Source organism: Choloepus didactylus, chromosome 4, assembly GCF_015220235.1.
Source record: "Choloepus didactylus isolate mChoDid1 chromosome 4, mChoDid1.pri, whole genome shotgun sequence".
In the NCBI taxonomy this organism is placed as follows: domain Eukaryota; kingdom Metazoa; phylum Chordata; class Mammalia; order Pilosa; family Megalonychidae; genus Choloepus; species Choloepus didactylus.
In genome coordinates this window covers 16,122,961-16,267,139 of record NC_051310.1, presented here as the reverse complement: position 1 = coordinate 16,267,139, position 144,179 = coordinate 16,122,961, and the positions used below count along the sequence as shown (strand labels likewise).

Here is a 144,179-nt window from a genome sequence, read left to right as displayed (position 1 = left end):
CCTAGTGGGTGCAGGGGACGAAGTTCAATAATGTAAGTTATGCAGCATGACACGCACAAAATTTGTAAATAAGCAAACATATTTTAGGATATGTGTTCCATAATTTTTCTACTGATATGGATATGTTGGTGCTATACAACAGAACTTTCTGCAATGATGGAAATGTTTCGCATCTGAGTTACCCAATATAGTTGCCACTTGTGGCTGCTGAGCACTTGAAATGTGGCCAGTGTGACTGAGGAACTGAATTTTTAATTTAATTTTTTAAATTAGTTTAAATGTAAATGTACATAGCCACATGTAGCTAATGGCTAGCGTGTAGGACAGCAGAGGTAGAGACCACCTCTGGGTGGGGTTTCGGCGTTTATTCCCTGCTCTGCCTCTGTTTCTAGAAGCTCATCGTGGGTACCTAATAAATATCTGTCAAATGGGTGGATGGATAAATGGATATGTGAATGACTCTTGCACTGAATTTCAGGAGGGAGGAAACCTAAGATTGCATCTTGGTCTAACTTTTCATTTTACAGGTGAGGATCCTGAGGCTCATAGAGAAGAAGCATCTTTCACAAGATCACATGAAAAGTGACAGAAATGAGAACCCCAAACTCCAGACTCCCACTCACTCTGCTCTTTGGTCTTCACGCCTGTCCCCCTAGGTGCACCCCGTTCCTGGGCTAGACAACACAACGCCATTGTTCAAGGTGGAGATCGTGGCTCGCTGATTGCTCTTACCCGCATATAGAATTCTCTGCCCTCGTTCCCAGACTTGATCTGGAAAATGTAATAGGCCCCAGGGTAGCGGGTCGTGGCTTGCATTTGGAAGATGTCAGCAGGAACGGAGCGTCCTGACACCACATCCATGTCCCGGTACAAGATGGTGAAGGGCTGGTCTCTGCAGCCAGGATTCTCAGCAGGACACATACAGCGGCTATTAGGAAGGCAAATCATGTGAAAATTCAGTAAATCCTTTGCAGATGCTGATTTTAACTACTACCTCACTTCAAAAACTGAAGATGAGGCCACCCCATTTTTACCACCCAAATGCTGTAACTATAAAACCTCTTAGGTCCTGGCACTAGTCTAAAAACTCTCCAGCATGGAGGGGAGCTCTCTGTTCCCTAGTCAGCCGTCTATTCTGGTTAATTAGGTATTTTTGCTACTAACGTATAAATGTTAGATCTCTGGTTTTCACAATGCTGGACCATTCTCTAATATACTTTACATTTGTCATATATTTATGTAACAAAATGTGCTAAATGTGCCACTGGTCACATAGCCCTTCACTTTCCCAACCATTATTTTCTACTACTCATTAAGACATTCTTAAAATAAGAAATTACATTAGGTTGACAGGTTTTGGGGGGCCTTTCACATTCTCTATTGCATTTAGCCCAATCCATGTGGAACATAGTCAAATCTTTTCATTTGATAAACAGGAGCCCAGAACTCCCTAAGTGCAAGACACAACATTAGAAACTTTGAAACTGCAACAGTAAATAAGATCCTGACTTCAAATAGTTCACCTTCTAGCAGAAAGAGAATCATGATCCAACTACCTCTAAAACAAAGGAGCTAATTTGAAACTCTAGTAACAGCGCTGTCATAATATAAAATCACTGACTTTTATACCAGTGAATGCCTGCTATAGACACCCCTCGATTCATCCTTAACCTCCCACCCCATCCCTCACTTCATCTCAAGACTCCCCCCAGGGGTCAGAGGGGTCTCCTGACTCTCTAGTCTAGACCAGGCCCAGCCAGCCCTTTCTTTTAATAAATTTCCATTCTTACTGCTCATGGCGCCTATCACAATCTGTAATCAGGTATTCGTGTAGGTGACAATTTGGTCGATGTCTTTCTCCTCCACTAGACTCCAAGCCCCAGAAGAGCAAAAATCTACAGGACCTGGTATGGTGCCTGGCACATAACAAAAGCTCAGCTAATACTTAACAAATGAATGAATGAAAGGACTTTTAAAGTTTCATTTTTTAAGGCCACATCAAAAGGTCCCTTTATCACAATAGCCAAGTCAAAATGTCCCTGATGCCAACATGGTCACATTAAAATGTCATATGTCATATAGAAAAGAATTGTTTCCTAAAAGAAGTCTGGAGGAGGGAGTGATCATTTCCAGCTGAAGACAATCACAAACAGCTTGGAGGGGTGGCATTTGGGCTGAGATCCGAAAGATGAGGCGGATCTCACGCCGTGTGGAGATGGACAGAACGCCTTCCATGTGGCAGGAAGTGCATGCCCAAAGGCGGGGAGGCCAGATGTTCAGGGTGTGGTAAAGGTGAGAGCCAGTCCTGGGCAGGTTGGCAGGCGTACAGGACACCCGGGCGGGAAAAGGGGCTGGAGTCGACTGGAATGCAGGGAGGCAGGTGCACCGAGCGTCAGCTCAGGGACTCCACCCGTAACCCCAGCTCTGTGCTGCGAACTAATTCGGGTCTCTTCCGCGACCACAGACGGAGTCGACCGTGAGAGAACCAGGAATGGAAGCTGCCAGGGCGGCCTGAAGCTCTGCTCTGCCACAAAGCAGAGATCAGAGAACCATGTTCCAAAGCAGCATGGCTCTCAGTAACCAGAGAAGCCCTCTCTAAAGGACCCCGGTCCCTGCTTCGTGCCCTCTCTTCTGCCAAGTTTTGATCAAAACGACAACCATGCTGGTAAGCTGTGAATTCCTCTCTTAGATGATGCATTCCTAGCAGGGAGGGTGTGTGTGTGCGTGTGTGTGTGCACGTGCGTGTGTGTCCCATCCGTCCCTTTCTCCCCAGTGCCCAGAGCCTGGCGCTGCTCAGGGGCAGTGAATGTGTGAATGTGTGGCTGTTTGGAAGGCAGAAAATGCCTGGGTGTGTGTTGTGAGTGTGTGAGACTGTGTATGTGTGTGTGAGTGAGGGGTATCTGAGTATGTGTATATGTCAGTGTCCATGTGTATGAGTATCTACATGTGTGTGTCTGTGTGAGTGTGTGTATGTCTGTGAGACTGTGTGTGTGTGCATGTGAGTAGTATGTGTCCGTGTGGGTGTGTGAGTGTGTGTGTGGTAAGAGGAAGAGAAAGAGAGAAGGAGGAAGGGCAGTCACATCTTTGTGCACAGGGAGGAAAGATGAAAGGAGCCATGGACATTATTTCTAGTCCAATCCCATTCTCAGAGGAGTATGCTGAGGTCAGAGGGCAGAAAGCCAGGCATCCTGAGTCCCCGGCAGCCGGTGCACTTGCCTTTACACCCCACTGCCAGCCTCCTTCACCAGGAACCCCTGCCCTGTTTCCGTTTCCCAAGGGAAAGCCTTGACTTACTTATCACTGATCCGAAGATAAGGCTCCTCACAGCGGATGGGGTCAATGCACTTGAAGCCCCCTTGCAAATTGTAGCAAGTTTGCTGCAGGTTGCACGTGTGATTGCGGTGCTCACATTCATTGATATCTGAAATGCAGGGCAGAGAGAAGCAGCACTTCCAAGATGCAAGCCCTGGGTCAAGTGTGAATGTGGGGGTGCAGGGGACCTGCGTCTTACTATCAAGCTTTGCTCGCTGACCGATAAGGTAGCCACTGGCTGCTTGAAATGTGGCTAGTCCAAATTGAGGTGTGTTGTAAGTATAAAACACACACTGGATTTCGATGACTTAGTATGAATAAAAGAATGTAAAATATCTCACCATGAATTTTTACCTTGATTACATGTTGAAATTATATTGCATAAATAAAATAAAATTAAAATTAATTTTACATGGCCTTTTTTTTTAATTTTTAACATGCCTACTAGAAAATTTAAAGTTAGTATATGGTATGGCTCACATGTATAGCTTGCATTAGATTTCCATTGCACAGCACTGCTGTGGAGAATTCTTGTTTGATGTTGGGGTGCCGCAGGCTCGAGGAGACTGAGACTTGGTCAGCCACTCAGCAGCCACCAGCCTCATCCCAGGAGTGTGGGGGGTGGGGGTGGGGCTAGAAATTCAGCCGAGCCACCAATCTGGAGAAGGCCTGCCCCTTTGTAGCCTGGGATCCTGACCCTTGGAGGGACACAGCAGTCAGAAGTGCAAGGCCTCCCCTGGGATCCATCCTCTAGGAAGTCAGCAGAGAAGAGCTGGCCAGGCCTCCTTCCAGGGACCATAAGAAAGCCTGGGCCCTGGTCCGAGTGAGCAGGGCCAGATCATGAGAAGTCCTGGGTGGGTCTGGCTCAGTAGAGGTACCTTGGAGCTCTCTTAGAGTGTGTCATCTGCAGTTGGGGATTTCATTACAGAAGTGTGAGCAGCCCATGCCTTTTCCAGGTCAAAGGATGGGTCCCAGGGCAGGAAGGCACAAGACCAGGCAGCCTGCCCAGAGCCTGGCACTCTGTGATCTGCCACCCCTTGCCCCCACCCCCTCCTAGAGCCTCACAGGTGAAGATGTCCAGGTGACCACCAGAGCCAGCCCTACCTCACACTTCCCCTGCCAAGCCCCTCGGGACAGTCTTACCCTGGCAGCTCCGGTTGTCATCCAGCAGGATGTAGCCAGGAGGGCAGGAGCAGAAGTACGTGCCAGGCTGGTTCACACACTCGTGCTGGCAGAGGAACTCGGAGAAGCTGCACTCGTCCATATCTGGGGGCGACAAGTTATACCTACTGTTTATGATCACAGGCTACCTGGGGGTGGGGCTTAGAGGCCATCTCCTCCAACTCTCACACCCACCTGAGATGATGGCTTTCCTGCCAAGAAGGTGTCTATTCACTTTTTGAATACTCTTGTCATGGGGAGCTCAGACCCAAGAGGAAGCCCCTGGAAAGTTCTAATTGTTGGAAAATCCTTACCTACATGGAACTAAATCTATCTCCATCGAGCTTCTAACACCCACTACCTTTGGCTCAACATCATCTCCTCCTTACTGACGACTTTGTCCTGTACGTGAATCCACCCTCCATCTCTGACCTGCCCAAGGGGCTGAGATTTGTTTGCCCACCAGGGTTTTCTGGGTGCAGCACTCTTCTCCCAGACCCAAAAGAGAATTCACTGGCTCCGAGGACCTAGTTCTCCAAAGGCGCAACTTCAACCACTCCTCTCTGCCCCTGCCAAGTTGAGAAACAACTTTGTTCCCAAATCACAATTAAAAGGGACATATCCTTAACCTTGAAAACATTCTGCTATGCAAAAGAAGCCAGTCACAAAAGACCACATACTGTATAATCCTATTTATCATAAATGTGCAGATTAGGCAAATCTACAGAGACAGAAAATAAATTCATGGTTGCTTACAGCTAGGTAAGGATGGGAAGACAGGGGGTGATGGCTAAGGGGAGTGGGGCTTCTTTTGGGGGTCATGAGAAGGTTCTAAAATTGATCGTGGTGATGGATGCTCAACTCTGTAAACATACTAAAAGCCATTGAATTGGATACATTAAATGGCTGAATTATATTTTACCTCAATAAAAAAAGGGGGGAAGGGGTGCATCTCCAGAAGACCAGTACATCAAAACTTCACTGTGTCAAAAAACCTCCTTGAAAGACAAAACTCTGGAGTGGCACAGGGTGAGCAGGCACAACTGTCTCAGGACTCAGATGCCCCTGTGACAGGCCAGGCGGCCACCCCAGGCGCTGCGGGCAGGCCTCCAGCCAGCCAGGAGAGGGTCAGCTTGCTGGCCTGAGACGTGGGTATGAGGAGGGGAGCTGTGTGCATGTGATTTTACAATTTGTCCGTGCAGGCCGTGGCCCTGGATGCAGGAGCAGGCGTTCCAGCAAAGCCAACTCCATCGCACACAGAGTTTGGCCACGGAGCCCCATTTGAGCCTCATTCGATGAGCGGGCCAAAGAAAACATGTTTTTCTTTCATTTGTTCTTTCCCCAAAACTTGTTTTTACTAGTTTCCCCATGTGACATGTCCTCAGATTACTCTCTAACTCAGAATCACCCAGAGACAGTGTCTGTGCACAAGAGGCTGCTTCTCCACCGTCAGATAATTCCAGATGTTGCACCCCTAATCCCGCTTACCTCTGAGAAGGAAAGACTCCTTCCTGTCTCTCCCAGTGGCTTTGGGATGAAGCCAGCAGAACTGGGACGATGACATAAAAAGTTAAAACCTCTTCAATTAGGTAATGTCTGCTTCTGTCATGTCCCACCACCCTCCCCCAGGGGCCTTAGAGAGTCCTAAGTATCTGACTCTTGCCCATCATGACAGGGAGAGTCCTGGCTTATTACCTCTGTAGATTCCATTCAGGCTTTTGTAGAGGCAGTAGTAGCACCTGTCAATTCCTGAGAGCTCACTGTCTCAAGCCCTGGGTCAAATGTTTTCCAGGCATCCTCTTATTTCATCCTCATCTAAACTCTATGAGGGAGATGCTATTATTATCCACATTTTACGGAGGAAAAATGGATGCTTCTAGAGGTTTAGGTGATGTGACTAAGTTCACATATCACTAGGAAGTAGTAAAATTGGGATTTGAACCCAGACAGCCAGCCTCCAGATCCAACACAATGCTAAGTCATCACACTCAGGACTTCAAATTGATGGATTTTGAGACAATTTTAAGGTTGGGAGCTCCTATGAGCAGGTCCAGCTCCAGTGCAGACAAACAGAGCAGCACCCACTCCCCTGCCCCATTCCACTAGGATGGGAGGGGCTCTGACAGACCCCACTCAGGTTATGTTTGGGTCTGCAATCCCCAGATTTCACTAGGAGCTATGGCTCCACCCTCCACTGGAAAGCTGGAAAACAAGCCTGGTTTCTGGTCGAGAAGACACATTAGGCCATTTTCATTCATCCACGTGAGAACCGTGGTTTTCAGGGTCAGCCAAGCTTAGCAAATCCCTGAGGGACAAGGGGACAAGGCTAAGAGGGTCTGGCACTGCATGGAGGGGCCACACCAGCTGTGGTAACACAATGGACCAGTGCTTCTGCCTCGACTACACTTTGAGAAGGACACAGACTCATCTGAGCATATCATTGCTCCATGCGATGGGGCTTGGTCCCATCTTGGTTCACAGAAGGTGATCTTCCAAGCTACAGTTCAACACTATCAGCTGTTGTAGTGATGCCGTGATGGAGAAGTGGTCCTTCAAAGTGCCTCTGGGAAAGAGAAGACACTGGGTTGTTCCAGCAGATGGGTTCTTTGAGTGGCAGCGACATCAGGGAACAAGGCAGAGGCAGCCATTCTTCATCCATCTTCCCCAAACAAAACAATGGTGTCACAGACAGTCTAGAGGACTGGGAGAAAGTTTGGGACACCTGGAGGCTGCTGGGAGACCCCAAAGGGAGGAGGCCCCTGTATTCCTATAACATCATTCCCATGGATTCCTGCAAAGGCTGGAATGACATCCGCCAGCAGTTGCCTGCTGTATTCAGTGGAGAGGAGGCAGTCTCCAATGCTGGACTTGGGTGAGATCTCAACTCAGGAAGCTCTGATGTTAATGCACCCCGCAGAGAACATCACCTTCCATCCAGTCTCCCCCATGGTACACAACTCCCAAAACAACATTCCCGGGTATCTGGCTCCTGTTGACCTATTGGTCAAAAAGGAGCACAAGGCAAGTGCCAGCAGCCAGAAGGTGTTGCAATGGCTGGCCACAAAGTCATCCAAAAGGAAGGGTCAGACGTGCCCCAGTGGTCCAGCCAGTTTCTGTAGGAGAGCCCAGCCGCCACTGAGAGAGGCAGTGCAGGACTCTGAAAGATGGCCAAAGCGGGGGAAGGAGGAGGAGCCCCTGGCCAAGCAGCCTCACAGTCAATAACCCAAGACTTCGGAGACCAAGGCCACAGTTTGCTACACTAAATGCTGCTGCTTCTAACAGTTTCTTGCGTTTTTTTATGTGTGGGGGTTGGTGTTGGGAAGGGGTGGTGGCGTTTGCTTTGGGTTGTTTCTGACACAAGGGAGGAGGTGGCACAATTTTTGTTGACGGTTGTGGGCTCATGGTGGAGTGGCTATCCCTGGCCTGACTAAGAACCCAGAGGGGGCTGTGGGGCACTGTTCCTGGGCCAGACCCTTCCCTAGGGCTGCTGGAACCTTCCCTGAAGGCCAAGCCCTGCGGGTGCTCTCACAGCCCCAACCTGGTGCTCCTAGCTGGAGGGTGCTTGCTGTCTAGCCTTTGGGCTCTTTCATTCGCTCAGAATTAAATTCTTAAAAGTTTTGGGTTTTTGCTTTCATATATACTATAATTCATATAAATTACATTTGTTAAACTTCTATCTGCATTTTGGAAAATGATGCTATTGGGGGAGTTCTGGATTTTACCCAGTTTTCTTGTGGCATCAGCGCTAAGGAATGGGTTTTCTCAAGAAGAGGGAGCCCTGGGGAAACGGAGAAGTCCAGAAAACAAACTTTCCCTGTGTCGCACTGTGATCCTGAGCTGGCCCCATCTGTAAAGCCTGCAGCAGCCAGGGCCTGCTCTCCGTCTTCAGAAAAGGAGGCAGCACGGCACACGCAGAGGAGGAGTTGGCCATTTTGGGTAAAGTGAGTCAACTGGAAATCCTGGCCAAAGCACCAAGGACATAAGCTCTCTGAAAAGCCAAAAGTATCTTATCTTCTCTTTTGTCCCACAAAGTGTAAGTAGTATTGGGTACAGAGCCAGGAAAGAAAACGAACATGCAATGGCACTTAGATTTACTAACTGGTTTAATCTTTATGACCTTCCTATAAGGGGGGATTTTTTAACAAATGAGGAAACTGAAGCTCAGGAAATGACTTGGTCAAGGAAAGTAGTAAACAAACAAACAAAAACAGAATTCGAACTCAGCTCTGTCTGGCTCCAGAGACACTCAATCATGCTGCCTCTGCTGATGAGTAATAAACATCTGTGGATCTGCAGGAAGTCTGGAGAGACAAATAATCCCTTCTTATAATGCTAAACCTTCCACGCCTCCTAGTTCCTTGGCCCAGACTCCCCAAGGAGTGCCATGCAGAGAACTGAAATCTAGGAAGAAAGTAGCTTTTCATGCCTGAGGATATTTTCTTTCTGTTTCTGGGGCTGACATTTAATCAGTCCAAGGCTCTCTAACTGCCTGCTTGTTGGGTCTGGCTTTCCTGGCCCAAGGGAGAGAGTGCTTATTTGTTTCAGGGAGCTTTATCCCTCGATCTGGGGAACACTCCAGTCCTAAATTTCATTCACAAGTTTCATTCATGACCTGGGTCAGTTCTGATTACAATGAAGCCCAGGATTAGGAAACTTTCCATTCTGCAAAACAAAAGCGTTTCACACCCAAGTGTATGTCCCAGTTATTTGGAAAAATAGTGAGGCCTCATTAATTTGGACTTTGCAAATTTATAACTGCTGATGATCCCGAAAGCGGGTGGAACGGAATTGACTTTAGTTCAATGTTTACAAAAAACAAGAGAGAAAGGAAAAGAACAAAACTTAAAACGACTTGTACATGACTTTTTGCTGGAAGCACCCAGGAATAAATACAAGAAAGATGTGGCCCCTATACTCAAGGAATTTATAATCCAGTAATAGTTTTCTAACTATCTGGGAAAATGTACTTTAACTTTCTGGGGGAAAAAAAAGAAAAGGGTTAATAAGAAAATTATAATAGAGAAAACAAACTAGCAAAAGCAAAGAACCACAGCTGCTTGGGTTTGGAAAGAATTTAGAAAAGGTCAACTAAGCCACCACTTCTATGCTCTCATACAAATTTTTAAGATTTCATTCATTCAACCTTCATTCATTCATTCATTCATGAACAATTTATTGCATGTTCACTCTCTGCCAGACATAGAGCTAGGCACCGATTATTTGAAAAGCTTGTAGAAATTCACACAGTGTTTGCGATTACATACATGATCTCATTCAACCCCATCCCTCAAACCCTATCCTATGTGATATGCTATTATTCCTGGGTCACTGCCCTCTTTATATATTATCTGTGCTCTCCCCAGGACCTGAGCCAGTGTTGAGTGATGACAGATAACTCTCAAGCCACCATGCAATACTGGATGACTCTTCTCTCCCTTCAACCCATCTCAGGCCCTGGAAGGTAGCACCACTGGCTTCTGCATTAGGGATGAAATGACAAGGACCAGACTTGATCTGGTAGATGAGGTGCTACTCTGCCTTTCAGGAAGTGACTCATCTCTGTTCTGTGTGGTTGTGACCCCCAGACTGTACTGGGAAAAGTCCCAAACCAGAGATGTTCCTGGGAAATGAGAGGAAACACCTGTGAAGGAAGCCCCCGCCCTCCACCCACCCTGTCCCTAGTACAGGTGGGAGTCACCAAAGCCCATTACCACTGCAGTGAACACCATCTTCCTCAAGTTCATAGCCTGGGTCGCAGCGGCAGATGAAAGAGCCATAGGTGTTGACGCAGGTTTGCACGCAGGGGTTCTCAGTGGCACACTCGTTCACATCTGTGGAAAGCCAAAGCACATCACTGACCATTCCCATGGCAGAATATCCACACCAACTAGGGAGAAAAATGCACCAACAACAAAATCTACTAACACTAGGATACCAGGGTCACTGGCATGGAGGATCTTCATCCAGGACCTATGAGATTAAGATCTCACACCCCAAAGTGTTTGCTGAAGGATGAGGGTCCCCATCCATATGTCCCTTCTGGGGTTGCAAGTTGCAAAGGTGGGAAACTTGTAGACATGCCACATACGTGAATGCACGTGTACACACATACGTGGGCTAGTGCGTCCATTACCCAAGGCTCACCACCAGGAATTTCCAGGCAGGACTTGCTCTTTCCCATTGCCTACTGCACTTCATTACCAATTAGTTCCTCCCTCTCCCTACTGACTTTTGAAGTTTCAGATAAAACACAGAGAAACCATTAAGACCATTCTGACAATAACTCTATTTATTATGGATAAATAACTTACTTCACTGATTAAAAAGGGACCTCACTCATTTAATCCTCACCACATCTCTGCTTCAGGATCACTGCCCAATTTCACAGACAAGGAAACGGGCTCAAGTAGGTTGAGGGGAGGAACACAGAAGGGCACGAATGAGGAAGCTTTTAGAAGTGAGGGATATATTCATCATCTCGAGTGGTGATGGTTTCATGGGGGTATACACATGTCAAAATTCATGAAACTGTGTGTGTTTAATACTGCAGTTTCTCGTACATCAATTATACAATAAAGATGTTTCAAAACTTTTTAAAGTTGCTAGGTGCCCACGTCCACAAGCTAATGAGCACACAACTGGAACTAGAACATGAATTAAGGATTTCTCCTCAATACCAAAGATTCATTCAGCACAGCTCGTCCCGGGGGCGACCCCTTTTAAGCAGCCCCCTCTCCCCAGCTCCATAGGCCAAAGACCAAAGTTCCAGCTGAGGCGAGTTGTCAATCCTCCTAAAAGTCTAGGTCAATCTTTTGAGACTCGGAATAGAGATATAAGTGTTTTCTCAGTTAAAAGCCTTCACAGTGAGCCTCCTGAGAGGCTTTTCTTCAACGGGAGGGCTGACACCGTGCCCACAGGGCACCTGCTTCCTGGCATCTTTAGAGCTTTCAGAGAGAAGAAAAGAAAAGTAGCCACATAGGGTGTGTCCGGCGAGATAGCAGCTTCCTCCGGTGCCCACCAGAGTCTGGAGGACCCAGGAGGCCAGGAAAGCTTCCATCATGCTAAGCCACTGGATGGAAGGCGGGCGAGAAAGCACTTGTAAGGATTAGGACTGGCGTTCTCGGCTTCTGCCCAGGTGTTGGCCACCCCACAGGTGATGGGTCCCGCCCTCTCCCAGCTCTCAGCTGCTTCTGGAAAGCAGGAGGATGAAAAGGATTCTGTCCCCTGGGGTCCTCACCACTCTTTCTCTCCAGCCCCAGAACCCATAAGTGCCCCAGGGCCCTTTTGAATCCGGTGAGAGCAGATGGCACCCTGCTCTGACTTGCTGTACAGGAAGGCTGGGGGCTTGGTTCCACTCTCGATTCTGCCTTGACTGGGCTGTGTGACTTTGATCAAATTGCTAAACCTTTTGAAGTTGCAATTTCTTCATCTGTGGAGCAGAGGCACAAACACCTGCCCTGCCTACCTCATAAGGCTGTTATTGGGGTTCCATGAGGTTACCAGGTGCAACAATGCTTTGAAGAGTGCAAAGCACTCATCCACGCACAAGGTGTTCGAGGTATTATGATTACAAAAGCTCGGTGGGGTAGGTAAGATCCTGTGTGGCTTGCGGGCCTTGCTGATGCAATATCCCAGTGGCCGAGTGCCCGTGCCCAGGCCCTTGTGCTGTGCCCGCTGCTCCAGGGCTTGGCTGGACTCTGCTCTGCTGCACACGGCTGTTGTTCAGAAGTTTCTGGGTATGCGATGCTCTGAGTGAAAACCTGGGCCAGCCCCTTCAGGCCCTGACCTTGACACACAGAACTGTGTCTGCCCTAAGCCGTTTATCCCAGCAGCAAGGGAGCCAGGCACTCCCTCCCTGATCCAGTGGGAAGGAGAACCCCTGCTCTATCAGCTGCCCCCACCTCCCAGCCCAGCCTCCACTCTCAGAAGAAAATGACCTCTCACAGTGAGAGGAACACAGTCGAGACTTCTTGGAACAATTAGCAGAACCAGCTTTGGAGAAGAGACTTACACAAAGAATCCAGGATCAAATTCGTTGACGCTGATGCCTTCCTGTTTACCCAGAGATTTAGATACGATTAAACTGATGGAGACATAATATCCTCCAACCAGCTGGCCCAGAGCCTGCTGCCCAGACTTCGAGTGGTGTGACAAGGAAATGGGCCCTGCGAAACCTGGTGGCAGGCTCCAGACAAAGATCTCATTCTGCGTCGCTGGCACTGCCTCCACCCTGGATCGGGCCACTGCCAGGGCCCGGAGGCTGGGGCTGGGGGCTGGGGCCCAACGTAGGACTCACGCTAATTCCTCAGGCCTTAAGTCCCCATTCACTTCCTGAGCAAAAGAACCCTTCAGATGGAAACCGCAATAAGCATGGGTCATTTGTTTTTCTTACTTATCAGCATTTGAAGTGATCATGTGAAAACCAGAAGATGCCTTTGTTCCACTCTGATTTAATGGGGGATGCTGAGTGCTGGGGAAATTGCCACCACTACCAGACTCTTTGCTAAGTATTAGGCTCTCCTGGCCCAGGTTAGAGGGAAAATATAGTGATAGGCAGCAAAATTGTCAAGAACCCCCTGCAAAAAGTGTATGAGTTTACTTTGCAATAAATCAAGGGTCAGGGATCCTTTACTGACCACCCCTCTTTGGACCTCAGGATTTGAACTTGGGCTACAGGACACATGAGGAAGGTTCTGATTGAGCAAGCAAGGCAGCAAGGTGACTTCTGGAAAGCAGACACAGCAAGAGAAGCAAATTCACGCGACTGCTGTAAGTTCCCAGAGGATGGATAACTGTGGTTCCAAACTCAGCAACACTCAGTGCACTTTCCAAGGTGGTTCACATAACCTCAGACCAGGTCTCGGGTTTCCGTAAGCAATGGGGATGGGCAGGCAGTGGCAGGGTACAGGAAAGCACGTTAACAGTGTTTTCCACAGGCCTAAACCTGCAGCCTCTGAAGAAGACTGTGCTAGTGTTTCACACTGTGTTCAAGCAATCGTTCACATCACATACCTTGGCAAGACCTTCCATCCTCGTTGAGGGTGAAACCAGGGTTGCATGTGCAGGAATAGGATCCAGGAACATTTGCACACAGCTGTTGGCAGTAGCCATAGCGACATTCATCTATGTCTGGAAATAGAAATGCAAGCAAGGTAAGATAGAGCTCCTTCTCAATCACTGATGCCACCTCCAATGTCGTTACTGCCCACCTCTTCCGGAGCAAGATCATGAAGGGAAGCAAAATGGAACTAATGCTAGGACAGTGACCACTAAATGTCAGGTACAGTAATGTTCTCTCGATTTTCTGAGGTCAGTCTCCCTACAATCTTCCATCTCCCCCACCCATCTCAGCCTGACCAACACCTGAACCTATATTGAAAGTAGTAGAAGAATGTTCCACTTTGAGTGGAATGTTGGATGAGATGGCCTCTAAGATTTATCCAACTCTAAGATTATATGTAAACTTTTCACTGCCTAGGAGGGGATATTAGCTTAATGTGTAAGAAGAATCCATAGCATTGCTCCAGTAGGCTCCTTGCCAGCTCCATTGACAATGATTAAGTCCAGCTGTCAGGAACAACATCCAGGATGAGCTGGGTAGCACACTGTCTGAAGACGTATGAATCTAGTAACACAAGGATGCTGGAGATCACCTTGGATCTCCTCCTTGCACCAGAGCAGACATAAAACTTGGGATATAAACAACTCTTCCAAGCCATCACTGGCCTTTCCACAGGAATTGGCAGCACTGTGGGCGAATGGATCCTTTTAGCAGAGCCGGGTAATACAACCTCCCTGCAAGTGTATATCAATTGTTAGGGAGCCAGGTATCATTGTGAAAGCAATTTCCAGCACCTCAAATTGACAGGATAATGGGCTGGAGAATTCACTCCTCTGGGGGAGGGTGTCTTGAATTAACTCATCAGCCTACAGGTGGAGACAGAGTTCTCACCTACAGTAGCATCTGCTGCGACCAGTTGATCTGACTGTAGCCACAATTAGTTCCTACCTCGTCCCCATGTCCTCCTGGACTAATCACATTCCTTCCCTGACACCCCAGTTTCTTTGGAACCAGGCTCCATCTAGGGCTCTTGAGACCAGTCTCTATACCTGGTTTCTACTACCTACTTCCAGAAAGGATTCCAACTCCACCTTACCTACTGCTGAGCTGTCCTCAGAACGTGTGCCCTGCCCTTGTGAGTCTGTTGCATCTCTGAGTCATGGCTACTTCTAACCTGGCCCACCCCCCACTGCCCACTGAACACCTGGGAAGTTCACTGGCTTGCACAGCTGCTGGCCCTGGTTCTTAGCTCTCCCCAAGGCACAGGTGGGCACATCACCCAGGCCCAGGAGACAGCTGCGGGAGGAGAAGGCACCTTTTGTCTAGGGCACCTTGCAGAAAAGGCAGTCCTCTGCCCCTTCTTTCTCAGCAAAAGCACTGCCTTCAACGGTGCACAGAGTGTGTAGCAGATGGCTGTGGAATCTGGGCTTTGAAAAAGAAAGAAGAGTTTGGCCAGGGGAAGGGGTTGGGTTCAACCACAATTAGGAAGGTCTTCCCTTGAGATGTGAAGTGGGAGCTGGCTGTGCCATGTGGCACATTAGGGCTCCGTGAGCATCCCTCCCAAAGCTTCATGCTCTGTGGACAGGAAAACTCTCCCAAGTAGAGGAGTGTTGGAGCTGCTGGCCCCTCCAATTGGGAGAGGTTTCCTGGCCCTGATACAATATAATCCAGCCTGGGTATCCCTGTTGCCTGGTCTTTTTCAGCCCCTAGTGCTGAAAAACCTGGACTGAGAGACAAGAGACAGATTCGAGACCCAACTCACTCTTTGTCCAAAGTGTTCCATTTCTTTGAGTCTCAGATTCCAATGCTATAAGAGTTGTTTGAAATAATAGCTCACATCCCTTCCAGCTCTGCAATTCTACATATTGAGGTCCCATATAAATAACTCACTTGCACTGATCTGCTTACGTTCCAATCAGTGGCATCAAATTTTCCATTATAGCAGAGGTTGGTTAAAATGCACAATGACCATCATATTCACAAACACCCATGTGCACTCAGCCCTTGGAAGGGAAAACCAAGCCAAGTCTAGCCAGCTTATCAGGCCTCGAGGATGCTTCAGACAGGGCTCCGAGGGCGGGCCCAAACTCAGCCTCAATCAAGAGACTTGGAAAGAAGAACCTCTTCTGTTTGTTTCCATGATGCTGTTGGAATTTGTTTCTTGGCTCCTCCTGGCCTGACTTACAGACAAGAGAATAGTGTTTTAAGGAATTTTAACTGGCAGGGCTTTCCCAAGAAAACACAGCATACAAATCACACCCTAGAAATAGAAATTGAAGTGACAGCTAGAGATTGCAATGAATTCATTCACTTGACTAATCCAAAAATCCAGAGGGAAAGAAAGGAAAAATAACCCTCCAGTAAAAATAAACGAAAAGATCATATAGCAAATACCAACTGTAAGGGACAAGCTCTCAATTGGCAATAACTGACTCCTTAGGAGGAGAAAAGAAAGACTAAAGCTAGTAGGGTGAGCGTGGGAGGGGGATATGATGGGTATTTGGAAGAGAAGATGTTAGGTCAGAATCTACTAGTCTGCATTTGAGGCTTGGAACATTTTTGTGACTGAGCAAGTATTCCCTTCTCTTAGTATTATTTCTAACCAGGTCAGAATCACCCTCACCCTCTACCAGGTCCTGCCTTAGACATAAACTTCCTGATGGTGGAAAGAAGGCATAGGTAAAATCATATGTGAACCCTGTGCCAGTTTGGATTTATTGTGTCCCCCCAAATGCCATCTTCTTTGATGCAATCTTGTGGGGCAGACGTATTAGTGTGCTTAGGTTAGAATTCTTTGATTTTTTCCATGGAGATGTGACTCAATCAACTGTGAGTGAAATGTTTGACTGGATAATTTCTATGGAGGTGTTACCCCGCCCATTCAGGGTGGGTGTTAATTGCATCATTGGAGTCCTATAAAGGAGTTCACAAACAGGGACCTCAGAGCAACTGAGAGTGACATCTTGAAGAGGAGCTGCAGCTGAGAGACACATTTTGAAGACAGCTGTTGAAAGCTGACATTTTGGAGAACACCATTTTGAAACACAACCTGGGAGCAAACAGATGCCAGCCACATGCCTTCAGAGCTAACAGAGGTTTTCTGGATGCCATTGGCCATCCTTCAACAAATGTACCCTATTGTTGATGCCTTACCTTGGATGCTTTATGGCTTTAAGACTGTAAATCTGTAACCAGATAAACACCCTTTATAAAAACCAATCCATCTCTGGTGTTTTGCAAATGGCAGCATTAGCAAACCAGAACAAACCCTTAAAAACCACATTTCAAAAACATAAAGATGACATAATAGTGATGGTGGGGACTGATTTTAAAGGGTAGTGACACATGTAGGCTCAACAGCCTTCTACACCCCTCCCCAAAGAAAAGCCTACTTAGCCCCTAGGCTACCCAGCTATGCCCAGCATTTCCCACAATAAATATTCCTGGTGGTCATTAACTTCTAAGAGTCCCTGTGAACCCCAGGGAGCTGTTACCTAAGCACTGGCCTTCCAGGAGCCAGTATCCGTCGGTGCAGGAGCAGGTGTACCCTCCTTCGGTGTTGATGCAGATCTGGGTAGGGTTGCACTGGTGGGAATCCGTTGCACACTCATCCACATCTGTAACACAGACATATTCCAAAGAGCATCAGGTACCCCCATGGAGAACCCTGGGGCCACCAGAGGTGGCAGCCACTTGCACGTCTTCACTGGGAGGCAGTTGATAATGTCTCTGGGTTACCCCCAAAGAGGAAGAAGCCCCTCCCTAGCAGGTGCCACTAAGAGGCAGGGGCAGAGATAGTTTGCTCACCCAAAATCCACAGAGGGAACAGGCCATGAAGGAACACATACCCTGAGGCCCATCATCCTCTGAAAGTGGGTCACCGTGATAATAATTATAACTTGATTGAGAAAGGCATTGTGTATTAGACTTATTCACACGTGTGTTAAACAAGGGCTTATTGTGCACCTACTATGTGCTCAGGACTATGATAAACACCACTGAGTAAAAGCAATGTTCCCCACCAAGCTCACAGGCTGGTTGCATGACAGTTTCTGCCCCTAAAGTCTTCCGGCCCAATGCTCCTGCCCCTTCAGGAGGCTTCGCACAGCCCTCCCAAATTCCAGGGTCTCTGGGCTCATCTTCCACTGCCTCTGCTCACACTGGGTCTCTAACCACTGCTACAGACCCCATCATGGTCTGTCGTGAAGGCCCAAGTTGGCTCCTTCTTCTTAACTGGGAGCTCAGTGCACAGGGACCAAGGCACCAAGCACAGGCGCTGTTTGCAGCATTCAAAACCACTGGAACTGCAATAAAGACGTCTTCCCTTTCTCCCCAGCTGCACTTTCGGGGAGAATACCCCAGATCCTGTCAACATGCAGTTCTGACACCACGCTCTCACCTTGACCTAACGGAGGCAACTCCTCAGCAAGCCTCATTCACTAATTTACTCGACAAATGCGCACTGCGTGCCCAGCTACCCAGCCGCTCCTTCTCACTCGCCCTGCCCTCACCTGCCTGTACCCCGGGGGGACACCTTCCCCGGCCCCCTTCGTGACTGCAGTCAGCTTCTACTCACCTACACTTCCCCCCCAACCTGTCTCCTCCAAACGTACCACTGAGCAGGTGGAATAAAATGAAAAGCACATATATAACACGTGTAATGTGTCTGACACCTCACATGTTGCCATATTTATTCTTATGATCACTCTGTAAAGTGAGCTCATGGTCCCCATTTTACAGTGGGGGAAACTGAGCAGACATCTGATGCCACGTCTACTCTTGGCAGGAACAACAGGTCACAACACCCAGGACTGGGAGGAGGAAAGAGGGCTGCCTTTTGCTGCCTTTTACCCAACTCACCTTGAAAATTGTCTGCCCCTGGATATTGCAGACTTCCTCGTCATTTGTTCAGGTGTGTGTGGGTTTGTGTGGTAGGGGCGGGTAGGTATCTACAGCCCCAGAGAGTAAGCTCCTTGAGGACCAGGGCCTTGTGTGGCACACTGTGGGCACAACCGATGGGATGCAGCACCCAGCCAGGTCAACGAGGCCCCCTCCAGTCCATGAAGCCCCACCCAACCCACCCACCTGCCACAACTCAGCATCAATAATGCTGACCAATGCCCCACCCCCAAATGATCGGAGGTTTGGGCATCCCCAAGGAACCCACCTTCACTCCCTGCACGTGGACAGCCTCCAAGGGCCTGGGTCCCAAAGCGGCCGCAGCCTCCACCCCACCCCGATGAGCTGACCACATACAGCCTCGCTGGCCGTGACCAGCCTGTTCTCAGCTGCAAGAGTCTCTCCTGCCTCTGGCCCCAGCCTCCCCGCCGCCCCCAGCTCTGCCTCCCAAGCAAAGCCTCCCAGGGAGAAGAATAATGCTTGGCCAGCAGCCGCTCCCACTCAAATCCATATCGAAGCCTACGATAATAAATAATGCCACTATCGGTCAGAGCATATTTACATTTTTCTGGTGGGGAGTGATGAATGGCGATTGTACCCTGGGAACAACAACGCCTTAAGAATTTGTGCACTTTTCCTGCCTTGGGGAGAAAGAAGGGTGAGGAGGAACCAAAGGGGGAGAATGGTCAGTGAGACTTGGTTACAGCAAGTTCCCAAGTCCCTGGGTTTGTCTAACTTATGTTGTACACAATGTGCCCACAAAGCCCTACAGAGAGAAACCAAACATTTCCAAATGGGCCAGACCGCGCTCAGAATGGCATATGGGGCCAAAATGTGTGTGGGTGTGTGTGTGTGTAAAATATGCAGGCCTAAAAACAAACCCTTCAAAGTGCATTTTTAAAAAACTCTACCACTTTTCCAGAGTTAATGAATTAACTCAGTTATACCTCCCCACCACCACCACATCTGTTGACGGATGTTTAAAAAATTGAATCTTTAGCTTACACTGAATCATTTAATTGATTGTCAATATAAACTGTATTTTCAGAATTCAGTTAGTCCCTGGGACTTTGGGGGGCGTGTCTCATCTTTGTATCCTCAAAGCACACCTGGTGCAAGGCTGTGTCCATGGGAAAAGTTCAGTTAGTAGTTGGTGGATGAATGAATTGAACATAGGACACGTGAACAAGCATTAATGCATTCAAGCCCCCAGACAAGCTCTCTCTGCCAACTCACTGACAAACCATTTTGGTGTGTGGACTTCGAAACAGCAACAAAAACTAAACACACTGTCAGATTATACACCTGATGGAGAGAAAATAGAAATATTCACGCTGTGGATTTCCCCACAGGATGAAAAGACTCATCACACATTTCAGCTCACAGCTGAATTGCTTACATTAAATACATTTGACTTAAATAACAGAAGGGAAAATGCATCAAACCTCTCCAAGGACATTCTTTGGCAGAGACACCCTTTCTGCATCAGTGGAAAAGTACAAGTTACAGCAACCTGAGCAAGTTATCATTTCCTTTCCTTTTCTGTACAATACTCAGGGATATTCTCCTAAGAGTAAAGAATGCTGGGCTCATTGAATCATTTATTCACTCATTCACTCATTCATTCTTTGTACTCTGCAGTGGTTGTGGGTGTGTGTGTGTGTTTTCCTGAACTGTCAGCTGGCATTGAGCACAGTCCATCCCACTGAATAGTTCCCAGAAGCAGACTTTACCAACAGTCCCTCTGCCGGCTTCCTCCTTCCTCCTGGGAGCTGTAGCCCCCGTCAGCCACCTGGGCTCGTGGAGGAGCTGGCCATAGCCACATGGCTCCTCTGTCCCCAGGTGGGGCAATGTCCATCTGCTGTCCAGGCAACTGGTGCTTTGGCAGTTGGAGGAAATTGCTCACTAACTTTTGCAGAACCTGGCAGTAGATCAAAGCCCAGTGCTGCGTCTGCCCAGGGAGAAACTGTCATCTGCGTCAAGTGGCACAGTTCTGCTGACCCGTGTGGCTCTGTGTGCTGCTCACCCCTCCCTTCAGATGCCCCTGGAATGCCTTTAATTAAAATGTTCTTGATCTGAAACAACAATTGCTTACATAGGAAAGTCATCAAAACCAGGCACCGTGGTCTCCTTGGCGCCCTCCCAGGAGGCCTCGGGCAGAAGTGGCTCTCGAACCTCAGGAAAGTGGCCCATACATTAGGGACACTCGTTGAGGATTTCATGCCCCTAGCTAAGTCTCGTGTCCCTAGCCAGACAGTAAGCTTCACATGGGCAGGTGAGCCAAGGCAGAGTGAATAAAGGAATGTTCTAGCCCAGTCTAGATCTCTCAGAGGGACCTGTTGGAGGAACTGGCCTCTAGACATCCGAAGACAATCGGAAGTCCAACAATCCAACAACAAAACTAACCAAATCATCGCTACTACGAAAAAAAAAGGAAAATAACACGTGTTGGAAGGATGTGAAGAAATAACAATGCTCTTTACATTGTTCGTAAGGATGTAAAATGGTGCAGCCACTTTGGAAAATAGTATGGCAATTCCTCAGAAAGTTAAGTATAGAATTACCATACGACCCAGCAATCCCACTTTTGGGTATATATCCAAAGAATTGAAAGCAGGGATTCGAACAGATATTTGCACACTGATGTCCATATTAGCATTATTCACAATTGCCAAAAGGTGTAAGCGACCCAAGTATCCATTAACTTTTGAATGGATAAAATAAATATTGTTTACATACATTGAAATATTATTCAGCTATAAAAAGGAATAAAGTTCTGATGCATGTGACAACATGGAACATGGATGGATCTTGAAGACATCATGTTCAGTGAAATGTATCAGACACAAAAGGACAAATACTGTACAATCTCACTTATATAAAATAAACAGAATATGCATATTCATAGAGTTGGCTACCAGGGCCTGGTGGGGGAGAGGAATGGGGCATTGATGTTTAATTGGTATGAAGTTTCTGTTTGGGATGATGAAAAAGTTTTGGCAATAGATGATGGGGATAGAGACACAACTCTGCATAGGTATTTAACACCACTGAATTGTATATTCAAAAAGGGAAGAAAAGGGGAAATTTTAGGTTGCATATAAGTTATCACACACACACACACAAACCATAGAACTGTACAACACAATTAATAAGCCCTAATGTAAATAGTGTGCTGAAGTTAAAGTTAGCATAATTATAATAATATTGCTTCATGAATTGTTACAAAGGTACCACACTAATTCAAAAAGTTAATCATAGGGAAGAGTGTGTGTGAGAGGCAATCTTATATGGGAACTCTGTACTTACTGCATGTTTCTGTAAACCGACAACTGCTCCAATAAAGAAAAGTTTTTTTAAACAACAACAGAAGACACTAAGCAGATCTTCCAGTCTGACTCAAGGGAGAGAACAGGAAGGTGTCATAGCCCACAAAGCTCTAGCCCATGAAGAAACAGTGTGTGACGGAAGCAAGGGTGGGAGGCAACCCCTCTCTTTTGTCAAGTGGCATCCTCACAAGACTTCATGGGCGCTGTGCCATCAGTTTACGCCTATCATATATTCTCTCCCTGGGAGCAGCCTGGTTCTCAGAAAACAGCATGCAATCCACTTTTCTCTCCCATATAAAATTAAATGGTTCCCCCCAAGGCCCATAGGGAAAGCACTTCTTAGGCCACTGTTCCAGCACCAAAGTTTAAGATGATAAAAGACCTCCCCAGAAAGGGCTATTGGGTAAAAGAGAAAGAGCTTTGTGGGCAGACAGAGCCGGTGTGGACCTGGGCTCTTGTACTTAATAACTGAGTAACCTTGAGCAAGTTCATTAGCCCTCGGTGTTCATCAAAATGGGGCCAAGGCAACCTGCCTCGGAGGTTGCTGTGAGAGGTCAGAGATCGTCATCACTGCCTGGCACACAGCAGGTGTCCAGGAAATTCTAGTTCCGTTTCTTGGTGAGGTGTTGTATCGACCAACAGTGAAAGACAGGGAAGGCTTGGCATCTGCATGCTGCAGCTGTTTGGGGTTCACCAGAGGTGCTGAGATGACCAAGGTGGTGCTCAGTGGGCTGTAAGGCATGGGTTAGTTCTGTGATTCAGCCACAGCCAAAGCTGGGGACTTCCACCCCTCAAGTCCCAGCCATGCGGCAGGAGATTGGGACAAGAGGTAAATAAACTTAGGGTCTCAGTTTCCCCCTCGGCCATGTGGCACCTGTGAATCCAAACTCTGTAATTACAGGCATCAGAAAGCCTAAAGGTCTGTGCAGCTTTCTGAACTCCCCTGCCAAATATGATTAACCTCAACACAATCCATGATTCTGCATTCTTCCCATGTCTTCTCTGCTGTGATGTTGTAAAAGCTGACTTTCTGAGCCTGTGTACTTAACCTCGGCCGAATGGCTCTGCTCTTGTGTGAGAACACCCAGCAGCCAAAGAGAAACATTCTCGCTGGGTGACACTGGGAGAAACGGTCCAAAAGTATTTGGAAGACTACACCTTTCCAAAGGCCTCCATTATTCCTTTTTTGGACACAGCAGAAATCATTTCCTTGGTAGCAAATTTTTACCCAGTGAAACAACATGTTTTCCCAACCTGTTTTTGTTCCTTCCCTGCTCAAGTTAATGGCGCTTGATAAGAAAGAAGAAAATAACAATAGCACATTTCAATGCCTCCAATTGAAGCCCAGTTTCAGGCCTGGGGCCCGACTGGGTCAGGGCCGTTTTTCAACAAGACAAGCCCAGCCAAGGCTGGAAGCTACACAGGACCTACTTCCCAAACACCTGCTTAATTAAAGACCTCAGCATCTGAGAACTTGCTTGTTGCATTCCCAGGACATCTGTACTCCATGTGTCTTATGAGTCCTGGGCAGTCATTAGGAACCAGAATCTTTTCATGTTTACAGCACTTTCCCCAGTGCTAGATGTTAAGCATGGGATACAAAGCTTGCTCATTTTGTGCCACTAATTAGGCAACAAGTATGTAGTTTGTTTTCCAAGCAACAAATAATCCTTTTCTCTTGGATGAAACCACTGGAATTCAGGTCCCAATCTCTCTAGTGGATTCTATTTTTCTATCCACAAAGTGAGAGCTTGAAGAAGAGTTCTGAAAGGCCTCTTCTAGCTATGACCTTCTACAGAAACAAGCTGAGACTAATGGACAGCACATTGCTTGGTTCTTGGGTAATTATTTTCATCCACAGAGTGCTTGGTAAACATCAGCTGACTTTAGTTGCTTTCAAACTGGGCAGTGAATTGACCAAGCCCATTCAACTTCTGCCAATGTACGAACGGTCCCTGCAGTGGGGATGGGGGAAGTAGCACATGCCTCTTCTTGAGCATCATGCATCAAGATGTCCTGAGACTAAAGGCACAAGACTGCTTATTGTGACTCTAGACATAGTACTTTCTTAACATGGGCATTAGGCCTTGGCCATTAGCGTGACTATAAAGTGGACAAATGTGGCACTCAAACTAGGTTTCCACATTCTAAAATTCTCACTGTTTGCCCATCAACAAGGAAAGATTCCTAATCTGCACGAGCCAGAGGGTCCTAAAACCGGCTACCCAAAGAATCACCTGACTAAATCAGAATGTGTAAGGTTGAGGCTTGGAAATCTGTAGTATTTTAAAGTTACCTGAATGAATCCAATGCAAGACCAGATTTGAAACCCAGAACACTCCTTCTTTAACCGTAATGTGCATAAAAATGAGAGGGATCTTGTCAAATGCAGATTCTAATTTGGTAGATTCTGCATTGTCAATATGCTCCCAGATGATGCCAATGCTGCCTGCCCAGAGACCACACTTTGCATAGCCAGGTGCTTGATCATTCTGGATGATCTATGGTTCTGTAGCCACGTGACCCGCTCAGAGTTTAAGAAGCTATTCGAGAGAGCCTGCCCCTTTCTTTACTTCTTTAAGTGTTCAGAAATCATGCAGATGCTTCCGAACTGGATTCTTCCCTCTTTAAGATCAAGCCCATTGGTTAAAATTATATTGTGAATTTTGGAGTATTAAAGAAGTTCTCAGCACAGTCTAAACCAAACAATGCTTTTCCGGGGTACAGACAGAGCCATTATTCAATTCAACTCTGCAGTGGTCAAGGGCCTACTGTTGCAAAACCTTGAGCTAGGGCATTGCATGCCTTTAAGAGTCTCCCACCCTTTAGTTCACTGCTGGTGTTTTGCCTTCCCATAAGCAACTCAATTCCCTAAATCTTAACGCATTTCTTGGAAATGCTGCCCCCAAATTGATGAAAAAGTTCAAATCTTTTCACCAATACAGAGCATCACTTTTTAACTCTGTACTCATGAGCACAGTCTACAAATGCTACAGATTTTGAATTCTGTAATCTCCCCCATGGGGCCTGAGCCTATTCTTCACTCACACCCCGACCCACATGTCCTCTTATCCTGAGAGCACCATAGTCTGTGATCTCCGTTTCCACCAACAGCCACTGCCCTGCTGCCCGCTTCCCATATCCGCTCCCTGCTCTGATGCTCCATCCCAGGTACTGGTGCCATCGTTTCCAGTATCCCAGGGTAGAGATCTCAGTCACCTTTAAATCCTTCCCCTCCCTTACTCTCTCACCCAGTCGCTGAGGCCACACAGTTCTACTTCTGAAAATCTTGCCACTGCCCCTTTCTTTACTTCTTCCACACCCAAAGGCTCCAGCTCCTCACTGTCTTTTCTCTAAACGATTGTAATAACTTCATAACTAGCCTGCAGGCCTTCAGGCTCTCCTCCCACAAGCCACACTAACCACAACCTCTAGAACCATCCAAAACACAAAAATGGTCACGTGGCTCCACCACTCAGAAATGTATATATCCTGCCTTAGCAACCTCAAAGCATTCTTTACATTCTTCAACAACATAGCAGGTCAAGCCAAGTTTTATACTCAAATGTGCTAGTTCTGTAACTGTTGATATTGCATTGTATTATATAATTAGCTGTGTACAGCTCTGTCTTCCTTCACAGTTGTATCCTAAGCACCTAGCAACGCTTGGCATACTGGAGAGTACTGAAGTGAATTACAATGGACATAAAGGCACATCACTCTAAGACTCTTCTGAAGGTGAGCTGGGGAAAACCAGTTAAGCCACCAGACACCAGAAGAGGCCAGTCCAACCATCCACCTTTTTTGTGTCCCTGTATCTCATTCCCTAGGGATGAAGGCTGCCTGGTGGACATTTGCTATAGTCCCAGCTCCCAGGAGAGCATCAGGCCTAAAGTTTGCAGTACCTGGAAGCCTATTTCCATCCTAGTCATTGTCCAGGGCTGATCTGAGAGTGTCTTCAACCTCCAGAGGCTTCGGGACACCACGTGCTCTGCTGATGGGTGAAGTTATGTTTCCTTTTTCCTCCCTGGAGAGCCCTGACATCCCAGATGAAGAAGGTGTTTATTCTCAATAATCACAAGAGGAAGAAACATCAGAGAAGGGAAAAGATACACCTTCCTGGCCTGGAAATCAGTACCAACAGGACCTGTGGGGGCACAGCCAGGAAATTCAATCCATTTTGCAGGCTCTGGACAGAACCCCCAGCCTGGTGCTGTCTGTGAGAATACCCAGGTGTGCAAACTCACTCCAGGGACTCAGTCAGGCTGTTGTCAACAGCAAACATTCCCTGCTGGGTCGGTTTCAGGCGGGTGGTGAAACCTGCACATGCTCTCTTCCCCACACCTGGGGGAGGAGCCCAGCACTAGGTCTCAGAGTAGGACTGCTTCTGACTCCATCACTAACCAAGGTGACCTTGACCATGTCACTGACCTTTTCCCCATCTATAAAATGGGGCTACCGTCACCTGCACTCCTAGAGTCTCTTGGCTAATGGGGAAGACAGACATTGAATATAAACAATTGTGTCAAGGGCTAAGAAGGGCATGTGCAGCAGGCTACAGGAACATACAAGGGGGCATATCTGAAATCAGGGGAGGCAGGGGGAGGTCATGATACCGGATGATGATGTAGGGGAATGGTTGCCTCAAGTACACCCATGCCAAAGCCCCCTGGGACAAGAGGGGAGAAGCGACAGCTCGCTCAAAATAACAAGTTACAAGAAACTGACCAGCAGGTGATTAAGAATATACATATTTCACCCAGATACCAACCTGCTCTGCCATCCCCACCCCTTCAGCTGGCAGGATCCGAAGTTACTCCCCGTTTCTAGCAGATGACATCAGCAAGTCAGAGAGCAACTGTTAAGACTGTCACTTAGAGGAAGTAAAATCTGTGGGGAGGGGCAGCGAGATGTGAAGCATGGAGGGACGATGGGGGGGGGCTGAGGAGAGGATGCAAGAGAGAGAGAGGGTCCTGGGGGTACTAACTGAGGGGTGGCCGCAGGTCCTGAGAGTTTAGAAGCGACTCTAGAAGCAATGGGCTGAGAGAAACAGGCCACGTCCTGCTTCCTGCCACACTTTGGACTCAGTGAGAGCTGGATTATATCACTTGAACCTAAGATAAATATTTGAACTGATTAAACACCTTTCAGGATTGTGTGTTTACCGGGCTGACGGAAGGGGTGCCCTTTCCCACCCATCCCTCTGCGGTCATCCGCAGACTCCTGGCGTTCCCTAGTGGGGAAGGAGGGAGGTGAAGAGGCCACCAAGTGAGGCCACCCAACTGGTGGGCCTGCAGGCTCCTCCAGCCCCTGCTTCCTGCACGAAGCGCAAAGTGCCCGAGTCCCAGTGCCAATAGCACATCTGTTCAGGATTCACTTATGCCACAGACATTTACCATGGGCCAACACTGTTACAGGCAGGGATTCAAAGATGAATGACACACAGGCTGTATCTGTTCATAGGCTATTAGGGACCAGATAAGAGAGCAGATAATCCCAATCCAACATAGTGTCATGCTGGAGAGAATACTGGAGGAAGTGCTCCCAGGCAGAGCAGGTTTCCTGAAAGAGAAGACATCCACGTGAATCTGAAAGGATGATGAGACAGGGACTGCTAAACGATCCTCAGTGTCTATTCTCCCAACTACAGACTGCATTTTCCAGCTCCCTTTACAAGGAGATGTGGCTAAGTGACTAAATTCAGGACAGAGAGACATAACTAAAAGTGATGTATACGACTCTGGGTCATGCCTTTTAAAAGAATGGGTGTGTGATTCCCTTGTCTCTTCCCTCGGGTTGGGATACAGATGTAATGGTGAGTGCTGGAGCAGCCGCTTTGGGTCCAGAAATGGAGACCACACATTGAGGTTGGCTGAGCCCACCCTCCCAGCCCTGATCTTCCTAACTCTGGACTGTATAATAGGAGGAAAATAAAATTCTCTCTTATCTAAACCAGTGTATTGAAGGTCTCTGTTAGAGTGACTTAGCTTGTACCCTAGAATAGATGAGTAGGAGTTAGCCAAAAGAAGGTGGGGAACATCATGTTCAAAGACACACAGGCATGAGAAGCACAGAACATTCAGAGAACAAAGAGTAGTTTGCAATGAACAAGTGGACACGTGGTGAGGGCAGTGAGCACTGGGGGAGAAAAAGGAGCCTGTTTATAAAAGTGTCACATGCCAGGCTAAGAGACGGAGGAGGAGAATGGGAGCAGAAAGAACCAGAAAGGGGGAAACAAAAGAAGAAAATGAAGAGAAGGATGAGGAGGGAAAAGAGGAGAGAGGGGAAGGAATAAAAATGCAGCTGTTGCCTCCTGCATGTGGGAATCTATTTTGGTTGTCAGTTTTAGGAATTATTTTCTCCAGTGAGACCCCTGCAGAAGCCCTAGCCTTTTGCAGTTCAGCAAAAACTGGAATTAAGTTTTATGTTTTGATGAGCTCTCATGGTCAACTTCAATCAGAACAATACGACTTTTCTATTTTTTTTTTTTTTAAAGCCAAGGTAAGGCGAACCCCCATAAATTTAGTTCCTGATCTAAACAGCCTGCTCATAAGAGCCTGCTTAATCAGTTTCTTCATAAATGCTTTTTTGACAGCGGGGTTTTTAACAGTGGTGGAGGGAATTCCATAACAACTGTGTACTTCTCCAGCAACCACCGCATTTCCCAGCATCCCTCTGCCATGGGCCTCCTAGAAGTTGTTGTCTACAGTCAATGCTCTACCTCTGCACCTCCCATTCTCTTTAACCCACTCCAGTCAGGCGTCAGCCTCTTTGATTCCACTAAAGCCTCTCTCATCAAGGTGACCAACAACCTCCACAATGTCAAATCCAGTGCTTTACTCTCAGTTCTCATCCTTGCCAACTTCTCTGCAGCATTTGGCACAATCAACCTCTCCTTTCTTCTTCAAGGAGTGTTTTCATTAGGCTTCCATGGTCCCAGCCTCTCCTGGTTTGGGAGACTACACTAAGGCTATCCTGGTAGTCAGTATGGATGGGTCAGGACACAAACTCAAGCCTCATTGAACCCAGTCTGCTGCTGACTCCCACCCCAGCTGACCCAGAGCCTTACACAGGGGAGGCAAGTCAATAAATATTTGCTGAACTAGACAGCATTGCTGATGGCAGAATTTTACAGCTGGAAAGATTTGTAAATCATCTAGTCCAATGTTTTTCTACCTTGACTGCACATTTGAAACACCTGGAAACTCTAAAATACATTCTAGTGTATGCATAAGACTCTCCTGGGAGACTTGTTTTATAAAAAAGAAATATAGCTCTTGATTCAGGATGTCCACAGACAATCCCAGAAATCAATATTTTTTACAGGCATCATAGATGATTCTGGTGCAAGTAGTTACACATGTAGAAACACTGGTCCAATCCAAACACAAGACTGTGAGTATCTCGAAGGAAGGAACCACATTTTATTTACCTTTGTAGTCCTCCACTCTAAGCACAGTGCCTGGCACAGAGTGTTCATTTAAAAACTGGTCACTGACAGTGGATTGTATAACATGGATGATTGTATGGTCTGTGAATGTATTTCAATAAAACGGAATTTAATTAAAAAAAAAAAAAAAAACGGTCACTGAGCAAACACCCAGACCTGGGTTCTACATATCTTTACTGAGCACTGGTCATGTGCAAAACACCGTGCTAGCTATTTCCACACACCTGACCTCATTTAACCTTTGAAACAACTTCTTCAAGGTATGTGCCATTATTCCCTTTTTACTGATGGTGTAACTGAGACCTCAAGAGTTTGTACCCTGACCATGGACACCCAGCTTGCAAGTGGTAAATCTGGAGTTTGAATCCAAGTCTTCTGAATCCAAAGGTGGTAGATTTTCCACTCTATGTAACACGAAGATGAAGAAGAAAAGGCTCTCTGTACAAACCCAATCAGCCCCATTGGAAATCCATGTCTATTAAATTCAAATCACTGCTCCACCACCCAGTCACATCCTGCCTTAAGTGCTCTGGGCATCACCTACTAAAGTCCTTGGGTTGCCACTGATGGCAGGGACACCCCCTTAGTGTCTGGCCAGGGTCATGATTACTGGATCATTACTAGGCAGCACTCAATGGTTTGCTCTTCCTCCTCTAAGAACATCTGTATTTCTTCTCAGAGGGGGTTTGAGTGAAGGAATGAAAGCGAAGCGACTCTTGGACTATCATTCTTTGTGAAGATGTCTAGGCATTAGGAGAAGGAAAGCATGCGTCAGGTGGTAGAAAGCAGGAAGATGAGGCAATTATGTGGTCCAGGTTTGAAAGACTTCTCTGCACACTGAGGACATCAACACCCAATGAGTTCTTCTCCCCCAGAGAATGTAAACTCCTCAGGGGTGGGACCATGTCTTAATCTGCTCTGCATTACTAGTACAGTGCCTGACACATATAGCAAATAATAGCAACACTTATTGAGAATTTTCCAAGCAGGCAACAACAATAACTAACAATAATTAGCTGCAGTTATTAAGAGCTTAACACATATCAGCCATGGTGCTGGATGCTTTACATGCATTTTCTCATGGGATCCAACCACTCTATAACGTTTGTACTATTATCCCCATTTTGCAGATAAGGAAACTGAGACCTGGATAAATTAAATAATATGCCCAAGATAGCATAGCCAATAAGGGGTGGAGGCAGGAACCTGGCTGTGAAGCCTGCACTCATATACTTCCAACGCAGTAAACTTCCACGGAACATAAATGAGCGAAACCCTCTTGTCTTACAGCATGCTGGAAAGGTTGGCTGAAAAGTTATGTTCGATCTGTAATTAAACCATACTTCTTTATTGAATTCCATTCCAAATTTTGTGAAGTCTTCTTACCCAAAGAGATAATCAACCTGTGCTCTAACATAAAACCCCAGTAAGAACAGTACAGTAGGCATCCAGTGCTATTCAGGAGACTAAAGCTCCATCCTAGCAGCCCATATCTCCCCTGTAGCAAAAGAACCAAGAATCCTGTATTGCTGAATGGGAGAAGAGAACTAGGGAGCAAGGGGATGAAGGATGATGGTGTAGAAGGAATGGGGAGGGAGGGAGGGGAGCAGGAACGAGGAGGTCTGAGCTATGGTCTGGGTTTATCTGGCACCCACAATAACATGATCCAAAGGGCAACACAGTGTGGCTGTGATGTCATGTCCTGATGCTCTCTCTTTTTTTTTTTTAGCTGCATGATTTAAAGCAAGATTTTTTTAACCCCTAAAAGCCTTGGTTTCCTCGTTTGTAAAAGGAGTTACTATAGGCCATAACTCAAAGGGTTTTCTGTGGATCAGGAGTAAAAACAGCCTTTAGCACATGCCTGGCACAGAACTGGCCCTGAAGTTCACTGTTACATCTTCAAATGAAGAAGTGGGAGGAAGACGAGGAGGGGGAGGAAGAGGGCGGAGAGCTATTGCAGGTGTCCACCTCCTGAGGAAGAGAAAAAGAAGGGATTAGGATTCAAGAAAACCAGGTTCTAGTGCAGAACCTACCATTTGGCTCGAAGGGTGGCCGTTAGGCAAGTCTTTCTCAGCCTGTTTCCTCCTCTGAAAAACAAACTCTTCTCTCTAGAAATGCTGACGAAGCCCAGTCCTCTGTGCTCCAGGGCCGCTCCCTACCTCCACCGGACTCACCTGTGCAGGGCTGAGGAGGCCCTCTGGAGGCTGCAAGGGGAAAGACAGCACATGGCTGGGAGATGCTGCATGTGCCGGGGCATGCAAAATGAGGGAGGGCAGGACCTTGTAGAGCTGACTACTTCCAGGCAGGGAGAAAACTTAGGGTAAGAGCAAGATCCAAGTGGGTAGGGCTGCTCATCTGCTGCCGATTTTTAAAGTATTTTGGAGCACAAATAAGTTACCTTCTTTCTGATCTGTCCCATGCTGTGCCAGTTTGAATGTATTGTGTCCCCCAAACGCCATTATCTTTGATGTAGTCTTGTGGGGGAGACTAGGACACATGCCAAGTGCCTGTTACAACCTGTAAACATTGCTACAACATATAGACATATAGACAGTGCCCTCTTTCCTGAGATTTACTCTGAAGTAGGCATGTTCTGATATTTCTCTCTGTACTTCTTTTAAGACCTGTTAAATAAGACATCTTTGAAGGTCTTCCTCAGGAGCTTAGAAAATGATTCACTCTTCTCTCAATCTGCCAAAGTTGTTTGTTTGAAAAGGAGAAAATGTACTTATCAAAAGAAGGACCACTCATTCATTCATTTAACCCAATACGTATTGATCAGTGCAGAATGGGTCTGTGTTTTTCACTCTTTGTCTTCAAATGTCCTTTACAAGCAAAATTCAATCAGGAGGTATCTACCTATATTCTCTTAGGTAAGTCTACGTTACAACCCCTTGCTATTGTAAGTAATGAAAACGAGATAGAGACGGTCTGTATAACGAGCAAAAAACACGGAGCAGAAACTCAGCCAGCCCCACCACTAACTAGATTTATGTCCGTTTTCCCATTTTTTAAATGCAGGTATCATGCCTTAGTAGTTGTGGGGACTCAATGAGATAAGAGGTAAGAAGGAGTTGGGAGAGAAATGCCACCTTCCGTATATTTTTAAAGCCTATTACCATTAAAAAAAAAAATACTTTTCTCTGGCTCATAGAAGAAATAAGTGGGAAAGCATTCATCTAAGCTTATCACACTTAAGACTGGATCTGACGGTCTCACACTACCAGTTTTCAAGCAGCTGTCATCCACCCACTCAGTCTGCTTCCCCATGCCAAAGGAGGAAGGGGGTGAGCAGGAGAGAAGACAATTTTTGCATTTCTGGTGCTCATTTACAAGGCTGTTTTGGTATATAATGTAGCTAGCAGGACTGGGCAATGTGACCAAGCAGGAAGAGCTAATTCCTCTAATGCCTCATCATTTGGCATTCACTCATCTGTCATTCACTAGATCGGTAAACATTTACCAAACAACTACATTCCTAGCATTGTGCTAGACATTGTGGATACCAAAATGAATAATTCATGTTCCAAACAAATTTCATAGAATCGGAATCATGCAGCCCATATTCCCTGATAATGTTAGAAACCAATAACAAAAAGATAAATTAAAAATCCCCATAAATCTTCAAATTTTTAAAGCTCATCACTAAATAAATAATGGGTCAAAAGAAAAAAATCACAGTGGGAATTAGAAAGTCCTTAGAACTCAATAGCAATGAAAATACTACATATCCAAACTTGTAGGTCATATAGAGAGATATATAGTCTTAAATGCTGATATTAGGAAAGAAGGAAGGCTTAAAATGAATGAGCTAAGCATCCAATTTAAGAAATTAGGAAAAGTACAAACAAATTAGAAGGAAGAAAATAAAGAACAAAAATTAATGAAATAGAAATAAGAAATAGAGGTCAATAAAGCCACAAATTGGTTCTTTAAAAAAATGGCTAATAAAATTGATATGAATCTGACAAAAATTTTTTTAAAAAAAGAGAACAACAATGTTAGGAATGAAAATAGCAGCAGAACTACAGATTCAGCAGAGATTGAAAAGATGATACAAAAAATACTATGAAAAAGTTTATGCAAATAAATAAGTAAACTTAGATTAAAAGGACAAGTTCTTAATAAAATGTAAGTTTGCAAAATTGACTTAAGGAGTAGGAAGTCTGAATAGTCCCAAAATTGCTAAAGAAATTATAGCAGTAGCTAAGAATCTTCCCACAAGGAAAAAAAAAAAGACCTCAATGATCTTATAGGCAAATTCTAATAAAATTTCCATAAATAGAGCATTCTAGTCTTTCAAAGAATAGAAAAAGAAGGAATACATCATTTTATCTAGCTCATCTCTTGATACCAAATCCAGCAAGAATAATTCAAAAGAGGACATGACAGGATATTTTAATTAATAGACATAGATTAAAAAAAAAAAACCTAAACAAAATATTAGCCAATCAAATCCAGCAGTATATTTTAAACAAATTATACTATATCATGACCAAGTTGGTTAACCTGGGAATGAATACAAAGGTGGTTTAATGAGAAAACCTATTAATGTAATTCCCCACATTAGCAGATTTTTAAAGCATACAATTATCTCAATAGTTGTAGAAACAGCATTTGATAAATTCAATACTGTTTAATGGTTTGAAAAAAAGAAAACTCAGCAAACCTTTTTCTTAATGATAAAACATTAGGCACCGTCCTTCTACCATCAGGAAAAAGGCAAGGATGCCCGCCGTCACCTCCCACATGCAACATTATGCTAAAGGTCCCAGCCAGTGCAGTAAGACATGACAAATTAAAAAAAGGTACAGGGTTTAGAGAAGAAGAAACAAAACTGTCATTATTCACAGCTAATATGACTGTCAGTGTCTTAGTTTGCCAGAACTGCTGTGACAAATACCACAGCATGGGTTGACTTAAACAATAAGCATTTATTACATGGCTTTGGCAGCTGGAAGTCCAAGATCAGAATGCCGACAAGGCTGTGCTTTCTCCTGGGGTCGGCAGTGTTCTGGTGATGGCCGTTCCCCAAAACACAGCACTCCCTCTCCTCTCTGGCTGCTTCTGATTTCTCCTGATGACTGTGTCCAAATTTCCTCTCTTTATAAGGCCTCCAGGCACGTGGACTAGGGCCCACCCTGATTTAATTTGGCCTCATTTGGGATCTTAGAAGATCCTATTCACAAATGAGTCCACACCTTAATAATAGCGTCTTCAAAGGTCCTATTTACAAATAGGTTCAGACTCATAGGAATGTGCATTAAGACGTGAACATGTCTTTTGTCAAGCCATTAAGACTTGAATATGTCTTTGTCTGGGATGTGATCCAATCCCCAACAGTCAGAACATCCAAAATATTCTACAAATAAAATACTAAAAATATTTAGAAAATTTAGTCAGCTGGATATAAGATCAATATTCAAAAGTAAATTGTACTTCTATACACTAGCAACAAAAAGAACACTGAATTTTTTTAAAGATACCATTACTATAGCTATAAAAACTACAAGGTTCCTAGGAATAAATCTGGCCAAAGATGTGCAAGACTTGTTTGGAGAAAATCTTTAAACCTTATTGAAAAATAGTAAAGAAGATCTAGGAAAAGTGAAGAGACTTATGTTCAAAGACATAAAGACTCAATAAAATGAAGATATCAGTTTTCCTCAAATATATCTAATGATTCAGTTTAATTACAAGCAAAATCTCCAAAGGGTATTTTTCAAGGAACTTGGCCTAATAGATAACACACTCTTGAAGAAGAAAGTAGGGGAACCTATGCTAACAGTTATCAAGACTTATTATGAAGCTATATTAATTAACACTGAGTGGTATTAGAGAACAGAAAGATACAACACAACCGTGGGCTCTTGATAAGTGATAGAGGGCACAGTATAGAGCAATAGGGAAAAGAGAGAAGTCTCAATATAAGGTATTGGAGAACTGGTGATTATCCATATGGAGAAAAGTGAAACCGGACTGAGCTTCTCATCATATGCACCAAAAAGTTCCAAATGTGTTCAAGATTTGCATGTGAAAAGCAAAGCTTTAAAACTTTTAAAAGAGAATATCAGAAAGTATATTTATGATCATAGGGTAGGGAAGGGATTCTCAAACAAGCTCTCGCAAAAACATTAACTGCAAAAGAAAAAATTAATAAATTCAATTACATTAAAAGTGGGAATATCTGTTACTTTAAAAACACTATAAAGATATTGAAAAGGTGAGAACAAATTGGGAGAAAATATTTGCAATCCATACAACTGAAAAAGGATTAGTACTCATATTTATAAAGAACTCATACAAGTTGTAAGTTCAAAAAAGAAAGAATACCCAATTAAAAAAATATAGGCAAAAGATATGATCAGAAAATTTCACAAGAAAAGAAACACCAATGAGAAATAAATATGGTAAAAGATGATTAGCCTCATTAGTAATCTGGGAAATGCAATTAAAACTAGGAGAAGATACCATTTTACAACCGTGACATTGGCAAATATCAAGAAATTTGTCAGTACCAAGTGTTGGTGAGCTTGTGGATCAATAGAAACTCTTAGGCATTGCTGGTTATTGTATAAATTGGTATAACCATTTTGGGAAACAGTTAAGCATTATTTTATAAAGTTGACATTTTCATACCTTTCTGTCCAGCTGTATGATACCCAGAAGAATATTCATAGCATCATACTTTGTAATGGTATAAAAGTATTTTCCAAATGTCCTTTGACGAATGAATTATTAAATTGTGATATAGACTAGTCTCAGAATGGAAAATTACACAAAAGCCAAAAATAAACTACAACTACATACAACAACATAATGGAAACCTTAGAAACAGCGTTGAATGAAATGGACAAGTCTCAGAAGAACTTGGAAGGAGGCGGAGGGTGAGACAGTGGAGAAGTGCAAAGGTAGCTCTAACAGTAGAGGTTCTTAGGTTGGGTGGTGGATTCTCACGTGTTCATACTATTAATACACTTTATGGTTTACACCTACGTTACATATAATTTTGTGTATTTATCAGATATTGCATAAAACATTTAAATAAAATAAAGGGCAGTCCTTTCCACAGGTCATAGAAGAAGAACCTTAGATCTAGGCATGTTAAGATACTTGTCCAAGGGCACAGAATTAGTGAGGGGCAGAGCTGGGTCAGACTCTCTGTGGTCTTTCTAAGCCTGCTTCTCCATTAAATGCTTGCAGGGAGATCGTGGTCTATTTCTGATCTCAGGCACGATTCTTGTCCAAATTCAGAAAAGCAGAATTCAATTGTTTAAGATTTTCCTTCTCAGTCATGCAGCAATGGTGCACACTTAGACATCATTCCAGTTCAAAAGCTCTTAGAAGCTACCCTGCCCTTTGTAAGTGATCAGTGGAACTATTTTTTAAGGACACAGTCAATTACTCTAATGAATAAAGCCTTAGGGAATATATGGCCATGTGCAGCTAGATATCTTACTTATTGAGCACTCTAACACTGCATGTTTTGTATACATTCGCTTCTTTTAACCTCTCAGAAAAACTTATGAGATAGGTATCCCCATTTTAAAGACAAGAGAGCCAAGGCTGTTTCCAAGATTGACTACAATAAGAGGCCAGGAGATAAAGAAGGACCAACAAGTCTGCACAAGGGAGTGGAGGCAGAGTACACAGCCAGGGGCATCGCCTCATTGGAATAGAATGAGATCAGACACACATAGGTGCTTTTATGTGGGATTAATATGATGATGAAGATAATCATCATCATTACACTACATGGTGATAACCTACCATTCTTTGTGTTTTGGTTTTCCTAAGGGCAGGGTGAGAAAGACAGCAGCATAAAAAATTCAAGCTAGGCTCTAGGAATTTCTTCTTGACTTGAAGAATTATAGCAGCCTGACATATCTATAAACTGGTTGGTGGTATTATCTCCCTGAGGTGTTTTAACGAAAGGGAGAGTTAGTTGTCTTTGAAGACCAACGTGAGTACTTCCCTACCTGGGGGCAGGTGGTTGGCTAGATGACAGCTCTGATTCCTTCTTTACTGGTGATCACTCCTCAATGTCACAGGAGGGTGTATGTGTGGCTGAATCATCTGGTGAGTGTATCTTCTGTTATTTGCCACTGTTGGCTCAGAACAAATTTATGGTCCTACAGTTTATTCTATCTTGGTCCGGAAGCCAGGATCCCAGGTATAGTAGGCCAGTATAACTTTTGCTTGCCCAGCATCCAATCTCCCTTCTTCTGGTTCCAGGTAGCTTTAGACCCACTACTGGTCCAGGGGTGGGCTTGCGAGGTAGGCTTGCTCAATCAAGGCACCACTGATGCATGTGACGTAAGCTGGCCCTCAGAGCCTGAGCACACCTTTGCCAGAGCTCTTGGGACTGAGGCACTCTGCGAGTTTGGTTAACTGGTAAAATGTAAGCCTGTTGTTGCCAGGGTCCACCACTTGAGAAGCCTCCCTGAGCCTCCCAGAGACGGAAAGAGAAAAAACCAAGGCAATATGATACCACTTGAGCTCTTGGATCCAGTCACATCTGAAGCTAGATTATTCCTGGACTTTTCAATTATGAGAAAAATAAATTATGTATGTGTATAGCTTATTTTGTTTGCTCTTTGTTGTTTTGCTTATTGCTTAAGCCACTTTGAGAGAAGTTTCTCCTCCTTGCAACCAAAAGAGTCCTGACCAATACACCAAGTTTAATCAAATTGCCCCACAGTTTATTGAACCACAGGGTCCTAATGTTGGCATTCACCTCTTCAAAAGCCAGACCACCATGAGTAATAACTGAATGTGTTTCATTTTAAAATGTAAATATTGAGAAACCTGCTTTGTGTTCCTAGAAATCTCTGCAGAACATGCCAATCTAAAGCAGTGCTTTCCAGCCTCGTTCATGTCAAGGCACACATAGAAAATTACAGAATTGAAGACACGATGGGGTGAACAAAGGCACTGGCCTGAGGACTCAAGCAACCCGAGTCCCAGCCAACCATCCTGACAGCTGAAGGGCTCAGTCTCAGCACACCTATGCCATGTGCCACTCACACCAGCTGGGGAGCTCAGGTCTGGGGCCTATGGGTATAAACGTGAGATGAGCAAACACATTTCAGAGAAAATCCACAAATAAGTCTCCTCTTGACATCATGGGTGACTTGCCTTATCTGACAGTGCATTCGTCACCCCCCATGCAAACCATTCTGGAACAAAGTGCTTTCAAATTATTTGCATTGTTTTTCAAATACAGCCTGCCAAAAGCTAGCTGTTTCTGCACAGTCAGGCTTCCTAGGGTGTGTGGCTCTGGATTCGTGGGAAGGACCTCCAGCTCTGGTGAAACTGCTCTTACTCTCTTTCAGCAGACCCAGACTTTCAGCCAAGAAACAAGGAGGTAGAAGGTCATGGGATTGGGGGTGGAGAGAGGAGTATCCATAGAGCTGGGCCAAAAGAATGTCATTATTTAAGAAATGATTGAAGAGTTCCTTCAAGACTGGCCAAAGGAGTCATTCTCTTTGAACTCTGGGGGTTTAAGAACACTGAGCACCCAGTTTGCAGATTCTTCGGGTGACCCACTGTGGTCAAACAAGGATGGAAGGGTGGAAAAGCTTCTTCTCTTCATAAATCCAGTAGCTTGATTTTGTCGATGAGTGCAAAAAATCTAAAGGAAAGCATGTTGCTGTTGTTGTTTTCTAACAGCCTTATCTTCCTGTTTTTCCAGCACATATTACCCAACTTTCTTGGACAGCTGATACATCAACAATCCAACAAACATTATCAAACCCACTCTAGATACAAGACAGGATGTGAGGGATATGAGAGAGAGACAAAAATAACTAAGACAAGAAGCTTATAATGAATAAGGAGCACAGACACATTTATAATCAAGTCTAAGGTAGATGGGGATAAATATCCCAAGAGAGGAGCAAGCCAAGCGTTACAGGAACTGAAGGGAGAGAAGGGGGAGGAAATTCCAACGGGCTTGGGATGGGGATGAACGAAGATCTAGGAAGGCTTCTTAGAAAAAATTGCAGATGGGCTGGGTCAGTAAGGATAAGAAAAAGGAATGGCATTCCCAGTGGTCTCTGACCTCAGAAGGGTGGCCACTGAAGGAAAAAGACTGTCCTGTGTGTTTCCCGCCTGCCCTGACCACCTCCCACGCCGAGGCTCCAGCAGCCTTCCAGGGAGAACTGGTCTGCCTCGCCCTCCTCGCTCCCCTGGGAAACCTTGGTCTGGACTCAGAGTTCTTGTTGATGAGACCCTATTAGTGTGCGTGTGGCTGGCCATGCCTGAGTTTGGGAGCCCCACACTCTTCCTCATGGTCAGTAGGCTGGACTGGAATGTGATTCTGGCACGTCTTCTCTCTTCCTGAGAGCTGAAAGCCAAGTTGCACTATCTCCTGTCGTCTGAATGACTTTCTATGTTATTAACCCATTTGTGGCATGTCTGCCTGCCCAAGTGCCAGGGTCTCCCGCCACGGTTTCTGCATGTTTGGAAACAGATAATGCTAGCAGTCGAATTTATTCCATTTACAACTCCTTATTGAGGACAAATATGGAAAGAATGGAGCTTTGTAATGTCCACGGAGAATTCAGCTTGGCACATCCATGGAGCTAGGTTGGGGGGAGAATTCTTGTGAAATACTCTAAATCCAGGGATCCAGATTCTAGTTAAAAGAACTGAAGCCCATGCCACGAATCCAGTTCAGATTTATGCCCTGACTCTTCTTATCCAGACAAACACTATCCTGACAAACTGCTCAGAAGATAAAAGGTAATACAGGCAACAGAATCAGAGATCCTAAAGCCATCTGTCTGAAATTCTGTATTGTTCATTGGTTATCCCCAGTACCTCGTGATGAATGACTATCTAAACTAAGTCATCTCAAAGCTCAACCTCCTTTTAAAGAGGAGGAAAGTGAAGCCCACAGAGAAGTGACTTGCCCAAGGTCACTCAGCTTCAAGCCTAGTCTTATTTCCCAACACAACACTGTGGTTTTGGCATTAGCAGTCCAGGGACTTTGGGCTTTGTTCCAGCTCTGCAAATGACCTGCTAGATGACCTTCAGCAGATTCACATCACCCCTGATCTTCAGATTTCTCAATTACACCACAAATGTCCCTTCTCCGTGAAGATTTCCCTGACTCCCCTGGGCAGAATGTGTTACTGTCATGATATTTAGTCCATGGAGCCCTAGTGGTAGTCTTGGCTCCCAGCGTCCCAGAGATGGTGGTTCACCCCAGCTTCACCCCCACTTCCCGTGGCCCGTCACACCTGCCCCACTTGAGATGGAGTGTGCCATGCCCCACTGCACTCCTTCTGGCCACAGCGATCACGCTAGGACACCTGTAATTATCTGGATCTCTTCTTCAACTCCCCTTTGTCAGGGCAGGTGAAATTGTACAGTGAAAACCCAATTCTAGTCTGACAAAATCTCAGCTTTGTTCTTCTGAAACCAAAAGGTAGGAGGCCTCAGACAGTTGAGGGTTCTGAAAGTACGACTTTGGGAATTACTACAAGCGTTCTGTGCAATCTCGCAATTAAATTTTAATCCACTCACCCAGAGAGTTTCCACGAGGTTTACAGCTTTGGAGTCTGGGCTGGCTTGCACAGTTTGTTTGTTAGAACATGGTGTGAACAAGCTCAAGACCAAGTTTCTTCTGTTTGTGCCAATCTGCTGGTCACAGAGAAAAGTCCTGGCCCAGAGTCACGGACTGTGCCCCGCCCCCCCAATCGCCTGACCTAGCTAGCTCTCCTGTAATCATCTGCCATTTGTTTCAGGGGAGAAGAGTGAAGGATGGGTGGGCTTGCCCCATCTGCTGACAGGTGGGATAAGCTTCAGGTTTCAGTACTAGCATGTGACAGACTCAGAGAGCCAAACTTAGCCAGATGTTCTAGGGCTTGGTTGAATTTCGGACAGCTTCCCTTGAAACCAGAAAGTCCAATTCATTCACCTGGGATTTTATGAAAATCCGCTACGCAATCTATACACATAACTAATAATGACCCGTAGAAAAGGCTTGAGTGTGAAAAAGTAAAAGAAAAAGGTAATAGGGAAAAAAAAAGTTCAGATCAATAGCTCCAAGAGTTTCTGCAAATACTTGAACTTTTTCTCCTCAAGTGTAAGTCAACAGCCATTTAGCAAATACTTACCAAGCACCTGATGTGCCAGGTACTAGGGACACAGCAGGGAACAAGACAACGTCTCCTCTCCCCACACTTTAGTAAACAGCTAAGAGACAAGACAGACAATAAACAAATAAATACACAAGAAGATAATTTTCAATTTGTGCCTCTAAGTGTGGTCCCCAGACCAGGAGATCAGGATGACCAAAAAACCCAGGCCCCACCCCAGACCTAAGGAACCAGAAACTCTAGGTGTGGGGGTCCAGCAGTCTGAGTTTTGATGCATGCTCAAGTAGAAGAGCTGCTTCTGTAGATCAACGATAAGGGCTGTGATTGAGAATAATTGCAGGGGTGAAGTGGTTATTTTAGACAGGGCAGTAAGGAAGGGCTACTTAAGGATGTGACGTTTGAACTGAACTAAAGCCTGAAAGATGAGAATGAGCCACCATCATGAAGAGCCAGAAGAGAGTTCCAAACAGAAGGGAGAGCACGTGCAAAGGCCCTGAGGTGGAGAGGAGTATGGGATGTTTGAGGAGGAAAAAGGAGTCCAGAGAGAGCATCTGGGGGATTTCATTGGATGAGGAGGGGCTGAAGGTCAGCAAGCCTATGTTCTGGCTGATTTCTATTGTGGACAAACTATGGGATATTGAGATTGTCACAGAAACTCCCATGTATTCTCTGAAATGGGGGAAACAATATAAAGCCTGCCTTCCTCGCTGGGCTGTTTTGAGAACTCAGTGAGTTAGTGGATAAGAAAGCATTTGGAAAAGTGACAGGCAGTGTTCAAGTAGTAATTATCCCAATTAAGAGTTAAGTAAGAGTATCCAGCTCCCAAAGTGAGAAGGCAACAGACTACAGGCCAGCACCACTAGGTTCCAGGCCACGATCTGTAATCTGGAGCTATATAAGATTAAGATGATCACAGAAAAAGAATCTGTTTAGGAGGTGTGAGTTGGAGGATTTCCCAGAAAAAGATCTGATGGTGGAATCCTTAAGTTTCTACCCTACTAGTCAATTCAGTAGGGTTCTCAGCTTCATAAAGAGCCTGTGTTTTACTCCAGCTGCCTGCAAACTCAGTCCCAGGTGTTACAAAGGCGGTGCCAGATTTCTCATGGAACCAAGTCATGTGCTATCATCACAGTCAGGGCCAATTTCATCACCATCCACTGGTTATCGCTTTCCTGGAGGAAAACTCAGCAAAGGGCTCATCTCTGCCTCAAACTTAAAGAAGGGCTCCACCAGGCTCCTGAGAACATGGGAGTGATATCATCATGAGGTGGCCCAGTAATTAGCCCTCCAGAGCTTATACTAAATGTAAAATCACTGCCTCACATAAAAAGATTCTGTCTCCAGTCTTCCCATACATGCAGCTACCCTTCAGCTGGTTATCACAAGTACCTTTGCATCCTGAGAAGTCAGGGATGGAGGAAGTCTTCAAGACTGAGGTCCAGCACCCCTTGGATGGATGGGAAAGTGGAGCCCCAGAAGGAGATGGGGCTGGAGGAGCACTCTCCCAGTGAGCATGTTGCAGTGCCAAGAATAGAACAAGACTCCAGCCCACTGGACCCCTGAATCTCTTCTTCAAACAGATATTCGTGTACCACGTCCCTGCTCAAAAGCCAGTGTTCACAGAATTGAGCCCGAGTCATGGCATTCAAGGCCCCCACAGTCCAGTTCCTGAAGAGGTGCTGATGGGAAAAGATTCCTGGTCAGATTAACTTGCAGGGACCAACCTCCACTGCCCTTTCCCTTTTAGGATGTCCCAAAGGGGAAACTCGGTAGTAGACTGTGCCCCTCTCATCTTGAAGCCAGGGCTTCATTTCCCTGCCATGGGAGGGGCTGGCGGCCAAGATCCACCGCCAGCCTCATGTCTCACTTGTTGCTCCCAACCCACCCCGTGCCCGAGCTGCAGTCACACACCCTATGGCACAGATGAGCTGGTAGGTGCTCACGGCCAAGGCTGGCTCCCTCCAATATTCCTCAAACATATTCTGGACTTGCCATGTCATTGCCCACGCTGTTCCCAAAACCCAGAATGCCCTTTCCCCATCTCTGACATGAAAATCCTGCTCGATCCTCCAAAGAATCACTGAAAGTCCATTACATCCACTTCCTGGATCCAAATTAATATTCCTGATAGGCACTACTACAGCACCTGACACATACCATTCTTATCAATCTCACACTCAAGCTCACATAGAGATTCTAATTAGTTATGTGCAGCCACCCCTCCCCAAACTCCACTCACACCCACTTGGCCGTGAGATCTGGAGCACAGGGACCAAGTCTTATTCATCTCTAGATCCTCTCCTGGCACACAGAGAAGTGGTCTGTGAATATCAGCAGAATCAAATGGACGTGCAGATGTGTAACCCCCGTCCTTACCACTCTAGGGCCTCTTGTCTACTTCTGTTATGGGCCCATTACACTGCACCGTAATTACTTATGTGTTGGGTTCCATATTTTTTACCATCCCCAACCCAATTCCAGGGACTGTAACTCCCCAGGGTCCTGATGGTGCCTGATTAATCTTGGTGAGTCCAGCACAAAATCTAGCACATAAATGATAGAGGGATTAATAAATTCAATTAATAAAATAAATTAATAAATTCACAGATTATAAATCAATCTATGTGACAATGGTACCTGAGACACGGTCAACTTCTCTGGCTCATTGAATCCTGGATAATTCACCTTGTGTAGCTTGTCCACTCATTCAACAAATATTTAATTAGGCACTAGGAATACAATGTTGAGCAAAACAGAAAGTTCCTGCTGGGCAGAGAGATGTTATATAAATAATCACAAATGTCTATTCATCACAGTTTTCAAGCGTGCGCCAGAGGATAAGCACAGGATGCTTGGTCACTCCGAAGTTCGCTCTCAGTTACTCTGGCAGCCCCGTCCCTTCATGCTTCATTTCAGTCACAGCAGCCCCTGAGAAGAGGGGATGGTCACCCCTCACTCAGCTCAGATGCGGAAAACAGATGATTCGTCTCTTCCCCAGGAGAAATGAAGCAGAATCAGGATTTTTGTGTGTCTCCGGGTTGTTTCACATAATCTCCCTCCAATTAGCAACCCCCCCTCCCATGGGAACTGTTGAAGATGCCAATTTCATACGGAATCCGGATGTAAAGTCCACTCTGTCTGACCTCATTGATTCCTGAGGGAAATGCTAAGACCCGTGAAATATGTGGGGCTCATAAATCAACTCTGGCTGGGTTTCTGCAAATGGTTTAGTTTGAAGGCAAGTCAGATGGCATTGACAAGTCCCCAGAGCATCGCTGCTTGCTTCCCAAGCCCAGCACACCAGCTTCCTCGCTGCGCCATCCCCCGGAGTCGGTGGATGCTGGCTGCCCCGGCTGGGTGGGGGAGCACTGGCTGTCTCCATGTCCCCTCTGGCCCGGCTCCAACAAGCTGGAAGGGAATGGGAGGTCAGCCCCTGACATCCTGCCTGATGCCTGAGGCCCTCTGGAGGGAAGGACCTCTGAACGTCCTTTCCCTGCCAACCCCCCAAGGAGAAGGCCTGGAGACCCTTCCCTGGGCCTGCTCCTCTGTTTCCAAGGCATCCAGGAGCCTCAGGATGGTTGTTGGGCTCCAGGGGGTGCCAGTGGCATGGATGTCAAGTGAACGGCGCCCCCCAGAGTTGTGCAAGGAGCGGTCCCTGGCTGGTGGTGGATCTTGGCCGCCAGCCCCTCTCCCATGGCAGGGAAATGAAGCCCTGGCTTCAAGACGAGAGGGGCACAGTCTACCACCGAGTTTCCCCTTTGGGACATCCTAAAAGGGAAAGGGCAGTGGAGGTTGGTCTCTGCAAATTAATCCGACCAGAAATCTTTTCCCATCAGCACCTCTTCAGAGCCATAAATTCAAATTCAGTTCAACACTCAAGGGGCATCAGTGGCAGCAGGTACCATGCCAAGTATAGGGCATATGTGGTGACCACAGTGGCTGGCAGGGCACTCAAGGTGCAGAGATGCTCTGGGAACCCAGCACAGTGCCTGGGCACATGGGGTGGGCTTTGAGAGAGTAAGTGAGAGACTGAGCTAGGGAGTGAGTGAAGGCCCTGTCTCACCTGCCTGGGGTTGACAGCGCCCACACTCTCCATTCATTCATTCATTCATTCATTCACTCTTCACGCTTTCCACAGTCACTTAGTGAAAGCTCATTCTGCCAACCCTGTGGATAAACAGCAGACTCAGGTGCAGTGTCTGCCACCTCCCAGGCACGCTGCCCACTCCCCCAACCCCCAACACCCACGCCCTCCTCATAAAAGATGAGAGCAAGTGGGCCCCTGCCCACCATCTGTGCATGGGCCGGGGGGCTGCAGGGAAGCCGGGCCCTTGTGCCTCCAAGCACGATCCCCAGGGCTGGCCTGCGGAGGGGGCTCTCTGATGAGGGGCTGGCCCAGTCCAGCAGCTTCCCCGATCACAGACAGCCGGGCCAGGGAACAGTCTCTGGAACAGTGTCTGGAGTCTGCCTTTTTGTCTGCCTGTTTGTCCATGTGTCTAGAGAGGCTGGCAACCAAAGGGAGGGGCACTCCCAGAGGCTAAGCGGGCCCCAGAGGAAGGCTCAAAAGCAGTCTGTCTGCTTTCATGGGGCCAGAGTGGGGAAGGGGGAGAAGTATCAGCACGTGGTCACAAATTGGTAGAAGGTCCCATTCCTTCTAACCAGCCCCCCAACAACTCTCCCTCCCCACACCTGCCCACCTGGGATGAGCAGCTGACAAGCACTGTCTCATGTCTGACCCTGTGACAGGGCAAGAACTGGTAAGGCATGAAGCAAATAGAGTTGCTGCCCCAACTATATGAAGAGCTTCCAGGCATTGGGGCAGGGAAGAATGCGAGTGATAGTAACCATTTTTAGGGAGTGCAAACTGACTATCAGACGCTCAACATATCCTTTGCTAAGCCTCCAAACAATCCTTCAATGCAAGTCTTATTATCTCACCTTACAGACAGGAAACCCAAAGGATTTAAAGCTCTGAGTCACTCAACTGTTCAGGGACAGGGTCACAACCCAAGTAGGTCTGAACTGAAAGCCAAAGCTCTTTCCTCTGCATCATCCTGTCCCCCGATATTCCCCAGCATAATGAGCCACTCATTCCAGGTCCTTGAGAAAATAAAGACACCCTCCCACCCTTTTCCTTTCCTGACACCAGATTTTCTAACTTGGGCCTATCAGTTGAAGTTTAGAGGAGGCTCTTGTTGGCAACATCAACTATGATTCCTAATCCACTGTTTTAATCCAAGTTTTATTGTACCCAAGTACACACTCATAAACCTAGTGCCTTGCATTCGTAGGGTATTCTGTAGTTTTGCTTCTTTATTTCATTTAATCCATTCCTGAAAGCACAAACAGCTCCCAAATCACTGTTTCTTGCATTACAGCTGGGGTGGGGTGGATGCCCTACTGAAACCGTCCTACCCAGGCAGATAGGAGGCAGGGAGAACATTTATAAAAGGTGGCCAACTATGTACAGAATTTATATGGGGGATTCTGTTCTAGAATTAGTCAGCAATGTATTTAATCCATGCACATCAAAAGGATGTTTGAAAGAAATCTACAATTGGCCTTGACAGCCAAAGAGAAGCTGCAATCCCCTCCCTCCACTTCAACATATTTGCAACCATCACACCTATTTAAGGATTCTGTAGCATGCACTTCCCACTAATTAAAAAAATATATTGCTAACTGGTCTGCCCAGCCCTGGCCTTGGAGGCCATTTGCAACCTGGCAGGTAACTGTGACCTCCTGCCCCCAGCAGGCACTCCCCGGAGACCTGGTGACACATTGCCAGGACCATCAGAAGCAGAGCTGAATGACCCTGCTGTTAAAAAGTCCATATTTCATCCATCCTCTGGCAACACCACTTGCTTGTCACACACAACTGGCTAATTCCAGAGTGGAATGTAATTAAGAGAAACATGGCCAGACCAAGGAACTTAAGGTGAGAGCCAAGAAAAACTTGTAGGTCATTGAGAAAACTGCCAGCCTAGACACCAGGGAGGCGGCCCCACCCAGCAGTCAGTGCACTGGACCTCAACGCGGCCGGTGTGGATGGCCGAAGCCAGCAGCAGCGGTGGGTGGGAGGGGCTTTCTCCTAACCCGGAGAATCGGTGCGGCCCCTGAGCGCGGCAGCTGGCTGAAACACACAGGAGGTGGGAAGGCCAGCTCACCTGAGCATCCAGGTGAGAAAGAGTTAACAGAAAAGCCAGGCCTGTTGGGAGGCTGGCGGGACATAAAAATTCTGTGCTCTAAAGACTGGGAAGATTTAGAGTGGTAACGTATTCTTGAGTTGGTTTGTACCTGAGAACTCACCCGGTCCAAGGAATTTAAATCTTTCATGTGTGGGCCACGGACCCTTTCCTGGAATGATGTTTTTAATGACACAAAATAAAATCCAGGGGATTATGAAAGAAACCAATTATCTTGAAAGACAGGTATCAAAATATTTTTTTAAAACAGTGACATAGTAATATATGTGCTTCATTATCAAGTGCATTAAATAATGAGATTGGGCAGCAGATCTGTTATCTCCATAATTTTGAGGTAGTGATGAGCTTGAATAATATTTCAAAATTACTGCCACAGCTGAAATATTATGCGTAAATAATTGCTGAGACTATCACAGGTACTGCTAGTAGTCTTATAGTTTGTGGCCTACATGATGGAAGATAATGCTAAATTTCAATTAGAGGTCAGTGGAAAACACATGAAAATTTTTTTTCTCCATTCAAGCTCATGGGTCTCCTGAATTCTATCCACAGATTCCAGATTAAGATCCTGAATACAGTGCAATCCCTTCCTTTTGCAAATAATAAAACTTAGACCAGAGAGGCCAAGTGACTCTGTGAATGTCACACAGCTAATAAGTAGTGAATCTGGGATCACATTCCAGTTCTAATGATATCTCATCTAGTGCCTTTACCCCTCCAGGATGCAGCTCAGGTTAGGCTTTAAATTTTTTTTTCTTTTTGGGTTTTTTGTTCTTGCTTTTATTTTTGAACAAAAATAACATGTTCCTCTAACAGATTTGGACACCACAGAAATTACATAGAAAAAAAAACAGATTCTACCTTTCTTTAAATGAAGTCCCATCTAAGAACAGACAGAGGGACGACAGCCTTGCTAATCCAGGTGTGTTCCCTGGACCAGCAGCACCAGCACTACCTGGGGGCTTGTGAGAGATGAGAACTCGCAGGCCCTGCCCCAGACCTCCAGAGTCAGAACCTGTGTTTCTCCAGGTAACCGGTGTGCACGTGCACATCTGAGAAGAGTTACTCGAGAAGACTCGGATCCCCTTTCTCTGCTGAGTCTCCCTGGAAGCACAGCCCTGGGTGCCCCTGCCCCTACTGCTGAAGAGTGGCAGGAATTCAAACTTCATCCTCTCTAAAGAACGAATTAGTAAATCTAATTCCCAGGAGAAAGAATAAACAGCAACAGAAGAACAGAATTAGGAGTCTGGAATAGGAGAATTCCTAATGGAATGATGACATTCAAAATCATGAAAGCAAAAATCATAGCAAGTAACTGTCAGGAAGCCCTTGCCATGAGCCAGGCTCCCTGCTAGAAAACTGCACAAATATTCTATGGAGATCGCTGCTGTTATCCCTGTTTTACAGATGGAAACAAGGAGGCTCAGAGAGGTTAAGTCATTTGCTCATGACCCCAGTCAACGAGCAGCAAAGACGCGAAACAAGACGGGAAAACCCGGGTCGTCGGCTGCACGCAACAAGATTGTGCTGCAGACCCTTGCACGAGGCCTTCTAGCAAACCCACCATGGAGCCCCCACCCTAACCCCCTTCCTCCCCAGGCCTGCTCCAGCAAGACCTTGGCTTTATGTGTTTTCCTCCTGGTCTCCTTCTGGGGACTTGGTTTCAAGTTACAGCCCAAGGCAGGGAGAAAAGCCAGCGGGAGGACAGGCCCCTGCGACGTTGGGGACTGAGGCTTCAATGTGCTCTGAATCTTGTCTCATTCACTGGGAACAAATGCCTCCTTGGACCCACCTCCCACTGTTTTGTTTCACTGTTTAAATGAACCCAGGCTTTGCTGGCACCGCATAGTAGACTCTGGTGGAAGTCACATAAGGGGCTTGGCAAAGCCCTGCAAGGTGGGTGTGTTCTGAGCTCCAGTTTAGGTCATTTTAAAGAGTTAGGTTTTCCATATATTTTCAGATTACTAATCTTTCCACGGGTTATCATCTCAAAACTCGAGCAGTCCCTGTCATGAATTGTTCCCAATTAATATTTGAGTGACACTCCACGCAGACACTGGGAAAGGTATGTCCCCATGTTATCTGTGAGGGAGGCATTGTTAGACCCATTTTACAGATGAGGAAACCGAGTCCCAAGTCTTACAATAGGAAGCGGCCAAACCAAGGTGAGAAGCAAGGCCTGTGCAACTGACATCCAAGCCCCAGCCCTCTCCACTCTCTACATTCTCTTTGTACCCAGTCTCGGGAACATATAGGAGCTGCCTTGTGTTCCAGCTGCTGTATCCATTTCTAATCTCCCTTTCTTGGCCACCAGCTCTGAAGACAGTCCCATGGCCGGGCACAGACCTTCTGTGTCCCACCCCAGTGCCTACACCAGAGCTTGGCACCGAGGAGGTACTCTGTAAACATCAGTTGAGTAAATGTTGGTTGGCTTTCTGGAAAAATAACTCAAGAGAAAGCCTCAGGCCAACACCACCCATTGTCCCCAAAGATCCACATGCGCTGCTCTTTGCCAACTCAGATGCCCTGATCAATAAAAATATCTCAGGCCAGAAGGAGAGAATAAATGCATTTCACAATTTGAAATCTGTAATTTCACAAACGACCAGAAGAATCCTTGCCATCCCTGATGTAGCACGGCGCTTGTCAAAGACTGCTTGCTCAGCCACAGAACATTTCATGAACATTAGTTACTGGTGGAGTCCCTGAAGTCGCCACTGAGCCAACTTGGTTAGCAGAGCCAGAACTTCAAATGTCTCGAAGGCGAGGGACATGCAGAAGCAAGTGGCATCCACATGTAGAGACCTCTACTGCCATCCTTGGAGGCAGTGTGTCCTGAGAGGAAGGTTCCTGGACTGGAGTCCAAATCCCAGGTGCCCCAGACTCTCAGCGGCTGCTCACCCCACTCCTTGAGGCTTCCGCAACAACTCTGCTAACTCTGCACCATCCTGCTTCGTGATGTCTTTTTTGGCCAGCTCAGAAACCATTACATGGGTTTGATTTTGCCTTTTTTCTGAGTCTTGGTTGTGTGTGTGTCTAGACAGGTGAGACCCCCCTCCCAGCAGTCCTTTCCTCCTTGCCAGGAAACCACGTCCATCTGGCTCTCCTTCCCCAAGAAGCTGGTCACCAGATCTCCCAAGGGTTTGGGATCCAGGTGACACATCCTAACCATGAGTTCCAGCCCTGGTGGAGGCTGCCAAGGTGTGGAAACCCCCAAGTCATGATGCCAGTTTTCTTTAATGACATGAATCTTAGTTGGCTCATGGACTCTAATTCTGGGGCCACTGTCCACTGTGTTTGCAAAGTATCTCGAGTGACCCAGATTTACATCGAGGGGCTGTGGACACAAACTGGGGCCAAACTTTGTTCCAGGAGAAGCAGTCTAATCGCTTCCAAAATGAACCAAAGGCAGGAAAGTCAACAAGAAAGCCGAGAGGGCGGTGAGAGAGGAGACAGCTTCCTTGAAAGTGGGTCAAAACCCAGGAAAAATAAGCCACAGGGAAAGGGGATTTGCATTTGCATCTTCAAGGCTGACTTTATTATACTTCATTAGGAGTAGAAACCAGGGCATGAAGAGGGCAAAAAAAATTAATCTGAGTCAGATCAAGTCTCTAGATCTAACTACTACCCATTTATAGAAAAAAATAGAGAGGATGAAAGAATAGGTTAAACACCACCACAAGAATGCAACAGAAAAACCTTGAATGCAGGAAATCCTAGAGGACAAGCAACTCAGCTTCTTCAACACATAAATGGCAAGGAAAACAGAAAAGATTAAAAGATAGTCAAGAAACTTGTCATCCAAGTACAATGTGTAGCCTTCATTTGGATCTGATTCGAACAAAGCAACTGAAAAAGGATACTTATGAGACCATCAGGGAAGTTTGAACACTGCTGGGATATTTAATGATGAAAAGGAATTATTGTTAATTTTTGTAGGTTTAATAATGGTACTGTGGTTATAGTTTAAAGGGAAAAAAAAAGAATCCTTCTCTCTCATAGTTACCTTCTGAAGTATTCCTAGATGAAATGATATTATGTCTGGGATTTCCTTTAAATTAATCCACTGGGAGGGGGTAAAGAAGAACTGAGATTGGGCCTAGCCTGATAACTAGCACAGCTGGGTGATAAGTCTGTGAGCTTTCGTCATGTTCTCTCTGCTTCTGTCGGTGTTCAAAATTTTACATAACAAAAATTATAATTAAAAAAATTGAAAAAGAGCAAGAGGAAGACCTAGTTTTAAATCCTGGCTCCAAGTACTGACTCGCTGTGGGACCATGAACAAACCCCAACCTCACTGAGCCTCAGTTTCTTCATCCAGAGCCTGAGCAGGTTCAAATCCTGGCTGTGCTCCTTGTTAGCTGTGTGACCCAGGGCAGGTTTCTTAACCTCTCTGTGCTTCAGCTGCCTCACCAGTACACAAGGAATAACAGTCTACCACACAGGGCTGTTGTGACGTGTTTGCTAATGCTGCTGCTTTCGTTATTGTTTATTATATTTTTTGTTTGGAGGAGGAAGGGAAGGCTCCCTCGGAGCTGTTGCCGTCCTCTCCTGGAACACACAAGCTTCAGAAATGTTTCACACTTCTCCCTGACTTACACACCACTCATTCGATGCTTCCTCCAGAGGCTCACAACTATCCTCCTTCTTGGAAGCCCCGACATTCTCCTTCTCCAGGCAGTGACAACTCCAGGCTCCGCTCCTTGTCTTTTCTCCACAATTTCCCCTTCTCGTTTCCTGCTCCTCCTTCTGCCACTCCTGTCCTTTGCTTCCTTTTTGCCTGTTCCCAGGCTGCCTCGCTCCCATCCCTGTTCTTGGAAGGAACCCCGGGAAGAGAGAGACTCCCTTCCTCATGCCTTCTTTCGCTCCCACCCCCTGGACGCCACTTCTTACAAAGCCCAGAAGGAGCTCTGTGAGGGTCCGTTTGAAAGCCTTCTGTAAGTCAGGAAACGTGGGGTGGGGCGAAGGGAAGTTAGAAAGAACTGGAGACTTCTGAATGCATAATGCTGAACTTTTTGGAAATGGACGGGCCGGGCGCCAGTCCCCGCTAGGGTTCCTAGATTGTATTCTTCTTACAAAGGGGCCATTATGAAGGTCCCGCATCTCCCATGTGACAGGTTCAGGGACATAAACTGCATGATGTCACAGGGACCAGGGGATGACTAGGGTTCCCAGCCACGACCTCGTTCTCAAGGGCACTGGGATCCTGGAAAGAGGAACATGGGAGGAGGGGAACACTTCAGAGAGCCCCCGGCCACTTTCTAGCTGTTCTCTGAAAGGGGCCCATAGGACAGCCCAAGTGATCGGGTGGAGCAGCCTGCACCGGGAACCCCTAAGAGCCCCTCCCAGAGACCTGGAGCACCTCTTCAAGACCTGCACGAGTAGGGGCCGGTCCCTCGGCTTATCGAGCCCTCCGTGCTGTCCCTGGAAGAGCAGCTGCCTCACCCCCTCCTCTCATTCTCTGCATTTGCTTTTCTACCGGAAGGGAGAGGTCCTGGGTCAAGTTAGGAAAATGCAGAGCTGTCGGCAGGAGAGCTGGCTTCCCATCCTACCCCCGTACTCACTAGCTGGTCAGAGTCCACGTTCTCCTTCCATAAAATGAAGAGGCTGGTGTTAAAGGTGGTTATTGTTCCTTCCTGTTATAATGGTTTTTTGTTCTGCCTGTTATAAGGAAGCATGTTACTTATCTTCTCCATCAAAGCCTCAGTGCAAAGGCTGGCTGGGCTCCCTGCTCTTTCCCTTTGCACACTCATCTGTATTCAAGGTGCCCATCAACCAGCCCTCCTCTCTCTGTCTGTCTCTGTCTCTCTGTCTCTGTCTCTCTCTCTTACACACACACACACACACACACACACACACACACACACACAGCCCCTTGAGACCGGTAGGAATAAGGAAGTTTGAGTTCAGGTGTATAGGATTTTCCCTTATGTTCCTAAGGATGCTTGTTGGCATAATATTTGCATGTATTCAAATGAGATGCATAGTCATTTGCATGAATATATAGAAGACATTGTGAAATAACCATCACAGCCTCTCTAGTTGGTTACAACACACCATCACAAAGCCCTCAACAAGAATCTCACTTGGTAGACCCATGGTCTCCCAAACCTTTGGGAGACAGGAAGGAAATACTAACACTTGGATTCATGTTTATTTTTATCACATCCTTTAAAAGCTTCTATTTCTTATGTATACTTCATACTCCTCAAGCTGTACTAGTATCAAAGTACAGGAATATAACTTATGAATATGTACATATATATATAGTGGGATCCAGGCTCAAAAAGATTTTGCAGATAGGGTGCATGATCAAAAATGTTTGGAGGCCATCAGTCTAGACCATCTTCCAAAGCTAGAAACAGTTACAGGTTTTGGCTTGAACATAGCCAAAGGACCAGGGAGGATCCAAAATATCCCTCCTCCGAGGTCACACTGGCCAACAGGACACCAACGCTCCCTTGGCACCGGCCAACACCACTCTCCAGCTCCTTGGGGGCCTCACGGCATATGGTGTCTCCTTCCTCCCAGGGCTTACACTTGCTGTGAGTTTCCATCAGCAAGGCTCCTTGTGGCCAGAAGACCATCCGTTTCCCACCCAAGGAACCCACTTTCTTTCCAGAATGGCTGGCCTTGCCCAGCAAGGCTCCTTCAAGCTCATCTATTGCAAGAGAATACATTCCATTCAAGGATAGGGATACTGAAGAGAGAGCTCTGGCCCTTTTTAGATCTTCTCTCTGGGATTCCCTTACTAAGTTTGACCAGATACACATATTATTTAATTGATAAAATATGAGCTTGGCATATGTATACAAATAGATAAATGAAAATAAAATTTAAAAAAAAGTTGGCTCTCTAGAGTACTGTGAATGAGACAGCAAATTAAACTCCCAGCATTTAGGGAGTTTAATCTGGTAGAGACCCAGAGACACAGGCTCCTAAGAGTGAAATAACTTTTTAGAAGTAAGGCACTGTTTCACCAGTGCACTGAATGGCAGCTTACAACCCATCTGGATGGACCTGTGGGTTCAGGCAATGTCTTCACAAAGCACAATGCAGAGGAAGTCTAAGATGCCGGGCTACTCACCCACACACTGGTTGCTTTCATCCATCTGGTATCCAAACCGGCAAATGAGAGGTCTCGAAATCGTGGGGTAGTTTGCAGCTGCAAGCGGTGGGGCAGCTGCTGGGTACGGACCTGAGTAGGCGGTCGAATAGGTGTTCGAGTAGGGCCCTCGATACACTGGGTTTGTTCGGGGGATGCATAAATACCCGCCATTTTGGTTAACACACATCATGTCTCCTCGGCAGGCCTCAGGGATGGTCCGGCATTCATCTATATCTGGAAGAGCCACGGAAGAGGGAAAGCCTTAGTGTCTTCTTGGCCTTGGTATGCATGGTGCATATATAAGCAGAGCTTTGTATCAGAGCAGCAGGAAGGGCCCCAGAACACTCTTCACCAGCACCTGCTCCCAACCACCAAGGACAGTCCGTGGCTCGTGGCAGGTAGGTCCTCCTCAGTCTTGGCTGAATTGAATCAAATTGACCAGTGCCACTTAAACACTAGCCACTCAAGTACCACCATCACGATTTTAGTCCCATCCATGAGGACTTGTACTGTTATTAGCTTAATACTTTTCTTTAAATCAACTCACCTTTGAAACGCAAGTAAATGTGTTTTTTAAACCTTACATGAAAATGAAAAATACTATTAATTAGCATAAATAGAAGGTAACAGTAAAAACAAATATATAATTATTCAAATAAAGAGTGTTTATCTGTAGATGTACCATCTAAAGACATCTCAGGCAGCCTTGTGTGGAAACATGGGGATGGAACTAAGAATTGTTCCCACCTCTACTCCAAATAATGGCGGGACAGGGGAGAGAGAGTCCCTTCCATCAAGAAGGACAAGGCTTGGCTGAGAACTAATTACTTATTAAGAAAGCAGAGCCTTCCTTTAAAGTCAGCTGACACCATGCCAGCACTCAGGGCCCAGTTCTAGCCAAGCTGGTGCTCTACCTGTCATGCCTGGAGGAGGGGTGGGGTGGGGGGTCCCCCAGAATCTCAGCCTTGTTAGAGGGTCTGCAGGAGAGGCCTGAATTCTGACCCCATGCACTTGGTTCTCTCATCCACTGTGGGGTCTGCAGTGTGTGGGACCAGGAGTGGGTAGGGGATCCCTGAATTCGGACAGCTGACCCCAGCCATCGCATCTGAGAAACTTGGGCCAACTCCCACCTCAGGGAAGGGAAACGGTGGTGTTCAGAAGGCAGCAGCCCAGTTCTAGAGCCTGAAGCCTGAAACCATCATTAAAGCCGGGGGACCAGGAAAGAGTGTGGCTGTCCCACTCCTCATCCCTCTGCACACCCCCTCTCCCTCCTTTATTTGAAATCCAAAGTGCAAGCCCACATTTTCCAGGGCAGGGCTTCATTCCTCACCACTCGTCATTCTTTCGAATCATCTATCTCCCCTCTGTTTCTTAGGTGATGTGAGCTCAGGTAAGACAGATGATTTGGCCTACATGAAACGTAATTAAAATGCCAAGTAAGTGCTAGGAGTGGAGGCAAGTAGCTCTGCCTCACACTTTCCATACACCCTATGCTCCTCTCAGGCCAAACTCTCCCGTACGCTGAGCATCCTTTCCACCTGTGGTCCTTGGTTACGCTGTTCCTTCGACCTGGAATGCCATTTCTCAGGATCCCACTCATCCTTTGATGCCCAATTCAAAAGTGACCCCCATGAGGCTTTCTGTACTGATCCCAGACATAAGGGATCACTCTCTCTGCTTCTTTTGCTGGGTCCCTTGCTTTTACCTCCACTTAGCAATTACTTCATTCCACCCTGTCACAAAGTTTACTGTCGGTGGATCTGCCTCTCCCACTAGATGCTGTGGTAGGCAGGAGAATGTTCCCCATCCCCAAAAAATGTCCAGGCTCAAATCCCCAGAACCTGTGAACATGTTAAGTTACACGGCAAAAGGGAACTAGAGTTGCTAATCAGATGACCTTGAGAGATGGGAAGATGATCTTGTGAATTATCCGGGTGCCCCAATGCAATCACACAAGTCCTTAGAAGTGGAAGAAGAAGACACAGAAGGGTTAGTCAAAGAGATGTGACACCAGACGGAGGAGGAGAGATTGAAAGTGGGCAAGGGACTCAACACACCATTGCTGGCTTAAGAAGATGGCCACAAGCCAAGGAATGAGGGTGGTCTCTAGAATCTGGGAATGGACCTCAGCTGACAGCCAGCAAGGAAATGGGGACCTCAGTCCTACAACCACAAGAAACTGCCTTCTGCCAACAACCCACATGAGCAAGGAAACAGATTTTTCCCCAGAGCCTCCAGGAAGGAACACAGCCCTGCCTACACTTTGATTTTAGCCTAGCTGTCATGACAGCAATAGGAAACTAATCCAGATGGAAAACTCCTTGAATGTAGGGCTCAATTCTTACTCGATGCTCCCTCACACTGCTTAGCCCAGTGCTGGGCCCAAAAGGATCATTTAAGGGGTGTCACTGACTTCAATCAATCCAAGGTTCTGTTTCCTGCTACGGGCAAGGCTAATAAAGATTTGGCGATATTGAACACCAGCTGAGAAAATAATGGACCTGCAATTAAGCTGTCTCTGCATCCCTGCCCCAGGGAAGGATGTGCCACGGCCTCATACCTAAACACTGTCCTGATGAGCGATCCAAATCAAAGCCATTCGTGCACTGTTGCTGCAGGAAAGGGGGAAAAGAAAGAGGTAAGGTCATTTTATTTATTCACTTACTTCTTTACAGTACAGTTGGAAAATGGTATCTATAGTACCAACACCTCACATGATAACTCTACTTGTTCAATTTGTGTATTTTCTCACCATCTGTGGACACTTAGCATTTCTTCTTAAGCCCCACATCTCCCACACCCACCCTCAGCCATTGCCACACAGTCTTCATACCCCCCATTTTTAACAAATGTATTCTAGGGTAATAATAATCATGTATGATCTGTGTGGTAAGGTATGCCCCTTTCCAGGAGTGGATCAGACTGTTTTCAAGGGAAATAACTCTCGTCGTTTGGATGCTACTTAATTTCATCTTCTCTGAGTCCTACATGACTTCTTTGCCCCTGTGAAATCCTCTGACTCTGAAGTCTGTAAATAAATTAAAAGCTACATGGCAGATACTGTCAGCTTTCAAAGAAAAGTAGAATTGCGGGAAGTCCTCAATTTCTAACCCAGCAAGACAATTACCCAACGGTGCTTCCAGAACTAAGTGGCTCTCAATCCCAGAGGGTTGAAGTCTTCCATATAACTTGAGTTACCACTTTATGCTCTTTAAAAAAAAATGTCTTTGGGGCAGACAGGAAGTGGGATCTTTGGAGAAAACCCCGAATCCTGGGGGTGTTCCTGACCGTGAGGAGCCTCTGCCCCTGGCCTCGAAACGTGGTATATTCTGACCCCTGCCCTCCCTAGAGCAGCAGAAGGGTTCAGCTTCCCCGAGCCATGGGGTTGATTTGGGTTTGGATTTGTGCTTGATTTGGGAACAGTGGCGTTGGCCTGCACTACTGGGAGTGGGTCCAGACATCCCAGGGCCTTGGGACAAAGGACCAAAGGAGATGAGCCAGGAGGCAGGGCAGGGCCATGGGGCTTGGGAGGCCAAGAGACCGAGGCTGCAGCCCTGGCTCTCCAATTCAGTGCTGGCATGGGTTCACATCCGGTGGACTGGCTGGCTTCAGATTCTCATTCTGGAACCTACTGGCTGCATCACCTTTCTATACCTCAGTTTCCTCTTCTGTAAAATGGGATAACAGTATTGACTTCTTAGGTGGTCGTAAGGATTAAATGTGTTAACATATGTAAAGTGCCTAAAATGCAGTAAACACCATCCATCTAACCACTGCCCTCTCTGGGCCTAGAATTCTCCATCTGTTCCACACACGGACTGGATTAGAAGACCTCAAAGTCCCTCCAAGGTCTGGGATTCTTTGCTACTGCTCCCAAGATCCTTTCCATCACCAAAGGCCTGACTGTATTTCAAAATGCTTCATATGAAGGGGAAATACAGTCCCATATTTTCCAGCAGCCCCTCAGCCCTACTCTCTTATTTCTTTCCTAAGCCAGAGTCACAGAGGCTGCCCTGATCCTTCTGGAAGGATCTGCCGATGTGTCTCAGAGGCTGACAGGCACGAGTACATCTCCCCTCCTGCTTTTCAAAGTCCAGGGAGCGGCGGCTTTGCCCAGACCCCCGCTCTGAGCCTCACCTCACTGCGCCTCCTCCCACCCGGCCCAGGGGTCCCCACCAGAGCTGGTCCCTCACAAGTCTGGAGCTGAACCACCCCAATACCGTGTGGTGGCCTGTTTTGAGCAGGTCCCCCTTCCTTTCCCCACCTGCTCTAGGCGAGGATTTGCTGATGTGGAGACAGGCCCCCACCAAGGGGGCGGCGTGCAGGCCTTTCAGGGGCACAATCACTCAGAAACATTCAGCACGTTCTACGTCCAAGCTTCAAGATAAAGAAACACCCATAGTGCACAACTCTGCCTTCACCAGGCTCCCTTGAAGGGTGGCTCTTCTACTGGGTTCTTAACCAGATGGTTGTCGATAGGGAAGACTACCAAAAGTTTAGAGCTTGCAGCATCTTTCAGAGTTTTTAAAGTAAACCATAAACTGAAAACTAGCAATAATAATAAGATAATCAAGACACCCTAGAGGGTGACAAGGGAAACAGCATGAGGTGATGACAGCAGCCCTGGCTTGGGAGGCAGGAGTTCAGTCCTGGCCCTGCCCCTTCCAAACTGCCTCGCCTGGGGTGGGTCCCACAAGTTCTCTGAGCCTCAGCATCAAGCTCTGTAGAACAAGGGGCTCAGATTAGGCGAACTGTAAGGCCCCTTCCACTTCCACAATCCTAGTATTCTAAAATGTAAGGTTGGGCCTCCTCACCCAGGTTTTTAGCATGCTTCTAGATAATGCAAAAATAAAGAGATCTCACCTGTGCATTGCCGGGACTTGGAAGACAGAGAGCCAGGATGGTCACAGTGAGTATCCTGCAGAGGGTGAGAAGTCACACATAAATGCCCAAGATCCAGCCAGGTCTGGAGGATGGTGGCCTCAGGTCACCCTTGTATCTGTAAGGTCACCATAAACTGGTACATGTGGGAGGGGAGGCTCAGGAGGGGCCAAGGGTGGGTTCCAGATACCCCCACCTGCCCCAACCGCTCCTCTGCTTGATTCCCACATAGGGATAGGGTGTTAGAGGGCATGTTTTTAACCAAGGGTTTGCTACTTTAAAAAAAAAAAAAAGTCTAGAACCTACCACTGTGGTACTAACAATATATTTGCCAGATGCTTGTACTTTAATGTTTACGCCAGGAAATTTGCCTGAGTTTTGAACATACTCATTTTGAAATGATTACAGAGTGAACAAGCCCAACATGCCCTCAAACGGAGAAAGGGAATGAAAGTCCAGACGTGGGGCACTGTGAGTTCCACCAGAAAAAGGTATTGCAGCAAAATTATTCAATTAGAGCATACATTAACCCCAGGGACCACACATGTAAAAATTCCTTCAGTGGATGGTTTTGGACCACTCCATCCTCCCTCATGGGCTCTGCAAACCCAGACTGTGGGAGCTGCTGCCCAGCAGACCCTGAGAGGACACTGGGGAAACTGGACAGCCCAGGGAAGAAGAAATCCCATGGGAAAACTCAGGACAAGGAACCAAGAAACGTCTAGTCAGGGCAGCTTTGCCATTCATAAGCCACTAAACCTCTCAGAGCCTGCAATTTCTGCCCTTCATCTCCCACGAGTGCTTTGCCAATAAAAGCATGGTCACCAGATGGGCCTTAAAAATGCAAAATCTACACAAATGTAGAGTGTTATTTAGTGCTATTATTCAATTCATTAGCTGTTTATCTGAGCAACTACGATGCGGGCTTGAGTGAGGCATAAGAGCTACAAAACAAAGACCCCATCACTGCCCTCAAGAGCTGACTGGGGGCCACATAAATCAATAATGTCACTACACTGTGGTAAGGTCACTGATAGAAATACCCACTGGATGCCATGAGAGTGAGCAAGTCAGGGAAGGCTTCCTGGAGGAGGTGATCTTCAAGGCTTCTTCAACAAGGCAGTGGCCCTGGGGATAAACCCTTCAGATCAGCTAAGCCTGTGACTGGATTCAGTGGCCTGTTACTGCCAACAAGTAAGTCCACTTCGTAATCCCTCCCTTGAAGAAATGTTTGATAGATTCCAAAGCACACTCACATCCATGACACATGGCTCATCTGAGTCAGCCACCCTGGGTACTTGGCAAACCCCAGAATTAAGGTAATTTGCTCAACATCCAGACGGAACGGAGCCAAGATGGGATGCCAGGAGATGCAAAGCCCACTTCCTCCTTCTCGTCCCCAAGAAAAAGAATAAAGACCCTGAGAGCCCACAAGCTTTCATTTAATCTAAGTGCCGACATGAGCCAGGTTCTAGAGGGCTGGAGACAGCTCTGACCTTATAAAGTGCTGAGCCAAATCCCGGGGCTTTTTGATATTTGCAACAGCCAGATTTATATCTGGAAGGAATGAAAGAACAATAACAAATTTACTTTCCAGCCTGTATATTATGAATTTCAATGTTTTCCTGTTTCTTCCCATGAAGTTTCCTTTCGGTTGGTTATAAAACCCCGTCTCGTTTATGTTGGAGACGGAACACACTGACTGAATGCAGTGGACTTCAACAGCTAGTGGAAAAGTCGTGCCAGCCCCGTTTTCCCCCCTACCCCCCAACTCCCCAGGCCAGCGGGCAGCCTGGGGTGGGTGTCCTCAGAGGGGTACCATCTCCTGAAAGAGCCACAGCCAAGTCCAAGGGGGCAAAAGAATCCCAGGAAAATAGAGAGGAATTTCCTAAAATGAAATAATACCCAAACACTGCTGCTCTCACGGGGTCACAAAGAGTTGCACCTTGTCAGGAAAAAAACTAGAAAACCCTCAAAATGGATCAACCATATGGATATTGGGGACTATGGGATGTTCATAACACGCTCAGAACTTTCTAAAGCAAGTGGGTCCATCCATTTCAGGCACCATCCTAAACGACGAGGAAAGCCGGGAGAGACCAGGGGAATCTCAGCAATCTCTGTCAGAGAAGTGCTGTCCCCAGTAATCCAGGGTGACATTATTACAACAGTTCAGTTTTCAGCATGCACACACACACACACACAAACACACACAGTTAATTTATTTCAAGCAATTAAGTTTTTAAGAGTTCAATGGATAAAGACGTCATCTAGATAAAGTTCTTCAAGGCTTAAGCATTATTTGACTGGAGTCGTAATTTCCTTAGAGAACAGGAAAACGTTTGCTTACATGGATTTCTGTCTGCAGTCCCCACTTCTCATTGGCTTGAAAATTCTGGGTCCTATGCCCTTTGTAGATCCCACACAAACATAGGGTAGCTCCAGCACCAGACGTTCAGCTACCAGGTTAGCTTGCCCACCAGCCGCCGATGCATCAAAACAATTGCTAGTAATTGGTAGTGAGCTAGTAATGGGTCTCCCAAATTTAAAATACATATAACTTTCTTTAAAAAACAGCACACGAAGTTGCTGCCCTTTCCCAAAAGAAAGAGGAATAAAGCACTGGGATACTTGCAGAGCTCTCTCAGATGCCGACTTCCGCAACTATTTCATAAAATACCCACTCCCAAAAGAAGACTTCAAGATGGAAATTACAGAGGCCCAGCTTTTTAGAATCAGCAATATCATTGCATCACTAGCTAATGCCTTTTCCAATATCCTGACCCAGCCTGAATCCCAGCCATAGCCATTTTCCACCCATCAGGTTTTGAGGAAGGTTTCCAGACCCTGAAGGAAAGAGTCCCGAGCGGAGCACCCACCTTTTTAATCCTGGCATGTCCAACGTGCGCGAGGTGGGCTGGCAAAGGGGAAGCGAGAAAGGACGCGGTGCCCACTGAGGACTTCCTGGCCCGCAGCCTCTCGGGACCCCGGGGCGCGTCGCTATTTCTATTCCGGAGGGGACCAGCGAGTCGTGCAGAGGACAAGGGGAGAGCGGGGTCCTCCGAGCCACTGGAGCGCCTGCAGAGAAAGCACCTGGTTTTGCTTAGCCCTCTTCAGTAATTCAGCATTAAACCAATTGGAGGAGGAATGTTAAAAATGAACACTTCATTTTCGAAGTATGTTAAACAATGCAAATGGGGCCTCCGTCTGGACACAGCTGGTTCAGATTACAGCGCTCACCAACTGGCGAGACTCCTCACAACAACCTTGGGGCGTCTGCCAGGACCCAGTGCTCGGCGCGGGGAGGAGAAGCCAGCTCCCGGGGCGCCGCGAGCAGCCGCCCTCGCGCGCCGCGCATCTCCAGCCGAGGCGATTGGCCGGCAAGTGCAGGCGGGTGGGGTGCGGGTGCGGGGCGCTGGGGGGGGCCTGTTGACCCTTTAGCTTCCCACCCAGGGAGCACATCGCAGGGCCGGGGCGGGGAGGGCCGCCGTCGGCGCACCAGCGCTTCGTGGCACTGGGACACCCGTGCAAGTTATTAGCCTCTGGGGAAAGCATAACTAGAATTCATGGCAAACGCAGCCGCAGGGACAGAGACGGGTGATTTATTGGGAAACCAGAACCAATTAAGCCGAGGCTTGGGGTAAGCTGATAGGACACTCAGGATTTTCCAGAAGAAGGGGTGGAGGAGAGGAAGAGGGGGAGTGGAATGAGCGGATCCTGATTCAAGACTTCAGCTGGTGTGCAATGCAGACGCCAGTCAGGACGCTCTTCTTTCCCTGCCCTCAAGCCCCTTACCGTCACTTTTTTTTTTTTTTTTTTTTCCCCCGCCTTAATCAAAGTGCGTCCCTTGGCTTGAAAATGACTTGAGCCAGTAAAAAGGTGATTTGAAAAGACAGAGCAGTCAGGGAAAGCAGAATGATGGTTGATAACATACTAACTCTAGGCTGAGTCTCAAACGATTTCTTTTTTAGCCTTGGAACCCTTTCTTCAGATGAACTCTCACCAAAGACACTATTCTATAAAAGATGGCAGTGACTGATGGAGGCCCCTCACTCACCTCCCACTCCCGCCTTCACTGGGGCCCCTGGAGGAAGCCCTGCCTATAGTTTGAAAAGCACTGCATGGTGTTCTTTATCCTCACAACTCCATGCATAGGAATCGCTGTCTGCCTGGGTTAAGAGACATTAGGGACTTCCCGATGGTCACACAGCTGTGCAGTGATACAGCGGAAACTCCGAAGTTGACACTTTTAGCCTCTCAAAGGGCATTTCCTTGTAAGGAAGTGAAATCCTACCCTACAAATACATAGCATTAAACAAGCATGGCAGAGTGTTCACTGTTGTTGACATGAGTGTCCACACTACTCTTCTCTGGGTACTTCATATATGTTTGATATTTTTCCATAATAAAATATTTTTAATAATACATTATAAGGTTGTCCATCCCTCTCTGTTCTCACTGCTTATAATAGCAAAAGATCAAAAACAACCTCGAGGCCCATCAGTAGGGCAGCAAAAGAGTTAAAGAAAATAAGGGACTTCCAAAAATGAATGATTGCACAACCATTAAAAAGGAAACTAGACACAAAAGAGTACAAACTGAAAGTTTGCATTTACATAAAATTTTAAATCAGGTAATGACCGGGAGAGAGCACAAGGAGGCTTTAGGGAGCTGGGAATATTCTAATTATTTACTGGGAGCTGGTTACACTGGGGTGTGTACACTTATAATTTGTGAAATTGCCGTATGTATGTTATACATTATTTTTTTAGAGATTGCAGTAGCTCTTTATTTCAAAAAGATTTTATTTTAAAATGATTGCAGCACGTCTTTGTTTCTGATATGAAAGGATTTGCAATTTGGAGGTCTATACAGTAGAATATTGGCAATTCACATAGGTCAATTCTGATATATTAATACTTGTAAAAAGCACTGTAAGTTTGTAGAGAATTTGTCTAAAGTTTTCGATCTGTGGGAAAAAAATACATATACACAAGTGCTTGCATATGTACAGAAAAGACGTCTCCTGAAGGATACACAAGAAGCTGTTAGCACTGTGGGTCTCCTAGGAAGGAAACTGGTAGGTAGCTGGAGAACAGATGTCAGAGGACAATTTGCTTTTCCTTGCTCTTTTTTTGTATATTTTGAATTTTGTTCCATGTTGCATGTATTATCTATTCAGATATAAGATTAATTTAATTTTAAAATACATTATATTTATAGAGAGCTTTTGGCCTGGGTAGGAAGTTTTAAATTAGTCTATGTTGCCTTACTTTTACTATCAACCATCTTGCAGGATCAGGAGGCAGAGGAGGTTAATTTGTCTGTTTTCTAGATGAGTAAATCAAGGACCTTGGAAGCAAAACTATCTAGGAACTCATCCTGGAGCACATGGGAGCTGCAGTAAAAGTCTTGGGTATGAGTCTTGGGTTTGCCACTTACCAGTTGGATGAGCTTGGGCAAGTCACTCAACCACCCACCATCTCGGTTTCCTTGCCTGCAAAATGGAGCTAATAATATCTACCTCTCAGGGGTGTTATGGGAATGAAAGAGAAGTTAGGAATCCTCATGACTGTCATTGTATCCAAATTCCTTTCTCCTATATCCACCCCAACCCCACAGTATCTTTAATAAGAGTAAATGAGACACTTCCATGGTTGGGGAAATCATAACCTCACAAAATAGCCTATCCCACTATTAAACAGCTCAAATTGTTAGACACTGAACCCAAACCTGTTTCCCTGTATGTAATACCTTCCACGAATCCTGGTCCCCACACCTCCACCCGCAGCTCCAGGCTACCCCCTCTTACTCATAAGCAGCTGTCCTATTCCTGAAAACAGTCCCACCTCTTCCCTCCCTTCCACTGCCCCCCATGCTAGTATCCTCTTCCCCAGACTAAACACCCCAGATCTTCCAGCTGGTCCTCAGGTGTCCTGAGACTCTGCAGCAGCCTAGACAATCCTGGCGGCGGCTGCATCAGTGTCTTGGTTCCAACTGAACTTGAACCAAGGAAATCAATCCATAGGACAGACTGCTAAGGTCATCTCCTCTGTCCTGGGCTTGGACCGCTGAGGTATTTTTTTAACCAGGAACAAGATTTTACATGTGTCCCTGTTACATTTTTGTCCATTGTTCAAGACCTCTTTCAACATAAATTCTATTACCTAAAATATGCAGTATCACTCCCAGCTTTGACGACCGCAAATCTGCTGGACGTGACTTCTTTGACCTTCTCAGAGTTATCAATAAAAATTTTACTAGGACGGGAGCTGGAGTGAAGGGCTCTGTCCAGGTTGGCACTGATCCGCTTTTCTTGTTTTAACATTTTGGGGCCACTGCTGATTATCTAACAGCAGGTGCAACCAGTTGCTCTCACACAGCTTATCCACAAAGACTTTGGGAGAGATTTCGTCACAAGTCGAGCTAAAATCAAGGTGCACATTATCTATAGCATTTCCTGATGTAGAACATGAGGTTTGTTTGGCATGAACTCTTTTAATGACTCTTGCTGGCTTCTAGAGGTCATCACTGCCTTTTCTAAGAGTTGTTTGTTTTTGGTTGCAAAACAGGTACCCCAACATCTGCCCCACCGTCCATCATCAGATTCAAATGGGATCACAACTGTCAAACCAACTTCACAAAATCTTATATAAATGCAGGAGGCTTCACCTGCTAGATGGGACTTCCTGGCTCCCATGAAGCTGTTTCCTCACTGTGAGTGGATTGGGAAGACAAATGGGCAATTTTTTTTAAAACAGGAGTGATGTTTCAAATTGGGGGAGGGGGGGGGAACTTATGTACTTAATGATGTATCTTGGCTTATTATGTCTTTTTTCCTTACCAAAAATAATCACAATCACAATGCCTCTTAGGAGCAACGGCATGTTGCTAGAATTCTACACATACACTGTCCTTTGACCCCCCACAACAACCCCCATTTGCAGAAGAAGAAACAGGTCCAGAGAGATTAGAGCCATACAGATGACAAGCTGGCCCTCTTTCCTTCCAGTTCACCAAGACTTGCTTTCTCTCGGTTAGTCCTGGCGCCCCAGGAACATTCCAGAACTCCATGGGCTCTTTCATCATCACCTTCTCTTTTTCTTTTCTTAGCACTAGTAGAGCCTTTCATTTATTTTTATACTAGCCAAACTTGGCCCAAAACAACCAGAAAAAATACCCAATGCCTTAGTACAGTTCTGGGTGTTTGCTGCACCGCACAGGACTTCCCACCCTAGGGTGGGGGGAGTTTTTCTTGCTCCTGATGCCCCTAATGGCTTCTGTTATCCTCCTCTCTCTGTCAGACTTCCTGATGAATGGATGTCTCTGCCACCTCCTCACTGCCTAGTCGTGCCTTAACAATCCTGAAATCTGGCCATATCCCACGATCCATCCAAACGGCCCTCCCTAAATTTCCTGATGATCTCTTGACCAAGTGCAATGACCTCTTTTCCATCCCTAATTGTTCATTCCTTTGTCTCTTCAAAATGTTTGACATGAGGTGATCCATCTTCTCCTCTCTTGTGTCTGCGACTTTAGGTTATTCTGTTTTACGTTCATGGTTCTTGCCTGCATCTTCTCCTAATCACTTTTCCTTCTCCTCCTGCCTAACCAAGAGTCCCCAAAATTTGGTCCAGTCTCTTTAGTCTTTCTCGCTACCCGTCCTTGTCCTGGAAATAGTTGCTGGTCCCATAGCTTCAACTGTCAGCTTTAGCATATGACTCTCAATAAACCCATCCCCAAATGGTTAGTCATTGAAACAGTATGTTAATCAAATAATACTCCTTTCCCACTTAATTTAAAGGCCACCTTTATATTCACTGACTTCTCATATAAATAGGTCTGTTCTGGACTTCACATTGTTCTATCAATTTGCCCATTCCTGTGCCAGATACCACAGTTTTATTTATTGTAACTTCTTAAATATGTCAGTATCTGGTAGGTTAAGTTCCTGCTCTTTACTCCTGACTCTTTTTCAAAAATGTACTGGCTTGTCTACAGCATTTATTCTTCCAGATGAAGCTTAGAATTATTTCACCAAGTTCCAAAATAGCTCCACTGGCTATTAATTGGAATTTTATTCGTTTTTTTAGTCTTTTGGGGAGAATTGTTCTTTCATTCATATGGAGGCCAGGAACATGATAAATCCCCCCATTTATTCAAGATTTTGTGTGTCCCTCATAAAGTTTCATGAATCCTTTCCATATTCATTCATTCTTTCTTTCTTTCAAGTATTTCAAGTCCCTACTAAGTGCAGGCATGAGTGTATGGGCTTTTGAAGTCAGGCCAACTTGGGTTTGAGTCATTCTTTCTTATTTACTATCTGGAGACCCTAATCAAGTTCTTTAACCTCACTGAGCTTCAGTTTTTCAGCTGAATGGGGGCAAAATGGGGGCAAAAACATATTACGGTGTTGTGAAGAAGATACTGCTCACAAAGCCCTACCAGGTACCAACACATGGCAGGCCCTCATCTTAGGTCCCTTTCCAAACTGTTGCATCACGAGGGAACTGATTGTCTCCAGTGCAAGCAGGGTGCACGGCCCAGGAGAGCATAAGCAGGTATCCCCTGCCAGTCTTGGGAATGTGAAGAAGGATGTTCCCTGTAGGAGCTGACTGAGTCCTGAACCTTATAAATCCTTTACTCTTGCCCACCCTCACCCCCTCACCCCCACCCCATTTCACAAATGGGAAAACCAAGGCCAGAGAGACTAATCTACTCCCCAAGATCATTCAGTTAGTGGTAGAACTGGAAATCAAACCCAGATTTCCTAAATTTTGCCCCAGAATTTCTTCCGCTATTACATGTGGTATCTAACTGTATGCTATGCTAATGTAACAAACTTGTTGGAGGAGGTCAGGGATTTCCAGGAAATACAGTAAATCATGAAAACACCTGGGCATTTGTTACGGATTGTTTTAACGCACAGTGGTTTTAATCACCTGCAAATATGGGATCCCTGCTATAAATAATGACTTCAGGCAAGCAGGCTCTTTGCTGTGGAGCCCAGAATTGCACTCAAGGAAACGCTTAATGACGTTTTTCTATGTCCCACCTCTGTTTTGTTTTTGTCTGCTTTCTGACACTTAATATACATTGAGGTTTGAGGCAAACCTAATGTATTTAATATATCTTCAAAATGGTATTATGTTCAAATTACCTCATTTCCTATTTACAAGCCACATAAGATAGATCATATTAGTGGCTCCCAGATTCTTGGATTTGCCAAACCAGTAACATCAGCTCCCTTGAAAAATGGAGGAAACAATATTATGCCGCCAACTTTTAGTTTTGCCAAATAAAAATTAAAAATTCATGCAACTCTCATATATCATATCATATTTCATCAAATAAAGGACTCAGCACCAAACAGAGGAAGGACGGGCTCCCAGAGCCTGAATGTTTTGTCTTATGAAACATTACAGTGGCTTATTTTTCTCATATTTAGTAGGTGGCGAAATCCATCACAGACCTGCATCAGACCATCACCATTGTACACCAGTTTTAGGACATTTAAGCATAAACAGTGAACTTTGTTCTAAAATGTATTGGCTTTTCCTAGTTAAAGATTCATTCTCTCAACCTTCGGCTACCTTAAACCATTCCAATTGTGCCTAGTAGCCTAGTGGCTCCTTCCCTACAGGTTCTGCTTTTTATAGTTAGAATACAAGTGTGAAAGAGCTTAGTGTGGTGTCTTCCTTATTATTTCCATGATTTCAAATGTCAGTGTGCAACAGAATCATTTGAGATGCTTGTTAAAATTCATGGCAGGCCCTGTCCCCAGAAATTTTGACTCAGTGGTTACGCAGGTAGGGGCCAAGGAATCTGCATTTTAACAAGCTCACAAAGTGAGTCTGATGAGAAAGAGTTACTTTCTCAGCAGAGCTGACTGCAACTATGTTCTCCCAACATAAGCCTTCTCTCCTAAGGTATCCTTGCCTGAGAGTATTGAACCTGCATCTAATGAAGACTCTAGACCAGCTCTGTTTAATTGAACATTCTGTCTAAGCAGAAATGTTCTGTATCCGTGCTATCCAATATGGAAGCTATTAGCCACGTATGGCTACTGAGCATCTGAAATATGGCTAGTGCTACCGAGGAACCAGACTTTTAATTTTATTTAAATTTAACTAATTTAGCATTAAATAGCAACATGTAACTAGTAGTGCTCATATTGTCCAGCATGGCTCTAGATCTAGCCATTTGTGATACAGAGAATAAAGAAATTAAAAGACCCATAAGAGAGAATCAGTGGCATAAAAGAGCAAAAATTTTAAAGGGGGCAGGATATAAAGAAATACAAGGGATGGGGGAGCCCATACCAATGAGTATGGTCAGGAAAAAAAAGCCCATACCAGGTGGTTCAACAGAGGAATTCAATATGGGGAACTAGATGCAAAAGTGTTGGAAAAGCTGCAAAGCCAAACAGGAGACGTTAAAGCAACCAGAGGTTAGATCCTTCAGGAGGCCACTACCTCCCCTAGGGCGGTGGGGACCCAAGGAGGAGGTGCGGTTACCAGGATCCAGGAGCGAAAGCCACAGTGGAGCTGCCTCGAGGGAGCTGGCACTGCTACAGTGACACGCCACTGCCAGAGACACTGCCTAGAGCAGAGAGCAGGGACAAATACCAGACTTTTCCCCCCTCCCATCCTTCAGATCTCCCACGAGTGCTTCCCATTGCCCGACCTTACTTGGAAGCCAGCTGGCAAAGAAGCCTGAGAAGTGTAGTTTGCAGGATATTGGCAGAGCAAGAAAGGGACAGTGAATGGATCTGATTAACAGAAACATAAGAATCAATGCAACATTTGGAACTTGTTTGGGTCTTGATTTCAATTGACCAAGCGTGTGAGAAGACCTACCTTTGAAACATTTGGGGACCTTTGACTATGGCCTGGATATTAGATAATAATAAAGAATTACTGTTACTTTTGTAAGTTCTGATAATTGTAATGTCTCCTTGTGTTAGCAAGGTATACTGAAAACAAAAATTAGAGGGAAGAAATCAAACAAGATTGGCAGAACCGTATTAATTGCTGAAGCTGGATTATGGATTTATGGGGGCCCACTGTACTCTTCTTTCTGGTTTTCTGTATTTATGAAGACTTACATAAATGCATTTTAGAAAAATTTAGATTGTGCACTTAATCGTGTGTGACAGAGGTGGGACTGTTCTGTTTTCTGCTCCCTCTCCCTTGCCCTGTCTCCTTTTCCGCCTCTGTGACCCAGGCCTGCCAGTAACACTCAGGAGGAGCACGTGATGAGTTTTACGGTTGACCTGCTGACCTATGGATGTGAACCCTGGCCAGCCCATCTGGAAGTGCTCTGAGGATTGTTCTGTTCTAAAATGCCAAACCTAAAGCTGCATTTGAAGTTGGTTTGGAGTGAGAAATTATTGACAGCAAAAGGATGACTAAGGTTTCATTTCAAATGAGACTATTTGGAATCTGTAATAAAACAATAGTCTTGAAACACAGGCTTTGCTGGCGAAAGTTTTTCTAAGGTCAGAAGGTAGAGAAGATTTATGATCTATCAGAGCAACTTTTCTGTGCCCAGGAAAATAAATTTGGGGCAAAGTCAGGAACTAAAGAGGATCAGGGAGGGTGAAAGTAGGGTAATTAAAGTTCTCTATTAATACCAAGTTTTTTTAATTCTGAAGAAAATATGGTGTAGTTTTAAGATTGATAAATATGCTAATGAGTATGTTTGTGTTTAATATCTTTTTCTGTATTCTTTGGATATACTTTCCCTTAGTTCCTTGTATTTATAATCACTGCTTTAAAGTCTTTGTGTTCTAAATCCATCATCTAGGCCCACGCAATCAGTTTCTATTGATGGCTTTTTCTCTGAATATGGGTCACACTTTCTTCTTTGCCTTACTAATTTGTGGTTGAAAACTGGACAGTTAGATAATTTTGCAGCAACTACTGACTCTAATATATTTTTCTGATTTTTTGGTTTGATAGGATTCAAACAGCGAATCTGTCTCCCCCATGGAGGAGTGCAACTGATGTCTCGGCTCAGTTTTTCATTCTTGTCTTTTAGTCTGCCTTCCTAGGGGTTGCCCCTGTGTCTGCATAGCTTAGTGGTCAGCAGAGGCTGTGCTCGAACACCTCGAGCCCAGTAGCTTCCGTCTAGTGCCGATGAATCTGTGCGTGGGTTGGGAAGGTCATTCAAAGCTCGGCCAGACTCAAATCAGCCTTGTACTTCCCACTGGGCTCTCGTGGGTCTCCACTGCGCACATGAGGTCTCCCAGCAGTCAGGGATGTGTGAAGAGCTTAGTTAGCCCTTCTTGGCTCTCTCGGATCCAGGGTCTCTACATTCAATTTCCAGCTGATTTGCCACTTGCGCCATCTGCAATTGAAATCTCAGGCTAGCAAAGCTGAGCTTTCTCCATTTGTTTCCTACCAAGTTCTCCACTTTTAACTGACAAAGTCCATGGAATTCACCCCCTTGGGCAGCATAGCTGCTGGTTTTGGTGGTCAGCTCTGGGCTAGAAAAATTGGGGTGGGGGTTGGGGTCCACAGTCCCAGGCAGGAAAGCCACAGACTCCCTTGGTTCTTACCTGAAGTTCTACAAGTTTTTCAAAAATAAATGATTCTCAAGTTGTTGTCTGCCTTCGGTCAATTTCCAGAGCCCCAAACTATTTCTTTCTTACAATTTTGTCCAGTTTCATACTTATTTTTTGCAGAGAAGACGACCTACCTCTTCACACTGCCATGGCCAGAGGTACCTTCTAATATCCTTACTGTCTATTCTTAAACATTTAAATGTTTGACACACATGCACACACATACACAGGATGACAGCAGAGGGGAAATTACTTTCACCTAGTAAAACTGATGTCCCAAGGGAGAAAAAAAAGGAAAAAAGGAAAAGGCTTTACAAAATGGTTCAAAATTTTTCAAAGATTAAACTCCATGTAAGTTTTCAAAAATAAAACATTACCTCATTAGTCTTGAACTTGTCACTTTCTATTGCCACCACCCCCTTTTTATTCAGAGATAGTTCCTGAAAATACCTTTGGAAAAGGGATTTATGTGTTAACACATTGTGGTGGGTAGGAGTTGTGTACCCCAGAAAAACTTAACCCATTCTTGTGGGTATGAGCCCTTGTAATAGGTTATTTTGGTCAAGATGTGACCCAACTGAATCAGTATGGGTCTTTTTTTTTTTAAATGCAATTTGAGATCTATTCACACACCATATAATCCATCCAAAGTATACAATCAATGGCTCACAGTATCATCACATAGTCCTGAGGATGGATCTTAATCCTATTACTGAAGGTCTTATAGAGAAGGCCACAGAGAGAAAGAAAGCCATAGGGAGCATCCAGAAACTGGAAATCAACAGAACCAAGAAACCATGTGACAGAAAAGCCAAAGACCAAGGATCACCAGCAGCCAGCCCCCAAATACCACAGTTTTCTGGAAGAAAGCTTTACTTTGATGACTCATTGATTTTGGACTTCTCCTAGCCTCAAAAGCATGAGCCAATAAATTCCCATTGTTTAAGCCAACCCATTGCATGGTATTTGCGTTAGTTGTCAGGAAACTAAAACACCGATAGATGACATGGTGGTTCTTCAAATACACCAAAATGGAAGAGGCTGCATAGGAAACCTGAACTGTTTCCAATTCTTTTCTTTAAAAGAAATCATGTCTTCTTCCTTCACCATCTGGGATGAATCTTCCTTTGGGAAATGTATGTATCTAAAAATACATACCCACTTATGCATGGTCAAGAAGGGCTTGAGATTGATCCATCATTGTTAAAGAAAACATCTCACAACATAATGTCCTTCAACATCTAAATGCCTTACATTTTACAAAAAAGAATACTATAACTCACATCCCTAACAGGGTCCAAGAATATCTAGAAACAACTTTACCAAACTCTTACTTACATTAAGTTCATAGTCAAATATTTTCAAATCATTAAGATTTAACTTTTGAGGGTCAGAGAGTTCACTGAAGTCCAAGAATGTTAGAGCTGAAAAGGAGGTTACTCTCATAAAAAGTCACAGCTGAAAATTATCACATGTAAAAAAATCATTATAGGGCAAGTTGTTAATTTCTTAAACACAAAAGACTAAAAGACTGATGCATAGGAAGATTCTATTTTAGGAGCTAAGGCAGAAAACCAACTAAGGGTTCAAATATTTGCCTTAAGTGCTCCATTTAATAGCATTCTGGAATTTTTCTTTATCTCCAAGACAAATATTGTTGCAATTATAAAGGATTATTAATTTACTGGATCTATTAAATTATGACAATAATATGCTATAAAACCCTCAGAGATACCATATATTCACATGACCTAAGTCCCAAGGATAGGAAAAACAATGTTAGGTTAACGTGTTTTTTTTATTTCCACTAGAATTGGTTAGGGCAAGAACCCTTGACCTTTATCTGACATTTAATTTGCTAGTTTGTTTCTTTCAAGAGTGCTCAAACATCACTTCCTTCCAGATTTGCTTAACAAGTGCTCCCCCTCCTCCCATCTGTCTGCCAGGCCCAAGTCGGGGCCCACAAGCACTTTGTATGTACGCCCATGAACACTTCCCACATTTCTCTACTAATTTCAATGTGTCTGTGTCTCCCACTTGACTTTCTCAGACCCTACCCACCTCATTTTCAGCAGATAAGCTCTCTTCCAACCTCTGAGAAAAATTCCCACAACTTTCCTCCACACAAATCCACCTGCTAATTGCATCTCCCCTCTCTTCCATCCCTCTGGTCCCAATAAAGGAGTCCTTCCTTTCAAAGGCCCATCCCTCCATCTGGGTTCCCATCCTATCTGTTCCTTCTTAGTAAATTTCACTCTCAACTCTTCTCGGTCTTTCTATCCAAACTGTGTCCTTCCCGTAAACATTTCCACATGTTAAAGTGTTCCAGTTTAAGACGACTCTCCCTTAACCCCGCTTCTCTCTTTGACTAATGCTTTCTCTCCCCTTTGCAATCTGGCCTCTCAGAAGAGTTGCCTACAAACGCTGTCTCCACTTGCTCATTACCCCTTCAGCAATATGGCTTTTGCTCCCACCCACTCCAACACTTCTCCAGTCAAAGCCAACAAGCTTGTGGCCCCTAAGTCCAGTAGAATCCTCTTAAAACTTATCTTACCAACCCTCTCAGTGCATGTCATGCTTTTGACCTCTTCTTACTTTCTTGAAACAACCCTTGGTTTCAGTCATCCCCAGTATCCCCTCTCTCTCTCTGGCATTCTTACCCTCTCTTTGGCAGTAATAATCACAATTTCCAACATCTGTATAGAACTATAGGTTTTATAAAGCATTTTCGTAAGTTGACATTTATTCATTGCATAAACATTATGAATGAACGTGTCATTTGACTCTTAAAACTCCATGAGGTTTGCTGGGTGAGTGTAACTTCAGAGATGAGAAAAATGACGCTCACAGTCAAAGTAATTTTGCTAAAGGTCATAAGGTCACACGGAATGGGTCAAAATCAATATTCCAATCTAGTTCTCAACTTGAAAACCTGTGCTCCTTCCAATACTGCATTACATAAACAATTAAAAATAGTCCAGTTCCACATCTAAGAAAAATTGAAGACAGAACTGATTCTCTTGCAGAAAGGCCAAGATGCCAATGATGCATAATTCTACCTCTGAAGGAGCCCAACACAAAGGCTGCCTGAAGCCTCTCAGATCTTTTTTCCTACATAATCTTGAGCATTATTAAATTGTTCACTTACAATTTCCAAAGCTTGAAAGTATCCTAACAGCAGACATCCAGTGAACACTTAAAGACATTAGTTGCAGTAGTTCATCAACCACTGCTATAAACATGTGTAAGTCATTTCTCCCCCGCTAAAGAAAAAGCCAGCAGCTGTTTGCTAAAATTTTTTTTTTATTGTGGATGAAGACATCATTGCCAATTTACATATATCATTTTTATTTGGAGTTTTTTTTTTATTTTTTGCCTTGCAGAGCTCCTGAGAAATTCAGAAATGCATTGACTTTAGCACTATAAAACACAAACTAATATTAAGATGCATGTTGTAAATTTCCCACAAGCAGCTATTTCCCTAAAAATAAAAAAGTTATCCATTTTAAATAGAGAAACCTTAATAAGTTAAAAAGACTGACAAATGATCACAAATGTCAGAACATTAAACTACCATTATTTTTTCCATAGGAATATATAAAATACTTATCACCTACACTTACTTAGTATTTATAAAATTAAAGATAAGTTTTTGTCGATGGAAGACCTTTTAAATAGTTTGACACAAAACTTCATCAGCTTGAAGTGAAATTTAAATGCTTTAAGTTTGATGCATAATAGTCCTTTCCAAATGATTCTCATCACTCCTGTCCCTCCAGACATAAGTGGGTTTTTTTTCTCCACCTGATTTGGGAAGTATTTTGATATTCTTTCTTCCCTCCTTCAATTAACCATTAAAAGATTATGGAAGCTTTATTTGGGTGAAACATTTAATGTTTTAATTGGCTGGTTGCAAAAAAAGCCATTCCCTTTTTCCCACGGTTTTGTTTGGCTTTTGTTTTTTTTGTTTTTTAATCAATAATGGCAGGAACTAAAACTCAACCAACTATATGATACAGGATTATATTAAAATTAAATTCAATGGTAGGATCAATTTTCTATTGTAGTACAGAGGTTGAAAACAATTAGAAATGTTGTAGAAAATGTGGCAGCTAAGGTGGAATTCAACCACAAATTCTAGTAAGTTTATAGAAAAGTAAACAAAAATCATTGCAGTTAAAATACTGCAGTAAAATTATTAGTTAGAAATTACTATTGTTAACCTTAGAATGATATGCTTCATCACTGTATGGTTGCTAAGAAGATTTCTTGAGCAGATGGTTCATCTCTGACACAACTTAGTTTCAGAAAAGTAGAACAGTTGTGTCTGTTTTAAATCAACAAACAGTATGCATACCAGTCAACCATAGTTTCAAAGATGATACAACTAAAACATTAGGTACTATAGCTTTAGGATAAGGTCACACACTTATTTAAATAGCAGCCATGTAAGATCATGCTTTGTAATATTTAGATACACAATCCATCCATAATGGCTTTCAAATTTATGTTAAACTATGGGATGAGGGTGTACAAGCTGTTGTGGTCAGGGAATGAAATATTCATTATGTCATAAAAGGCATTTAAAATATGACATGCTACTTAAAAACCCACCATGTATCTCCTTTTCAAAAGACATAAAAGAGAGAAGTTTTTCATGTTCTACTTCTTCAAAATGAAGGACTATGTGTCTTTTTTAAAACTCCAGTATTTCAGTTGCTTCACACTGAAATGAAACTTCAGTGCAAGCAGCAAAATCATTTAGGATAGCCAGTGAAAGTGTCTTTGTAAGGAGCATATAAAAACCTAACAGGAACAATTTCATAGAGAAATAATATGGGCAAAACTGACAAGAGGCAGTTTAATAGTTCTAATATAGAACTTGTAGAACTTCCTTTAAAGTGTACTAAACAAAGAATGGCAACAGAAGTTATCCAAGGAGACAGGTGATGTTCTGAAGCAGCATTGTCTCATTTAATTTTTCAGAAGAACAAGTTTTACCCATCAACATATAATTCAAGACTTCTAGTCTGCCAAATACAGTAGAAAGTATACAGTTAATCACAGCGTAATTTACAAACAACCAAATTTAGCTCTGGCTGGGGTCAGGACTATTTACATATTTGAATTAGTATCATTTTCACCTTTCCTTGTTATACAAATGTTTCTATTTTAAATGCATATTGAGATTTACAAAATTGGCAAGAGATGTCTTTTTAAATGTACAACTTCAATAACTAATACAAATACGAACATCTTGATGCAATTATGCTCTGTGTCAGGATTTTTTACGACAGCTTTATATAAAATTAAAAAAAAACATTCTCTAACTCTTAAGTTCCAAACACCTGGTGCTGTTGTCAAAGTGATTTCACTGCTGTCAGTAACCATCACCATGGGAACAGATGACTCCTGGATTAATGGCAGGCAGAGGCAGGAGGCGTCATGTTCAACTGTATTTTGTTAATTATGGTTACTATGTACACGCAGCTGTACTATTTAACACAGACATGAAAGCAGTGTGTGTTTGTGTGAGGAACCAAGTAGTTTTAAGATGTTATCTTTAAAAAATACCTTAGCTCTTAAAACTAAATTATATATCCACACTAGGTTCTCAACAATAAAAAGGAACAAACTATGGATACACCAAACAACTTGGATGGATCTCAAAGGAATTACACTGAGTGAAAAAAGCCAATCTCAAAACGTTACACAGTAGACTCCATCTACGTAGTGTCCTTGGAATGACAAATTATAGAGATGGAGAACCGTTAGTGGTTGCCAGGAGTTAAGGAGTGGGGGGAGGAAGGGAAGTAGCTGTGATTATAGAAGGGTAGCACGAGGGATCCTTGCACTGGAACCATTCTGTATCTTGCCGCTGGTGGTGAGCACACAAAACTAACGTGATCAAATTGCACAGAACCAAAAACACACACATTCCACAACCTCCCAGGGAAAACCTCATTCTTGGCTTGTCTACATAAGTTCTCTAAAGATAAAAAAAAAAAAGTGCTTCAGACCGATTTCTGCACTATGCAGAAAAGTCACTATTAGCATTTTATTTCTTTTTTTTTTAATTTGTAAATCAAGATAAAAGATAAATCAAGTGACTCTTGTGTAAATGAGCTTATAAAATCAGAGAAGGAAATGAAGTGATATATGGCTACTTGTATTTCTTTCTTTCTTATTTTTGTGAATTAAGATAAAAGATAAATTGTTTTTAGTTTAAATGGAATCAAATCAGAGAAGAAAAACAGAAGATAATACCGCAAACACTTTTTCTATGACATCTGCAATTTCTAAAAGCATTAAGGATATTTTTATTAAATTAGAGAAAGTACAACGACAAAACAAATACATGACTTTTCTGAAAGGCCACTTGTGATAAAGTACATACACGTAGTGTTCTTGGTTTTGTTTTTAAAGTGCTATATTGTGTTCTGGCTTGAGAATCATTTATTGCTTTAAAAAAAAAGGGTCTTTCAACACAGCTCCAGCACTGTTGTCAGGTAACACTGGCAAAGGTGTAAATGTGGGCAACACATCAGAAATAGGTTTTAAAAAAAGAAGATGCCCAGGCCCACCAGTTCCAAGTCCAGCTGGGTTAATGAGCGGCACAGCTGCGGAGCGGGGAGCTAAGAATGGATTCACATCTGCTCTTCTACTGGTTCTGGACTCTGCTGTATCTAAAGGACAAAATGTGGCTTATTAATCTCCTAACTTACAAAGAAAGTCATAAAAATCATGTAAGCAATTACATAAAGAAAATTATCGCTATGTTGTTTATATATATATGAATTCTATCAACATTAAAATTCTACCTTGCTGGTGATCATACTATGATATGTGGTATTTTTTTTGTAGTGTTGTTAATTATTCAAAGTGAGAGTAAAAATTGGCCTCAATTACTAGATAGTTAAATAGATATAGAATGATAATAACAAATGTGACAGAATGCTAAAGTTGGAAAATCTGGGTATCTGGGTAAGGGGTATATTGGAGTTCTCTGTATTGGTTTTGTATTCTTTTTCTAACTGTTTTGTACATTTAAAGTTATTTCAAAATAAAAAAGTTAAAAAAATATTTAATTGAAGTTCACTCGTGGTAATTGAAAACATTTTCTGATAAAAACAATGTCATACATAGTGCTTTAGGTTCCCAGATTGGCCCCCAAAATAAATTTAATTCATATGTTGCTGAGTTCTGGATCCAACAAGCAGGATGTATGAAATACAGAAGGGTGAAAGGGGCAAGATAGTAAGAGAAAGAAATGAAAGAAAGAAAAAAGGGAGAAGACAGTATTCATATGCATATCTCATACCTTATTAGATAGTTTAGTATTACTGTTTTATATTTAAATACCAGCTATATAAATGATAAACTTAATTTACCATAATACCAGGTTTTTTAAAGGTGCTGTCTTTGTTGCAAGGCAAACTCTCTACCCTACCCACCTGCAAGACAAAGAAGACCTGTGAACTTGAGTTTCCCCAAATTAACATAATGGTCATGAAAAAAACTGGCACCCATGTTAACATAATTAGGAATTAAGATTTAATTATATAAAAAAAAAATAGCAACAGCACATGCATTATATTACCTGACCATTTTTTTAGGGCAGTCAAAGGCTTGAAAAAATGGTTCTTTATTAGATTATTTCTCTACGTAGTTAAAATGACCCAGTTTTCATTGAAATAGGTTTATGGCCTAATGTCTTAGTGGGGAGAATACTGCCTTACCACCCAATACCATCAACAATTTCTTGGGAAAGAGACAAGCAACCCCTTGATGGCACCCATTTCAGCACTGGGTAACGCAATAAAAAGAGGCCCCCTAAATCAAAGAAAGCACTGAGATAAATTCATCACATCTACTTATCAGACAGCAGCCCTGGGTTCCCAAACTATACTTTCCTCTGAATGACAAACTTCCAAACTTTCTGGAAAGGCTCATGGTGCTACTTAATAAACTCTAACCCTTGCCACATACTCCAAAGCCAGGGTTAAAAAAACTAAGCTTGCTTTTTTCATGCAAACCTCAGGCCAACTCAGAACATTACTAGATTTTTGTCTCTAATCAATCCAAATCAAGCTGAGCATATGACTTGACAACAAAAAGAGAGAGAAACAGAGAGACAAAGAAAGATACTTTGCCATAATGAATCCTGGAATCTGTTTCAAGATGCTATAACCTAGTATAAGGAGAAAAAAGAATAGACTATACCTGTTAAAGTTACTACTATTCATTAAATTTAGCAACCAAATCTGAACAGATACATTTTACCACTTTTTCTTTCTATACCACTTTCTCTTTAGTCATCTTAATGACCAAAGAAGTTTTTAAAATCAGAATAGAAATCTTTATTTTTTGTCCAAATTTGAACATTTGACATGTGACATAAGCGTGACAGTATATAACAATGTATATACCTTTAAAGTCCAACTAGCAAACGTTAATCTATACTAAAAAATGAAGATTTCAGAAAAAGACCTGCCAATTTAAAAATCTGTTTATGGTTTAATGGATTATAATTCAATTTCAACTCAAGAAAATTACTGCTGCCAATACAGGAGAATGGAATATAAAAAAAGACATGACCTGGTTTAACCTAGTGGAATAAAAAGGCATGCACACACATCTACAACCAGCTAACCATTAGCTTCCAGGCAGACCTTTCAACATACATATGAAAATGCTTCATAGCATGCCAAGGGGTTTTCGTTACTGAATGTAACACTTAGATTTTCACAGGGTGGAGGAGGGTCCCTTCTCTAACTATAAAATATACCTCTAACTCTGATTAGCAATACTCACCATTAGTGAGAAAGAAAACAGGTACCCAAGGAAAGAATTCTTATCAGAAGAATAATTCAAAGTGGCTTATGCAAAGAGAGAAATATCATTCTGACACAAAAAAGGGAAAATACTTTGTATTGTTTAAATTAATCTAAACCAATTAAATATCGGACTGCTACAAAATTATATAAAGCCAAAATCTGACGACTTAGTGGAATCTTGAGAAAAAGTCATTATGCATTTTCAAAAACACTAAAAATTTCTTCAGTATCACTGTAAAATATAATCAGAAATTAAACACTCAACTTTTTTAATTGTGGAGAAAATAAATATCTGGTTTTACCTTTAAAACTTTGTGGTACATTTGTGGCTAGTTTTGTCCTTCCTGGTGAATCAAGGGGTTTCATACCATGAACTGAAAGCTTTGGTGGTGGAATAGATGGATGAGACTCTGTTTCTAGAAATTTAATGAAAAGCTCTGAAAAAGACTAAGAAAAAATATTTTGTTTATACATAGGCTAGATAATAAAATTATATTCACCATAAATAAGATGAGGTAGCAGTAATTCTAATTAAATATTAAAAATTAATCATGCCATTTATATCATTTCTTTGGCAGATAAGATGTATGAATGACTGAAATTGCTAGCACATTAGTTAGATGGGTATCAATTATAAAAATTTAACAGTTTAATCAATATTCTTTAATAACAACACCCATTACAAATATCTTATAATCAGATTTAGCCAACTGATATACCTTATTATTTCTTCCCACCAATGGCACTTAAGACATCAAATCTTATATCATTTTAATTTCTGCTTACATGGATGTAAAAATTATATCAAAGGAAAACAAGTGTTAAATAGTAGTATTTTCCTAAAGACCCCATCAATGAACATGGCAAAAGATCACCAGTAATATTAACAGATTAAAATAATGTAACATAGACCTTTCCTTTAAATTAAATTTTATATGATCCAAGCACAACAGCTTTGAGTTTTATCCTTAACTAGCTAGTTCTGGTTAAGTTAACTATCCTGTTTCCTCTTCATTATAAACAAACAACTCCACATTCTAACTCATAGTGCTATTTAATTCAATTAATATTCATCTAAAGCCTACTAAATACTAGGTACCATGTTTACATGCATCTCAACTGCCTCCCCCTACCAAAATGTAAGTTCATTGAGGGCAGGCACCCTGTTTATCTGGTTTGCAGAACAGTCTAGTACACAGCAGGTGTTCAATAAGAATTCATTGGATCAATTACAGTCGATATAAATAAGAATAAAATAAAGCCTTTGCCATCAAGAATCTCACAATTTAGTAGAAAAACAAACAAATCAATGATTAACATGTTCCTACGGAAGCAGCATCAAACACAAAGAATGGAACATTTAATGCTTTGAAAAATAAAAGTATCAAATAAATAAAAAGTTAAAACCTATATACAACAAAATTATTAAAACTGGCATGTTATCCTGAAACAAACCACCTTTCTCCGGATCTCAGCATCCACAACTCCAAAATAAATACATAACATAAATAAAATAGCCTAAATAAACTAACCTAAATAATAAGAAAAAAAGAGAATAAAATAACCTATAAAAGAAATCCTATGATTTTTTACAAATGAGTGTGATAGGCAGTCAGTTCACCATTCATATTCAGCAAGAATAAAATCAGTTCTTACACTATTAAGCAGAGATTGCTGATTTGGTCTCAGAGGTGTGTTGGGGACACTTTTTGATCCTCCTCCAAGCCACCCACTCATCCACCTCGTAACACCACCCTGATCATCATGGAACAACTGAAAGAATATTTTAAAATAGAAAAATATTATCATTATCAAAAAAAGGGAACCATTTTTACATGACTTCAGATAGTAGCAAACCATCCTTTTAAAGTCCAAATCCTCATAAATGTTTCCAACTGATAGAATTAGAAAAACAATGAAATATTATCCCAAGCAATATCTCAAATAAAAATTTTGGGGATTGTCATGTCTCAAATTTATGCATCCTGATATGAGAGGTGGTTTATAAGTTACGGAAGATTTAAACTAATGTCATACGAATTGAACAAATCCATCTCACCTCTTCACTGTAGCATGAAATGATTCCATTTCTATCTGAGAAAATTATGTTCAGTAAAAATTATATAGTGTACAATAAAAGGAAACAATTTTAAATTATGCCACTGTTTTATTAGTGATATATATATCAGAGTGGTTTTCAATGCTCATTTACCTCCTCCATTTCCTCCTTTTTGATACCCAGGATGCTTCCCATTAATCTTAACACTTCTTGACGCTTAGTTTTTGGTGTATGGAAATAGCCAATGAAGAGGTTTCTCATAAGGATCCTATAAAAATGAAGGCAGAAACAGCTCAAGCTAATTCAAGTTACCCCAACATTGAGTGCACACAAACAATAATCACATTTTCCCAAAGACAATATTTTAAATATTTTAAAGAAGTTCTTTTTAAAAAAAATCTTGAGACGTCTAACTAACTCAGATAACTCAAAACATACACCTTTAAAAACATCACTTATTGGCCATCTTCTTTCTTCAACAAAATAATCAATGAAAACGGTGCTTCATCAGTAATTCTCATTGTCTGCCTGGCGAGATGTTCACCTTAAGAAGACATTTCAGATTTCTCCTCCCCACCTTAAATAGTGAAGATAGTTCTTGCACTTAATCGTTAGGCTTATACATACCCATTCATACATATTAAAAATTAATTTGCCAATGATATCTAAATTTTATAAATAATAAATGATACATTCGTATATACCTGGGTTTCAGATCTAATACTTTGAGCAAGATATCTTCATTTAAGGTAAAAGGAGCAAAAAAGAATTAGAATAAACTTTTCATTTTCTTAAATACTTCATATTGGGGTGATGTTTTAACTCTTTCATATTGTTTAAGAAAAAGAATTTGGGTTGGGGAAAATCTATTTAAAAAACAAAAGGAGGAGGTAAGTATTCTACTGACCCCACCTTAAAACTACCTACATCTCATGACTTTGTACAAAAAGGCTTTTAAAAATATTTATCACATATAAACATCTACATGTAGAAGTTCTTTTTTTTTTTTTAACCATATAAGCAATTTCAAAAAAATATACAAAAGTTAAAAGGCAGAGCATACTTGTCCACTTTTCCTTCTGTGCTGTTTACCAAGTTCATCAATTTCTTCTGAACATCATCCAACATTTCCTGTCGGAGCTCATCTATTTTTCAAAATGTGAATAAAGATACTCATTAAAACTGATTAAAAATGGTCTGTCTGGATGAAAAATCACAAAATTTATGGCATCTTTACTATGAACTTTGAATATATACACTTATTCTAACTGGAAATATTCAATGACTTCCTTCTCTTCTTTGGTTCAAGAAACTAGGCTCTTTGGTATAGCGATTCCCTAAAAGCCACAGTATGCATTAATTCACATAGTTTAGCCCCTTTAAAGTAATCAATTCTTTAATAGAGAATCTTAAAACCAAAAAGGGTTTTCAACCTACAGAGCAACTTAATAACAAAAAAGAGATTTTCACCAGTTTCCTTGCAGGAAAATTTCCAGAGCCACTCTGTAATGGGAAGAAATGGAAAGGACAATTTTAGATTTTCCTTTTACCATTTTCCTGGCTGCATGCTATTTTTGGTGGGCTGACTAAAAAGAGTATCTAACCCAATTGCAGTTGGTAGGACAGAGTATTCTGGATAAGGAAATCGCAAAACACACTTCAGATAATTGCTTCTAACATACTAATCATGTTACTATAGCTCATGACTACTTGAGAAGGATGCTTGGAGTATTTTAAAATTCTTACAATTTAAAAAGAAAAATCTGTAAATTTTTGGTAGAATAGTTAGAATTTGGGTAGTATTAAAGGCAAAGTAGAGTTATCGAAGGAGAGGCCCTATTCATAAATTCAACCATGTGACAGGGCCAAACCCTAAAGTTTATATACCTGTTACCTCTGAAATAGACACCAGAGTTGAAAGAGATATTTATAACTTCATACTAGAGACTTTGACCTCATTCCAAGAACCTACTTTTATTTTGAGTTATGCTGCATTTTCCTAGTAGCTGGAAACAAGTTCCCTGATCAGATATATGATTTGCAAATATTTTCTCCCATTCTATGAGAAGTCATTTCACTTTCTTGATGGTATGCTTTGAAGCACAAAAGTTTTTAATTTCGATGAAGTACAATTCACCTATTTTTTTTCTTTTGTTGTTTGAGGTTTTTAGTGTAATGTAGAAGAAACCAATGCCTAACCCAAGGTCACAAAGATGTACTTCTATGTTTTCTTCTAAGAGTTTTACAGTTTCAATTCTACTATTTAGGTCTATGATCCACTTTGAGGTCATTTTTGTGCATGGTGTGAGGTAGGGGTCCGACTTCATTCTTTTACATGTGGATATCCAGTTGTTCCAGCAACATCTGTTAAAGAATTATTCTTTTCCCACCAAATGGTCTTGGCACCCTTGTCAAAAATAAACAGACCATAAACGTATGGTTTATTTCTGTACTCTCAATTCCCACTGCAAGACTTCTCCAAATGCTTTTTTGTTCTGCCTGGAAAGCTCTTCTTAAACCTTTTTCATTGGCATTGCCTAATCAACTCCTATTCACACTTCATGTCTCAGTTCCCAGGCCACTTCCTCAAGGAATTTTTTTCTCTGAACTCATGGATTAGGCCACGTCCATCTGCTTTGTGATCTCATTCTATCCTGTACAATGCCTCTATACCATTCCTAAAATTCTGACTTATAGTACCAAATGCAGATGCTTAATATTCCGTTTAACTGTTCGCAATAGCTTATGATTTTTAAAAATCTCAACTGCAAAATGTAATTCATATAATAGGCTAACTTTACCAAAATAGAGATGGTTGCCATAACCGAAATATAAAAGCAAGGTTTGTGTTCGGAAAATCTACTACAAACTTTTCCTGTCCAGCCTTTCCAGTAAGGAATTTAAACTTGGACATTTAGAAAGAGAGAGAGAACAAGACTATTATTAAAGTCTGAATCAGTAAAAGACATTTTAGATTCTTAATATGCACAAATATACTATGAGCATATAGTGCTATTTAGGTCTTTCCTAGTACTACATTCTGAATGTAAATAGAACTCTCCACTTTTCAGAGGCTGAGCAGCAAATAAGAAAGTTTATCTTGTCTCTAATCATCCCACTCATGAGCTATAGCAGGAGCCAAGGTGAAGATAGTCTCTTCCCATCTTCCCTCCACTCCTCCCCAAGACTATAGAAAGGTAGCAGAGCAACAGAGGTCAAACTTACCCTACCTTACCCTCCACCTTCCCCTTCTGAGTTTTCACTTCTCCTACCTACTTTCCTCCAACATTAATTTAATACTGATTACATGTCACAATGATAATATTTTGGGTATATTAGGTTATATAAAATACATATGCTTATATATGCTTTAATAATAATATGAGTAAAATTAATTTCCCCTTTATCTTTTTTACCTTTTTAATGTAGCTACCAAAACAATTTAAATTACCTATGTTGCTTGCATTATATTTCTATTGGACAGCCCTGCTTTAGAACATAACCAGAATATAATCATTATACTATACTGTCTCTTATTAAAAAAAAAAAAAAAAAGACAAACAAATTAGATAAATCTTTGGAGTAAAATTCATAAAGCAAAGGATTGACTCTGATAAAAATGATTTTAGCAAAATAAGGTAGAAAAATTTAACTTGATGAAAAACTGATCAAGAAATCAAACTGTCTTAAAGTTCAAATAAAAAATATTTTCTTGATGAAAATTCACTGATGTTGATATACTTTTGATTAAAATTTCAGTATTCAGAAAGGTAGAGTCAAAACATCAAGGTCAAAATGACAGAGTTAAAAATTCTTAAACTCATCAGAATATACAATTAGCCCCTGAGGTGATGTGATGTAGAATTGGGAACTCTGTATGTCCTCTGCAGTCATGCAAAGGGAAGTTTCAAATTCAAGTAGTAGTTTAAATTTATTCTAATATTTGAGTCTAGGAAAAAAACAAACAAAAAAACTCAGAATTTGGAGACAGGGGCTGGATAGGTGGTATTAACAAGAAGAGGTTTGAAAAAGAAAGTCACACACCCACTTCAAAGGTCCCCACAGACTCTCTTTTTTCTCCAGGTACCCTATTCTCTTCCCCTCAGAAATTCAGAATATTTCTCCAAAAAACCTGAAGACTAATTCAAACCACAGTCTGAAATTGGAACTGTATTTATATGGGCAGGAAAAATACAGTTATTCAGAAATGGGTATTTAGCCAAATATAACATCCCTATGAAAAAAATCTAACATGCCAAAATAATTCTATGAAAGTTAAAAAAAAAAAAAAAAAAAAAAGCAGGGGAAGGGGTGTTGCCCTTTAAGATTGAGCAACAAAGCAACTGAGATACAATCTAGTTTGGAGGAAGAGATACTCTGAGTAATATACTTATACGTGCCATACATCAGATCCTCTTCTTTATAACCCCTAGCGTAGGTGCCATGATCTTCACTTGATTTAAAATCAAAGTTGAATATAAAATGTGTCGCCAACAAATCAGCACTTAATTTCACATTTTATTTGTGATTAATCACACTGCACCAGAACCTCACCATAATACTCTCATCAGAGAACATCTTAAAATTAAGTCATATTCCTTACAAAGCCACTTACAAAGCTCCCTTAGATAAAGACGCAAACCAGATTTAACGGATACCTGACTGACAAAAGAAAAGTAATGGAAGCACAGGACTTGAGAGTCATAAAATCTGGATCTGAGTCATGGTCTTATCACTGGGTACAGACTTTGTTGCCTATTTTGTAAAAGGAGCATGCTTATCTCTAAGGATTTTGAGAGAATCGAATGATCAAATGTGACTTCTGTAAACAATAAAGTGCTACATAAGCATTAGTCCTCATTCATCTGATTTCTTAAAATAGCCAAAGAATTCATCCTTCAAACTTTGCCCTAATCAATGCCATATGTACGGCCTTGGTTAACATTAACATCTCCATTTTGCCATACTTACCATCTTTAAGAACCAAAGCAAAGGTGTCAAGAGAAGGAACTCAGAAAGACCATTTTCCTTATATATATACAAATGGCAGTAAATAAAGTTGGGTCTGGCGTCTTACTTGTACTGAGTACCTTAAAAATAAATTTAAATCTGATACATCTTTAAAACTAATATAAGGAAATTTAGTCTTTTCATTTAGGTAAATATAATCAAAGCAAAAGCTAGAAATTAGATGGTATTTTAAATACAAGATCACTTTCATTAATAACACCAAAAAATATATTTTTAAGGTATCATATATTTATCTGCAATCGGATGCTGACACACTGGCATCTGCTTTGTCTTTTAAGGCAATATTTGTAACCATATCAGACCCAGAATTTTAAAAAGATCTAGAGCACATGGTGGATGTTGTCTGGTTCCATAATTATAATTATTAATTACAGAGTGAAAAGTAATTTTTAAAATTCCACTTCCTAGCAATGAATTCACAGTAAAAGAATTTTGTTAATATACTATAACCTCATAAAACTTGAATTTCATTAGATGAAAATCTATGATTCTGTGAAAATGAAATGGGCTGAGGTCTACTGGATTGTGGGCACAGTTAATTGAAGTGAATATGAGCACTTAAAGGAGATTTTTTATAAATATTTTTAAATCACCCTATTAAATTTATTCTCTCTCTCCAACCCCTTCTCTCTCAGTCCTTAAGTATGCATGTGGATAATTTCTACTAGATTTTTCCTTATCAAACCAGAATTTTCTTATTAAAGAAGTTGTAGGTTTACAGAAAAATCATGCATAAAATACAAAGTTCCCATATAATACTCTATTAACACCTTCCATTAGTGTGGTAACTTTGTTACAATTGATGAAATAACATTTTTATAATTGTAATATTAATTATAGACCCTGGTTTACTAAAAAGTTCACTGATTGTGTTGTATAGCACTATGCATTTTTTTCTAAGTTTTTATTCTAGTAACATATATACAAGCTAAAATTTCCACTTTAACAACATTCAAATATATATTTCAATGCTGGGATTTACATTCACAATGTTGTGCTACAACCACCACGACCCACTACCACACTTTTTTCATCATTCAAAATAGAAACTCTGTACAATTTAAGCATTAACTCCCCATTCTGTACCCCAACCCCAGCCCTGGGTAACCTATATTCTAGTTTCTGACTCTGAATTTCCTTATTCTAAGTATTTCATATCTGAGATCATACATTTGTCCTTTTGTTTCTGGCTTATTTCACTCAACATGATGTCTTCAAGGTTCATCTGTGTTGTAGTATGTATCAAAACTTCATTCCTTTTTATGGCTGAATAATATTCTACTGAATGTATACATCACATTTTATTTATCCATTCATTAGTTGATGGGATGCTTGGGCTTTGGGCAATTGTGCATCATGCCACTACGAACATCAGTGTGCAAATATCTGCTAGAGTCCCTGCCTTCAATTCTTTGGGGTATATACCTGGAAGAGGAATTGCCGGACCATATCATAATTCCATACTTAACTTTCTGAGAAAGCACCAAACTGTCTTCCACAGAAGCTGTACCATTTTATTTTCCCACCAACAATGAATGAGTGTTCCTATTTCTCCACATTCTCTCCAATGCTTGTAATTTTCTGTTTTTTTAATAGTAGCCATTCTACTGGGCATAACCTGGTAACTCTCTGTGGTTGTGACTTATTTGCATTTCCCTAATGGCTAATGATGTTGAGCATCTTTTCACATACTTTTTGAGCATTTGTAAATCCTCTTTGGAGAAATGTCTATTCAAGCCTCTCACCTGTTTTAAAAAGTGAATTGTTTGTCTGTCTTTCTGTTGTTGAGTTGTAGGATTTCTTTGTATGTTTTGGGTATTAAACCCTTATCAGATGTGTGGTTTCCAAGTATTTTCTCCCAATGTGTAGGTTGTAGTTTTACTTTCATGATAAAGTCCTTTGAAGAACAAAAGTTTTAAATTTTGATGAGGTACCATCAATCTATTTTCCTTTTGTTGCTTGTGTTTTGGGTATAAAGTCTAAGAAACCATTGCATAACATAAGGCCTGGAGATGATTGTCCATGTTTTCTCCTGGGAATTTTACAATTCTGGTTCTTATATTTAGGTCTTTGGTCCATTTTAAGTTGATTTTTGTATATGGTGTGAAACAGGGGTCCTCCTTCATTATCTAGCGTATGGACATCCAGTTTTTCAAGCACCATTTCTTGAAGACACTATTCTTTCCCAATTGAGTGGACTTGGCACCCTTGTCAAAAATCAGTTGGCCATAAATGTGAGGCTTGATTTTTGAACTCTCAATTCAATTCCATTGGTCTGTCCTTGTACCAGTACAATGTTGTTTTAATTAGTGTGGCTTTGAAATAAATTTTAAAATCAGGAAGTGTGAGTCTGCCAACTTCGTTCTTCTTTATCAAGATGGCTTTGGCTCTTCAGGGCCCCTTACTCTTCTATATAAATTTGATGATTGGCTTTTCCATTTCTGAAAAGAAAGCTGTTGGAATTTTGATTGGGATTGCACTGAATCTGTAAATTGAATGGGTAAAACTGACATTTTAACAATATGGCTTCTAATCCATGAACATGGAATGTCCTTCCTTTTAAGTCTTCTTTGATATCTTTTAGTGAAGTTTTGTAGTTTTTTGTGCACAAGTCCTTCACATCTTTTGTTAGTTTTATTCCTAGATATTTGATTCTTTTAGTTGCTATTGTATACGGAATATTTTTCTTGATTTCTTCTGCTGATTGTTCATTACTAGTGTATAAAAACACTACTGATTTTTTGGGTGTTGATCTGTTCTCTTCCTACTTTGCTGAATTTGTTTATTACCTATAGTGGCTTTGTTGTTGATTTTCCAGGATTTTCTATCTGCAAATAGGTAAGTTTTACTTCTTCCTTTCCAATCTGGATATCTTCTATTTCTTTTTCTTCTCTAATTGCTCTGGTTAGAAGTTCCAGTACAATGCTGAGTAACAGTGGACAGCGGGCATCCTTGTCTTGTTCCTGATGTTAGCTGTGGATTTTTCATATATGCCTTTTATCATATTGAGGAAGTTTCCTTCTATTTCTAGTTTTCTAAGTGTCTTTATCAAGAAGGGGTGCTGGAGGCACCCAGTGTTCTTTTTTACTTTAATTGCTCTTTTTCATTTTAATTATTACCTTGTTATTTTTGTGTGTGTGGTAATGAAGGTGTCAGGGATTGATTTCGGTGATGAGTGCACAACTATGTAATGGTACTGTGAACAATTGAATGTACGCTTTGTTTTGTATGACTGCATGGTATGTAAATATATCTCAATAAAATGAATTAAAAAAACAAAACAAAAAAACAAATTACAGAATGATATATTTACAACATGATACCATTTAGATAAATTAGAACAAAGCAATACTACATATTCTCTATGGTAACAAGTATAGAAAATTGTACCAGACCAACATATACCAAACTTACATAAGTAATTATTTTGGGGAGAGTGCAGGGTCAAGGTCATGGTGGGAATAGGGAACAAGACTGAGAAACAGTGGTTAAAGATGACTGACTATCTGAAACACTATAGTCCATTCAAGAAGGGACAATGCACTTGTATACCGTTGCTCAGTTTGTTTTTTTAAGTACACATAGACAAGAAACTGGAAATAAATATGTACAAATGTTAAAAAAAAAAAAAAGAAGGGGTGCTGGATTTTGTCAAATGCCTTTTATGCATCAATTGCAATGATGTGGGTTTTTTTCCTTCATTCTGTTAATCTAGTGTATTACAGTACTTGATTTTCTTATGTCGAATCACCCTTGCACACCTGGGATAAATCCCACTTGATCATGGTGTAAAATTCTTTTAATACTATTGGATTTGATTTGCTAGTATTTTGTTGAATATTTTTGCACCTATGTTCATAAAGTGTATAATTTTCTTTTCTTGTGGTATCTCTACCTGGCTTTGGTATGAGGGTAACGTTGGCCTCATAGAATGAGTTAGGGAGTATTTTCTCTCTCCAGTTTTTTGGAAGAGTTTGAGGACTGATGATAATTTTTCTTAGAATGTTTAGTAAACCATTCCCCTGTGTAGCCCTCTGGTCCTGGGATTTTCTTTGTTGGGAAGATTCTGATTATTAATACATTCTCTATACTAATTATTGGTTTGTTGAGATCTACCATTTCTTCTTGTCAGTGTACAGTTTGTGTGTTTCTAAGAATCTGTCCATTTCACCTAGGTTATCTAATTTGTTGGTGAACAGTTATTTATAGTATCCTCATAGTCCTTTTTATTTCTGTGGAGTCAGAAGTAATATCCCCCTCTCTACTTCTGATTTTAGTTATTTGGGGCCTCACTCTTTCTTTTGTTGCCAGTCTAGCTAAAGGTTTGTCAATTTCATTGATCTTTTCAAAGAACCAACTTTTGGTTTTGTGGATTCTATCATTTTTTATTTTCTATTTCATTTATCTTCTTTAATTGTTATTTCCTGTCTTCCGCTCACTTTGGGTTTAGTTTCCTGTTCTTTTTCTAGATCCTCCAGTTGTGATGTTCAATTTCTGATCTGAATTCTTTATTGATGTTAACATTTGGAGCTACAAATTTCCTCTCAGTACTGAATGTGCCTCATCCCATAATACTGATATGTTGTGTTTTCATTTTCATTCACCTCAAGATATTTCCTAATTTCCCTTTTGATTTCTTCTTGACCCACTGGGTTGTTTCAGACAATGTTGTTTAATTTCCACATATCTGTGAATTTTCCATTTTTCCCCTTTACTGATTTCTTATTTTATTCCATTGTGTTTGTAAAAGATACAATTAAATTTACTGAAACTTGGTTTGTGACCTAGCATAAAGTCTATCCTGAAGAATGATCCATGTGCACTACAGAAGAATGTGTATTCTGCTGCTGCTGGGTGAAATGTTCTACAAATATCCATTAGGTCTAGAGTATTGTTCAAGTCTTCTATTTCCTTATTTATCCTCTGTGTAGATGTTCTATCCTTTATTGAAAGTGTTGCATTAAAGTCTTCTACTATTAATGTAGAACCGCCTATTTCTCCCTTCAAATCTGTCAACATTTGCTTCATATAATTTGGGGCTCTGCTGTAAGGTGAATATATATTTATAATGAGTATCTCTTCTTATTAAATTGACCCCTTTATCAGTGTATAATGGCCTTCTTTGTCCTTTATAACAGTTTTTTACTTAAAGTCTATTTTATCTGTTATTTGTATAGCTACACCAGCTCTCTTTTAGATACATACATATGCATGGTATATTTTTTTCCATCCTTTCACTTTCAACCTACTGATGTCTCTGAATAAGGTAAGTCTCTTGTAAACAGCATATAGTTTGAATTTACTATTTTATCCAGTCTGCCGGTCTCTGCCTTTTCACTGGAGAGTTCAATCCATATATCTTTAAAGTCACTACTGATAATGCAGGACTTTCTTTTAACATTTTACTATTAAGTCTTTGCATGTCATAATTTTTTGATCCTTAATTCTTCTGTTAATGCCTACTTTCATCTTTATCTGATTTTTTGTATTGTACCATTGTGTCCCTTCTCATTCCTTTCTGTATATATTTTTCATATATTTTCTTTGTGAGTATCATGGGTTAAATTTCACATCCTATATATATATATATGTTCATTTTTTATTTGATACCAATTTAACTTCAACAGAATACACATACCCTGTTCCTATACCCTTCCACCCTCCACCTTTTTTTGTTCTTGTTGCAAACTATATCTTTTTACACTGTATGTCCAAAACCATATATTTATCATTATTTTTTATGCATGCGCATTTTAGCACCTGTAAGTAAGAAGTGGAGTTACAAACAAAAAACACAATACAGTAGTACTGGCATTTATAATTACCCATACTGTGACCTTTACTAGAGGTCTTTATTACCTTCTGCCACTTTCATCCACTGTATGGTATCCTTCCCTTTAAGTGCAAAGAACTCATTTTAGTACTGCTTGTAGGGCATGTGTAATGGTAAGGAACTCTCTCACCTTTGGTTTATCTAGGAATGTCTTAATCTCTCCCTCATTTTTGAAAGAAAGTCTCACCAGATATAAAATTCTTGGTTGGCAATTGTTTTCTTTCAGCACTTAAAGTATTTCAACCCACTGCTTTTTGTCTCCATGGTCTCTGAAGAAAAACTGGCACTTAGTTCAATTGGGACTCCCTTGTATCCATAACACGTTGCTTTCCTCTTGCATCTTTCAGAACTCTCTCCTTGTCCTTTGCATTCAAAATTTGAACATCATGTGTCTGGGCATATTTGTCTCCAAGTTTATCCTGTTTGGTTTTCAATGGGTTTCTTCAATGTTCATGTTCACATCTTTTGCCAATTTTGGAAGTTTTCTGTCACTTTTTCTTTGAAAATTTCTTCTGTTTCCCTCTCCCTATCTCTGTGTATACTGGTAAGCTTAATGGTGATCAACAGGTCTCTTAGGCTATTTTTGTTTTTCCTGTTCTTTTTATTTTTTGTTCCACAGCCTCACTCATTTTAATTGTCTTGTCTTCAAATTCACTGATTCATTCTTCTGCCAGCTCCAATCTGCTGTCGAAACCCTCCTGGGAATTTTTCATTTCAGTTATTGTGGTCTTCAACTTCAGTAGTTCTGTTTGGTTCCTTTTAAAATTGCTCTTTATTGGGGTTCTAATATTGTTCCTTCATTGTTTTCCTGATACCCTTTAGTTCTTTTTCTGTACTTTTCTTTATCTCCTTGAGCATACTAAAGATCATTTTTTTAAAGTCTTTGTCTGGTATGTCCACAGTCTAGTATCCTTCATTGAAGGCTTATGGATTTTTATCCTGCTCCTTTGGGTGGGCCATTATTTTCTGTTTCTTTGTTTTGTCATCTTTTGTTGCACACTGTACATCTGTATATTTTAATGTTTTAAAATGTTAACTCTGATATTTAGTCCCTGAACTGTCATTTTTGTGAGTTTGTATCTAGCTAGTGATATCAGAGATTTTTAGCATCAGGTGTCAGGACCTATCAAAACCAAACAAACCAATGCAGAAACACCTCTCACAGCTTTGCAAATTGGCTTTGTGTTGGCTGGTACTCTCCTTCAAAGTTCAGCAGCCCAGAGCGAATATAAAGTGCAGGATTCTCCCTGTCTTTTCTGAACCTATGTCATGTCTGAGTTTGTGCTTGCTTACAGGAATGTGAGTGCCTTCTACTCTCTAAGAAACAGACCTTCTCTCTCTTGGGTGCTCCTCTGCAGGAAGTAAGCCTCAGACTGCCTGACTCAATTGTTTTCCACACTGCTTTTGCCTGGAAGGCAAATTCAGTGAGGGGGTCTTGAGCCGGAGAAGTGTTTCCTAAGTCAATCCTTCCCAGCTGTAATGAGGCCAGGGACCCAAAAAGGGAGCAGCAGCTGGCTCCATACTGCCTTGGGAGCATGTGAGGGAAGAGTCAGCAAGAATGCCAAGAGCTTCTCCTATAGCTCTTTGAAACTGTGTTTTCTTGATTTGAAATGGCTCAGTAGATGCAGCCCTTTAAACATTTTTCTATAGTTTGGAGGAAGGTTATTGCCTTTAAGACTCTTCTGTCACTTTCGTCCAAGGTGGGTTGGAACAGTGGCCACCCTCAGAGCTGGGGCCCTCAGCAATTTGAAGTAGCTGATAAAAAAGCAGTGGTTATGGTATCGTGGGATTGAGAAAGTCTTCTTGACCAAAAGGGGGAAGAGAAATCAAACTATTAAAGTTTCAGTGGCTGAGAGAACTCAAATGGAGTCGAGAGGTCATGCTGGAGGTTATTCTTATGCAATATACAGATATCCTTTTTTAGTTTTTAGTGTATTGGAATAGCTAGAAGGAAATACCTGAAACTGCTGAACTGCAACCCAGGAGCCTTGATTCTTGAAGACGATTGTATAACTAAGTAGCTTACACAGTGTGACTGTGTGATTGTCAAAACCTTGTGGCTCACACTCCCTGTATCCAGTATATGGACAGATGAATAGAAAACTGGGAAAAAAAATTAAATGAATAATAGGGGCAATGAGGGGGATGAGATGTTTCGGGTGTTCTTCTTTATTTGTATTTTTGTTCTGATTTTTATTTTTTATTTTTTGGAGTAATGAAATTGTTCAAAAATTGAGTTCTGTGATAAATACACAACTGTTATGATGAACAACTGATTGTACACTGTGGATGATTGCAGGGTATGTAATATATCTCAATATAACTGAATTGAAGAAAAAAAGGTCAGTCAGTCTGAGTAACAAAAATAAACAACAAAGATGATATCGGGGCGGGGGGAGCAGTGGTCAACAATTGGACACACACCCCCAGATCTTGGGAAACCAGGTCTTTATACTTCACCCTGGTGCCAGCAAACTGCACCAGGGGCCAGGGCTGAGGATGGTACTGCTGCCTGCCACGAGGCTGAGGGGTGAGCAATGGTAGCAGCTGCGTGGAGCATGAAATCCACTGGTATTTACTGTGATACACCAGCCTCTTCCTCCCCTCTTCCCTGGATGCTGCATAGTGTCTACTAGACTCTGGAGCTTCAAAATAGTTGATTCAGACAGTCCCTGCCTGTTTAATAGTTGTTCTGGTGGAGGGACTGATTCCTGGAGCTTCCTACTCTGCCATCATTCAACAATCCCCCAGAAAACATCTTTAAAAGACACTATTTTAAGCCAAAGTTACATGTTTAATTTTAAAAGGTCCATATGGACCAGCAGTATTCCACAAGGACTGGCATTTTGCCAGTGAAAAATAAGGTCATTATGATAATTTCACTACTTATTGAATATCATCTTTCTGGAAAATATACTAATGACAAAAGGCTTTCTAAGCTGCAGACTGGATTTTTTTTTTTTTTGATTTGTAATAAACATTTTATTGTCATTTTTATGACTTGTATTTAAAAGCAAAATAAAAAAGAGGAGCACTGAAGTAACAACTCTACCTTCCACAAACATTTGAATGCCTATATATATACACATTTTTTAAAATCCAGTTTTATTGAGATATATTCATGATATAATCAATTGTGGTGTACAATCAACTGTTCACAGTACCATCATATAGTTGTGCATTCATCACCCCAATCTATTTTTTAAACATGTTCCTTATACCAGAAAAAGTAAAAATAAGAATAAAAAATAAAAGTAAAAAAGAACATCCAAATCATCCCCCCATCCCACCCTATTTCATTTAGTTTTTGTCCCCATTTTTCTATTCATCCATCCATACACTGGATAAAAGGAGTGTGATCTACAATCACACTGTCACCCCTTGTAATGTACATTGTTATACAATTATCTTCAAGAGTCAAGGCCACTGGATTGCAGTTCGACAGTTTCAGGTATTCACTTCCAGCTATTCCAATACATTAAAATCTAAAAAGGGTTATTTATACAGTGTGTTAAAAGTGCCCACCAGAGTGACCTCTCGACTCCATTTGGAATCTCTCAGCCACTGAAACTTTATATTATTTCACTTCACATCCCAATGTGGGTCAAGAAGATGTTCTGAATCCCATGATATCAGGTCCAGATTCATCCTTGGGAGTCATATCCTGCGTTGCCAGGGAGATTTACACCCCTGTGAGTCAGGTCCCACATGGGGGGAGGGCAGTGAGTTCACCTGCCAAGGTGGCTTAGCTAGAGAGTAAGGGCCACATCTGAGCAACAAAGAGGTACTCAGGTGAAGACTCTTAAGCACAATTATAAGCAGGTTTAGCCTCTCCTTTGCAGTAACGAGCTCCATAAGGGCAAGCACGATGATCAAGGGCTTGGTATAACAAACCACCAGTCCTCAATGCTTGTAAGAACATCAGCAACAATCCAGGTGAGGAAGTCCAACACTTCTGCATTTTCCCCAGGCTCCTCAGGGGGGCCCTGCATATGTATTTTTATTCTCTGCCCAAATTACTTTGGGATGTGTGCAGACTGGATCTTAACTCATATCTGAAAGCAACCTGTTATAAATCAGCACAGACTACATCTGGCCCAAATAAGTATTCAGCCTATAAAGGGTTTTAACAAAATCTTAAATTAAATTATGTGTAATATTAAAAACTTGGAATATTTCACATAAATATCTAGATTCCCAGTGTCTCTTGAAAGATCTGAAGATTTGGCAATAGTGATCCTACATTCTGACATGGCACTAATCGGCTGGAGTTGAGAATGTGCTGCACCCTATAAAAAACACCAATTCACCAGTCTCTACTTTCATGTTACCATTTTAGCCCCAGTTGGCAATTTGTGTTTGTGAACCATTCTTACAGTTTCATTTCTCCTCATAATAATCCGCTTCCATCCCCACCTCCCCAACGTTCCACACCAGCATACCCCACACCCTTTGGTTGTTAACTAGTCAACCAAATCTACAGCCAATTTCCAGATTGTGTCACAGTTTCATATGAATTTCTCCCTCTGTCGAGAATGCTCTTCCCCAACTCCCTGTCTGCTCAGCTGTACATATTCATCATTCAGGTAGGTCAGTTATACCCTTCACTAGCTTTTCTACTCTTCCATACCACCATCACCAAGTAAAATGGATAGTTTCTTCTTGTTGAAACAATTTGTTGCATGTTTTGATTATATGTAGTCTTTCCCTTACTGCCTGACTGTAAACTTACTGAAGACTGGACTGTTGTCCCTTATCTTTTCATCTCCAGTGCCAATTTTAGTGCTTGGTACACAGCAGATAAACAATGAATGTTTGTTACATAAATGAAAGAATGGTTGATTTTTTTTTTCTGGGAAGGGAGAACATCTGGGACAGAAGAATAAAACACAGAACAATAATAAATGATTTATGTTCTGAATTACTGATCCATATATAAAGTAATAAGGAAAAGTATACATAAAATCTGTTAAATCAAAGCATTCTCATCTCTTCATACTTTACTTTTACCTCTATATTTAGAGGAAACATTAAAACACTAATGCAATTTCTAAAACATAGCTCAGTTTCTATATTTGGGATACACACATTTAAAAAATAACCATTAACTTGAAAAGGGCTTAATTATTTGCCTTATCAATAAAAACTTTTTTCTTAACTCAAATTCTGGCATTGTATAATACATCCAGATGTTTATATCATCTCAAATAATTTTTTAACCATTTACGGCTATTCAGAAAACTGCATCTGGTACTTCTTATATGTTTCCTCTAAAATCACTGCTTCTGCCAAAAACATCTATAAAGAAATCCCTCAAAAGGTTTGGGTAACAAAGCGTCTGGGAATGCATTTGGCCTATGTTCAACAGGACATTATATGTTTTCTTGTATAAATTATGTCCTGGAAAATGGAATGTCTTCATTTAAAATAAAAACTCTGCCATCCAGCACCACAAAGGTAGTTCCATGAAAAACACTTCAGGCTTCTTTTATATTTGTAGTATTAAAAAATGTTTTTATGCTTCATATTTCAGTAGACTTTACTGGGACTCATTTTATATGTTCTATTAGATTTTCTTCTAAAAAACATGCTAAGGAAATTTTCCCTTCTCAATTCACAGAAGACTTTTTAAAATGCAGCCACTAAACCTTCAAGAAAAATAAAATAACTTACGAGGTCCTTTAAGTACAGATATAAACTGGCAGACAAACCAAAACATTTTCCCAATGCTAGAATCTAAACTTTTTATTATTTAAGAAAACTCTTCTTTGCATACCATGAAACTCACCACCCTTCTGAATAATGGTTACCAAAACAAGAACTATTTTGCACTTTCTACTACAATTTTATCCTTTTTTTTTTTTTCTTTCTCTTCATTTAAGCAGGAACTTAGGAACTTATTTCAAGGATGATGATAGAGAACAAGAAGCAAAATAAGGAAAAGTCAAATTTGGTCATAAATATGGCAACATAACACATCTCTTAATGGTTCAGCTAATGTCTAGATTTACACAGATGTATATTTTCTCAGGAATGACAATGCCACAGAAATTCTGAATTCTGATCAACTCAGAAGAATTGATGAAAGAACACCTTCATGTAAAATGTTGAAAGAGTAATTTCTAAAAAGAAGGATAGCAGTAATTCTTCTGAAACCAACATCTCACGATTAAAATACAGTATATACACTGTCGATACCCCATTTCAGTATAAACAAGTTAGGGTGCTCATGGTCTAGACACCACAGAAGATGGAGAAAGAGATTAAGTGAGAGGAAATGGCAGCAACAAACAAGGTAAGATTTAAAAAAGGTCTGTGAATACTGAAACTTTATAAAATAATATATATATTTTTACATGCTGGGGTGTTGGACTAACTGGAAGGAGGTAAATGACATGGTGGAACTCTAACCTATAACACCCCTTTGAAATTTGCTCTATAGCTACTCACTGAATTGCGTTTTGAAAGTCTTCACCTTTCTGTATATACCCTATATTGCATAATAAGGAAAGAACTGAAACTGTGAACTGCAGCCCACAACAATTTTTTTTTTTTCATTTTTATTGAGATTGTTCAGATACCATACAATTATCCAAAGATCCAAAGTGTACAATCACTTGCCCCTGGGTACCCTCATACACCTGTGCATCCATCACACTTAATTTTTGTTCAATTTTTAGAAACTTTTCATTACTCCAGACAAGAAATAAAGTGAAAGATGAAAAAAGAAAAAAAAAAAGAAAAGGAAACTCTAATCCTCCCCTATCCCTAACCAACCCCCCTCAATTTTTGACTCCTAGTATTGATATAGTACATTTGTTACTGTTTATGAAAAAATGTTGAAATACTACTAACTGTAGTATATAGTTTGTAATAGGTATATAGTTCTTTCCCATATGCCCCTCTATTACTAACTTCTAATTGTATCGTCATACATTTGTTCTGGTTCATGCAGTGATTTCTAGTATTTGTACAGTTGATCATGGACATTGCCCACCATAGGATTCAGTTTTATACATTTCCATCTTTTGACCTCCAACTTTCCTTCTGGTGACATATATGACTCTGAGCTTCCCCTTTCCACCTCATTCACACACCATTTGGCGCTGTTAGTTATTCTCACATCTTACTACCAACACCCCTGTTCATTTCCAAACATTTAAGTTCATCCTAATTGAACATTCTGCTCATACTAAGCAACCACTTCCCATTCTTAAGCCTCGTCCTATATCCTGGTACCTTATATTTCATGTCTATGAGTTTACATATTGTAATTAGTTCCTATCAGTGAGACCCTGCAATAATTGTCCTAATGTGTCTGGCTTATTTCACTCAGTATATTGCCCTCGAGGTTTTGTCATTGACCCATTTTTTTTTAATATGGTTTTGTTCACTCACCATACATTCCATCCCAAGTAAATACTCGATGGTTTTCTGCATGGTCATACATTTATGTGTTCACCACCTTTACCACTATCTATATAAGAGCATCTACATTACTTCCACAAGGCAGGAGGAAGAGTCAAAGAAGGTAGAGAGGCAAAAGAAAGAGGAAAAAAAGAAAATGACAGCTAGGAAGCAGCAAAAGGAAAAATAACCTTAAATCAAAGTAGAATAAAGAATCAGACAATACCACCAATGTCAAGTGTCTAACATGCCTCCCCTATCCCCCCCCCCCCTTATCTGCATTCACCTTGGTATATCACCTTTGTTACATTAAAGGAAGTATAATACAATGATTCTATTAGTTACAGTCTCTAGTTTATGCTGATTGCATCCCTCCCCCAATGCCTCCCCATTTTTAACACCTTGCAAGGTTAACATTTGCTTGTTCTCCCTCGTAAAAGAACATATTTGTACATTTTATCACAATTGTTGAATACTCTAGATTTCACCAAGTTACACAGTCCCAGTCATTATCTTTCCTCCTTTCTTGTGGTGTCTCACATGCTCCCCATCTTCCTCTCTCAACTGTATTCATAGTTACCTTTGTTCAGTGTACTTACATTGTTGTGCTACCATCTCCCAAAATTGTGTTCCAAACCACACACTCCTGTTTTCTATCACCCTGTAGTGCTCCCGTTAGTATTTCCTGTAGGGCAGGTGTCTTGTTCACAAAGTCTCTCATTGTCTGTTTGTCAGAAAATATTTTGAGCTCTCCCTCATATTTGAAGGACAGCTTTGCTGGATACAGGATTCTTGGTTGGTGGTTGTTCTCTTTCAGTATCTTAAATACATCACACCACTTCCTTCTTGCCTCCATGGTTTCTGCTGAGAGATCCGCACATAGTCTTATTAAGCTTCCTTTGTATGTAATGGATTGCTTTTCTCTTGCTGCTTTCAGGATTCTCTCTTTGTCTTTGACATTTGATAATCTGATTATTAAGTGTCTTGGCATAGGCCTATTCATATCTCTTCTGTTTGGAGTACGCTGCGCTTCTTGGATCTGTAATTTTATGTCTTTCATAAGAGACGGGAAATTTTCATTAATTATTTCCTCTATTATTGCTTCTGCCCCCTTTCCCTTCTCTTCTCCTTCTGGGACACCAATGATACGTACATTATTGTACTTTCTTTCATCCTTGAGTTCCCGGAGACGTTGCTCATATTTTTTCATTCTTTTCTCCGTCTGCTCCTTTGCGTGTAGGCTTTCAGGTGTTTTGTTCTCCAGTTCCTGAGTGTTTTCTTCTGCCTCTTGAGATCTGCTGTTGTATGTTTCCATTGTGTCTTTCATCTCTTGTGTTGTGCCTTTCATTTCCATAGATTCTACTAGTAGGTTTTTTGAACTTTTGATTTCTGCCGTATACATGTCCAGTGCTTCCTTTACAGCCTCTATCTCTTTTGCAATATCTTCTCTAAACTTTTTGAATTGATTTAGCATTAGTTGTTTAAATTCCTGTATCTCAGCTGAAGTGTACGTTTGTTCCTTTGACTGGGCCATAACTTTGTTTTTCTTAGTGTAGGTTGTAATTTTCTGTTGTCTAGGCATGGTTTCCTTGGTTATCCAAATCAGGTTTTCCCAGACCAGAACAGGCTCAAGTCCCAGAGGGAAGAAATATTCAGTATCTGGTTTCCCTGAGGGTGTGTCTTAGAAAATTGCTCCACCCTTTGATGCCTCAGGTCACTGTGCTTTTCTGCCCAGCAGGTGACGCCTGTTAGCCTATAATTCTTGACTGGTGTGAGGAGGTATGGCCGTGTTCCCCCAGGCTCTGGGGTCTGGTTCTGAATGGAAAGGGCCCCACCCCTTTCCTCCTAGAGAAGACAGACCCCTCAGGTGGAGGTCATTAGCATTTCAATGGTCTCACTCTCTGCTTGTGGTGTCTCCACCCTTCCCAGAGTCACAGCCCTGGAAACTGAAAATGACTGGGGCTTTCTCCACTGAGCCAAAAGAGAAACAGATAGTCCCCTTCAGACCCAGTCCAAGGCGACCCTCCAGCTCTCCCAGGTCAGTCGTCACCCAAAGCCTCTGTCTGTTTTTTGGGGCTGCATACCTGTAGTGAGCAGTTCACACTCGCTACTTAAAACCCCAGTTGGAGCTCAGCTGAGCTGTATTCGCTTGCTGGGAGAGAGCTTCTCTGTGGCACCACGCGGCTCCGCAGCTCGGGCTATGGGGGAGGGGGTCTCCCGACCTGGTTCCGCAGGTTTTACTTACAGATTTTATGCTGTGTTCTCGGGCATTCCTCCCAATTCAGGTTGGTGTATGATGAATGGATGGTCTCGTTTGTCCCCCCGCAGTTATTCTGGATTATTTACTAGTTGTTTCTGGATTTTTGTAGTTGTTCCAGGGGGACTACTTAGCTTCCACTCCTCTCTATGCCGCCATCTTGCCGAGCCATCGCCCACAACAATTTTTGAAATTACCTAATAACTGTTTGTTGAGCTGTACACTGAAAGTTAACACCTTTCTGTATGTATATTTTACAATAATGGAAAATAGCTGAAGTTGTGGAACTGCGACCCATGACATTCTTTGAAATTTGCTCTCTAATTATTTGTTAAATTGTACTTTGAAAGTTATCACTGTTATGTATATACGTTAAAATTCACAATAAAAATGCATTAAAAAATACAGTATCTATAATAGCTTAGGGTTTTCTTTCATTGTCACTTTCCCATAGTGTGTGCATGTGGTTATGTGTGTGTTTTCCTTTCTTTTCTTTTTTTTAAATAAGTTCTTTCACTCTCTAGGCCAAATCCTTCTACTGGTTAAGGCTCCAGTCAAATTCCTTTCCTCCATGGAATGTCCCCTGACCCTCAATGGGACTCTGGGGAACTAAATATGCACTGTCCTATGATCACTATTGTGCACAACTGTCTTAAACTACCAACTTAGGTGGATCTATGCTATGTGTTATTTCTTTAGCTAAGCTCCTTGAAAAAAGGGATCCTATCTAGCATCTTACATACCGTCTAACATGGAAGCCAAGCAAATGGTTCTCATTAAGTGCTTAATGCCTGATAAGGCATTTTCATACTTTTCATACAGAGCTTGTAAATGCCTTCAACTCATAATCAGAGTTACACATAAATGGCACTAACAATTATATACTCTAAGAATGATTGAAATCATTCAACTGTTTTAATATTGGTATATATGCAAAGCTCTCTTTTCATGTTTGACCAGATTAAATTATCTTATCTCTTAATAGCAATGACATAACCAACCTCTTTGAATAACATACCACTTTTTAAAGTGTTTCCTAATATTGTTTAAATGTTGAAACTGTGTATCAACTAATCAGTCACAGATGCTTAGAAATGAAACAATACTTTGCCTCTACAATTCAAATCTCTATGTACTTTCTTACAGCAAAAGCCAATCTGTCTTTTTCAAAGTTGTTTCTCCTGGCAAATTTTTTTGCTGTGTGTCTGGCCAAGTTTTGTGTTAAAAATAAAGTGCTATATTATAATATCCATCAAAATTTAAAGCACTTAATGATCTATGAAAGAAAATATACAGTGATCTTTTTGAAACAACCATAGTTTCATTTATATTATCAAATATATTACCAAATCAAAAAACTACAGCTTTGAGAAAATAAAACCACATTTGTGTTTAGAGATTTAAAAGCAATATTAAGCACTTAGGTAATAAAAGAAAACATTGTGAAGAAGAGTTGTAAATGGCAAGAATGACTTAAAAACATAAGAACTCTCTCTTTACTGCCCTCCTTCCTATCTATGCAACACATACTGACCTCTTGTCTGCCCTTTAGAATACCGGCTGTGTAAATAAAATTAGACAGAGATTTTTCTGCAGCTCATACTGATTCCACAAAATGGGTTCAAAGTTCCTATACATTTATGATGAATATTAATTGTAAATTTTTACATGTGGAAACCTAGGCCACCTAAGCCTTGTCAAATATAATCAAGAAAATCTAGAAATATTTTACCTATGGGGTTTAAATGGATACCTGAACAAGAACTTAATAATGCAAGAACTCTGATAATGTTTATCAATGACATTATGTCATAGTTTTGTTTTGTTCCATCTGGGAATGGCTCGGGTGGCTCTCTAAAAGGGGAAGTGACGTTAGTTATTATATTATCATGACATATAGCACCAAGTTGCCACATATCAATGAACTGGTTCAGAATACAGTCTTGTCACCTCCATCAGTCTAGCCATACCCTAAGATACTGATTCTTTGGCTAATCCTTGGGTTCACAGGCAGTCCCTTAATGTGTTTCCTCTGGGTTTCCCACACATTTTCTAGTAATGCTGTAATTCCACAGGTGTTCAACCTAACGGGATCGTTTTCCTGATAAACACTGCCTTAGGTAAGAGCAACTATTTCAACATTAAGGATACAACACAGAGATACTGCCCTGTCTTCAGGGGACGTGGAGATACACAGAACAAAATACAAGTCAGAATATAAATAACCATTTTCCTGACAGGAAGAAATTTAGTAAAATGGAAAGATCATGATCTTGGTCATGGGGTAAAATGATCAGGGAATCTCAGTTTCTTTAACCTATGAAATGGAACTAATAACACTTATTTCAGTCAGAGCTGCTTACAAAGAATAAATGAAACAAGAGAAGATTAAATGATACAGTATAGCTATGTAAAAATGTCCATGATAAATATTTAAAATATAATTGTCTCCTTGTTGACCATTTCCAGCCCATCCACTAGATTAAAAGTTCCAAGGCTGGCCCAACCCCACAAAGGAAATAGAGGATTTAGATGGGCAGTAATTTGCCTCAGAACCAAGTTATCTCGAAAACAACTACTTCACATTTATTTTATTGCTTTTTGTGTTCCTAAAGGTCTCTTGTCTCCTGCAGCACTTAGGCCAACTTACTTTTTTCCTTGTCCTTTGGTATCCATGCTTCAGTAGTTTTTGTCTCCTTGCCTCACTGGTGTGCAAGTCTCTGTTTCCACTGTTTGAACAGTATCTCTGCCATGCCATGTTTTTTTGCATACATCTAATTTCTATTTTATGGTAGGTGGTATGTATTTCTTAATTCCTTAATTATGTGCCTTGGTGCTGACGTACCCAACCCAGACACCTAAATTCAATTTATTTCTAGGCTCAGTTATCTCCTTTCCAATAACCCTGAATCATTACTTATGATGTACAGCCCTAGAATAGATTCAACTTCCTGGTGAACCCTAAATCAGAAGATTAAATGAGGACATGCCATTTTGGTCAGCTTTTAAATTCAACAGTGTACTGTGAACCACCTGATTACCTGAAGCCCAGGTGATAGCCTTAATCACAGGACTCACTGTAGGTAACAGAGAGCTGGTGAGATACCTTGCAAGTATCAAAAAATATATAATGAGTGCCTGTGTGTAAAGCACCATCTATAATTATTAAAAGAGGGTTGTACCTCAAACATTCATTACACAAAATGTTACTCTTTCACTTGGGAGCACTGCCTTCTCTAACAGATCAGATGGCTTTGGGTGGGATGAACCTGGGTTGATAAGGAAGAAGTCATAACCATAAAAAGTCAGATCAGTCAAATCAATCCTCTTGATGGTCAAGGGGATAACAGCTAACACGACTGGATTACCTCAATACCCAGGAAAACTAACCTGACAACCAGGGCCAACTTAATGACTCTGGCTTCATTAGCGCCATATTCAAATTGAAGCAAATTGGTCATGAGACATGGAAATGGAAGTCACACTTACTAAATATGGTCTTACTCAATTGTACCAATGCAAGGGGGAAGACTAGTCTTGTAGAAAAAAAAGAAAAAAAACCTACTTTGTTTTTTAAGTTCTTCAATTTGCTCTTCCTTTAGATCCAACTGTTCTGTAAGTCTCGATGCTGAGTCCAAAGCAGCATTGGCTTCATCCAAACGCTCCTTTGAGGAAAGAAAGCTTATTAAAAGGCAATATGTAAAAACAGTATCACAAACTATGGAGCTGGAAGACATCTTAGAGTCAACCCTTCACATTTCAGGGGGTGCAGCTGCACCTCTGTGACTCTGAGAAAGTTCATGCAAGTAATAAGTATTGAGTACAGAACCCGCACTTTTCTTACAACACAACACTGACTCTTTTAGAGGGAGCTAAGTAAAAAAGATAGCATGGTGACAAAAGTAAAAAGTGGCAATAATAAAAGAAGAAATCAGAAAAACTATGAAAAACAGAAACAAAAAGTCAAGAAATACAGCAGCAGATGTTCCTGCTCTCTTTAATTTTTACAAGTCTGATAAATATAAAGCAATATTGCATTATTACTTTAATTTTTATTTCCCTGATTACCAGTGAATTTGAGCATTTTTTCATGTTTATAGAACAGCTGGATATGCTCTGTTGTAAAAATAAATCTCTTCACATACTTTGCCTATTTTTCTACTGAGCTGCCTTTCTCTTGTCAATTTGGAAGAACCTTGTACATTAGACATTAACCCTCTGTCATCTGTGCTACTAATATTATTTGCCACATTTGCCATGGTGTGACTTTATAATGTCTTTTGCCACGTAAAGTTTTAAAATTGTATATAGGTAGTCAAATGTGTCCTACTTTGCTTTTACAGCTTTTGGAGTTTCAGTCTTGGTTAGGATCCTCCTTCTCCCTAGACTGTGCACGTAGTCTTATAGATTTCCTACAAGACATTTTTTTTTTTTTTAATTTACATCTTTAATATAGTGTTTCTCAATGGGAGAGCTTTTGATATCCCTGGCCCATGGTCGCTAAATGCCAGAAGAGCCACCCAGTCAATATAATAACTAAAATACCCCCAAATTCTCAGTACCACCCCCAGTTGGGGATCCTTGCTGGGTGAATCTCAAGGACACAAAAGTAAGCAAAAAAAAAAAAAAAAACAAGACAGAAGAATTAATCAATCAACATATAGTTCAAATTCCATACACATATTCTTTAAAAATATGCAAAACCAAACTGTCTGGAGATGCAAATCTCTGTGATAAAGTCACAGAGAAAAATAAGGGGGTGATAAACATAAAATTTTGAAATAGTGGCTAGCAAAATGGTGAATAGTGAAATGGTGGTTGGAAGGGGATAAGATGTGGAGGGGTGCATAAGGACCTACATTTCTATTTCTTACGCTGGATGGTGAGTAAATGGGTATTTGCTGTATTGTTATTCTTATATTTTACAAATATTATCTAAATATTGTTTTGTGGCCATTCAATATTTCATAAAAAATTTTAAAACTTTAAAGGAACTATGCCTTCACTTACTTGGGATATTAATGTTCCTGAATAGTGTATTTACCACTAATGCCAACTAAATAAATTTTATTATTTTCCACCAGCTGTCGTTATAGTCTACTTAAAGCTTACATAATAGTTTCTCCTAAATCTAAAACCCAGTTACTTTGAAGTCATGTTTTTTGACAGACATTCATTTTATAATTCTTACACCTTATATATATGTTTTGTATGTATGAAATAAGGCATAATAATGAGAAAAATCTTTTAATGGGGGATGCTGCAAAAGAAAAAGATCTAACAGGATAATAAAAATTAATACATGTGAAATATAGTACACAATATATTTTTTGAAAAGAGAAAATTAATTAGAAAGTTAAATTTTTAAGATTTGGGTTTACTTCAGAAATGTCTAAAATATCTGTGTGCCAAAAAATTTTAAATGTCTTTCTATCTCACAATTGCTATGCCTCCTCTACACTTAAAATTACATGACGGAAATCTTAGGTATCTTGCTCCCACTGTTATGTCCTAGTATAAGCCTCCAGATGCACAGTTGTCCCAAAAACAATACTGACTTAATGGTTTAGGAAACTATTTCCAAGACAAAGATTCTACAAGTAATTGTTTCAACAATAACAGAATTTACAAGAGAAAATTCTTTTGGCCTACCTGTAATGACACTAGTTTTCCTTCCAGATTTTCAGCCTTCTTCTTCCACTCACCAACAAGCTGACTTTGTTTTTCTAGTTCAGCAGAATACATAGCTTTTTCCTCTAAAGAGAAAAAGAGTTATATTAAAGTTTTGCAGTGTGTGATATGACTGGTATTTTAAACCAGTTGAAATTTTACTTCAACAAAAATAGTTCAAATGTCTAATCTTTGACAAGAAAATTATAGAGGCTTTTGGTGATTAATGTTAAGTGGAGTTAAAGTAATGAGATTACTGTTTCCTTTGCCTAAATCCTTCTCCATCTTGCCCATCTTATAAATTCTTCCACTCAAATATTTCCTCTTTGGCAATGCTTTCTTTATGGCCTCAGACTCGTACTACTTTGTACACATGTCCATTCTAATAATTATGTCATTATATCGTAGAGTAGACCTACAGAGTTTTTATATTTAAAATTCAAGGTTTCAACCATGTGAGTAACCCTGAAGGTCCACAACATGTAAACTTCAAGTTTCGCTTAGCCACAAAACTGCAGACCCCAGTTATTCATCATCTTCATGTTCCCTAACCACCCCCCAGTAGCGGTTAATTCAATGCCAAGCATGTAAGAAACCCTCGATACTGAATGGATGAATTAAACAAATGGATAGGTAAATGGTCTAAAGAGGGTAAACCTGAGGATGAGGAGGTACAAAGTAAAAAAGCATATTTGGTGTTGCTATATTATGTAACTTTCTTGGGGTAAAGTAGGAACATGTTGGAAGTTAAGCAGTTATCTTAGGTTAGTTGTCTTTTTCTTACTCCCTTGCTATGGTCTCTTTGAAATGTTTTTTTATTGTATGTTTGTTTTCTTTTTAACTTTTTTTTTTTCATACAGTTGATTTGAAAAAAGAAGGGAAAGTTAAAAAAAAAAAAAAGAAAAAGAAAAAAGACAAACAAGGGAAAAAAAAAAAAAAAAGATGTAGTGCTCCCTTGAGGAGCCTGTGGAGAATGCAGGGGTATTCGCCTACCCCACCTCCATGGTTGCTAACATGACCACAGACATAGGGGACTGGTGGTTTGATGGGTTGAGCCCTCTACCATAAGTTTTACCCTTGGGAAGACGGTTGCTGCAAAGGAGAGGCTAGGCCTCCCTGTATTTGTGCCTAAGAGTCTCCTCCTGAATGCCTCTTTGTTGCTCAGATGTGGCCCTCTCTCTCTGGCTAAGCCAACTTGAAAGGTGAAATCACTGCCCTCCCCCCTACGTGGGATCAGACACCCAGGGAAGTGAATCTCCCTGGCAACGTGGAATATGACTCCCGGGGAGGAATGTAGACCCGGCATCGTGGGATGGAGAACATCTTCTTGACCAAAAGGGGGATGTGAAAGGAAATGAAATAAGCTTCAGTGGCAGAGAGATTCCAAAACGAGCCGAGAGATCACTCTGGTGGGCACTCTTACGCACACTTTAGACAACCTTTTTTAGGTTCTAAAGAATTGGGGTAGCTGGTGGTGGATACCTGAAACTATTAAACTACAACCCAGAACCCATGAATCTCGAAGACAGTTGTATAAAAATGTAGCTTATGAGGGGTGACAGTGGGATTGGGAATGCCATAAGGACCAAACTCCACTTTGTCTAGTTTATGGATGGATGTGTAGAAAAGTAGGGGAAGCAAACAAACAGACAAAGGTACCTAGTGTTCTTTTTTACTTCAATTGCTCTTTTTCACTCTAATTATTATTCTTGTTATTTTTGTGTGTGTGCTAATGAAGGTGTCAGGGATTGATTTAGGTGATGAATGTACAACTATGTAATGGTACTGTAAACAATCGAAAGTACAATTTGTTTTGTATGACTGCGTGGTATGTGAATATATCTCAATAAAATGATGATTAAAAAAAAAAAAAAAAAGCATATTTGGTTATCAGGTTAAAACCTTCTGTTCACTGTTACTGTGTTTCCAGAAAAGTACTTTCTACCAGGACTAGAAAATGTAGGTACTTTGGAATATAGATGAATAGCTAAAATCAAGTTATTATTTCAAAGGACAGTAATTACTGGTGATTAGCCCTCTGAAGTGGGTTAAACCTCCAACCAATATCTAAAAGCCTAACCATCTTTTCTACATGTGTCTCTCTCTCTCTTCCTTTGTATTCCTCTCTTTATGATTTGATCATCCTTCCAAATCATGTTACCTCTGTACTTCCTCAACCCTCACCTTAACTGGTAATAATATAATACTACAACAAACTTTTAATAATTACTAAATATAGTTTATATCTCCATTCTTAATTATAAAAACAATCCAAATTAACTTGTTGATGGCTACTTAGCTTTTCCCTCAACAGGTGAGTAACTTTTCAAAGACTTCCCCATGCCTGATCTAACATATCACTCAAATAGAGCAAAATTCCCAAAAACTATGATTTGTTTTCACTGAAAGACTAGAACTTACCTTGCTGGAAATGCTCTAGTACCATCTGTAGATTGGTTAGTGACAGAGCATACTGCTTTACTTGATCTTGTGAGACAGAAAGCTGAAGTGCCGCTTCATCCCTCTGCTTGGAGACTACATTCAATTGTTCCTGCAATGACTCTACCTGCAAACTGGCTTGATGACTTCAAACAAAAAAGAATAAAAGTCAAACTGCTTCTCTCCAGATGCTATAACAAGATGGAAATTTCCCTACATTTTATTACATTAAATTCAAGTGAGATTTCCAAGAAATCTTGAAGAGTTCCTCTAATCTTCAGTCTTCCTTTTTTCTGATCAATCATCCTTCCTGTGAAAGTGACTCTGAAAAAATGGCAGTCATTTTAAAAACCTAAAACTTAGGCTTAACAGGAAATGTGTCAGCAAAAGAAAAATTTACAAATAGCCTGAAACTTTCATGTTTCCAGGCTAAAACTCTAAAACATAATTTATCATAAACTGTTATTTGTAAGGGACCTTGGAGGTCATTTTGTCCTGCTTCCAACCTTACAAACAATGGATTCTATGATACTCCCTCGCTTTTGACACTTGTGGTCATGGTGAACTCACTACTTTTGAAAGGCTATCCCCCAATGAACTGCTCTGATTACTAGATATTTATCTTTCTTCATTCTTTCTGTCTACATTAAATACAATAACCACTACCCCTGCCCTAAATATTAGTCCAGAGATCCATAAGAGATTTATACAGCACCTATCCAGATGTGTCAAATCATTAATGTATAATTACAATATATAAAATAAAGCAACTGCGTTCTTGGTTTTTAAGATCCAATTAAATTCTTATTCAAGAGCAGCCCACTAAAGTCCATTGAGATTGGCTCACTTTGAAGAGACACTACCCAATAGCACCTTCTTGTGGAAAGATAATTAGGAGACCTTATCTCTGTCCTCAGATTTGTCCCTGGACTTTTTTCTAAACTTCACTGGTTAGTAAATCACTCAAAGGGTGGCTGTAAGCATGAAATGAACTGTGACTGCACTCAAAAGATTAAGAAAGAACAGGTGTGACTGTTGTTAAGTAAGGGCTCAAAACACCATAATCCAGTTCGTAGAAGTGAGTTATTCATATGACAAATACTTACTGAATATCTATTAAAGTATGTATAAGAATATATACGGTAAGAAGGGTACAGAATGAATGGCATCATCCCTACCTCTAGTGATCTTACATTTCACTGGGTGGAAGACAGCTTAAGAAAAGTCAACAATCAGTTGTGCTCTAAAGTAAAATACAGGTGTCCTACCAAAGACTCAAGCAAAGTGCCATACACAGGTTCCAAAGGAAAAAAAGTATCAGGGTTTGTTTTTGGACTTAAGGAATAGGGGTACTAAAGCACCCTTCATAAAGAAAAGGAAAGTATTTGAAGAACAGGTGGATTTGCAGGAAACTTGTTTGGGATCAGGTCTACCCTTCCAGCAGAAGGAACAATATGAAAAAGAAAAGGATGAAGAAAGAAATGGGAAAGTAGTAGCTCTGCCTGAAGAACTGAGTGATCCAGTTTGGCTGGATGCTGGCGAGTAGGTGATCACACAAAATAAAGCTAAGGTGGTAGGTAGTCTGGAACTACATCGTAAGATTATGGACTGTTTTTGAGCAAAACAGTAGTAACAAGATCACAGCTCTATTTCAGGAAGGTTATTCTGAAGAGTAAACAAAAGGGGGCAGAAACCAGAAACTATTTCAGTTAGAGAAAATAAGGGGCTGAAAATGGGAAGGATTATAAATTTTATGGCCTGAGGATGTTGTAGCATTTCTGCCAAACTTGAAACATACACAAATGACTGTTGTTTTAATTCCCATCTCAAACAAGTTTCCTTTCTGAGTCAGAAGGTAAGGTACAATAGAACACCCTGCCAAAAGGTGTCTATAACTCTCTTTGTAGACAGAGATAACATCTACTATCACTATTTATCTCCCCTGGCATCATACAACAATGCCAGTAAAAAGATAAATAAAAAGAAGCACATACCACTGGTGGAAATATAAATGGATATAGTCTTTCTGCAAGATAATCTGGCAGGACATCTCAAAGTTTTAGACCTTCCCCCAGACCCAGTAGTTCCATTTGTCAAAATTTACTGTAAGGAAATAATCTGTCATCAATAGAAGAACATGTCTTGGAATATCATAACAGCATAGCACTCTTAGTAATCATAAAAGGTTGACCCTTCCTAAATGTCTAATAATAATTGATTGGTTTAAAGAAATTGTGGTAAATTCAATAATGGTAGCCATAAAATGACACTGCAGAAATATATGGCCTAACATGTACCAACATTCAGAATATATTATGAAGTGACAGAAGCAAGTTACAAAACATTATGATCTCAATTTCGTGTTTTTTTTTTTTAAAAAGGTTATAATACACACACATATAAAAAAGCACTAAAAAAAGAACGAAAAAAGATGATCTATGGAAGGGTAGGATGGTGGCTTTATGTTCTTTGGGTCTGTCTGATTTTTCTGGAGTGGATAGTAAAATGCTTATGTAATAAAAGAAAAGTTAAAAACAAAAAAACAAGAAAGAAACTTTTTTGAGAGAAATAAAATTTAGAAATACAAAAGAAGAGAAGACCTGGTCACTCACAAGTTCTCATAAACCAAAAGTTAATTCATAATGACCTAGGTCTTCATCTTGCTACTTCCCTTCTCTCTTCCCTCTACTATTCACATCAGTGCAACCTCACATCATTTGACCAAGAATAAAACCACACAAATTGAATTAGTTCTTTGAGAGCCTGACAAAGCTAATTAAATCAGCCAAAATATAAGTCTAAATTCCTAAAATGATAAGAGGCAATTATCCAGGGTAATGGTTAAGATTCAGAGATACCTCATTGTGAATGCCTGATCTAGTTAAGAGTCATAGACCTAGTGTGAAACCTTGTGAGTGTGACCTTGGGCAGGTAACTAAAGCTCTTGATGCTCAGCTTCTTCAGCTGTAAAATGGAGATAATAAATTCTGTGAGAATAAAACGAGCTAACGTGCAAAATGCTTACTGAGTCTGACACTCAAGTTTTCAATTAGTTAATGCTAAAAAAAAAAAAATGAAAAAAGTTACCTTGCATTTTCCATTGCATTAGAAGATGAAACTAGCTTCTCCTCCAATACGGTGACTTTGTTTCTTAGGTTAGCCTCTCTATCTTCTGCAGCCAAAGCGTCACGAGTATAAGAATCTTCTGATTCTAAAAGATGGTTACGCAATCTCTGTAGCTCCCGGTTTGAGCGTAATTCTTTGTCACGTAAATGTTTTACCTAGGTAGAGGACATTTCTTTATCATTTTCTAAAAATTGTTCCGTTTTTTTCCCCTTTACAAACCACTTTATTATCAAATCTTTTTTTCCATTACTGAAGTATCATAATTGTATACTAATCTCTCATATTGCAAGATGTATTTATGCTGGGAAAAAATTCTCCTGAAATCATCTTGAATATTCATCAGGATGCTTTACTTTGTAAGATCTCATTCCCTGTGGCTAAAATGTAAAACAGAATAATACAAAGTCCTGGGCTCTATGGAACAGATTACTAAATCTCATTTTTTTTTCTTTTATATTTTATAGATGGGAAAATTTTCTTATACCCAAGACATGCCATAGCTTATTTCACTTCCGAAAACTGAAATAAAATGTACCCTCAGAGAACAAAATCCTGCTATAGTTCATCAGAGGAAGACTAAGAAAAATCACAAGAAATAAATTCAACTTAATTGATAATCTTTCCTGTTTTCTTACTTAATAGTTATTTAACTCATTGTTTGATTCACTGTTCCTTTAAAGAGAAACCATACCTCATTCTGTAGGGCACTGTTTTCCATTTGTTTCTGTTTCAGGGACAACATGACTTGGTCTCTTTCCTGTTGAAACATAACTGTCTTCTCCTGCATTGATTTAACTGTATTTAAAAGTTGATTTAACTCCCCAGTCTTGCCCTTTTGGAAAGAAAAACTTTAGTTTTAAAGAAAATAATTTTTAAAAAGAAATTTACTTCATTAAACACTTAATTTAAAAATATATTTAACCATGTCAAAGTCATCAAAACGGAAAGTTTGAAAAACTGTCACAGTTTATAGAGCCCTAAAGAGACAAGACAACTAAATATGTGGTATCCCAGATGGGCTCCTGGAACAGGAAAAGGACATCTGGTAAAAAACTAAGGAAATCTGAAGAAAGTATGTACTTTAGTTAAACATAGTATATTAATCTGGTACATTAGTTGTGACAGAGGTACCACAGTAATGTAAAATGTTAACAATTAGGGCAACTGAGTGTAAGGTATATGGAAACTCGCTTCTATTATCTTTGCAACTTTTCTATAAATCTAAAACTATCATAAAAGAAAAACATTATTAGAAATTTTTTTTAAAAAACTGAAAAGACAAAATCTGATCACATTAACTCCGTACAACATGTTCACAAACCCTAAAATCACCCCAAAAAAGTGTATGTGTGTGTGTACTTTATCAACCACAAAAGTCCGTTAGTTAGGCATACACAACTGAGAGAAAGAAACAGTGTCAAGTAGCTGACTTGAGTAATGAAGGTAAGTCATTTAATATGTTCAGCCAATTAAAAAAAAAAAAGACAACAATTTAATGAAATGATGTCTTGCTAGATGGTAATGAAACTTATTAATGAATACATTCCATACAGGTACAATATATTAACAATGATGGAAAAAAAGTAACTCTTCACTGAAGCAACAGGGCCATGAGTTTAAGATGATTGTTGGAATTCTAAAGAGCACAAAATAGTGCTGTCTAAAAAGCACAAAATCGGGCTGTTTATAGCTAATTCTTTCCCCTTTTAAATATGCATATGAAATGAATCTATTTATAGTTTCATATTGTTTAAACTTTTAATGTAAATGTTCCATTTCTTTAAGAACATAATTTGCTCTCCCCAGGACAAATTACTGAATCCAAAATATAAAACCATCTGTTCCTTTTATCTCAACACCACCTCTTGGATAGTGAAACCAAAATTTTCCAAATAGTTTTTTAATTAAAATTTCTTTCATATTACAGAGAAAGAGCAAATGCTTGAGAAATTAAATAGATTTGACAATCTGCTGTTGACAACATCCCTTTGTGCCCCCACCTCCAAAAAAGATTTTATTACATTCAGAATATAGTCTAAAGTACTCTTCAATTATATGTGGAGAAGTGGAAGAAATTAATTTGTTTATACTAATTACCATCAAGTAACACAATATTTAAGTGCTACTTACCTCCTTAGGGAAGCCTCCTAAAAAGTAGGCAAGCCTTAACAAAAATATGTACTTTAGACCTATAAACTTCAATGAAAGGGACGAGTTATACAATTTGCTATAACTACAAAAGGGAAAATATACAAACCAGAATACTTCATTGTTCTACATTCCTCTGTTATACTCCTACAACAATAAGACACTATACCCAATTTTGGTTAGTGAGCAACAGAAAGACTCTAGAGTCTTTTTCACATCAATTATGGATAGACCAGTACCATTAAGGCGACACAATATCTGGAGAGGAGAGCACATCAACATTGACTATTAGTGTATCTATTTTATCAGGTGACAGAGAAGGGGAAAATAAGCTAAGTTTTTCAAAACTTTAATCCAAGAACTTAAATAGCAAAAAAATTAAATCATTTTTTATCTTGTGCCTGCGTGCGTGTAAACACTCAATAGGTGCTTGTTCAATAGTCCATTGTTCTGCCTATCTTCTCTTTTCCAAATTTCAACTACTAAAAGTATGGAGACCCCAATAAAAGGGCACTACCAAACAAGTCCCACATAGCACCTATCACAATATGTTGTAATAGGGGATCTTCAATATATTCTTATCAAATGAATTGCACGTAAATTTTTAAATACATGAAATGCTACAGATGTTTAGCAGAGCATCACAGATGCTAAAACTTGTTTCAGTCGTACACACACATACACAGGTGTTTACTGAGTCTCAGTGTAAAATGTACTTCTTACTGCAGAAATATATTTAAAGTGTAGTGTAGCATGTTTCACAGTGTTTCCCTTTACATACAAGAAGTTCTAAAATGTTAACCATTGTTAGCAGCTACTGAAATAAACCTAAAATTTGGTTAAATTCTAGAGACTTCAAAATTACCTGTGATACAATTCTATTTTCTAAAGAAAAAGATTAACTGACTTATTAAAATTCTTTTTTCTAAATTAAGACTGTAAAAATTAATCTAGTACTAAAAATATTTAGAAATAACTAATAGAGGAAGAAAATTCCAGATGCCTGAGGAAAATGTATTTAAAACGAATCACAATATCTTGAAATAATTATTTCTTAATGAACAAATTCTTATTCCTCTTCAAACACAACATAAATAGAGTAAATAACACATTTTTTAAAATTTCCTTCTCCATCTCAACTTCCTCCACAATACTTCATCCAAAACATACCTGCTCTTTTTCTTTCAATAGTTGCTCAAAAGCAAGAGCCTTCTCCTTCAGTGCCTGGCATTCAAATTCCCTTTCTCGCAGCATCATAGAAAACTTTGTATTAGTCTCTTGCAATGCTTGACATTCTGTTTCCTTTCCCCTGGATATTTCTACTATTTTTTCATTTTCCTCTTTTAGTTTACAAATGTCCATTTCTAAAATTAATGTTCTCTCCTTTAAGTTTGTTACTGCCTGCCTCAAAAGTTCATTTTCATTCACTTTGTTAGTGAGATTTTCATTTAAAGAAAGGAACTGATCACTTTTGGCTTTGATTAAGAGGTCTTTTTCCTTAAGTGACTTTTGTAAAACATCTTGTTTTTCCTTCATCTGCTTAATTTCTGAATCAGTTTGTTCATGTTCTTTCCTTTCTAGCTCTGAAGTGGCAGCAATCGAATCAGACAATCTATGGTTATTTTCCTGGAGAGTTCTAATTGCTGCATCTTTTTCCTGCAGTGATTTTCTTAACTCTTCTATCTCTTGTTGAAGCAATTTAGAAGACTCACTAGGTATGTCAGACTCAACTGCCCTAAGAGATTCTGCTGACTGTGAAACAACTGATGGTTCAGAGGGGACCTGTGGTGAAATAATATCAAGTTTTCCTAAAAGAAGATCCTTGGTATTACAAAGTTGCCCTATGCTGTGCTGAACTTGTGCTAATTCCTGACCAAAATTTTTGAGTTTGGTTTCATTCTGCTCATAGCTTTGGATTAGGCCAGTATAGTCTACCTGTAATTTGGAATTACTATCGCTGTCAACTAAAACCTGGGCCTGAAGTTGATGAAGTTCTTCCTGTAGTTGGGCTGACTCATGTTGCATATTTTGTACTGTGGTCATCACCTGTTGTTTCCACTCTTCCATTTTCTTTACTTGCTGTTTTAATTTATCACGTTCTTGTAGAAGCTCCTCAAACTGATTACTATTAACACTTCCAACCTCATTACCTGTGTTGGATGTCTGTAAAACAGTCAACAAAGTCTGACATTTCTGACTTAATGCATCTATTTCAATGTCTTTTTCTCGAATGATACGTGATAAATTCTGAACAGTTTCTCTAAACATATCCTGGCCGGTACTTTCAAATCTAGTGGACAATTTTTTATTTTCATCTTGCAGCTTAATAAGAGCTGCTTCTTTGGCAGCAACTATATCCATCAGTTTGTGATATTCCGATTTTAGGTGGCTATTTTCCCTAGTCTTCTCATTCAAAACAGCTAATACTTGTTCTCTTTCCAAGGCATAGGACTGTAGTTGTTGTTGAAGGTAAACAACATCCTGGGTGTAAGAAGCTGAAGACATTCTTGCGTGAAGAGCTTTTATCTCCAAATCTTTCTGCTGGATGATCTGAGTTAGTTTACCAACCTCATCTTTGGACAGCTGATCAATCTGTTTTGTTAAAGATATATTCTTTTCATTTAGAAGTTTAATCTCCAATTCTCGTTCTTTTATCCCTTTTACTAATCTTTCAGTTTCAGCTTTAGATAAATCATGCTTCTCACTTCCATTTTCTATATTAAGGCTCTGAACTTTTGTTTCTGCAAAAATATCAGAATTCTCTGTTTGAATGTCCTGTCTTTCTTCATGCAACTGGGTTCTGATTTGCTCAATTGTTTTTTGCAAATTCCTAATTTCCTCATCTTTCTCTAAAAAGAGCTGGGTGTGTGTAGCATTCATTTGCTCATGCTGGTATTTAAACTCATCCATTTCCTTTTTCTGCTCCTGTAAAGACTGAAATAGTTGCATCTTACTCTGGTTCTGATCTTCAATTATCTTTTGATGATGTTTTATTTCCTCCTCAAGAGTACTCTTTATTATATTCAGTTGAGATATCTCAGATTCCAGTTCCATGATAATATCTAGAGTTTTGGGCTCAGCCATAGTTGTAGTTCGACTCTGCTGTTCCCTCAGCCGTTCCAGTTCTTCTTTCAGATGATTGTTTTCTTCTTTCATGGATGCAAGCATTCTGTCTTTATCCTCTATGGTTTGCTGTACATTTTCATTTCTCCTTAAGGATTGAGTATTTATATCTAATTTCTCCTGAAGCTCTGAACTTTGCCCTTTAAGTTTTTCAATAAAAATTTCTTTCTCATTTATAAGTTGGGCTAATTGCTTCTGCTCTTCTAAACTAGATAACAAAATTTCCTTGGTTTCTTTATGATCAGCATCTAACTGCTCAATAGTCTTTTTGAGTTTTGATATTTCAAAGTCTTTCTCATGACTGAGTTTAATTAAATTCTCATTTTCCAGCTGTAAGGTGGAGCCATTCAGGTTACGTGCATTTGAGAGTTCTCCAATGGTTTGCTCATATTTGTTTGCTTCTTCTAACAGCCTCTTTTTGACCTGACACAATTCCACTTCTAACTGTCCTTTTTCCATTCTTAGAGCCTCCACAATGGCATTTTTCTCCAGTGAAATCTGATTGGAACCAGCAACAGATTCTTCTAACTGATGTCTTATATCTTCACATTCTAAAACCAACTTTTCATTTTCCATTTTGAGATCAAAAGCAAGTTTCTTTAAATTTTCATTGTGCTGTTCCATTTCTGAAAGATTTTGCTTTAAGTTTCTAACTTCAGCTTCCCTTTCTTTAAGTAAATTGTCCTTAAAATTACTATCAGAGTCTTGCTTAAGAGATTGAGTTAATTCATTCCTAACTCTAGAAAGTTCATCTTCATTTTTTCTAATAAATTCCTTAAGCTCAACATTCTCTTTCTGAATATTTAAATTATTGCTTTGTAATTTATTTAGCTCATCTCCCAAATCTCCTACTTTATCCTCAAGCTTCTGCTTGGTTGAATGCAAATTATTAAGGACCAATTGACTTTGAATTAGTTTTTCATTTTGTACACCTAATTCTTTGGTAATGTTCATTTTCTCATCTTCAAGTTGACAAATTCTCTTTTTTTCGTCATCCAGATCTTGTTTTAGTTTCCTGATGATGCTCTCTCCTTCATTTTGCTGTTTTGACAGTTGATCTTTCATCAAAATCATGTGCTGGAAAAAATTAATTTGCATGGTAACTTTAAAACATTCTCTCATTTCAGTACCTAAAGAAAATTTTATAAAATTTCATAAATAATAGAATAATAATCTTCATATTTTGAATCTTCATTCAAAACAACACATTCTTTAATCCCAACATCCCCTACAAAATTATTTACTAATAACTTACAGCAAATCCATTTCACAATTTTAAAGATAAGAATTTAAAACCAGAGGTAAATGACATATACATGCTGTTTATTTTCTACTCTTAAACACTAGAGTAAGGGTCCATGGCCCATGGACCAAATCAGGTGTGCCACCTGTTTTTGTAAATTAAGTTTTACTGGAATGCAGCCATGCTCATTCATTTAAGTACTGTCTGTGGCTACTTTTGTATCACAATGGCAGAACTGAGTAGCTCATAAAATATTTACTACCTAAATATAAAGCATAAGATAGTAAAATATTTACTATCTAAATATAAAGCATAAAATATTTACTATCTAACACTTTACAGAAAAAGTTTGCCAATCTGTGACACATCAGTGATTGAAAATATTAATTAAATCACAAAATTAAATTACATTCATCATTTTTACTTGTTAATCTGGTGTTTGTCTACAGAGTAGAATGCAATATCTTACTGTCTTTGTTACAGTGTTACCTTGGTAGCTTCTTGGTTCTGTCTGTCCAATTCTTCTAACTCGGTTACCAGGATATCCTTTTCAGTAATACTCTGACTAAGTTGTTGCTCCTTTGCCTCCAAAGAAAGTCTCAAATCTTGTAATTCTGAATCCAAATTCATGTCTTTTGTAGCTGTATTTTTAATTACTTCAAATTCATTGTTCAATTTTAAAAGTGATATTTGAAGTTCTTCCTTAAATAATAAAGGGGGGGAAAGCAACACGTAAATTGGAGGAAGAGATACCAAAAGATTAAAAATATATATAAACAAAACTTGGGAATATATTTTTAATGCTCTGTACTAGGAACATTATTGAATAATGCCTCAATAATGACATACAAAATTCAACACAAAACCAAAGCCATCATCATTCATGTGCAATTTTATTTGCAGCTTCAAGCAAAACATTTCTGTAACTCTAAACAAGATGCAGTAATTGTTAAGTTTGTCTTCTAGCATCAAGTTTTTATTCCTATAAAACTTTCCTTTTCAAGAGCCTTCCCTATCTGGCTCCCATTGCAGCTTCCTTTCTATCCCCCACATACATACTTTTCAAAATGTCCCAAGTCTTCTCTCTTCACTTCCATTCCCTAACATCCAGTCATCAACAGCCACAGACTGAATATGAATGTAAAAAGTCAACTCATTCACTCTAAAATTTAGTCCTCTCTATTGGGACAATAAAAGGCTTCTTTTCCCTCATTAAAGGGATTTTTAAGCCCACCTCCCTTATTACCAGGTTCTGTCAGAACACAGAGCTCCTATGTGCCCTCTCCTTCTCTCCTTTACCTTCTGATTTGAGCTCTCCTTCCTCAAACCTAACATTCCTAAATATATATATTTATATATATAAATTTTTAGTATTTGATGTTATATCACTTAATATTTAATGCTTTTCCTCCCCATATTTCAGGAATGATAACATTTCCCTATGCTTCAACATTATTTCAATCTCTGATTATAATGTTTGTGACAAAATACATATTACTGTAAATCCTTTCACAGACATTTTTAAAAATCACACCTATATGGTACTTTAAAGCAAATCAGAATCTCAACTTTCTTCAAATAAAGAGCCTAATATATACTTTAGAGACCAATAAAAATTTTAACATCTGCCAAACAATTCTCAATTTTCTTCTAATTCAAAATTTTACTCTGAACTACAAGTGAAAAATAGAAACAGCATTCTCTTATGTCTTTCTAAAGTTACAATTAGGAGAACCACAAATAATTTCTTTGGGTGGATCTTAAGAGCACACACAGTCCTGCAGGTGCCTCTGGCATGCTTGACCAGTGAGCAGACCTGTAGCAGATACAAGTAAAGGAAGAGTTACAATGGACTACTGAACATCAAAAGAAAGGAGAAACAGATGAAACAGATACAGGTGCTACCGAATATATACAGAGAATCAGACTACAAAATACAACTAGGCAAGTTAGAAAAAGGAATAACTAAAAAAGCAGAATGCAGTGGGAGCAGAAACAAGATCAGAGAAAATATATATAATATAGTAAAAATATCAACTGCCTAGGTGGACTTGGGAAAGTGAGAGGGCATTTTTGGTTGTTAAAATGACTGGGAGACATCACTGGCATTTAATGGGTAAAAAGAGTAGGGGCAAGGATCCTACAATGCAGCAGACAGTACACACAGCTAAGAATGCCAACAGCACCCTCTTTGAAAAACAATGCCTACACACTATACAAAATGATGTCCAACAAGATACAATGTTAAGATACATGTGAACAATATATACACCACCCTGATTTTTGAGTTTAAGAAATCTATTTACATATATGATCATACATCTATAAATATAGCCTGAAAATATATACAGGGAAGAGGTAACAGGGACTGCCTCTGGCGAAAAGGCCAAGCAGTCAAACACTGGAGGTACAGAGGATACTCCCTAATGTTGAATTTTTACACTTTATGTATTGTATTACTTTTTTACAAAATTGAGAATTTAACTGAGTTGGGACACTTTTAACTTACTAATACCAGCTTACAACTGTTATACATTTAAGCACCTGCCTTAACAAAGGAAATACCTCCAAACAGTACAAACACAGAAATACCTCACCCCACACCCAATAATGTCTTACAGAATCTTATTCCTTCTTGCTACCAACCACATACACAAAAAAGACTCTATTTCTACCATTGAGAATGCCCCCCTTTCTCTTCATCACTATGAAAATCCTGCCTGCTATGCTAGGCTTATTCTTACGCATATAAGCAGTATATACAGTTACTATAGTAAGCTACTCCAGATCTCTCGCCCCATCAGTTATGCTGCTACTGTCAGAGTATCATCAGAAACCAAAACAGGGCTTTTACATATTGTTCAGCTCATATCCATGTGCCCACTTGGCCTATCTGTAAACATAAACTCTGGCCAGCCTCTCATACCCTGCACCTTGCCCAGGTTCTTCAACCTGACCCGACAAGCATCAATGGGATCAGCTTTTTCCTCTGAGCTCTCAATAACTAAACACTCCATTTTGAGATAAACTTGGTCCTTAGCTGTGATCTATAATACACATACCATTTTCATTCTGCCCCCATTTTTACAATACCCACCTTTTCTTGAAACAGTAATGATTTCTCTTTTTCTAAATCTTGGATATGCTCTTTAAGTTTCAGATTGTCTTCAATGAGACTGTCATCCTACAAAAATGTTAAAAGAGTGTTTTCAGATAAGTAACAAGACATTTCAAGTTTATAAAACAGGAGGCAAGCTTTACAATTGTGCATTTCTACTCAGTATTTCTTTAGTGATTTAAAAAAAACTATAAATATGCAACACTAGACCATCTAAAACCACTCAACTCATTTCACAGACATTCTTAGAGAGGACTTCTTACTATATTTGAAAAAAATATAAATATACATTTACAAAATAACCTGCAATAATTAGAAAAACAAACAACTCTCTAAATTCCTTTAAGAGAAATCAAAATGCATTCCTCATTTCGGTATAGGATCTGCTTCTACTGCTTCTACATACGTAACATCTGTTGAATTAATCTTTCAAAAAGATATACTTGCACTTTTCAATTACAGAATCTTTTAAATTATGTTGATTAATAATGCAAAAAGTTTCTATTATTAATTAGCAAACATAAAATTACTGGGGTGAAGTTCCTAGGGCAAGCTCACACGGATGTGTAAAAAGCACAAAATAAGCAACTATAATAAATGATAATACATTTTCATAGTAAACCAATGCCCAAAATTTTTTCCCTTAAAATGAGTTTACCTGGTTTAAACTACCCAGTCTCATTATTTCATTTCCAGCATCTGTAAAAACAACAAATAAATTTATTTGACATTTTACAGCCTTAAAATAACTTATTACCTCATATTAAAACTCAGAAAGGCAATTCAATTAAAATAAAGTATATTTATAAGCACACACAACTAATGAGCACTAACAGTTCTGAGTGAAACATATTTTGACTGTATCTAGGAAATCATACTATGAATGAAAGTTAAAAACCAACTTAAAATCCAATTCTATAGAGTAGTATAAGAAAGAATAACTGCATTTTGAATGAGTTATAAGCTATTGCCTTGCAAAAATATTAACAACTTATTTTTCAAAATGACTCTAAGGTTAGGACAGGAGGAAATAGTATAAGGACTAACATGGGGGTAAAAACTTAAAAACAATCTACATATCACAATAGTACAATAATCTCTCAGTTATCTACAATAATTTAGACATGACTGCTGCCAAAAAGACCATTAACTCTAATATTATGGATAGATCCATAAATAGAAGAGTTCTGTAAGACAAACACAAAAACAGAATACTACGAATTCAGTCAAAGTAACTCATTCAACATTCACTCAGGAAATAGTAATTTATCATTTAATATGAGGCCAGGTGCTTGACAACAAGATGGAAAAATTTAGTCCTTGCTCTCAAGGAGCTTACAATTCAAAGGGGAAAACAAACACATGATTACAATACAGTGTGATACAGAGAGCACAAGGCAGTGTGAGGGCAAAAAGGAGAAGCACCTAATCCAGACTAGGGAAGGGAGTGAGGGCCAGGGAGGCAGCAGCACCTCCCAGTGGAGCTAACACCTGAGCTGAATCTTAATATACAAAGAGTTAGCTGAAAGAAAGGTAGAAAGACACAGCACAGAGAGAGAGCAGCAAATGCAAAGACAACTGAGCTAAGGGAGAACATTGCTGGTTTAAGGAGCTACAGAAAGTTCAATATGGCTACAGCTTAGAATGTTAGGAGAATGCGGAGGGTTGAAACTGAAGAAGCAGACAGGGACCAGATCATGAAGGACATTAGAGGCCCAGATAAGAAGTTCAGAATTTATCCTGAAGTCCACAAAACTACTAAAAGCAGGGAAATAACCTTGTTTGCACTTTTGAAAAATCATTCTGATTGCAGAATGAAAAAAAATGGATTGAACCAGGAATCATGAGACCAGTGAGTAATAACTGCTAAGACATTTCCAATGCTTACTATGTACGAGACACTGTTCTCAAGAGAACTCTGCAGCTAGTCACTCATACAATGCTCATTACATCTATGAGGTAGATAGTAATATTATTTCAATCTAACAGATGAAAAACCAAGGCACAGGAATGTTAACTAACTTACCCAATGGCAGCTAGTTACTGATGGAGTTGCATTCTAACACAGTCATGTTCTTAACCACCAGGCTGTTCTACCCCATTAACAAAATATGAGTGGCTAAAGTAAATCAGCGGCATGGCGACGGAAAACAGGTTGTCAGCGAGGACAGTAGGTTTGTTTTTTAAGAAAACAAAATTCATACGGATCACCCAATAGGTAAAAGTAATTAATTTTTAAAAAACGAAGTGCTACTTTGATTGACGCTAAATGAGAAAGAAGCCCAGAACCCCTCTGCCTGCATGGTAGCTTCTAGGACTGAGGCATCTGTGAGAAATCTTAGACCTTCTCTGGGATACAATGCTGAAATATCACTGAACAACAGAAGCTAAGGAGATAGAACCTACAGGACTTGCTTGGAGAAGACTTCCAGCTTTCTGCTTAAGATGACTGGTAAATGCTGCCAATCACTAAAGTAAGGAAAGAGGAAGAGGACATGGTGACTCTACTTTGAACATAACTTTAGTTTGAATATCCATGTGATGTGTTCAGAATCGACCACCCAGATTAGAAACTCATGATCAAGAACTGGCAAGGAAGACATATGTGGGCTGGAAAGCACATAAGTGCTGGAAAGCTGCAGGGTAGGAAAGAATGAGTTCCTAAAGTAAGCTTATGTTGTGAGAAGAAGAAAAAGTATAAAACAAAAGGAATCTTTTCAGCTGAAGAGCCCCAGTTATGTTTTCCTGGCATGAATGAATACTGGAGTTTGGTATATTTTATTTAATACTTATTTTTTGTGGCACAGAACATTGGTAAAATACACTAAGTATCATCTTGAGCAAGGAAATGGTGGAAGACCATGACTCTTATCACTCAGGCTTTTGCTTAGAAACACACAAAATTATTTCAAAAGAAAACATAAATTACTGAAGAAAGAAGGCTGCACCTACCAACAAACAGGAGTGTTCGGTTCTGTATAGGTTAACAGAAATAGACCTATACTTCCTCCCAAAAATGTCTAGAAACATAAATATTTCTCAGAAATCTACATGGCCTCCTAAATCAATGAGCTCCATGTAAATACTGAAAGGATGAGAAAGGGAGGTTGAGAGATACCTAGCCAATACTTAACTCTTCTTAGTAGAAAATTCCTATTTGCAATCTATTAACTAGGACAGTGAATTCAAAACAAACAATCCTACTCAAATTCCATAGTCATTTCCATGAGTACTCCATTTCCAGGAAGAATAATCAGTTAATCACGTGTTTATTTCTTAGGCCATTGTCTTTAAAAACAACTAGTATGCAACAAAACGCCAATCTGAAATAAGTTCCAAATATTTTATACCAGTCACTGGTTGTAGCCCAAACACTTCTTCCGCTGGTGTCCTCTGTGGAAGAAGGCTGTCCTTCTCGGTCACAGTATCACTTTGCTTCATAACATATGGCTGCAGTTTACTACATTCCAGTTTCAATCTTTCACATTCCTCAATTATCTGTGTCTTTTCCACATTTAACAGTTCTTGTTCTCTCTTCAAAACATCTCTTTCATTTTCTACGGAAGTTAATTTTTTATTTATGTCTTTCAATCTGTCCTCTACTTCTTCAAGTTTTTTTGCAGACTCTACTTTTTCAGTTTGTAAAGCTTGAATAGTTTTTTGCATCTCATGAATTTTAGAGTGATCAGCTACTCCAATTCCAGTTACACCACCTAGAAAACAAAGATAAAATAAAGGACATCAAACAACACGTACCAAGAAATAAATGTATACATTACTAAGAGACTTAAGAGGATTCTAAACTAGCAAAGCTTAAAAACAAAAGTTAAATTACCTTTTTTTTTAATTGGGAAAGATATTATTTGACTCAACTACTAAAAACCTATATATCCAAGTTTGAAAGAAAGTGAAAATATCTCTAATCATTTATTATGACCACCAAACAATGCAAAGAAATTTTTAAATTATAACTTTAACACAAAAGCAAAAGGACCTTTCCATATACAGGCTGCCACTGCAAATTTTTGGCAGACTGGGAGAACTAGTAATTTATTCATGTTTATAGAGGGCGTCCCAGAATTAAGAGTGCGAGGTTTATCATTAATTATGTCATCTAAAATGATTAAACTATTAATAGAACCAATAACCTTGCTGTAACAGATTTTCAAGTTCTTCAATTCGTTCTTCATAGTCACTTAATTCTTCTCGATGCCGACGACTTATTTCTGTCAATTTCTGTTGATGCGCATTCTGTAATACTGACATTTGATGCTGATGGTCATCAATTTCTTGATTCAGATTCTGTTTAAGCTCCTTAAAAAATAAAAACATAAAGTTAACCATATTTATGATCATTGAATTTATATCAGCTATTTATATCGCTATTGTCCTAAAGTCCATATTATTAAAAATAATTCTCAGAATGCACTAAGGCTGCAAAAAATTTATACACAGGTCCAAAATCAGGAAAAATTCTGAAAGACTCCACCCTTATTTCTGATGGGGCTTAAGAGCAATTTTTCTATTTTTAATGCAAGAAAAAACTGAAACAAAAGGTAAGTGAAAAAATATTTTTTCCTTAGTATCTGTGACCATGAGTTCCTCCACCTTCTAATGACACATACCTCCAATACCAGTGTCAACCCCCTGGCCAATCTGCATCTGTTGTCCTGCTATTCCTAGTCTTTCCTTCTACCCATTCTGAGGGGCTTCCCAAGCTGTCAACAGAGGTGCCCTGTCACCCTAGTTGAGACCACCAATCTCTCTCCTAGAGACCTGCATCTTCAGCTGAGGTCTCAAAGAGGGAAACTTGGTGGTCTGGAAGCATTACGATAGATGCAACGTGAAAAGAGACTGCCCACTGTATCTTGCTACTCAGATCCCAAACACAGTTCCCATCTCTGTCCTTGAGGCCAGAGTGATCAACTCCTTCAATCCTGGGGACTACATTAGGTCTTTCTTTATTTAGTCAGAGATCGATTTTGTGGCTTGTAACTAAGAATTCTAATCTAGAAATCAGCTTTTATTTCCTGAGAAAACAAGTGAAAGTTATTCTTTAATACTATGCATTTACTATGTGCCAGGAAGTAGCTAAAAACTTAATTTAATCCTCAAAAAAACCCTACAAGATATGTATTATGATTATCTCTGCTTGACTGATGAGAAAATAGAAGCTTAGAAAGGTTCATTAACTTAACTAAAGTAGCACAGGTGGCAAATAATAGAGTCAGAATTCAAACACAGGTCTGGCTCTGGAACCTGAACCCACCCATGCTAGTATTGTAATAATACTAAAACCAGAAACTGAAAATTCTGTGCCTGACAATAATTTGAACATGGCCAACATTGCCAATGATAAATATATGTAGCTAAGGCTCTTCTTGAAAGAAAAAATAATCAACACAAATTAGCAAAATTCTACCTCTAAGGTGAAATAACATTTTACGATGAATAATATCAACATTTTATTTGATGGATATCCTTTAACCTTAAACCTTGAAATTTCAGCAACCTTGGGATTCTGGTTTGGTAAAAGCAGTCCTATGAGATAAAGTGGAGAGTAGAGACTCAAGAAATATAAGCTATTTAATAAATGTTCAAAATCAAATGATTTTGGAAAGAGATATTTTTATATTTCTTACTTGTTATAAAGAATAAAGAACATCCAAAATTGTGAAAAAGAAATATACGCCATATTCTATTTCATTACTTTTATAACTAAGCCTTTTACTCATTTAGGCTTATGCCGTTAATAAGCAAATTTCAGATATATAATAACTGATTTTCCAACAATCTGCTTTACCTTGATAGTATTTTGCAGTTTGCAGATTTCACTTTGATCTGAGTTATTTGTTCCTTGTGCTTTAGATGTCTAGATCAGAAAAACAGAATTAGAAAAAAACATATTGATTTTCTTATAAAATAGAAAGTCATGAACTAATTTTGTTAAGATACTTTTCAAAAGATACAATTCCCAGACAGATTCTAGTTAAAGAATGTCAAGTATCTTCTAAAGAACTTGAACCAATAGTGAGTAATCTACAATAAATAAAAGATAACATTCCAGAGTTTAACTGGGGAGACAATACTTAGAAAAAATAACCAAAGATTTGAGGGAAAAAAAGCATAGAATAGTTTACTTAGCTTGACAAAATGTTGATTTGATGATACACTAGCAACTTTCTACAAGGAAACTTCTAAAATGGAAAGTTATCCAATATTAATACTAATAATAACCCAGTAAAAATTTTTTTAGTGATTTTACCCAGAAGATCCATAGTCCAATAAAAAATAACCTTTTGTTAGACAAATAAATAAAAAAACTTTTGGATTCTTCCTTTCTCATTCAAGGCTGTATTTTCATTTATCTTTTATTAACCTTTAATAGGTAGAGTGTTAATGAACAAAAAGCTAATGGGAAGAATCCAAGAAGACTTGAGTCAAAGAATGTGTTTGAATCATAACAATCGCTGTGACAACAGGTATATTAGTAGTTTCATTATGTGCAAAACAAAGGTAATAAATATCTCACACGGTTATTTAGAACAATACAATATATATTGGGATAATATATATGAAAGCATTTTGTAAAGTATAATACAGATATTAACTTTTATTATTGCCTTGTTAGAAAATCAAGTGTCCTGAAAAGTCCCAATTATGCCTTTATACCTTTAGATCACAGAATAGGCCAATAGCAGGCATTCAAGACAGGCATTCATTCGGTAAGTGAACATACCAAAAATCCGTCTCTTCCCTATGAAATCTTACCCTAAGTAATGTTTCTTAAAACGTGTTCCACAGATTATCAGAATCACCCTTAAACAGGCTACTGAATGTGAATGTAGTTCTAAGATCCTAAAACAGGCTACTAAATTGAAATCTCTCAAGGTAGCACAGGGAATCTATAATATTACCAAGCTCCCAGGTTATTTTTACAAATACAAAGTTTAAGAACTAGTTTTGTGGAGATAGGATGGACAAACATCCTCTCTAAGGTTTATTTTAGGTGTTGGAAATGTTTTGCAACTTGGGAAGTAGTTGATTTTAATTGGGATGGTTCCTTCTTAATATAACTAGATTATAATCACAAAAAGGTAGAAAATAATATCCTTAATTATATATATTTTTTCTCCATTGTTACCATTCAATCCAGGTGAACAATGTTTCAGTTTATTCTAGGTCTCACGATTATTGACCATCTCAGTAGTATGTAAGTAGTTCGTTAAGTAAGACAAAAATCGTTCCCTGGCAAAAAGTTTACAGCCCCAAACAGTAAGGATTTAACTTCTAATACATGAAAAACATCAGAATAGTTTAACTTACTTTACAATACCAAATATTATACTTTCATTTTACATATAACTTGAGCTAACAAAAACCTTGGACAACATCTAAAGGGTTTCAAACCTGGTGCATTGGAGCCTCAGGGATTCCAGAGGAAAAGGTGCTGGTTCAACAAGAGCAGCTCCATTTTCTTCTAAGTCCTGGGATTATAACTTATTATTTTACCAAAAAAAAAAAAGAAAAAAAAACGGCTCTGTTGCTTTATGAAAATTTATCCCAAACATTATACAAAAGGGGAAATAGGTTGAGATAGTGAAATGACCTGACCAAAAATCACTCAGTCATTGGAAGAATTAGAAATTAGAATACAGGTTTTCTATTTTTTTAATACCAAAAGCAACTATTCTATCGACATTACCGGTATTTCCACTCACTCCTAGTTTTCAAAAACTCATGAAAATTTTACACACCTGAGCAATATGTCTCCAATGGCCAACTTCAGATTCAAGTCTTGAAACTTCATTTGACAATCTGTTTATTTCTTGTTGTGACCAAATAATGTCACCAAAGTCCATGTCATCACTGTGGAAAGCTGAGGCATGATGACTGACACCATAACCGAATGAAGATGATGCAGTGGTTGCTGGTACACCTTCAGCTCCTGAATGTACTGACTGAGCAGCTGACTGCAGCTTCACCAGCTGATCCTGTAGCGCAATCTGCCGTGCTTTAAGATGGCTGATCTCTACCTATATATTTATAATTCATGTTTTAGAAAAGGTACTTTACAATAACCATCCTGACCATTTTATAGTTGTATAACATTAAAAATTATAATAATTTAAGATTATCCAGGAGAGTACACTATTAACTGAATCTAAGTCTTCTATAGCATTCTATCCATAAGATTTTTATTTAAAAAACAGAAATGACTGCCACAGTTAATTAACTAAGCAAAGATAATGTTTCAAATAGTATGGAGAGCAGAATTTCACTCATATGCTAAGTAAAGCAATGAATTTTTTGGTTAAATATGAGTTTTCTATCTTCTATATATGGGGTAGCATAGGCAATTTCTTAGATGTCTTTTTGTGATTTTCTAATCTTACATAACGAGGAAAGGAAAGGTGGTGTCAGTTCTGCATTTTGGAAAGTGTTCTCAGAATATCTTCTGTTGCAAGCGTCTTACGTAACTGATTATGGCTGGATTTAGACTGAAAATGCACCGTGAATCAGAAGCAACTTTGTACTGCTCCGTACAACACAGCTGGAAAAGCACTTTGCTTTATTAAAGCAATCTTTTTAGATAAGATAACACAGTGAGCCCATGATTATTAGCCCATGAGTCTAAGAAGGAAATCACACATTGAAAGAGAACCTCACTTTGGCCTTAGCAGAGAGGAATTAGTGATAAACTGACTCTACTCAAAGACAAAACAGTTTAAAAATTCTGAAACCCTGAACAGAGTGTTCTGACTGGAGGGCGGCAATACCAGGTCATGATGCAAAAGAAGCTATGAACTTAGGACCTATCATAGTGTGACAGCCATTCCAAGTGAAGGATTACTCAAAACATAAAAGTGAGTAAACTAGAGAAAAATAAGGTTTCTGTAAAATACTCAAACTAATCCAGAAGACACTCCGCCACAACTGAGGAAAATTTGATACTGGGAAGACAGCCAACAAGTAAGTTTTTCTGCATGTGTCAAAACAAGCAATTAGACAAAAACAAAACACATGTATGCTGTTAACAACCAGGCTTTTCATATCAGAGTCCTTCTCCAATAAAGATTCATACTAGTTCACATCAGTTTCATTCATTTTTCCATAAATATTATGAGGTAAATCGTATCTTTATCACAATGAAGACAGCAAATACATTTAGAAAATAGCAGACTTAGAGTGTATTCATGTATTCTCTTTCATCCTAGTAAAAAGTACTGAAATCCACATTTTTTCAAATCATAGCTATAATACAAAGAATATTCTCACTACACAACAGACACATCAAGTTGGAGAGTTACACAGGTACAGGCTCTAATGGCAAACAGGCATATGTAAACTTTGAATGCTTAATTTTACCTCATGTCAATAGTTAAGTTTAAAACAAAACAAAACAAAACAAAAAAAACCCTTGTCTTCTCCTCCTCACCACAAATGGTTTGAAAAGTACTACTTTAAATGTTCATCTTTAATGGGTTCATAAACTTTTATTTTTCACCTAAATATGTCACTAATGGAATCAGAAATACATATGTCTAAATAAAAAGCCCAAATACCAAAGTGTAGCAGAAATGAACATTTAATCAACAAACTGAAGAACATCCAAGCAATCTGGATAATAGGACAGGAAATGGTTCAATTCAATATAAGTGTTTACTGAACTCCACTTACATAGTAAACACTAAAGAAAATTCAACAACAGCATGAAACATGGGGACATGGTCTATACTTTAAGGATTTGGACAGCAATGATTAAATTATATAATATGTACTACCAGCGCTGCAAAGAAAATGTAAGTCAATTCCAAAATAACCATTTCTACCAAACTAAAGACACACATACAAACTTTACAGTACACTAAAGTTAAACTACAATATATACGATATTTTGTTTGTCTGAGAAAAATCAAGTAGATGCCAATACAATATACATAAACATTTGTAATCATATTTTAAAAAAGAAAATGTCATTAGTAATGATAACTGATTTAAAGCAATTTTAAGTAAATAGTTGAAAAATTATGTTTCATCAAATTAGAAATTATAAGCAACAGATGCCTGACGATATTGTATACAAAGACTTTTCTTCTTTGAGAAAGTAGAAATTAAACTCCACAAAGGTTAGTTTATATAACAAAAATTTAATAGAAAAGTTTACAGAATTATTGTTAAATTAGTGATATCAAACTGAGTTGAGAATTATTAAATTCAAAACCCTTTCAATACTGTTACGTATCTAAATAAAGCTTGATTTATATTATAATTCTTCAACACCTTCCTAAATACATTAAAGTAGAAATAATATAAAATAACTGTAATAACCTTTACCTCTTTCTGTTGTAATTGATTTCGGTAACTTGTAGATTGCTGCTTTATTTGAAGCTCTGATGCTTCATGCTTCTCTTCTAGATCTATACAAAGTTTTTTAAGTCTTTCATTCTAGAAGTGAAGAAAAAAGTACTTTCAACAAAAAGACTAAAAGTAAAACATATTAGTAATAGTTATGTCCATGGCATTCAGAAAAACATATCACTTTATACAAAAAAAATTATGTAAAAAATAAAAGGTCTCAGACAAAATTTTGGCCTTAAAAATACATTTCAAATGAAAGTTACAAACTGCAATACTAAAGTTGATAGAGATTATGCATAATGATGAACCAAAGTAAAAAAATAAATAAAATTTTGCTCAAAAATGTTTTCTACTAAGAAAAAGCCACTGATCAATGGTTCCCCCATCTCTGTATACCCTGTATCCAGCATATAATAGGTAGATAAATATACATGTTTGTAAATGAATGAACTAAACTACATGTTTGAGCCTTTGTTTTCTCCCCAAACAGAACTTGGATGATTTTTTAATAGACTTATGTTTTAGAGCAGTTTTAGGTTTAAACAAAAATGACTCAGAGACAGTTCCCATATGCCTCCTCCTCCTCCTCAGTTTCCCTTATTAACATCTTGCATTGGTGTGGCATATTTGTTACTACTGATGAACACCAGTATTGATAAATTATTCACTGAAGTCCACAGTCTACATTAGGTTTCACTCTTTGTACTGTATAGTTCTATGAGTTTGACAAATACATAATGTCTTGTATCTACCTTTATGGTTTATCAGATGGAACAGTTTCACTGCCCTAAAAAATGCCATGTGCTCCACCTATTCATCTCTCTCTCCAAACCCCTGGCAACCACTCATCTTTTTACTCTCTCTACAGTTGGTCTTCTCCAGAATGTCATATAGTTGGAATTACACTATGTAGACTTTATGCTAAAAGACTAAAATAATAAGAAAACAGAAAACTGATGGAAACACCTAGAAAGATGATGCAACAATGAAATGACCAGTTTTCTTACTGCATTGCCCAAAGTACTACACCATCTTTTAAGAAGGCAAAGCAGTCTGAAGACACCAACTTATGTCTTTTTTTTTTTAGCTTCCATTGAACACAACTAAAAATTCAGAATTTTTCATTTTTTGATAAAGAGAAGTAAACAATGGTAAATAGTTACAATTATTAGATGAATCACAAGATGAATGCAAAGAGAGAGTGGCGCACTAGAGCATAATGATTATGGTGAAACTCATTGTAGAAGCAAAATCTCAGATGAACCTTCAGATGACAATGTCCTAGATGAATTTTCTCAAACACAAGAATCGATGAATGAATAATATATTTCTAAGAACAAAAGGGAAATATGATGTTCTCATCAAGCCAATCATTCAACAGAAAAAGATTTTACCCAGCAATATTTTGTGACAAGGACCCGAACAATCCTATTTTGCTAAAAGGATATGTGACAGTATTCTTTCATTATGTATATATATTTGTACACTAATATTTACTTGCTATGATTCAATAGTGGACAAACGTTGAAGGCAGGTATGTATATAAAGGTGACTGAAAAGAAACATGACACTGAAGTGAAAAAATCCAATGGACTGATCATTCCAAATGATATTTAAAAATCTAAGAATAAAAACGTGGCACAATGAAGACAGCCATTGTCTCTTTAGTAAAATTATGAGCCATCAAAGTTTTCAAAAGTATTTGTTCTAATAAGGAAGTCAAGAAGAACCAGAAGTAATGATGAGCTAAAATCTATTAGAGATGTAATTAGTCTGGAATCAGTATTTACAAGAGAGATCCGTTCCTATTCATGCGTAAGAGTTAATGAGCAGTTAACTGCATTCAAAACATTGCCTATTTGGGGGTATATATATGACTTCAAAACCAGGAAAATATGAAATAAGAATTGGGGCTTACTACATTTAAATTTATTAAAATTTCTAATAAAGTTTTTTTTCACTACCACTTTATAAGTACTTCTATAAATTATTTAAAAAATGACTTAAAAATATTAAAAAATAGAATCCTTTGGACCCTGATGGTAAATGTGATGACAATTTTTCCTGGTATACAGAGGGTTTAAGTTAGCTCAGGTTGGTTGCGGATACTTTCAACTGAAGAATCCTAACTAGTTCAGTCAGCTACAAATTAACATCTGTAAGTAAATCTAATTTCCTCTGAGAAACACACTACCCTCTGTCTATGCCGAAACTTTCTAAACAGAAATTCATAAGGTTCCTTCATGATTTCAACCACACCTTTGCCTTATTCTCTTACAGCAGCAAGCCTTAAACATGGATATATTGCAAAGTCACATAAGGCCTTGGGCTATCAAGTCAGCACATGAGGCAAGAATCATGTATAGTCAAAATTATCTTAGAAAATAAAGACCTTGGGAAGTCGGATAGTCTGTGTTTCTCTGGTATGTGAACAGCTCATGCTATCTTGTTTTTTTGTTTGCTCGTTTACAATATAATTAAATACTTTATCTTACAGAGCAGCAAAAGAGATATCATTGGATATTCTGAGCAAAAGGATTCAGAAAACTATAGAGTTTTTGAAAGAGTAGCAAATATTTTGCAAGATGATTCTGCCTTCCTTGCTGCATTCGGGTAAGTGTTTTAATGGAGATTGTGTTAGTGGATCTGCTTGACTGTTGTGCTAAATTCAACTTACATTTGGTCATTTTGTAAAGATGACCTCGCCAAAGATTATCTCAGTTCTCCTAAAGTCACTAACTATTCTCTGCTGCCCATCTCTGGCCTCTTTTTAAGGATGTAAAGGTCTGTTCTCCTTCCTATGGTATATACTATGTCAGAACGTGGGTAAGAGAAGAAGAATGGACAGTAGCAGTGACCTTATTCATGCTTTCATTCAACTCATTTACTAACACCCTGTGCCAGGCAAAATGCTAACCCCTTAGGGGTTACCAAACAGAAATAACATACTCTCTTTCTCCTTAAGAAACATGAGCTTCATTGTCTTCATTCTCACTGCCAGCTTGCCACCCCTTTTTTCTTCCATCTTCTCTGGCTCAGTGGAACATTTCTCCTTTTCCAAGGCTAACCTTTTCACTTGTATCCTTATAACTGTCCCCTCAAACTCCTCTGGGGGTTGGGCCATCAGTTGCCCCAGCTCATGCTATCTTGATGAAGCACCAATCAAGTAAGTTGGCTTGCATTTAGGGATGTGTTGTACCAAAAAAAAATATGTCTAAACACTAGAATCACACTTGTCATAGTCCAATGGTAACACTATAAGAGACATTAGAAGAATTAAAATCAACAGAGGAACAGAAGATTTCTATCTCCCTTCTTAAACTCAATACAAAGCAGACATGCATTGAGCAGATTAGCCCTGCTTATATTATTCTCTTTTTTCCCCCAGATTTGCCCTGGTGAATTCACTAAAATTAATGCTACTATACATACTTCTGCCATGTAATTTTTCTGGGTTAGCACGTACTAATGAGTGCTTTCTCAAGAATTTCTTCAGGGACTATAGGATTGATTATCTGTCTCAGACCTACAGAGAAAGAAACTGTTAAGTTCCTCTCTGTCATGACAGCACCTACTTTATTTAGTAGGTAATTAATGTTATGGTTATTAAGTTTACCAGACTGCCATCTTCAACTGAAGCAGAATACTCCTATAGTTCCCTTGAGTGATCCCCTATACTTTCAAATTCCACCCTACTAATTTAGACCAATGCTTATTGTGAATAAATATTTTCTTATATTTAATTTCAACTTTCTCTTTTTATGGGCTTGGCAGAAAGTATAATCTGCTTACCACAGTCATCTAAGAGTATCATTTGCTGAAATACCAAGTGTCCCCTTACTCTTCTTATCCCAAAGCTAAATAATTGTGCTTCTGTAGTCCTTTCCAATAGGAGCCACTTTTAAATCCTTTCATTTTCTTTATGGTTTCCCTTTGAACCCTTTCCAGGTTGTTCTCATCCCTGTTACGTACAGTGTCCAGAACTAGTCACAACTAGGCACTGACTAACGATGAATAAAAAGGTAGTTAATTTGCTACTCCTATATTCTTAATACCTATGTATCCAAATATCTTTTTTTTTTCCAATGTCAGGGGTTAAAAAGCTCTACATTAAAGAGAACTGTATTCTTAACATCATACTTAAATAAATGTACTACTGCAATTTAGTAGTACATTGTTAGAACATAGTAATTATGTTAGTATGTTAGTAATTACTATGTTAGTAATTACATAGTAATTACAATGTTAGAACATAGTAATTACTGATACTGACAATGATAAACTGTTTTCACTACTATTTCTATGTTTGGCAGTTTTCCTATTTCCAGCATAAAGAAAGAGACAGGAATATTAAAAAATAGCAAACTGCAATAACATGTAAATATACCCTTTATCTAACAGAGGCTGATAAAGCTAAAAAAAATCTGAGATATAGGGGAAGAGATAAGTAGTAAGCAGTGCATTTAAAAACAGATTGAAATAAAGTCTGAATAACTTTCAAGGGTCCAAAAAATAAAAAATCTAAATTTGATAGTAGTCTTTACTTTTCCTTACCTCTGATCTTAAGACTGAATGAATGGCTTCAATTTCCTCTCTCCTAGAGTTAGGTAATTCTGCTTCAAAAAAAAAAATAGCACATACTGAATATTTGATCAACACCATATGAAGTAATAAACAGGCATTTTAAGGAATATAAATTTCACTGAGCTTTAAACAGAATGGCATGCTAATCTGAAAGCAAATTCAGAAGACATATTGCTTGATTTTCATCACAACTGTTTTTTGTACTAATGTTTTTCATTGTCACATAAATCATTCTTTTTGCCAATCTCCTATACCTTAGGACTTCTACCTTTACCTCTTGAAGGGTTCGATAAAAATTGCTTGTGTAAAGTGAAATTTTGCAAAGTGAATCTCTGTTGGCTTACCTTATAATTTTAGATCAAACTTACTCATCTGGGTTAAAGGCCTTATTTCTAATTTCTGCTCCCAAGACTATCAAATAGTTAATGACATATAAACAAAGAATGAAAATGCACAAAGGGGACATTTATTTAAAGGAACTTAGACACAATTTATTAGAAAAGGAATGAACTCACAGTCAGGTTTTGTGTATTTTCACTTATAAGTAGGTGCCAAAATGGTACAAAATGGTATAGAAGTGCCAAAATGGTACTGCTGATGTCTGAAAAATCATCATTCCACAGTTAGATCTTTTCTAGGTACTAGCATGTTTCATTATGCATAGTACTTTATTATTATTAAAATAACTTCTCTGATTACAGTTTTAATCAAAACAAAATACAAGTGGCATCTAATGAACAAGAGCGACAAACCCACTCTTCCTGTTTTGAAAGCCACCACGTGGGGTTGCTTCTGTGGTTGTTTATAACATCTTGCACAAAACTCTGGAAGGACTGTATAATTATTCCGATGGGGACAAAGTATGATCTCCTCTGTTAAAGAAGGCTATTGGAGGCAGCAATTGTTTCAAAAAGGGACTAAAAAAAAAAAAATTATGTAGCTCTCCCACACCCCCCTCCTCCCAAATCTTGACCTTTTTAAAGATAAAGGGGAGATATTATGCAGACCAAAAAAATTCTGACTTTCTTAATGTGGAAAATAAAAAATAATAGCTGCTGGTTATTAATGCTTCCTATTTGCCAGGCATAGTTCTAGGCATTTTTCATTCCATGATTTCATTTAATTTTCACAATCTCATGATAGGTATGATTAATCCTATTAAACAGATGAAAAGCTGTGCTTTTATAATTTGCCAAAGTCCCTCACTTTTAATACACAGAAGTGGAATTTCAACCCATATCTATTTGATTTAAAAGCCCAAGCTCCAAATCCTAAATAAATCAGTACAGTATTTGGTAGAACAAGTTTCTGATATTGTAAACATAAGTTTTCAAGCTGGCCCAACATTGCTATTCTGGAACTGTTTTCTTATTCACTGATGACACAGGGTAGACACTCTATAAATTCTTTTGAATGCATAAATGAACTGAACTCTGACCCTACTTTCAAATAATATACAAAACTAATATGTGTTAAGCAAGTATTATTTTAATACAAAGGGAAAAGAATAAAAGCATTAATAACAGTGGATTTTTAGTAACTCACTTAGCAGTATTTTTACTGAGCATCTACTATGTACCAAGGAAGATGCCACATACTAGTAACATAAGGTCAATTAAATACAGTCCGTGCTCTGGCATCCAGGAAGGAGATAAATTAATATCAACATGGTAAGTGCTGTCAGGGAGAGATCCACAAAGTTCTGTTGGAACACAGATCACCTGTAATCATCTCAACCTGTGTAGGAGTGAGAATGGTTTCACCAAGTACCTGATACGTGAGCAGGGACATTCAGGAAAAATAATTTTCCAGGCAAAGGAGGGTGGAGCAGGATGTAGAGAAGGAAGGGCTTTCCATGCAGAGGCTTGGAGTTGTGCTGTAGCTGACAAAGTTCAGTACAACAGAAGCTCTTGGTACAAGTGTACATATATATGTGAATTTGCAAATGTATAGCATTTGGGAGAGAAGGGGGAGGAGTAAGAGGTAAGTCCAGAAAAGTAGGCTGAAGTCATATAATAAAGGTCCTTGGCCTCCCCAAATTAAAAGGTTTGGATTTTATTCTATATGTAACAGTCAAGAGATTTTTAAGCAAATTTATTTTTAGAGAAGTTAACTATGGCAATAATACAGAAAATGGACTGGAGTAGGGGGAAACGGGTGATAGGACATGAATATTTCAATAGTCCATTGGAGAGATAATGCAATCAACACTAAAGAAATAGGAGTAATAAAGGAAAAGACAAACATAAGAAATAATCCTGGCACTGGATGAGTAACATTTGGTGACCAATTGGAAGCAGGAGATGAAAAATAAAGACAAAACATAGATGACAAAAAGATTTCTGGTTTAGGAGAAAGGATGGATGGTGAAATCACTAACAGGTTGCAGATAAAGGAGAATATTTCTAAAGAGATCCCACAGAAATTCTAAATGTAAATATTATCTTTCTATCAAACCATCTCTATTTCAATCAAATAGACAGAAAGGCTCAGTTAAATCAGGATTTTAAAAAACTAAACCAGAATGCTAATTTACTATTTGATAAGAAATAATACTGTCAAAGGAACTCCTCCCATCCAAAAAGACCAGCCCTAGATTGAAATTTAAAAACTGTTTTGATCTAAACAGTACTTGTTGAAAGAAGAAACCTGACAAATTCAAAATAGTAATTAACCATCAATTGCCATGTAACTCTGGTTCACTATTCTTTGGTAAAACAGGATGGGGATGTCAAAAATGAGTGAAGGTTGCTAAGAACGCCTGAAGAAGAGAGACTTCTTCCTTGTTCTACTGTATAAATACGGGGCAAATGGCAATTATGCACAACGATAATTTTCAGCTGGAACACTGCAATGTGTTAGCAGAATACCCAAAAATATAAAATGAATGGGAAGAATACAGTCATGTTTCACCAATATACTTAAGTCAGAAAGGATAAAAGCCACTAAATATTTTAATTACGAGCAACTTCAACTGATACAAAAATCGAAGAAGCAAAAATATGAGACTGTTAATCATATACAGATAATTCTTTTTTTAACTGTCAGTATAAAAGATGATCAAAATCAGATCCGCCCCCAAGTTGCGGGCAAAGTAAGTGGTGGGCGTGGATGAAACGAAAATAAATTCTGCTTAATATTGGGGTAGTTTCACTCTACTATGAGATATCCAGAGTAATCAAAGGGAGGAGGGCCAGGACTCTTTCCCGGGGACACAGTGATCCTTCATTACAGAAATTCAGTTAAGAAGAGGCAAAATAAGAAATGTAAATAAAGAAGGGCAGAGCCGCACTCTTTTCCGATCCGTCCGCGACTCATGACAGATGGCAGTGGGGACCAAACGGAGGCTCCCGAAGTCCCAGACAAGCCCTCTTTTAGCCCCAGCTGTTACCTTCCACTTCCTCCGTGCCTTCCAACAGCATATCCTTTGTAAAGTTTGAAATTTGGCCTGTGAGGGAAGCCAGGCTGCCCCCCACTTGACCTAGCGACTGGCCCAAGCCGGAGCCAAGGCCACCAAACCAGGACGACATCGCTGCGGGTCAGAAAACGTCGTGGTCCACTCCAAGAAAAGCGTCCAGCGTCGTCGGACGATCCCGCCAAGTGTCCCTGAACCACTGCCTTGGCGGCCAAATCAAGACACTCCAGGATTCGATAATACAAGGAGGGGTTCCTAGGCAACACCGGCCTCAGAAGCACCCGCCACCTGCCCGGCTCTGCCCAGAAACGCCAAGGCCTGGCCTGGGACTTTACCACGGCCCGCCACCAGTGACACAGTCAGCCCCGCGGGGCGTCTGCTCATTTCCACGATTTCCCACTGTCCGGGAGGACCCCTTCTTCTTTTAATGACTCCCCAGTTCAGTGGGCAACTCCTGCCAACTCAACACCGGCAGCCATGACACCCACTCTGAAAGCGGCAAGAGATCATAGAGAAGCATCACGGTGGCGTAGAAGGGCCCTGAGAAACCCGCCGGACGTGTCCTTGGCGCAAGGGAGGATGGGATGGCGGAGGACCGAGTTGGGCCAGCCAAGGCAGCTGTCTCCGGGAGATGGCACAAGAAACCTTCACGTAGCCGGCCGCCTTTGGCAGCGGGAGGAACCCACGGCGACGCAGAGCGCTGGGCTTCCAGGCAGAGCCGGGCCCTTGGTGGCCCAGGAATCCTGCGGACCCTCATTGTAGTGTTGAAACCTGAGTGTATTAATTTGGATTACACACGCGAAGTCAGCGGTGCAAGCAAGACGGCTGGATCTACCCACTCCGTAGACGTTAATATATCGAACATTAATTCAAGAACATCCAAGGGTTGCTTTGTGCCAGACACTCTGGTAGGAGTTTAGGATACAAAGATTAAAAGGAGGGGATACAAATTCAAGTGTCCAGGCAGGAAACACGAGTGAAGCACGGCTCCGGTGGGTGGTTTTCATGAAGTAATGTGGACCTAGACTGGCTACACCTCCCAGTGTTTTTCAAGAGGAGATCTAATTTTTAGCTGTTGTGTACAAAATTTTTGAAAACACCTCATGAACAAAAGAAAACCCATCTGTGGGGCAATTTACGTCCATGGGGCATCCCTCGGTGAGCTCTAGTTAAATTAAGTCTGGAAGGAGACAAAAGGGGAGACACAGTGGGCTTGTGGAAAGCTTCTTGAAAAATCCTTGTAGACAGGGGTTGGAACAGAGTTTGGCAGGACTAAGGGAAAGGAGATTGGACTGGGGAAATAAGTTACTTCAAGGGCCTTGGGAAGTGAAGCATCTTGATAAATTTACCTCAAATCAAGGTCTGACTAGCCCTGGACTTCATAGGCTCCAAACTTCCACCTTGTCTAGATCCCAGAGTTGATTGCAATGGGAGGGGCATTTTCC

At 40.5% G+C, this 144,179-nt stretch overlaps 2 protein-coding genes, 1 long non-coding RNA gene and 1 pseudogene across 7 annotated transcripts in view; 2 read left to right on the top strand and 2 right to left on the bottom strand.

Moving 5' to 3' along the window:
• Window positions 1–62,851, bottom strand: part of FBLN5 (fibulin 5) — a 71,724-nt gene extending 8,873 nt beyond the window's left edge. The window contains exons 1-11 of one of the 2 annotated variants that reach the window (XM_037832047.1): window positions 62,755–62,851; window positions 62,394–62,592; window positions 59,497–59,551; window positions 57,194–57,245; window positions 54,613–54,867; window positions 17,029–17,151; window positions 13,486–13,602; window positions 10,185–10,304; window positions 4,456–4,578; window positions 3,295–3,421; window positions 733–928 (exon numbers count right to left, since the gene is read on the bottom strand). In XM_037832047.1, the coding sequence (XP_037687975.1) occupies window positions 733–928; window positions 3,295–3,421; window positions 4,456–4,578; window positions 10,185–10,304; window positions 13,486–13,602; window positions 17,029–17,151; window positions 54,613–54,867; window positions 57,194–57,245; window positions 59,497–59,551; window positions 62,394–62,410 (1,185 nt within the window). In that variant the 5' untranslated portion in view covers window positions 62,411–62,592; window positions 62,755–62,851. Of the gene's footprint in view, window positions 1–732; window positions 929–3,294; window positions 3,422–4,455; window positions 4,579–10,184; window positions 10,305–13,485; window positions 13,603–17,028; window positions 17,152–54,612; window positions 54,868–57,193; window positions 57,246–59,496; window positions 59,552–62,393 lie in introns of both variants that reach the window. The other variant, XM_037832046.1, reaches the window with a different exon arrangement.
• LOC119530862 lies at window positions 6,652–7,695 on the top strand (annotated as a pseudogene).
• LOC119531148 lies at window positions 52,351–72,145 on the top strand. Of its 3 annotated transcripts, none has more exons than XR_005216232.1 (5): window positions 52,351–52,462; window positions 54,837–55,031; window positions 57,169–57,271; window positions 66,087–66,231; window positions 71,478–72,145. It is a non-coding gene; the product is annotated as an uncharacterized LOC119531148 (long non-coding RNA). The 3 variants fall into 3 exon arrangements; XR_005216230.1 differs by having other exon boundaries at window positions 70,741–72,145; XR_005216231.1 differs by lacking the exon at window positions 66,087–66,231 and having other exon boundaries at window positions 70,741–72,145.
• A 6,230-nt stretch (window positions 72,146–78,375) lies between these two features.
• Window positions 78,376–143,233, bottom strand: TRIP11 (thyroid hormone receptor interactor 11). Of its 2 annotated transcripts, none has more exons than XM_037832044.1 (21): window positions 142,711–143,233; window positions 139,290–139,351; window positions 134,712–134,822; window positions 132,131–132,409; window positions 130,177–130,245; window positions 128,522–128,687; window positions 127,724–128,086; window positions 125,032–125,072; window positions 124,353–124,439; window positions 121,745–121,957; window positions 118,060–121,089; window positions 115,433–115,573; window positions 114,703–114,896; window positions 111,598–111,761; window positions 109,159–109,262; window positions 107,072–107,171; window positions 84,042–84,123; window positions 83,132–83,246; window positions 82,576–82,692; window positions 81,222–81,366; window positions 78,376–78,768 (listed from the first exon to the last, which is right to left on the bottom strand). In XM_037832044.1, the coding sequence occupies exons 1-21, from the start codon at window positions 142,847–142,849 to the stop codon at window positions 78,539–78,541; spliced, it is 5,952 nt and encodes a 1,983-aa protein (XP_037687972.1). In that variant the 5' UTR covers window positions 142,850–143,233; the 3' UTR covers window positions 78,376–78,538. The 2 variants fall into 2 exon arrangements, with proteins under 2 accessions (XP_037687972.1, XP_037687973.1); XM_037832045.1 differs by having other exon boundaries at window positions 139,290–139,348.
• Window positions 143,234–144,179: the final 946 nt, after the last annotated feature.

What these genes read in the sequence shown, in the direction of transcription:
- TRIP11 (XM_037832044.1), bottom strand. Translation starts at nt 142,849, where the DNA reads ATGTCGTCCTGGTTTGGTGGCCTTGGCTCCGGCTTGGGCCAGTCGCTA. An exon ending in AGGCACGGAGGAAGTGGAAG is followed by an intron (nt 139,352 to 142,710) that starts GTAACAGCTGGG and finishes TTTTTTTTGAAG; the next exon opens with CAGAATTACCTAACTCTAGG. An exon ending in AATGCAATGGAAAATGCAAG is followed by an intron (nt 111,762 to 114,702) that starts GTAACTTTTTTC and finishes TTTTGTTTGAAG; the next exon opens with TCATCAAGCCAGTTTGCAGG.